The sequence below is a fragment of the Mobula birostris genome, chromosome 19 (genome assembly GCF_030028105.1).
Source record: "Mobula birostris isolate sMobBir1 chromosome 19, sMobBir1.hap1, whole genome shotgun sequence".
Taxonomy (NCBI): domain Eukaryota; kingdom Metazoa; phylum Chordata; class Chondrichthyes; order Myliobatiformes; family Myliobatidae; genus Mobula; species Mobula birostris.
In genome coordinates this window covers 62606137-62750315 of record NC_092388.1, presented here as the reverse complement: position 1 = coordinate 62750315, position 144179 = coordinate 62606137, and the positions used below count along the sequence as shown (strand labels likewise).

General features: G+C 42.4%; 1 protein-coding gene across 1 annotated transcript; it reads left to right on the top strand.

The window, feature by feature from the left end:
- Nucleotides 1-46051: 46051 nt before the first annotated feature.
- gcm2 (glial cells missing transcription factor 2) lies at nucleotides 46052-91530 on the top strand. The gene is made up of 5 exons (XM_072283080.1): nucleotides 46052-46144; nucleotides 47683-47935; nucleotides 66561-66673; nucleotides 73874-73999; nucleotides 90652-91530. The coding sequence occupies exons 1-5, from the start codon at nucleotides 46052-46054 to the stop codon at nucleotides 91528-91530; spliced, it is 1464 nt and encodes a 487-aa protein (XP_072139181.1).
- Nucleotides 91531-144179: the final 52649 nt, after the last annotated feature.

Genomic DNA, 144179 nt, shown 5'->3' with positions numbered 1-144179 from the left:
ATACCTTTCCAGAGAGGATGCACAAAACTTAATACATTATGGACGAAGTTTGATTAAAGTTCCGTGCAAGATAACTTGCTCATCCTTCCAAAGCCTTTAGACAAACCAAAAATCAATTAGGATTATATTAGATCCAAACAACAAGAATTCTGCAGATGCTGGAAATTCAAGCAACACACATCAAAGTTGCTGGTGAACGCAGCAGACCAGGCAGCATCTCTAGGAAGAGGGACAGTCGAGGTCAGGACTAACTGAAGGAAGAGTTAGTAAGAGAATTGAAAGTGGGAGGGGGAGGGGGAGGGGGAGATCCAAAATGATAGGAGAAGACAGGAGAGGGAGGAATGGAGCCAAGAGCTGGACAGTTGATTGGCAAAAGGGATATGAGAGGATCATGAGACAGGAGGTCCGGGGAGAAAGACAAGGGGAGGGGGGATCCCAGAGGATGGGCAAGGGACAGAGGGAGAAAAAGGAGAGTGAGAGAAAGAATGTGTGTATAAAAATAAATAATGAATGGGGTACAAGGGGGAGGTGGGTCATTAGCGGAAGTTAGAGAAGTCAATGTTCATGCCATCAGGTTGGAGGCTACCCAGACGGAATATAAGGTGTTGTTCCTCCAACCTGAGTGTGGCTTCATCTTTACAGTAGAGGAGGTTGTGGATAGACATGTCAGAATGGGAATGGGATATGGAATTAAAATGTGTGGCCACTGGAAGATCCTACTTTCTCTGGCGGACAGAGCATAGGTGTTCAGCAAAGCGATCTCCCAGTCTGCGTCAGGTCTCGCCAATATATAGAAGGTCACATTGGGAGCACCGGACGCAGTATATCACCCCAGCCAACTCACAGGTGAAGTGTCACCTCACAGTGGAAGGACTGTCTGGGGCCCTGAATGGTGGTAAGGGAGGAAGTGTAAGGGCATGTGTAGCACTTGTTCCGCTTGCCAGGATACCTGGGGATATCACCCCAGCCAACTCACAGGTGAAGTGTCGCCTCACAGTGGAAGGATAAGTGCCAGGAGGGAGATCAGTGGGGAGGGATGGAGGGGGACGAATGGACAAGGGAGTCACGTAGGGAGCGATCCCTGTGGAAAGCGGGGGGGGGGGGGGGGGGAGGGGAAGGTGTGCTTAGCGGTGGCTCCCGTTGGAGGTGGCGGAAGTTACGGAGAATTATATGTTGGACCCGGAGGCTGGTGGGGTGGTAGGTGAGGACCAGAGGAACCCTATTCCTAGTGGGGTGGCGGGAGGATGGAGTGAGAGCAGATGTGTGTGAAATGGGGGAGATGCGTTTGAGAGCAGAGTTGATGGTGGAGGAAGGGAAGACCCTTTCTTTAAAAAAGGAGGACATCTCCCTCGTCCTGGAATGAAAAGCCTCATCCTGAGAGCAGATGTGGCGGAGACGGAATTGCGAGAAGGCGATGGCATTTTTACAAGAGACAGGGTGAGAAGAGGAATAGTCCAGATAGCTGTGAGAGTCAGTAGGCTTATAGTAGACATCAGTGGATAAGCTGTCTCCAGAGACAGAGACAGAAAGATCTAGCAAGGGGAGGGAGGTGTTGGAAATCGACCAGGTAAACTTGGTGGCAGGGTGAGAGTTGAAGGCAAAGTTAATAAAGTCAATGAGCTCAGCATGCGTGCAGGAAGTAGCGCCAATGCAGTCGTCGATGCAGCAAAGGAAAAGTGGGGGACAGATATCAGTATAGGCTTGGAACATGGATTGTTCCACAAAGCCAACAAAAAGGCAGGCATAGCTAGGACCCATACGGGTACCCATAGCTACACCTTTAATTTGGAGGAAGTGGGAGGAGCCAAAGGAGGAATTATTAAGAGTAAGGACTAATTCCGCTAGGTGGAGCAGAGTGGTGGTAGAGGGGAACTGATTAGGTCTGGAATCCAAAAAGAAGCGGAGAGCTTTGAGACCTTCCTGGTGGGAGATGGAAGTATATAGGGACCGGACATCCATGGTGAAAATAAAGTGGTGGGGGCCAGGGAACTTAAAATCATCGAAAAGTTTAAGAGCATGAGAAGTGTCACTAACATAGGTAGGAAGGGATTGAACAAGGGGGGATAAAACCATGTCGATGTATGGAGAAACGAGTTCGGTGGGACAGGAGCAAGCAGAGACAATAGGTCGGCCAGGACAGGCAGGTTTGTGGATTTTGGGTAGGAAGTAGAAACGGGAAGTGCGAGGTGTGGGAACTATAAGGTTGGTAGCCGTGGATGGGAGATCCCCTGAGCGGATAAAGTCGGTGATGGTGTGGGAGACAATGGCCTGGTGCTCTTTAGTGGGGTCACGATCGAGGGGTAAATAAGAGGAGCTTTATTTTCACCATGGATGTCCAGTCCCTATATACTTCCATCCCCCAGCAGGAAGGTCTCAAAGCTCTACGCTTCTTTTTGGATTCCAGACCTAATCAGTTCCCCTCTATCACCACTCTGCTCCGTCTAGCGGAATTAGTCCTTACTCTTAATAATTTCTCCTTTGGCTCCTCCCACTTCCTCCAAACTAAAGGTGTAGCTATGGGCACCCGTATGGGTCCTAGCTATGCCTGCCTTTTTGTTGGCTTTGAGGAACAATCCATGTTCCAAGCCTATTCTGGTATCTGTCCCCCACTTTTCCTTCGCTACATCGACGACTGCATTGACGCTGCTTCCTGCACGCATGCTGAGCTCATTGACTTTATTAACTTTGCCTCCAACTTTCACCCTGCCCTCAAGTTTACCTGGTCCATTTCCGACACCTCCCTCCCCTTTCTAGATCTTTCGGTCTCTATCTCTGGAGACAGCTTATCTACTGATGTCTACTATAAGCTTACTGACTCTCACAGCTATCTGAACTATTCCTCCTCTTACCCTGTCTCTTGCAAAAATGCCATCCCCTTCTCGTAATTCCTCCGTCTCCGCCACATCTGCTCTCAGGATGAGGTTTTTTATTCCAGGACGAGGGAGATGTCCTCCTTTTTTAAAGAAATGGGTTTCCCTTCTTCCACTATTAACTTTGCTCTCAAACGCATCTCCCCCATTTCACGTACATCTGCTCTCACTCCATCCTCCCGCCACCGCACTAGGAATAGGGTTCCCCTGGTCCTCACCTACCACCCCACCACCCTCCGGGTCCAACATATTATTCTCCGTAACTTCCGCCACCTCCAACGGGATCCCACCACTAAGCACATCTTTCCCTCCTATTGCTCCCTACACAACTCCCTTGTCCATTCGTCCCCCCCATCCCTCCCCACTGATCTCCCTCCTGGCACTTATCCTTGTAAGCGGAACAAGTGCTACACATGCCCTTACACTTCCTCCCTTACCACCATTCAGGGCCCCAGACAGTCCTTCCAGGTGAAGCGACACTTCACCTGTGAGTTGGCTGGGGTGATATACTGCGTCCAGTGCTCCTGATGTGGCCTTCTATATATTGGCGAGACCTGACGCATACTGGGAGACGGCTTTGCTGAACATCTACGCTCTGTCCGCCAGAGAAAGCAGGATCTCCCAGTGGCCACACATTTTAATTCCACATCCCATTCCCATTCTGACATGTCTATCCACGGCCTCCTCTACTGTAAAGATGAAGCCACACTCAGGTTGGAGGAACAACACCTTATATTCCGTCTGGGTAGCCTCCAACCTGATGGCATGAACATTGACTTCTCTAACTTCCGCTAATGCCCCACCTCCCCCTCGTACCCCATCCGTTATTTATTTTTATACACACATTCTGTCTCTCACTCTCCTTTTTCTCCCTCTGACTATACTCCTTGCCCATCCTCTGGGTTACCCCCCCCCCCTTGTCTTTCTCCCCGGACCTCCTGTCCCATGATCCTCTCATATCCCCTTTGCCAATCACCTGTCCAGCTCTTGGCTCCATCCCTCCCCCTCCTGTCTTCTCCTATCATTTTGGATCTCCCCCTCCCCCTCTCAAATCTCTTTCTAACTCTTCCTTCAGTTCCTCCTGACGAAGGGTCTCGGCCTGAAACATCGACTGTACCTCTTCCTAGAGATGCTGCCTGGCCTGCTGCGTTCACCAGCAACTTTGATGTGTGTTGCTTATATTAGATCCATTTTTTTTTAATTTCAAGATACCACACAGTCACTGATACAGCCCAACAAGTCCGTGCTGCCCAATTAAGCAAACCCTTATGTCAGTGGAATGTGGGGGTAACCAGAGCACACAGCTACGGGGAGAATGTACAAACTCCTTACAGACAGCAGCAGAATTGAACCTGGGTTGCTGGCACTGTGAAGTGCTACATTAACCACTACGTTATTGTGCTGCCCATGATGCTATATAACCACGTTAGTGCACACACATAACCCACCTCTCCACAGTTCTTAAATGTTCACTACCACCTTCCATGGTGTTTGCTTGAATATATACATTCCCAAATAACCCATCACAACTCTACTCACCTAAATTATTACAAGAAAAAAGGACTTGGGGCAGTTGTTAGAAATAATATTCAATAGAAACTACTCAGAGAATTTTTAGCACATTCACATTACTCCCATGCAACTGATATTGTAACTTGCAGTGGGGCCCAGGCACGAGTGGGAAATGGGCCAATGTTCAGCCAGTGTTGGAGCAGACTTGGAGATGATTCAATATGGCAGAACTGAGGCGAGGCAGTGTCAAGGCAACAGGGCCTGAGCCCAAAAAACGACCCACTGTTTGGCCGATTTATGCACCAGGCCAGATTGGAAAGGTCAGGTACAGGCCGAATCAAGGCAGTGAGGCCCAGGCCGAGAGGGTATTGAAGTGACAGTAGCCAGGTCTGAGAGTCAGGAATGAGACACTGTTTGACCAGTTTAAGCATTGGACCAGATTGGAAAGTTCGGTTGTGGCCTGAATTCTGGCAGCAGGACCCAGGCCTGAGCTGCCAGGCTTGGATTCGAGAATGAGGAACAACCTGAGGTTTACCCTAGTTAAGCACCAAGCCAGGTTGAAAAAAAACTCCAGTGTCAGGGCTAAAAGGAGAGGGGCAGGCCAGTGTTCAGCTCACTGCTCTATGGGGTTTACTCATCTCTGTGCTGAACAAAGGCTGTGGCCCACAACCAATGGGCTTCTGAATAGGCTTTGTGGCTGTGGACTCACATCTGTGAATTTCAGTTCCGATGTTATTTACTTACTTTTATTGTTTGCATGATTTGTCTTTTTCAGCACACCAGATGTTTGATGGTCTTTTTTTTCAAAAATGGGTTCTATTGGGTTTCTGTGTTTTGTGGCTGCCAGTAAGGAGACAAATCTCAAGGTTACTTTGATAATAAATGTATTTTGAACTTTTGGTTTTACTTTTCTGTTCAAAACATACTAAATGATATTTGCTATCTTCAATTTCACAAGTGGAATTCTCAGCCTGAGAGCTTTGCATTATAAGAAAAGTGGATGAGCTTAAGAGCATGGATTGATACTGGAAGTATGATGTTGTAGCTATTGGTGAAACATAGTTACAGGAGGGGTGTGATTGGCAACTAAATATTCCTGGATTTAATTGTTTCAGATGTGATAGAATTGGAGGGGCGAGAGGGGCAGGTGTTGCATTGCTTGCCAGAGAAAATATTACAGCAGTGCTCTGGCAGGATAGATTAGAGGGCTCGTCTAGGGAGGCTATTTGGGTGGAATTGAGGTATGGGAAAGGTGTAGTAACACTTATGGGGGTGTATTATAGACCACCAAATGGGGAGCGAGAATTGGAGGAGCAAATTTGTAAGAAGGTAGTAGATATTTGTAGTAAGCTAAAAGGTTGTGATTGTGGGAGATTTTAATTTTCCACACACAGACTGGGAAGCCCATACTGTAAAAGGGCTGGATGGTTTGGAATTTGTCAAATATGTGCAGGATAGATCTTTGCAGCAATACATAGAGGTACCAACTAGAGAAGGGGCAGTGTTGGATCTCCTGTTAGGGAATGAGATAGGTCAGGTGACGGAGGTTTGTGTTGGGGAGCACTTCGGGTCCAGTGGTCACAATGCTATTGGTTTCAATGTAATTATGGAGAAGGATAGATCTGGACCCAGGGTTGAGAATTCCAATTGGAGAAAGGCTAACTTTGAGGAGATGCGAAAGGATTTAGAAGGAATGGATTGGGACAATTTGTTTTATGGGAAGAATGTAATTGAGAAATGGGAGTCATTTAAAGGTGAAATTTTGAGAGTACAGAATCTTTATGTTCCTGTTAGGTTGAAAGAAAAGGTTAAAAATTTGACAGAGCCATGGTTTTCAAGGGATATTGGAAACTTGGTTCCAAAAAAAAAAAAAAAGATATCTACAATAAATATAGGCAGCATGGAGTAATTGAGGTGCTCGAGGAATATAAAGAATGTAAAAAGAATCTTAAGACAGAAATTAGAAAAGCTAAAAGAAGATATGAGGTTGCTTTGGCAAGTAAGGTGAAAATAAATCCCAACGGTTTCTACCGTTATATTAATAGCAAAAGAATAGTGAGGGATAAAATTGGTCCCTTAAAGATTCAGAGTGGACAGCTATGCGTGGAGCCAAAAGAGATGAGGGAGATTCTGAACAATTTCTTTTCTTCGGTATTCACTAAGGAGATGGATATTGAATTGTGTAAAATAAGAGAAACGGGTAGGGAAGTTATGGAAACTATGATGATTAAAGAAGAGGAAGTACTGTCTGCTTTTAAGGAATATAAAGTGGATAAGTCTCCAGGTCCTGACAGGATATTCCCTAGGACCTTGAGGGAAGTTAGTGTGGAAATAGCAGAGGCTCTGACAGAATTATTTCAAATGTCATTAGAAATGGGGATGGTGCCAGAAGATTGGCGTATTTCTCATGTTGTTCCATTGTTTAAAAAGGATTCTAAGAGTAAACCTAGCAATTACCAGCCTGTGAGTTTGACGTCAGTGGTGGGTAAATTGATGGAAAGTAATCTTAGAGATGGTATATATAATTATCTGGATAGACAGGGTCTGATTAGGAACAGTCAACATGGATTTGTGCATGGAAGGTCATGCTTGACAAATCTTATTGAATTTTTTGAAGAGGTTACTAGGAAATTTGACGAGGGTAAAGCAGTGGATGTTGTCTATATGGACTTCAGTAAGGCCTTTGACGTGGTTCCACATGGAAGGTTAGTTAGGAAGGTTCAATTGTTACGTATTAATATTGAAGTAGTAAAATGTATTCAACAGTCTCTGGATGGGGGACACCAGAGAGTGGTGGTGGATAACTGTTCATCAGATTGGAGGCCGGTGACTAGTGGTGTGCCTTAGGGATCTGTACTGGGTCCAATGTTATTTGTCGTATACATTAATGATCTGGATGGTGGGGTGGTAAATCAGATGAGTAAGTATGCAAATGACACTAAGATAGGTGAAGTTGTGGATAATGAGGTAGGTTTTCAAAGCTTGCAGAGAAAATTAGGCCAGTTAGAAGAGTGGACTGAATGATGGCAGATGGAGTTTAATGTTGATAAATGTGAGGTGATACATTTTGGTAGGACTCATCAAAATAGGACATATATGGTAAATGGTAGGGCACTGAAGAATGCTATAAAACAGAGGGATCTAAGAAGAATGGAGCATAGTTCCCTGAAGGTGGAATCTCATGTGGATAGGGTGGTGAAGAAAGCCTTTGGTATGCTGGCCTTTATTAATCAGAGCATTGAGTATAGAAGTTGAGATGTAATGTTGAAATTGTACAAGGCATTGGTGAGGCCAAATTTGGAGTATTGTGTACAGTTTTGGTCACCGAATTATAGGAAAGATGTCAACAAAATAGAGAGAGTACAGAGAAAATTTACTAGAATGTTACCTGGGTTTCATCACCTAAGTTACAGAGAAAGGTTGAACAAGTTAGGTCTTTATTCTTTGGAATGTAGAAGGTTGAGGGGGGACTTGATAGAGGTATTTAAAATTATGAGAGGGATAGATAGAGTTGATGTGGATAGGCTTTTTCCATTAAGAGTGGGAGAGATTCAAACAAGAGGACATGAGCTGAGAGTTAAAGGGCAAAAGTTTAGGGGTAACATGAGGGGGAACTTCTTTACTCAGAGAGTGGTAGCTGTGTGGAACGAGCTTCCAGCAGAAGTGGTTGAGGCAGGTTCGATGTTGTCATTTAAAGCTAAATTGGATAGATATATGGACAGGAAAGGAATGGAGGGTTATGGACCGAGTGCAGGTCGGTGGGACTAGGTGAGAGTAAGAGTTTGGCATGGACTAGAAGGGCTGAGATGGCCTGTTTCTATGCTGTAATTGTTATATGGTTAGCAACACTGGCTATTGATGATAGTTCTAAGCAGAACTGCTCAAGTTAAGTACACACAGAAATCCTCTGTAGGGTTGTCAGATTCATCCTACAGATATGCCCACCGAGTCCAACAGCCTTGCTGAGATTCCCCACAATTTGGCTGGGGAAGTGGTCTCTTAGATTCTGTGACACAGCAAACCTTCTGTAACTTCTGCCTGATAAGAAGATAAAGAGAATGACATGGTGAGGGGCCCCTTGATTACACTGGCTGCTTTCCCCTAGTCACCAAGAAGACAGAGTCAATGGAAGGAGGCTGATTTTTGTGATGGACTAGCCTGCGCTCACAATTCCTTGCCATTTCTAGCCCCAGCGTTATGCAATTGTCCAGCAACTGCACTTAATCAATCTGCTTGTTGCATTGTGATTTCTTAACATCCACCCAACTACACAAGTTTAAGGAACTCAGCCTAATAGCTCAGCCAAGATGGTACCTTGGCAATGTAGTACCCTTGCATATCCTCAAAGAGGTCCCCAACATAGAGACAAGAGCAGTGCAATCATTATTGACTTGGATATTTCAGCCTGAATGTGAAAGAAGCACAGCAGGAACATAACTTTAGGAATTCAACATTTAACTTCTAGATAAGAGTTTCATTCTGCTGTTAGTGGTTGAGACAAGATCAATTACCAATCAGCTGTCTCAATAATATGACAACCTGTAAGACACCCAAATATGCCACCTTTATCCAGTTTAGTCTATAGGATCCTTGGCATGAATTGCAATACTTGAATTCATTTATTATCAAAGAATGTCCAAATTATACACCCTTAAGATTTGCTTGCTCAGAGGTAGTCACAAAGTAAGAAACCCAAAAGAATCCAATTAAAGAATTAAAATAAAAATACAAGACCAACACTCGATGCACAAGATAAAGAAAAAAAAATACAAATCATACAAACAATTAATGAACAACAGCATTCCAAACCAAAAATGAGTCCTCAGATCCAAACCCTGGATTTAACTTTAAATGCACCCTAAAGGAACTTTCCCTTAATACAAGGAAAATGAGAGATTGAATACAAATTTAATAGTGTTCACATTCCATGAAAGTTATAAAATGTCTCATTATTTTCAATTCCAGATGTATGCATGATTAATTACAACAGTCATTTCATTAACCCTATCACAAAATGCAAGCAACAGATAAACCACCTACTCCAGACAAGTTAAAAAGGAAGCTGGTTAAGTATACTTATCTTCTTAACAAGTCCATGTTTAATTAAGTCATTCAGACCATCACAGTCCTCCTTGCAAATTTTCTGCAACACTTTTAATAGCAGAGAGACATTCAAGAACTGATTTTTGTCCATTTCCTATAAAACAAACACCACACCAAGACCAAATGAGCAATTAGAATTAGGTTACGGGCTTCCGTAAGGAGTGCATGAAAGGTGCCATACCTTGTGAGCTAACTGATTGAGCTTGTTGAGGAATGGCTTGTTGCATTGCTGAGGTGGATATTCACTTTTGTCTGATAGAAATTCCCGCAAGGCTTGAAATTCATTGTTATTGAAGACACCCTCAATAAGAGAGCACAACTGCAATATAGAAATCTTACTGACTTTAATTCGACCAGCAGAGAAAGCAATACAATTCCAGAACAATAGTCAAGCACACTGTTTAATCCATATAAAAATCACAATGCTACAGTGTTCTGAGTCTATAAATTTCCACTAGCAAAGCTCAGCCCCAACAGTCAAAAATCCCTACACACGTTTAATTTCCACACACCCATAAGACCCAAATGGGACCAACTCAGGTAGGAACTGTAGGAGCCATGCGTCTGTTCTATTTCTGCATTGTATTCTGAGTTGCATATTTATCATGGTAGCTAGTCACATGAGTGGGGAGGGGTGTAGTAAAAGCAAAGGGAATATGTCATGTATTCATGCTGTTAGTAGTAGCTGGGGGCTGACAGATGGTGTATCTTTTGCTGACCACTCAATTATGCTTAGCTTGGGTACACTTAAATTTCATTGCCTCAAGGTTGTACGTTTGCCAATTGCTAATAAAGGATCAAAAAAAGGATTCAACTTTTGAAGCAATAATTACAGGAGTGAGGGCACATCATGCTCTGGCAGCAGTAATTGTTTTGGTTTGGTCTCTGCAGGCAACTTGGATGCATTGAGCCAGAGGGCCTGTTTCATTGCTGTAGACCTCTAACATTAATCAATAAATCAATCAGCATGGTCATACAACAAGGAATCACTACAATTTAAGGATGGCTTAGTGCCATGATCAATATAATAGTAATGAAATAATCCTGTCTTGTTGATGGTGTCCAAGAAATAAAAAGGTAGCCAGGAATTCAGAAACTTCCTGTCTTTCAATATGAATATTTGAAACTACTCTAATCTGCAATTCCAGTTGATCTGAATAGTTTTGACTGAAAGACTATTTTCAAAAGCACTGCACCACAGTGTTCTCAGTTAAACTGTTTTATAAATTATTGGTTGGATCTCAGCTACTATATTGCTCCAATCCAGGCCAGCACACTTTGGAAGATAAGATGGGCCAAACATCAGCAAATCTGCCAGACTAAACTGGGAATCTTAGCCAGCATGGATTAGTTGTGTTTAAGGGCTACCCCCATGCTGCATGACCCTCTACTAAATCATTTTCCCCAAAGTTATTGAAGAGGTTACACTATCATAAACACCAAAACTTCTACAGATGCTGGAAATCCAAAGCAACACACAACATGCTGGAGGAACTCAGCAGCTCAGGCAGCACCTGTGGAGATGAATAAACAGTCGACATTTCGGGCTGACACCCTTCTTCAGGACTAGAAAGGAAGGGGGAAGATGACAGAATAAAAAGTGGGGCTGTAGGGAGGGGAAAGAGGACAGCTAAGTGATAGGTGAATTCTGGTGCAGGAAAGGAAGAGGGCTGGCAGGAAGGAACCTGATAGGAGAGGAGAGTGGACCATAGGAGAAAGGGAAGGAGGAAGGGACCGGGGGAGGTGATAGGCAGATGAGAAGAGGGAAGAGGCCATGGTACAAGAGACTAGGGATGGCATGTCAGAAGGAGTACAAACTTGGGACTGTTCTTCCTGTTGAGCGAACCAATGCACAGATATACCGGAGTAAAATGGTTTTGATAGTTTTTCTTTAATAAAGCTGCTTCTATTTTTTTAATAAAAGAGTCAGAAACCAAATGCTGTGGCATTAATTAGGAAAGACCAAAAGGGAGAAGGTTTATGGACAGAGCAGATTGTTATGATGAGGTTGTATTACAAAATGGATGCATTAAAACCTTGCACTATGTGTTTCAGGACCAGCAGGTTACTAATTGACAATTAGATGGCTGCAAAATTAAAATCAGTCAATAAGGCCAAATTTTTCAACTGTATTAAAAAATACAAAGAACCTTCTCAGGACTGGAAAGGAAGAGGGTAGAAGTGAGAATAAAAAATTGGGGAGAGGGGAAGGAGGATAGCTAGAAGGTGATATGTGAAGCTGAGTGGGAAAGCTAAAGAGCTGGAGAAGAATTCTGACAGGAGAGGAGAGTGGACCTTGGGAGAAGGGAAGGAGGGGCACCAGAGAGGGGCGACAGAAAAGTGAGAAGTAGTAAGAGGCCAGAGTGGGGAATTAGAAGGGGGGGGGGAGGGATTTTTTTTAAAAAAATGAAATCAATATTCTTGCCATCAGGTTGGAGGAATATGAGGTGTTGCTCCTCCACTCAGAGTGGCTACATTGTGGTACAACAGGCGGTCATAGTCTAACATGTGGGAAGTAGAATGGGAAAAGAAATTAAAATGGTTTGCCACCAGGAAATTCTACTTTTGGCAGATGGAGCAGAGGGGCTTGACAAAGAGGTCCCCCATCTTAAGACGGATCTCACCAGTGCAGAGGCCGCATCGAGAGTACTGGATACAACAGACTACTCCAACAGATTTTCAACTGAAATGTTGCCTCACCTGGAAGGACTGCTTGGGGCACTGAATGGGGGTGAGGGCAGGTGTAGCACTTTGGCCACTTGCAGGGATATGCCAGGAAGGAGATTAGTGGACAAGGGTGAATGGGCAAGGGAATCATGGAGTGATCCCTGCCAAAAGCGGAGGAGTTGTGGGGGGTGGAGTGGGATGGGGGTGGTTAGAAGTAAAGATGTGTTTGGTGGTAGGATCCCTTTGGAGATGGCAGAAGTTGTGGAGAACGGTGTTGGATGTGGAGGCTCATGCGGTGGTAGGTTAGGACAAGCGGAATTCTTTCCTGCTACAGTAAACAGTGACTAGACAAGTAGAGCATCTATAATGGTGGCGAAAATGAAACATTTGTGGAAGGAAACATACCACAAGTTCTTTTTTAAGTGGCATTTTTTTGTTTCTCTTCTTTACTTGCTTGATGGTTTTTCTTCCTTCAAACACAAAAGTTTACATTTACACATTATGCAGTAAAACAATTAAATCACTGATAGATGAACTAGACATCCAATTCTACACACGCACATTCTTCTTTTCACACACACTTCCACCCCCACCCCACACAAAAAAAATTACCTGAAGTACTGACAACGGCAGATGCTCAGGGAAGGAAATTTAACCACTCTTGGAAGGGCACTTATAATAGTTGGATGCACAGCCATTACTGTTTCAAAGATTATTACAGGGGATGCACAGGGGATTTCCATACTACCTGGCACCATCTCCAGCTCTTCAAAAAGCCTTTTTGCATGAGGCCACTAAACAAAATTAGAGCCCATGGTATTACAAGAAAGGTACTAGCATGGATAGAAGATTGGCTGCCTGGCAGGAGGCAAAGAATAGGAATAAAAAGGTCCTCATGCATGATTCCCTGAAGGTTGACTTGTATGTTTAGTCAGTAGTAATGAAGTGAAATGCAGTGTTAGCCCTCATTTCAAGAGGACCAAATATAAAAGCAAGGATATAATGTTGAGGCTTTGTATGTCATTGGTCAGACCTGCTCAGGAGTCTCTTAAAAGACCCTATCGTATCCGCCTCAACCACCATCACCAGCAGCCCATTTCATGCACTCACCACTCTCTGCATAAAAAACTCACCCCTGATATCTCCTCTGTACCTACTTCCAAGCACCTTAAAACTGTGCCCTCTCATGCTAACAATTTCAGCTCTGGGAAAAAGCCTCTGACTATCCACAAGATCAATGCCTCTCATCATCTTATACACCTTTATCAGGTCACTCTCATCCTCCATCGCTCCAAGGGGAAAAGGCCAAATTCACTTAACCTATTCTCATAAGACATGCTCCCCAATCCAGGCAAAATCCATGTACATCTCCTCTGCTCCCTTTCTATGGTTTCCACATCCTTCCTATAGCGAGGCGACCAGAACTGAAGACAGTACTTCAAATGGGGTCCGACCAGGGTCCTATACAGCTGCAACATTACCTCTTGGCTCCTAAACTCAGTCCCACAATTGATGAAGGCCAATGCGCCACATGTTTTCTTAACCACAGAGTCAACCTACGCAGCAGCCTTGAGTGGCCTATGGACTTGGACCCCAAGATCCCTCTGATCTTCCACACTGCCAAGAGTCTTTCCAGTAATACTATATTCTGCCATCATATTTGACCTACCAAAATGAACCACCTCACACTTATCTGGGTTGAACTCCATCTGACACTTCTCAGCCCAGTTTTCCATCCTATCAATCATCCTTTCCATCCATCCTGCTGTAACCTCTGACAGCCTTCCACACTATCCACAACACCTCTAATCTTTGTGTCATCAGCAAACTTACTAACCCATCCCTCCACTTCCTCATCCAGGGCATTTATAAAAATCACGAAGAGTAGGGGTCCCAGAACAGATCACTGAGGCAACCACTGGTGACGGACCTCCATGCAGAATATGACCCATCTACAACCAATCTTTGCCTTCTGTGGGCAAACCAGTTCTGGATCCAGAAAGCAATGTCTCCTTGGATCCCATGCCTCCTTTCTTTCTCAATAAACCTTGCATGGAGTACCTTGTCAAATGCCTTGCTGAAATCCATATACACCACATCTACCGCTCTACCGTCAATGTGTTTAGTCACATCCTCAAAAAATTCAATCAGGCTCTTAAGGCATAACCTGCCTTTGACAAAGCCATGCTGAATATTCCTAATCATATTATGCCTCTCCAAATGTTCATAAATCCTGTCTCTCAGGATCTTCTCCATCAACTTACCAACCACTGAAATAAGACTCACTGGTCTATAATTTCTTGGGATATCTCTACTCCTTTTCTTGAATAATGGAACAACATCCGCAACCCTCCAATCCTCTGGAACCTCTCCCATCCCCATTGATGATACAAAGATCATTGTCAGAGGTTCAGCAATCTCCTCCCTCGCCTCCCACAGTAGCCTGGGGTACATCTCATAAGTCATCCCTGGTGACTTATCCAACTTGATGCTTTCCAAAAGCTCCTGCACGTCCTCTTTCTTAATATCTACATGCTCAAGGTTTTAGTCCACTGTAAGTCATCTCTATAATTGCCAAGATCCTTTTTCATAATGAATATTGAAGCAAAGTATTCATTAAGTACCTCTGCTATCTCCTCCGGTTCCATACACACTTTTCCTGGCTTTGGAGAGGGTCAAGGGGCGGTTCAAGAGAATAATTCCAGAAATGAAATAGTTAACATATGAGGATCTTTTGATGGCTCTGTGCCTATACTTACAAGAGTTTAGATGAATGGAGGGGATCCCATTGAAATCTATTGAATATTGTAAGGCCGAGCTAACGTGGATGTAAAGAAGACGTTTCCTGTAGTGGGTTAATCCAAGGCCAGAAGGCACAGCTTTAGAATAGAGGGACATCCCTTTAGTCATAGTCAGTCATACTTTATTAATCCCAGGGGAAATTGGTTTTCATTACAGTTGCTCTATAAATAATAGATAGTAATAGAACCATAAATAGTTAAATAGTAATATGTAAATTATGCCAGTAAATTATGAAAATAAATCCAGGACCAGCCTATTGGCTCAGGATGTCTGACTCTCCAAGGGAGGAGTTGTAAAGTTTGATGGCCACAGGCAGGAATGACTTCCTATGACACTCAGTGCTGCATTTCGATGGAATGAGTCTCTGGCTGAATGCACTCCTGTGCCCACCCAGTACATTATAAAGTGGATGGGAGACATTGACCAAGATGGCATGCAACTTAGACAACATCCTCTTTTCAGACACCACCATGAGAGAGTCCAGTTCCATCCCCACAACATCACTGGCCTTACGAATGAGTTTGTTGAACAGAGATAAGGAATTTCTTTATCCTGAGTGGAGAATCTGTGGAATTCATTGCCTCAGACAGCTATGGAGGCCAACTCATTGGGTATATTTAAAGTAGAGGTTGATAGGTTCTTGATTAGTGAAGATTTCAAAGGTTACAGAGAGAAGGTCAGAGATTAGGTTCAAGAGAGATAATAAATCAACCATAATGGAATGGCGGACCAGACTCGATAGGCTGAATGGTCTACAGTCCAACATAAGCTGCCATATTCAGAGGCTGTAATTATCCACAACACCAGTGTCGCTCAAGAGCTGCATTTTCAGCTGCAAAATGTATTCCCTACACACTCAACTGTGCTGTAATACCATTTATACATTTGCAGATAACACCACTGTAGGACTGGAATCACCAAAAACAATGAGTGGATACTACAGAACAAGGTAAGGACTCTAGTAACATGCTTTTATCACAATGACTTTTCCCCAAGTGTAAAAATTTAACATTTTTGATTGTTTTGAATAAAGAGTTGGTCATTGACATCAGGAAATGGAGGTGTGGGCAGAAGGATTCCAATTACCCCAATGGCACTGAAGTCAAGAGGATTGAGAACTTCAAGCTCCTAAGATCAAGCATCACTAAAACCAGTCCTGGTACAATTGCATAGCCATCACAGCCAAGAAACTGGATGAAAATGTAGATGGGTGGGCTAGTAAGTTTGCAGATAATACCAAGATTGGTGGAGTTTTGGATTGTGTAGGGGACTGGCAAAGAATACAGCACGATATAGACAAGTTGCAGATATGGGCAGAGAAATGGTAGATAGAGTTTAACCCAGGTAAATGTGAGGTGTTGTACCTTGGTAGGTTAAATGCAAGGAGACAGTGCACTGTTAAGGTCAAGGTCCTTGACAGCATTGCTGAGCAGCAAAATCTTGGGATTCACGTTCATACCTCTTATAAAAGTGGCTACACAGGTTGATAAGGTGGTTAAGAATGCTTGTGGAATGCTTGCTTTTATCAGTTGAGGCACTGAGTTCAAAAGTGAAGTGACTTGCCGCAACTTTATAGAACTCTGGTTAGGCCACATCTGGAGTATTGCATACAGTTCTGGTCAGCCCACTATAGGAAAGATGTTGAGGCATTGGAGAGGGTGTTGAAGAGGTTTACGAGGATGCATCCTAGTTTAGAGGCCAGGTGATGTAATGAGGCTGAGAACACGTGTGTTGTTTTCTCTGGAGCAGCAGTGGCTGAGGGAAGATCTGATAAAGGTTTCTAAGATTAAACAGGGAACATAATTTCCTCAGGGTAGAAATGTCTAATACCAGAGGGCATGCAATGAAGGTGATGAGATGGAGTAGGTTTGAAGGGGATGTGGCGGGCAAGTTTTTTTACTCCGAGAATGGTGGATACCTGGAATATGCTGCCTCGTATGGCGGTAGAGGCAAATACATTAGAGACTTATAAGAGATGTTTAGATAGGCACATGGGTGTGAGAATGATGGAGTAATATAGACATAGTGTAAGAAGAAGGGATTTATTTTTTGTAAGAGTTTGATTTACTTTTTAGCTAGTTCAGCACAACATTGTGGGCCAAAGGGCCAGTTCCTGTATTGTATCGTTCTATCTCTGCTTCCCCGGGAAACAAAAGAAATCCAACATATTCGCATTAACCTCACCAACTTATAGATGCACAAATGAAACACATTTATCCAGATGCATCGTGGCTTGGTACAGCAACAGGTAGCACACAACAAAATCCAACTTCCCCTCCTAGTCTCTGTTTATACTTCTCGCTGCCTCATTAATATAGCCAGCATAGTCAAAGACCCCCGCCATTATCATAAAACCATTGAACCATCCCTTGTATAACAAGATAGATTCTTGACCCACGACTGTGTGGCTAGGCATAACTTAAACGTCATCTATAAATTTGCTGATGATAAAACCATCGTTGGCAGAATCTCAAATGGAGACGAGAGGGCGTTCGGGCAGAGTTCCATCTGATGTGCGCGCTTTTGTTACTAGGTCACAGGGGAATTTAAACTACGCACCGCAGTCTATCACCCTCTACCTCGCTGACATGTTTAGCATATTTCACGATCGGACACAATCACATTTCCTTTTCTACTTTCTGATGCGGAAGATATAGACAACGTGGACCTTGCGATGATTTGTCTGCAGATTTTTAAAACTGGCTTATTTATACTGTTTTTTATTGAAGAAATGATTGATTCACTATGTCGAATTCCAAAGAAGCAAAGGGCGCGAAGCGCAAAAGAACTGCTCGTTCATTTAAAGCAGAATGGCTTAATCAAACAGTAGAAACTGCTGCACCCAAAGCTCGTGAACGTGCCGCTACGGGAAATATTTATGTACAATACAGAAACATATATAACTCATCATATAAAAAACCAGCACTCGCTTGTCGAACGTTGGTGACCTCAAACTTGCAATCATCAAACCAATCATCATACAAGAGAAAATCTGCAGATGCTGGAAATCCGAACGACACACACAAAATGCTGAAGGAACTCAGCAGTCCAGGCAGCATCTAGGAAAAGAGTACAGTCAACGTTCCGGACCGAACACCTCCAACGGGATCCCACCACCAGGCACATCTTCCCTCTCCCCCCACCCCCCCAATTTCTGCTTTCCGCGAGGATCGCTCCCTATGCGACTCTCTTATCAGTTCATCCCTCCCTACTGATCTCCCTCCTGGCACTTATCCTTGAAAGCGGAACAAGTGCTGCACCTTCCCCCTACGCCTCCTCCCTCACTACCATTCAGGGCCCTAAACAGTCCTTCCAGGTGAGGTGACACTTCACCTGAGAGTCTGTTCTGGTCATATACTGTGCTCCCGATGTATCCAGTGAGACCCGATGTAGATTGGGGGACTGCTTCACCAGAAAAAGCGGGATCTCGCAGTGGCCACCCGTTTTAGTTCCACTTCCCGTTCCCATATGTCCACCCATGGCCGCCTCCCCCGTGATGAGGCCATACTTATGTCAGAGGAACAACACCTTATATTCCGTTGTGGTAGTCTCCAACCTGATGATATGAACACCGATTTCTCAAATTTCCAGTAATGCCTCCCACCCCTTCACCATTTCCCCTTTTCTCTCTCACCGTTATCTCCTTACCCGCCCATCGCCTCTGTCTGGTGCTCCTCCCCCCTTTCCTTTCTTCCATGGCCTTCTGTCTCTTTCACCAATCAACTTCCCAACTCTTTACTTCATCCTTCTACATCGAAGATTCACCCATCTCCTTGTGTATCACTTTCTCCACTCCCCCCCCCCTTTTAAATCTGCTCCTCAGATGCTTTCTCCAATCCTGCCAAAGGGTTTGTTGACCGTACTCTTTTCGTAGATGCTGCCTGGCCTTCTGAGTTCCTCCAGCATTTTGTGTGTGTGTTACTTAAACCACTGCACATATGCAGATTAAATGAAATATTTGCCCACGCTTACCCAGCCTCTCATCGCAAAACACGTTAACTACCCCTCTCCTCTCTCTATCGTTCCGGCTACGCAGACTCTATAAACCGCCCGTGATGTAAACGCCTGTGCCTCGCCCGCACTAATTACAGTGATTAGGAGAAAGAAGGATCAGCTGCGTCAACTACTCACGCCCAGCATAGCGTAAAGTGGGGGCTAGGGTTTTGGCCAGACTGGCTGGGTGTGAATGTGGTTTGGAACTTGTTGAGGGAAAGAGAGTGGGGAAGGAGCGGGAGTTGCTGGGAGGGGGTCGCGCGGGTCCGGTAATGGCGGACAAGGCCGGGGGCCGGGGGGAGAGGTGTTGAGAGAAAGAGAGTGGAGAAGGAGCGGGATAGGGGATTCGGGATCAGAGGCAGGCAGCTGGGGAGAAATGGATTATTGTGAAGGGAAAAATAAAGGGAATGAGGAGATAGTGAAGGGAAGGATGAATGAAAACGGAGACAAGGAGAATAAAAGAATAAAGAATAATAAAGTGAGGAAGATGAACAATTTAAGAGAGAAGGTGTTGTCATAATTAGGTTTAATGAGAAGGCTCAAGGGGACATGAAGAAAATTAACCCGTTTGGGCTAATAACAACTCTGGCAAATAAGATGGGGGAAATAGTATTTGCAAAAGATCTTAATGATGGCAACCTATTGGTAAGATGTGCAAATGAGGAACAACTTGAGGAAGCACTCAAGCTAAAAGAGATAGGAAAATGCAAGGTGGAATACACAGGGAGGGTGGAAGCACAAAATAGTGGTTGTAAAGGAGTGATCACGGGGTACCAATAAATATGGAGGAGTTAAAGAGGAATATCAAAAGAGGAAAAGTAATGGATGTGCAAAGACTGAAAACAACAAAGGAGGGAATGAAAAAGAAAAGTGAATCAGTATTGATTGAATTTGAAGAAGAAAGAGTGCCAAGGAAGGTGTTCCTGGGTTTCATGAGTTACCCAGTAAGGGCGTATGTGCCAAAGCCACTCAGATGCTATAATTGTCAAAGGATTGGACTCATAGCTAAAAACTGTAAAAGGCAGAGGAGATGTGCTAGATGTGGGGGTGATCATGAATATGGAAAGTGCGGAACAGGAGTGCAACCAAAATGCTGCAATTGTGGAGGAGCTCATAATGTGGCATATAGTGGTGTGAGGTTATGAGATGGGAGAATAAAATTCAAGAAATAAGAGTGAAAAGAAAGATCACTTATGCAGAAGCTGTAAGAATGTCAAGAGAACAGAATAATGCTCCTAATGAACAGGGAGTGATAGGGATATGAGAGATGCAACAAAGAACAAATGACAGGATTTATGTAGACAAAAAGGCTCCAGTAACATTCATTGTAGGAGTGATTAATAGTATGGCTGAGGTAAAGTCAAAAAGTGACAAAATTCAGCTGGTGATCAAAGCAGCAGTGAACCATTTAGGGTTAGTAGGACTGGAGAACCTTACTAATCAATCAAGCCAGGAAGTGTCATGGGTTGGTTAATACTAATTATGGTGATTCTTTTGCAATGGAATGCAAGGAGCTTACTGGCCAATAGCCAGGAATTCAAGCACTTTATGAAAGAAATAGTAGTAAAACCGGATGTAGTGTGTATTCAGGAAACTTGGTTGCAACCAACTTTAGACTTTGTGGTATGTGGGTATACAATGATAAGGAAAGATAGAAATCTAGGGGGAAGAGGGGGTTTTGCTATGTTAATCAAGCAAGGTATACCATATAGGGTACTGGAAAAAGGAGATGATCAGGAATACATAGTGGTGGAAGTGTGGGAGAGAAGGGAGGGAGTGGTTATAATGAACTACTATAATCCATATAAAAGGTTGGATTTGGACAGCCTATTAAGGATACAAGGACAAAACAGACATAAAGTAGTGTGGTGTGCAGATTTCAATGCTCTCAGCACAATATGGGGGGGGGGATCCGATTACATATTCAAATGGAAAGGTAAATGAAGATTTGATGGAAGAAAGGGATTTGGTGTGTATGAATGATGGTAGAGGAACAAGGATAAACATAACAATAGGAACTGAGTCAGTATTAGATATTACATTAGTGTCTAATACCTTGGCTGGTGTTAGTAACTGGGGAGTTTGGACTGCTTCAACAGTAGGCAGTGATCACTACCCAGTTTTATGTTCCATGGGTGAAAGAGTTGATGTAAGACCAGGTGGTGGAATCCCGAAGTGGGTGTTTGGAAAAGCAGATTGGGGTAAGTTCCAGAAGTTGAGTGAAGAAGCATTGACAAAGATTAACATTTCTAGAAATATAGATGAATTAAAGAGTCATGTGACTTCAGCAATTATTATAGCAGCAGAAGGATCTATACCCAAGAGTGAAAATAGGATGAATAGAAAACTGGAACCACGGTGGACAGAGGAATGTTGTCAGGCTGTGAAAAAACAGAAATAGAGCATTCAGGCAAGTTAAAAGAACCCGTAATATGCAGCATTTGATTCAATATAAGATGGCATAGGCAGTGGTGAGAAGAACAATACATCAAGCTAAAAGGGCATTTTGGAGGAGTTTTTGCAAGAAAATAGGAAGAACAACACCTGTGGGAGAGGTATGGGGAATGATTAAGAGGATGGGGGGAGATAGAAGGGAATGGGAATATCCAGTAATGATCTCTGAGGAGGAAACAGCAGTCTCTAGTAGGGATAAGGCTGAGATCATGGCCAAGTCATTTGTACAGATACACAGTTCAGAAAATTTGTCTGAAGAAGGGAGAAGGAGAAGGAAAAGAACAATGAGTCAACACCAGCTGTCTTAAACAGGAGGGAAGAAACAGATGATATAATTGATGCAACACACACAAAAAATGCTGGTGGAACGCAGCAGGCTAGGCAGCATCTATAGGAAGAGGTACAGTCGACATTTCGGGCCAGGACCCTTCGTCAGGGCTAACTGAAAGAAGAGATAGTAAGAGATTTGCAAGTAGGAGGGGGAGGGGGAGATCCGAAATGATAGGAGAAGACAGGAGGGGAGGGGTGGATCTAAGAGCTGGAAAGTTGATTGGCAAAAAGGATACCAGACTGGAGAAGGGAGAGGATCATGGGACGGGAAGCCTGGGGAGAGAGAGAAGGAGGGAGGGGAGCCCGGAGGGTGGAGAGCAGGCAAGTGAGAGGGACAGAGGGAGAAAAAAGAGAGAGAGAAAAAAAAGGGGAAAAAATAAAACATATATTAAATAAATAAGGGACAGGGTGTGAAGGGGAGGAGGGGCATTAACGGAAGTTTGAGAAGTCAATATTCATGCCATCAGGTTGGAGGCTACCCAGACGGAATATAAGGTGTTGTTCCTCCAACCTGAGTGTGACTTCATCTTGACAGTAGAGGAGGCCATGGATAGATATATCAGAATGGAACGTGGAATTAAAATGTGTGGCCACTGGGAGATCTTTATTTCTCTGGCGGACAGAGCGTAGGTGTTCAGCGAAACGGTCTCCCAGCCTGCGTCAGGTCTCGCCAATGGACAAGGGAGTCGCGTAGGGAGCGATCCCTGCGAAAAGCAGAAAGAGGGGAGGAGGGAAAGATGTGCTTGGTGGTGGGATCCCTTTGCAGGTGGTGGACGTTACGGAGAATTATATGTTGGACCTGGAGGCTGGTGGGGTGGTAGGTAAGGACAAGGGGAACCGTATTTCTAGTGGGGTGGTGGGAGGATGGGGTGAGAGCAGATGTGTGTGACTCCCTTGTCCATTCGTCCCCTGTATCCATTCCCAGCGATCTCCCTCCCGGCACTTATTCTTGTTAGCGGAACAAGTGCTACATGTGCCCTTACACTTCCTCCCTCACCACCATTCAGGGCCCCAGACAGTCCTTCCAGGTGAGGCGACACTTCACCGGTGAGTCGGCTGGGGTAATTATACTGTGTCTGGTGCTCCCGGTGCGGCCTTCTAAATATTGGCAAGACCCAACACAGGCTGGGAAACTGTTTCGCTGAACACCTACACTCTGTCCACCAGGGAAAGCAAGATCTCCCAGTGGCCACACATTTTAATTCCACGTCCCATTCCCATTCTGATATGTCTATCCACGGCCTCCTCTACTGTCGAGATGAAGCCACACTCAGGTTGGAGGAACAACACCTTATATTCCGTCTGGGTAGCCTCCAACCTGATGGCATGAATATTGACTTCTCTAACTTCTGTTAATGCCCCTTCTCCCTTCACACCCCATCCCTTATTTATTTATTTAATATATTTTTTCCCCTTTTTATTTTCTCTCTCTCTCCTTTTTCTCCCTCTGCCCCTCTCACTATAACTCCTTGCCTGCTCTCCACCCTCTGGGCTCCCGTTCCCCCTTCTGTCTCTCCCCAGACTTCCCATCCCATGATCCTCTCCCTTCTGGAGTCTGGTATCCCTTTTGCCAATCAACTTTCCAGCTCTTAGATCCACCCCTCCCCTCCTGTCTTCTCCTATTATTTCGGATCTCCCCCTTCCCCTCCCACTTTCAAATCTCTTACTAGCTCTTCTTCCAGTTAGTCCTGACGAAGGGTCCCAGTCCAAAACGTCGACTGTACCTCTTCCTATAGATGCTGCCTGGCCTACTGCATTCACCAGCATTTTTTGTGTGTGTTGCTTGAATTTTCGGCATCTGCAGATTTCCTCATGTCTGTGATAATTGATGATCCACTTACGTTGGCAGAAATGGTGAGAGATCGAGACCAACATCCTTAGGGAAAGATCTGATATGCTCTGTTATGCTAAAAAAAATCTAGGAGAAGGAGCGCTCTTGAAGTTGCTGCATTTTTATAACGGAGTGTGGGAGGAGGGAAGTTTACCAAGTGCATGGAAAGAAGCAATAAGGAAACCTGGCAAGGATCCGTCAAAACCCACTAGCTATAGACCAATAGCATTAACATGAAATATATGTAAGATAATGAAAAGGATGATAACAGAAAGATTATTGTATGAGCTTGAGAAGAGGGAAATGCTGGCAAGCTATCAGAGTGGTTTTAGGAAGGGACAGAATTCAGTGGACCTCATTGAGAGGTTAGAGACTGAAATAAGAAAGGCCCAGGCAAATAAAGAGTCAGTAGTTGCAGTGTTTTTTGACATTGAAGAAGCCTATGATATGATGTGGAAGGAAGGATTGTTAATTAAACTGCACAAGATGGAGGTTGGTGGGAGAGATTTTAATTGGATTAAAGATCTTTTTGTTTGGTAGAAAAATACAAGTTCAGATTGGATCAGAATTATCAAAACAGTACATAGTGGGAAATGGCACACCTCAAGGTAGTGTGATCAGCCTGTTACTTTTCATCATTATGATCAATGATGTCTTCACAAAGGTACCAGTGGATATAGGTAGGTCACTGATTGTGGATGATGGGGCCTTGTGGAAAAGAGGCAGGAAAATGGAGCATATAATCAGGAAACTACAAGGAGCAATTGATGAAGTGGTAGAGTGGGGTTATGATTGGGGATGTAGATTTTCAGTAGAAAAAAACTCAAACTGTATTTTTCACCAGGAAAAGAATTGAGGTTGGGGAAAAGTTAAGGATGCATGGGATTAAATTAGAAAGGGTTGGATCATTTAAATTTCTGGGAGTTATATTTGATTCACGATTAACATGGGCAGACCATTTCAGGAAAGTTGAGGAGAAGTGTAAAAAAGTAATAAATGTGATGAGATGTTTGACTGGTAGGGAATGGGGAGCAAGTTGTTCAGCATTGAAGAGAATATATGTGGCTTTAGTAAGATCTGTGTTGGACTATGGAAATATAGCAGCTAGGTCTCTTATAAGGAAACTGGATGTGATTTAGGCTCAGGCTTTGAGAGTGTGCAGTGGGGCTTTTAATACATCACCAGTATCAGCCCTACAGGTAGAAATGGGTGTAATGCCTTTGGAACTAAGCAGGATGCAATTGATGGCAAACTACTGGGATAATTTGCAGGGACACAATGGTTCTCACCCTGCTAAAGGAGTGTTGCAGGAGTGCTGGGAAAATGGGAGGTTTCAGAGGGATAACTTTAGTCAGGTAGGGAATGATATTGCTAAAGAATGTGGGGTGTTTGATCTAAGGATAAGTCCTTCAGTAGTTTATCCGGTTGTAGCTCCATGGAAGCTTGCATGGCCTGACATAGAGTAGCATTTGTTAGAGGTAAAAAGGATAGGAAAATATAAAACTGATTTGGTAAGTGCATTTAACTGTCATCTGATGGAAAAGTATAGTGATTATACTCAGATTTATACAGATGGTGCTAAGGAATCTGAAACAGGAGTGACAAGGTTTGGGGTGGCTATGTCTGCAAAATAAATTGGAATGAGCAGAAGAACATCTAAGAAGTTAGGGGTGTTTACAGTGGAGATGCTGGCAGTGTTGATTGCATTGCGATGGGTGGAGAAAGCTAGTCAAGTCAAAGTGTTGATATGCTCGGATTCATCCTCAGTTCTAGCAAGTTTAAGGTCTTTTCACTCAAACAATCAGCAAGATGTACTTTATGAAGTCCTTCAGTCAGTCACAGGAATTGCAAATCAGGGAGGTCAGGTAAAATTTCCAGCACATGTAGGGGTGAAGGGGAATGAGAGGGTGGATGAGTTGGCAAAGAGAGCATTAAAGAAAGAAAATATAGACATGCACATTAGTATCAGTAAAGCAGAGGTTAAGTGTGTAATCTGGGAAAAAATCAACCAAATGTGGCAAGAAAGATGGGACAGGGAGGGGAAAGGGAGGCATTTATATTAAATACAAAAAAGTGTTGCAGGTACTAGGGTAGGTCGTGGATACAGAAGAGAGGAGACTATGTGGACTAGGTTAAGGCTGGGGCACTGTGCATTAAAAAAAAACATTGAAAATGATAGGGAAACACCAGACAGGATTGTGTGAGGAATGTCAGGAAGAGGAGTCAGTAGAACATGTAGTTCTGAGTTGCAGGAAGTATGGGATACAGAGAGAGATGATGAGAATTAATCTAAGGGAACTAGAGGTGCAGGAATTCATATTAAAAGGGTTGCTGGGCATGGATGAGAGATCACAGGTTAGGGTATTTTTAGCTTTCTTAAGGGGTACAGGGGTTTTTTATAGGATATGACGGATAAGCAGGAATAGGGTACTAGGATAGCCAAAGATGGGAGGATGAAGTGTAGGTTAGGGTGTGTGTGTGTGTGTGTGTGTGTGTGTGTGTGTGTGTGTGTGTGTGTGTGTGTGTGTGTGTGTGTGAGTGAGAGAGAGAGAGAGAGAGATTGGGTGAAGGGACTTAGACTGTAAGTCTTTTGCACACTCCGGAGCAGAAGGTGGTGGTAATGCACCATTAAGCTGGGTGCCAACCACTGTAAAACAAGACGAAGAAGAGGCATAGTGTAAACTTTGCCCACACATAGCGGAGGAGGGAGGGAACGTCGAATGAGACCATGAGAGGCCTGCGTTGGGCATTTTCATGCCTTACAAGGCGCAGATTGGAAGTCTGTGTGGGGCGCCACTCCTTGCACAGACTAGAGCAATGTGTGGTTAAGTGCATTGCTCAAGGGCACAAACACGCTACCACAGCTGAGGCTTGAACTAGCGACCTTGAGATAACTAGATGAATGCCTTAACCACTTGGCCACGTGCCCAACACAATAGATAGCTGTATATATACACTGGTGTGACACTCTGGTTTGGAAAATGGTCTGGAAACATTCCCATCTTGTCTGAGTGCATTCAGTCATCAGCACCTGTTTCACAGAATGTCCCATGAGATCCACTCGTTAGGTGAAATGTAGAATGAGAGGGGGAGAAAATAACAAGGAGGCAACAAAAAAAATTATTTAAATGAAAAGCATATGGTAGGAATAAATGTTGTAATTCACTATGATTATTGCATAAATTGGAAACATGTTCTCAGGGAAATGTACAGAAGAAATGTGGCAAATGTTCAGGAGATATTTGTGTGGAGTTCTGCATAGAGACAGGGAAAGGATGGCAGGGTACAGGAATGGTGGTGTACAAAGGCTGTTGAGAAGAAAAGAAAAGCTTACAAAAGGTTAAAAAAAATAGACAATAATAGAGATCTAGAAGATTATAAGGCTAGCAGGAAGGAGCTCAAGAATGAAATTAGGAGAGCCAGAAGGGGCCATGAGAAGGTCTTGGCAGACAAGATCAAGGAAAACCCCAAGCCATTCGACAAGTATGTGAAGAGCAAGAGGATAAGATGTGAGAGAATAGGACCAATCAAGTGTGATAGTGGAAAAGTGTGTATGGAGCCGTAGGAGATAGCAGATGTACTTAATAAACACTTTGCTTCAGTATTCACTATTGAAAAGGATCTTGGCGATTGTAGGGATGACTTACAGTAGACTGAAAAGCTTGAGCATGTAGATATTAAGGAAGAGGGTGTGCTGGAGCTTTTCGAAAGCATCAAGTTGGATGAGTCACTGGGACCGGACGAGATGTACCCAGACTAATATGGGAAGCGAGGGAGGAGACTGCTGAGCCTCTGGCAACGATCTTTGCATTATCAATGAGGATGGGAGAGGTTCCGGAGGATTGAAGGGTTGTGGATGTTGTTCCATTATTCAAGAAAGGGAATAGAGATATCCCAGGAACTTATAGACCAATGAGTCTTACTTCAGTGAAAGAAATTAGAAAAGCTAAAAGAAGATACGAGGCTGCTCTGGCAAGTAAGGTGAAAATAAATCTAAAAGGTTTCTCCAGTTATGTTAATAGCAAAAGGATAATCAGGGACAAAATTGGTCCCTCAGAGTGGACGGCTGTGTGTGGAGCCAAAAGAGATGCGGGAGGTTTTGAACAATTTCTTTTCTTCGGTATTCACTAAGGAGAAGGATATTGAATTGTGTAAGGTGAAGGAAACAAGAAGGGTAGTTATGGAAAGTATGACGATTGAAGAAGAGGAAGTACTGGCACTTCTAAGGAATATAAAAGTGGATAAGTCTCTGGGTCCAGACAAGATATTCCCTAGGATTTTGAGGGAAGTTAGTGTGGAAATAGCAGGGGCTCTGACAGAAGTATTTCAAATGTCATTAGAAATGGGGATGGTGCCAGAGAATTGGCGTATTGCTCATATGGTTCCATTGTTTAAAAAGGATTCTAAGAGTAAACCTAGCAATTATCGGCCTGTAAGTTTGACGTCAGTGGTGGGTAAATTTTTGGAAAGTATTCTTAGAGATGGTATATATAATTATCTGGATAGACAGGGTCTGATTAGGAACAGTCAACATGGATTTGTGTGTGGAAGGTCATGTTTGACAAATCTTATTGAATTTTTTGAAGAGGTTACTAGGAAAGTTGACGAGGGTAAAGCAGTGGATGTTGTCTATATGGACTTCAGTAAGGCCTTTGACGTGGTTCCACATGGAAGATTAGTTAGGAAGATTCAATCGTTAGGTATTAATATTGAAGTAGTAAAATGGATTCAGCAGTGGCTGGATGGAAGACGCCAGAGAGTAGTGGTGGATAACTGTTTGTCAGATTGGAGGATGGTGTGTGGCGGTGTGCCTCAGGGATCTGTACTGGGTAAATGTTTGTCATATATATTAATGATCTGGATGATGGGGTGGTAAATTGGATTAGTAAGTATGCAGATGATACTAAGATAGGTGGTGTTGTGGATAATAAAGTAGGTTTTCAAAGCTTACAGAGAGATTTAGGCCAGTTAGAAGAGTAGGCTGAAAGATGGCAGATCGAGTTTTAATGCTGAAAAATTTGAGGTGCTACATTTTGGTAGGACTAATCAAAGTAGGACATACATGGTAAATGGTAGGGCATTGAAGAATGCTGTAGAACAGAGAGATCTAGGAATAATGGTGCATAGTTCCCTGAAGGTGGAATCTCATGTGGATAGGGTGGTGAAGAAAGCTTTTGGTATGCTGGCCTTTATTAATCAGAACATTGAGTATAAGAGTTGGCATGTAATGTTGAAATTGTATAAGGCATTGGTAAGGCCAAATTTGGAGTATTGTGTACAGTTCTGGTCACCAAATTATAGGAAAGATGTCAATAAAATTGAGAGAGTACAGAGAAGATTTACTAAAATGTTGCCTGGGTTTCATCTCCTAAGTTACAGAGAAAGGTTGAACAAGTTGGGTCTTTATTCTTTGGAGTGTAGAAGGTTGAGGGAGGACTTGATAGAGGTATTTAAAATTATGAAGGGGATAGATAGAGTTGATGTGGATAGGCTTTTTCCATTGAGAGTGGGAGAGATTCAAACAAGAGGACATGAGTTGAGAGTTAAAAGGCAAATGTTTAGGCGTAACATGAGGGGGAACTTCTTTACTCAGAGAGTGGTAGCTGTGTGGAATGAGCTTCCAGCAGAAGTGGTTGAGGCAGGTTCGATGTTGTTGTTTAAAGTTAAATTGGATAGATATATGGACAGGAAAGGAATGGAGGGTTATGGGCTGAGTGCAGGTCGGTGGGACTAGGTGAGAGTAAAAGTTCGGCACGGAATAGAAGGGCCGAGATGGCCTGTTTCCATGCTGTAATTGTTATATGGTTATATGGTTGGTAAGTTGATGGAGAAGATCCTTGGAGGCAGGACTTATGAACATTTGGAGAGGCATAATATGATTAGGAATAGTCAGCATGGCTTTGTCAAAGGCAGGTCGTGCCTTACAGGCCTGATTGAATTTTTTGAGGATGTGACTAAACACATTGATGAAGGTAGAGCCGTAGATGTAGTGTATATGGATTTCAGTAAGGCATTTGATAAGGTACCCAATGCAAGGCTTATTGAAAAAGTAAGGAGGAATGAGTTCCAAGGGGACATTGCTTTGTGGATGCAGAGCTGGCTTGTCCACAGAAGGCACAGAGTGGTTATAGATGGGTCATATTCTGCATGGAGGTCAGTGACCAATGGTGTGCCTCAGGGATCTATTCTGGGACCCCTACTCCATGATTTTTCTAACTGACCTGGATGAGGAGGTGGAGGGATGGGTTAATAAATTTGCTGATGACACAAAGGTCGGGGTTGTTGTGGATAGTGCGGAGGGCTGTCAGAGGTTACAGCAGGACATTGATAGGATGCAAAACCGGGCTGCGAAGTGGAAGATGGAGTTCAACCCAGATAAGTGTGAGGTGGTTCATTTTGGTAGGTCAAATATGATGGCATTATATAGCATTATTGGGAAGACTCTTGGCAGTGTGGAGGATCAGAGGGATCTTGGGGTCCGAGTCCATAGGACATTCAAAGCAGCTTCGCAGGTTGACTCCATGGTTAAGAAGGCATATGGTGCATTGGCCTTCATCAATTGTGGGATTGAGTTTTGGAGCCAGGAGGTAATGTTGCAACTATATAGGACCCTGGTCAGACCGCACTTGGAGTACTGTGCTCAATTCTTGTCGCCTCACTACAGGAAGGATGTGGAAACCATAGAAAGGGTGCAGAGGATATTTACAAGGATGTTGCCTGGATTGGGGAGCATGCCTTATGAGAATAGATTGAGTGAACTCGGCCTTTCTCCTTGGAGCGACAGAGGATGAGAGGTGACCTGATAGAGGTGTATAAGGTGATGAGAGGCATTGATTGTGTAGATAGTCAGAGGCTTTTTCCCAGGGCTGAAATGGTCAGTACAAGAGGGCATAGTTTTAAGGTGCTTGGAACTAGATACAGAGGAGATGTCAGGGTAAGTTTTTTTACACAGAGAGTGGTGAGTGTGTGGAATGGGTTGCTGCCAGCGGTGGTAGAGGTGAATACGATAGGGTCTTTTAAGATAGTTACATGGAGCTTAGAAAAATAGAGGGCTGAAGGGTAACCCTAGGTAATTTCTAATGTAAGGATATGTTCGGCACAGCTTTGTGGGCCAAAGGGCCTGTATTGTGCTGTAAGTTTTCTATGTTTCTAAATTAGGGTAAATCCTAACTGGCTTTGAGAAGGTAGTATTGAGACTGATGACCAGAGTGCTGGTGGTGAGGACTGTGAAGGTATGGTCAAAGGAGGTGGAAGAGTGGATGGTGCAATGAACCATATCCAGGGATTCATTTTCGGATTCAAATGATTATGTCACAGCTGTCACTGACTTCACCAAACCTGTGTGGATAAATGTGTGTCTTTGAGAATGTACCTGATATACCCCAACCAGAAGCCATGGATGAGCCATGAGGTTCACCATCTGCTGAGGGTCATGGTGTTAAAGACCAGTGATACAGAGTTCTACAAAAAGTCCTGATATAACCTGCAGAAAGCTATCTTGAAAGCAAAAAAAAAGCAATTCCAAATGAAGTTAGAGACAGAATCGGATGTATGTCAGCTCTGGCAGAGTTCTCAGGCCAATCCTTCCCGCAAGGGGAAACCTAAAATCATAAATGGTAGTGATGTTTCACTCCTTGATGAGCTGAATGTCTTTTATGCACGCCTTGAAAGGGAGAATACAACTAGACCTGTGCAAATCTGATGACCTTGTGATTTCTGTCTCAGAGGCCAAAATCAAAATGTCTTTCAAGAGAGTGAATTATTGCAGTGTTGTGGCTGGACACTGAAAATCTGTACCAACTAACTGGCGAAAGTGTTTGAGGACATCTCCAATCTCTCACTATTACTGTCAGAGGCTCCCACTTGTTTCAAAAGGGCATCAATCACACTGGTACCCAAGAAGAGTAGGGTGAGCCTCAATAGCTGTCACCTAGTAGTATTCACATTTTCCATAATAAAGTGCTTTAAGAGGTTGGTCATGGGTATAATTAACCTGTCTAAGCAAGGAACTGGAACCACTGCATTTTACTTACTGCCACAATAGGTTTACAGTGAATGTAAACTCACTGGCTCTCCACTTTGCCATGGAACATGTAAACAACAGCAATACCTACATTGGACATTCAACACCATCATCTCCTCAGCACTAATGAACAAACTTCAAAACATGCATTCTGTATCTCCTTTTGCAACTGGATCCTTGTCTTCCTCCTCAGGAGATCACAGTCAGTGTGGATCGGAAATAATATCTCCTCCTCACTAATAACCAACACAGGTGCACCTCAATGATACATGCTTAGCTTATTGTTGTACACTTATGACCGTGTGACTAGGCACAACTCAAATATCATGTATACATTAGCCACTGACACCACTGTTGTTGGAAGAGTCTCAGATGGTGATGAGGAGGAGTATTATTGCTGGTTATGGTATACTAGACTTTCACCTGCTCTTAACATCATGGTATTTATGTAGCCAATTCAAGTGAGTTTCTGGTCACTGATCTTGTTGGAGGAGGCAACGATAAGACCATTGAATGTCAGGGGGTAACTGATTATACTCTCACATTCTGGAGATGGCCATTGCCATGTTACTTACCATTTACCTGCATCCTTGACCCAAATATTGTCTAAATTTGCTGCATACAAGGCATCGGCTGCTTCATTTGCTGCGAAATAGTGAATGGAAATGAGCAATGTACAATCATCAACGAACACCCCATTTCTGACCTTCTGATGGAAGAAATGTCATTAAAGAAAAAGCTGCCCTAGAGAACAGCAACCACTTTATTTCATAAAAGAATGACCCCAGCCATTGGAATGTTTTTTCCTTTGTCTGTTTTTTCACTCTAACCCTGGACGCCTTGATGCCACACCTGGCAAAGGCTTGTACTGTAAAGGGCAGACAGTGTCACATTATGGTTAAAATTCAGCAGTTTAATGCGTGGGCCAATGCTGTAATGAAGGCTAGTGTTCAAATGTGAATAGATTATTGTGAGTAAGGGCCACTTGATAGCATTATTGATGAAACTTTCCATTAGTATACTGGGAGTACACGGAATAGGCAGTAAATAGCCCAATTTTACTTGCCCTACTTTTGGTGCTTTGAAAGAACATGGATAATTTGAAATAAGTATTTGAATATCCCAGATGTTTGGAAGAGAAGGTGTAAAAAGATATGCATTGCACTTTCTGCATTTCCAGTCAAGAGCATCAAGGCCAAGGTAGAGAGAGAACCGATGTTCAGTTCATTACTTCATGTCAGCCAGGATCCCCCACTGAGCCCATTCTGTCTGCCTGCATTTCACCCATCTCCCTGCTGCCATTGGGCAGGTTGTGCAGGAGTCCTGGGTCCACACCACCAGGTTTGAGAGCAGTTGTTGCCTTGTAGGCAATGAGCTCCCTGACGAGCTCTCTTCAGTGCTGACTGGCTCCGTGGCCATAAATTCACTTTCAGGGACTCAGGGACTCTGCAGTTCATGTTGTGTGTATTACTTGTTTATGTTTTTATTGTATGCATGAATTACTCTTCTTTCACACATTGGCTGTATGACAGTCTTTGTTGTGTGGGGTTTTTCGTGGTTTCTATTGTGTTTCTTTGTTTTGTGGCTTTCTGCAAGATGAATCTCAAGGTTGTCCATGGTATACATACTTCGATAAGAATGTACTTTGAATTTTGAACTTGGAGAACCCCTGGGATTAAATACTTAGAATTGAACCCAGTTGTTGCAGAGAAAGAAGTTCCTTAAGAATGTTGAAAGAGAAGGAGAAAGTGCTTGGGGGCTTCATCATGAAAGGATAGAGGTTGAACCATTAAATATGGAAGCTGGAGATAAAGAAAATAGAATCCAGTCACTGTCCTGAGAGATTGAGGAAGGGAAAAGAGCAGATATGGTTGAGGATCCTGGCCACACCAGTGGAGGGTACTGTAGTGAGACTGCTAGCAAGGAGAGGCAAAATTGCAGTCAATAGGATGAGTTGCAATGTAAAAGGTGGACAAAATCAAAAAGGGTGTATACAGGAATGAAGGTGTTATATTTGAATGTGTCCTGTATACGGAATAAGGTAGATGAACTTTTAGCACAGTTACAGATTGGCATGTATAATGTAGGCATCACTGAATCATGGCTAAAAGAAGATTATAATTGGGAGCTCAATATCCAAGAATATACATTATATCGAAAGGACAGGCAGGAAGGCAGAGGGAGTGGTGTTGCTCTGTTGGTAAAAAAATGAAATCAAATCATAAGGTCAGAATGCATTGAATCATTGTGGACAGAGCTAAGGAATTGAAAGGGTAAATAGATCCTCATGGGAGTTATATACAGATCCCCAAATGGTAGTAAGGATGTGGCCTACAAATTACAATGGGAGATTCAGAATGGATGCCAAAAAGGCAGTGATACAATAGTCATGGGGGATTTCAATATACAAGTAGAATTGGAAAATCAGGATGTTGCTGGATTTCAAAAAGGGGAATTTCTACAACATCTATGAAATGGCTTTCTAGAACAGCTTCTGGTAGAGCCCACTATATATAACCATATAAAAATTACAGCACGGAAACAGACCATCTTGGCCCTTCTAGTCCGTGCCGAACCCTTACTCTCACCTGGTCCCACTGACCTGCACTCAACCCATAACCCTCCATTCCTTTCCTGTCCATATAACTATCCAATTTAACTTTAAATGACAACATCGAACCTGCCTCAACCACTTCTACTGGAAGCTCGTTCCACACAGCTACCACTCTCTGAGTAAAGAAGTTCCTCCTCATGTTACCCCTAAACTCTTGCCCTTTAACTCTCAACTCATGTCCTCTTGTTTGAATCTCCCCTACTCTCAATGGAAAAAGCCCATCCATGCCAACTCTATCTATTCCCCCTCATAATTTTAAATACCACTATCAAGTCCCCCCTCAACCTTCTACACTCCAAAGAATAAAGACCTTTCTCTGTAATTTAGGTGCTGAAACACAGGTAACATTCTAATAGATCTTCTCTGTACTCTCAATTTTGTTGACATCTTTCCTATAATTCGGTGACCAGAACTGTACACAATACTCCAGATTTGGCCTTACCAATGCCTTGTACAATTTCAACAATATATGATGATTATGAGGATGCACAGTCCCCTTTTATTGTCATTTAGTAATGCATGCATTAAGAAATGATAAAAATGTTTCTCCAGAATGTTATCACGAAAACACATGACAAACGGACTTAAAGACGAACAAAAACCACATAATTATAACATATAGTTACAACAGTGGAACTGAGGGAAATACATGTTAGTAGGGAAGTGGTGTTAGGTAAATTGAAGGGATTAAAGGCAGATAAATCCCCAGGGCCAGGTGGTCTGCATCCCAGAGTGCTTAAGGAAGTAGCCCAAGAAATAGTGGATGCATTAGTGATAATTTTTCAAAACTCTTTAGATTCTGGACTAGTTCCTGAGGATTGGAGGGTGGCTAATGTAACCCCACTTTTTAAAAAAGGAGGGAGAGAGAAACCAGGGAATTATAGACCGGTTAGCCTAACATCGGTGGTGGGGAAACTGCTAGAGTCAGTTATCAAAGATGTGATATCAGCACATTTGGAAAGCGGTGAAATCATTGGACAAAGTCAGCATGGATTTGTGAAAGGAAAATCATGTCTGACGAATCTCATAGAATTTTTTGAGGATGTAACTAGTAGAGTGGATAGGGGAGAACCAGTGGATGTGGTATATTTGGACTTTCAAAAGGCTTTTGACAAGGTCCCACACAGGAAGTTAGTGTGCAAACTTAAAGCACACGGTATTGGGGTTAAGGTATTGATGTGGATAGAGAATTGGTTGGCAGACAGGAAGCAAAGAGTGGGAATAAATGGGACCTTTTCAGAATGGCAGGCAGCGATTAGTGGGGTACCGCAAGGCTCAGTGCTGGGACCCCAGTTGTTTACAATATATATTAATGACTTGGATGAGGGAATTAAATGCAGCATCTCCAAATCTGCGGATGACACGAAGCTGGGCGGCAGTGTTAGCTGTGAGGAGGATGCTAAGAGGATGCAGGGTGACTTGGACAGGTTAGATGAGTGGGCAAATTCATGGCAGATGAAATTTACTCTGGATAAATGTGAAGTTATCCACTTTGGTGGCAAAAACAGGAAAACAGATTATTATCTGAATGGTGGCCGATTAGGAAAAGGGGAGGTGCAACGAGATCTGGGTGTCATTATACACCAGTCATTGAAAGTGGGCATGCAGGTACAGCAGGCGGTGAAAAAGGTGAATGGTATGCTGGCATTTATAGCAAGAGGATTCGAGTACAGGAGCAGGGAGGTACTACTGCAGTTGTGCAAGGCCTTGGTGAGACCACACCTGGAGTATTGTGTGCAGTTTTGGTCCCCTAATCTGAGGAAAGACATCCTTGCCATAGAGGGAGTACAAAGAAGGTTCACCAGATTGATTCCTGGGATGGCAGGACTTTCATATGATGAAAGACTGGATGAACTAGGCTTATACTCACTGGAATTTAGAAGATTGAGGGGGGATCTGATTGAAACGTATAAAATCCTAAAGGGATTGGACAAGCTAGATGCAGGAAGATTGCTCCGGATGTTGGGAAAGTCCAGAACGAGGGGTCACAGTTTGAGGATAAAGGGGAAGCCTTTTAGGACCGAGATTAGGAAGAACTTCTTCACACAGAGGGTGGTGAATCTGTGGAATTCTCTGCCACAGGAAACAATTGAGGCCAGTTCATTGGCTATATTTAAGAGGGAATTAGATATGGCCCTTGTGGCTAAAGGGATCAGGGGATATGGAGGGAAGGCTGGTGCAGGGTTCTGAGTTGGATGATCAGCCGTGATCATACTGAATTGCAGTTCAGGTTCGAAGGGCCGAATGGCCTACTCCTGCACCTATTTTCTATGTTTCTAAACTGATCATCATGTGCTTGCACTTCTCCCTGATCAATCTGCTGAAGTGCTGGTTATCAATAAATACAGCTTCACATTTCCAAGTCTCTGTGATCCATAAGGAAGAATGACAAAAGTGATATTGGATAAAGAGACTTCCAAGGTTTCACTTCAACACTTGTCAAACCAGTAGTAGCATTAGCAGGTCTATGTGCCATCTTCCATTGGAGATCCAACATTTACTACTCAGTGGAGACACGAGAGATGGCACAAAGTGCTGGAGGTACTCAGTGGGTCAGGCAGCATCAATGGAGGGAAATGGACAGTTGATTATAGACTGTAGACATAGTGGATATGAGATTGTGGCAAGTTAGTAGCTCAGTGAAACAAGAACTGCTGTGCTCCATCAGGTTGAGAGAATTAATGCCCCCACTGCATTCTCTTTGTCATCTTCTTGCTATTACCTATCATTTGACCTAGGCTGTTATTGATCAAGGCCAAATAGTGTTATTGAAGCCATGCTTTCTGCTACTATTTGAAGTTATCCTACATCATCGTACAGTTATTGGATGAGATCTATACATAAACATTAGGGCAGGTCTAGTCAATTGAAACTCAGGGAAGTAAATACGAGTATGAGTCTTTGATGTTTGCATGTTTTGTTTTGTTATGATTAGTCATATTACTATGGTAAGTAAGGCTCCTATGGTTAGTATTCATCAATTATACTTGAGCAGCCACATAAGAGTGAAAGATTGCCATAAGGTAAATGGGGAAAGTTGAGATGACAATCAAATCATGGATGATCTTATTGAATAGCAGAGCAGACTCATTGGGGTCAAGTGGCTTATTCTTTTCCCTAATTCATATATCATAACCTACATGGAACTAAATTCTAATCACCTGGAAGTATGTGGTTACAGAAGACACAGAGGAGAATTTCAAAAATGTTGGTAGTTCTGGAGAAAGGTTGGCCAGGCTGATGTAACTTTCATTGGGTCAGAGTTAATCTGTGATAAAGTTATGAAAATCAAGGTGATGAAGAAGAAAGATTTCCTTCCTTCCACATAGTGTTCAATGGTTAAAGGGTAGAGATGTAACACAATTGTTAAATGGTGAGGAGTTAATGCAGAGTAAGTGTGTGATGATTGGTGTTGGATGGGTGTTACAGGGAGAGATGTAGATCTCACTTCCTGAATGGTAGAGCAAGCTGAATTTTTGCAGAAGAAATAAATGGGCAGACTATTATTTAAATGGGGAGAGAATTCAAAGTTCTGAGATGCAACAGGACTTGGGAGTCCTCGTAAAGGTTAACCTCCAGGTTGAGTTGGTGGTGAAGAAGGCGAATGCAATGTTGGCATTCATTTCTAGAGGAATAGAGTATAGGAGCAGGGATGTGATGTTGAGGCTCTATAAGGCGCTGGTGAGACCTCACTTGGAGTACTGTGGGCAGTTTTGGTCTCCTTATTTAAGAAAGGATGCGCTGACGTTGGAGAGGGTACAGAGAAGATTCACTAGAATGATGCCGGGAATGAAAGGGTTAACATATGAGGAATGTTTGTCCGCTCTTGGACTGTATTCCTTGGAGTTTAGAAGAATGAGGGGAGACCTCATAGAAATATTTTGAATGTTGAGAGGCATGGACACAGTGGATGTGGCAAAGTTGTTTCCCATGATGGGGGAGTCTAGTATGAGAGGGCATGACTTAAGGATTGAAGGGCACCCGTTCAGAACAGAAATGAGAAGAATTTTTTTTAGCCAGAGGGTGGTGAATCTATGGAATTTGTTGCCACGGGCAGCAGTGGAGGCCAAGTCATTGGGTGTCTTTAAGGCAGAGATTGATAGGTATCTGAGTAGCCAGGGCATCAAAGGTTATGGTGAGAAGGTGGGGGAGTGGGACTAAATGGGAGAATGGATCAGCTCATGATAAAATAGCAGAGCAGACTCGGCGGGCCGAATGGCCGACTTCTGCTCCGTTGTCTTGTCTTGTCTTATGAATCTGTCACCTTTAAAATGCATCTGAGTGAAATTATGAAGAGCTTTAAACTGCAAAGCAACAGGAGGAGAGACTGTGGAGTGACACTGGCAGGAATAGATGGTTTGGGCAATTATAACTACAACGGGCTGAACAGTCTCATATGCAGGATATGTTTACCATTCATTTGTGCAGCAGCAAGAATTAACTCAATTATCCACGTTTGCTTCTTTCTGGTTTTATTCATATGTATATTCATTCAGTTCAGCATCTGCTTATTGGTTGTACAATCAGTCAAACAGAACATAGAAGTACGTAAACAGCAGAGGAAGAGGCGCAATGGCTCAAGATATCCGTGCCAAAGACGCTGCCACTTTAAAGTAAATCAATTCTGCGGCATCTGTTTCATATCCCGCTATGACTTGCATATTGATCTGTCGATCTAAAAGTCCCTTAAACGTCACTATCGTATTTGCTTCTGCACCAACCCTGACAGCCGGCTCCAGGTATCCACCACCTTCACTGTAAAAACAACTTGGGCCTCATGTCTCTTCAAGTTTTCCCATTCTCACTTTACATGCATGTCCTCAAGTAGTTGACAGTAGTCAGTCTCTACCTGTCCTCAAGCCAACCGTTTTTCCTTTCAAGTCACGCTAAAATAAATTACATAATTAGACATATCGTATCTAAAATGTTCAGTCAGACTGAAATAGGAGCAACGTTTTCCATTGCACCAGGATATACTTAGATCTATGTAAATCATGTTTAATTCATTAGCTCCAAAAACTACACGCCGTCCCTATATCTGGTGTAACAATCGGTCAGCTTATCATTTCAAGCTGGGACATTTATCATGACTTCGCTCATTTTTCTCTCCCTGTTTCTCCTGGATTTCAGTTTATTGAAGCTTAGTTATAAAGTTATAACGTAGATTATTTCTTTTTATATAAGATAACATGGCAGAATCAAAATGAATCAGAATCAGAATCAGATTTAATATCGTGAAATTTGTAAGCGACATATGCCGGTGATGTTAAACCTGATTCTGACTATGAATCTGATTCATTCCGACCCTGCCAAGCTAACATGAGCTTGAATATTTTGATGGACCCATTATGAAACTCGAACAGTTCATTAAAGTTAAAAATCCCAGGGAGCTAAAAATGAGCAGACGAGGTTGTGCTTTGTTTCTTGATAATCTTGATAATTACTCGCTACGAATCGGTAATGTGTTTGTTGACAATTAAATGTGCTTACAATGCAATATTGTATATTTTGCTATAATTGTAATTAAGCGTGTTAATTTGGGTGTTTGCAGCAATTTTGTTGTACAAGTAGACAAATTTACTTCAAATTCAACTTGAACCCCTATTTGTTCGAATTTCTATAGTAGCGTATCGAATAGTTCTTTATAGAAAGATAATTGGCAACCACTTATCAAATGTATAATCGGTTTTTTAAAAAAAACTTAAATTCTCAATCTCTCAAGATAGACGTCACTTGTTGAAAGTAAGAAATGGAAAGGTTTTCATGGAGTAGTTGTTCGACCGAACAGAATGCGCCCGCCTCCCCTCTTGTTTACTAGGGGGCAGTTCCCGCGAGGTGAGGAGAGCGGGCGCGTTCACTGAAATGCTGGGTTGATGCATTTTCACCAGATGCAACATCGGAGACCGGGTAGTTGGAACGCACCGCGAAATTTCCGATCAGGACGGACTGGAGATTGGTAGGAAATCCTTTCATCTGTAAATACCGTGCTTAAAAGTTAATATTGCCAATTAATTAATGTTGCTGCATTCCAATGTTAGATCATTTAAAAACTCTTCTCAAAGAGCTCTGGTTGTCCTGTGCACAGAGCCTGGCACTTATAAAATAGGTTAAACAGCAACATTACCAATTTATCTGAGTCACTTCCACTGTCTTTTTCCAGGTGGATTTATAAACTGAGCCTCTGTATCGCCTTTTAGAGCGAGACAATGACATCAGTCCAAAGCCGGAGAACGCTCCAAATACCAGTTCGTTGCTTTTTATCCGTGTTTCCCCAGATTACAGTGTAACAGATCTCCAATAAAAATTAACTGCTTCTGAGACCCAGGTGATTTTCTCGGCGACATTTAAATCCCTCTCTTTTCCCTACCGTGCAGTGATGCGGAAAGATATATTTTTTAACCTGGAAATCTTCAAATTATAATATAAGATTCTTCATTCTGAGACAATAAGATTCTGAGATAAATATAATTTTCATGCAGGAACTCTCCATTCGTGCAATCGGCACGGGTGGGATAATTCCGTGTGTGCTTTAATTGCCTCGCATGTCTTGATCTTTTGTTCCACTAATTTGTACTTAAAACTCCAAACTTTTCGCATTAATCATGAACTAAGAAACGTAAACGTCAAAGTTGGCTCTTTCTGAGCTTTGAGACGCGCATGAAAAGATTTGTGATAGAGATAGATGATAATCGTCTTTGAAACTTTGGAACGAAGGGTCTCGGCCTGAAACGTCGACTGTACCTCTTCCTAGAGATGCTGCCTGGCCTACTGCGTTCACCAGCAACTTTGATGTGTGTTGCTTGAAACTTTGGAATGGTATTGAAGACGTGGTCTCCTGGAGACGTATCGCAGAAAAAGAGTGCTTCGTTTGCTGTAGAATAGAAACGATGTGAGGAAAGAGTGGGAATCCGTTGAGGACTGACTAGGTCTCTATTGGGTGTCTAAATGTAGGTATCTGACCTACCTACAGTAAGTATAACTTGCTGAGTATTCCAGTATTACCCATTTGTGCAGTTTTATACATTTAAATACCCATCCTCAACAGATGCAATAAACCCGTTATGTCTGATACTTTATAACTGCCTGCTTCTTAGACATCTTAGATGGCAAGTCTCTGGAAGAAGATAATCTGATATACATTGAACAAAGTCAGCATGCCTTCATTTTGTTTATAGTGAACAGGAGTCTATGCCTGCATTAAATTGCAGACTACTGGTTAGGATGTAAAGTGCATTCGATTTCATTCATGCTTGCAGTTAAGTTTTAATGACAAACAGCATGTTAATTACCCGGGATGGAGATTTTGATTTTGCATGTGCTAAGAAAAAATTACGTAGAAGCATGTTCTGAAGATTTCAGCGTTCAGATTGGATTGATGTCAAGTAGAGGTTTACACCTGCTGTTCTTTTTTCTCTCTCTATGTGACCGTGGAAATAAATATTCTAAAATTTTGCAATATGATTTTTTAAAAATTAAAAGCAGCGCTATAAATTAAAATTAACATTGTGTTGTCCAAATGTATTTTGTATAGAAATAAAAAATAAATAATTGTACTTTACCCTATTTGAATTACTATTCTACTTGAAATAATAGAATAAGCTTCCAGCTACATCGCATATTAACTTATATTTGCCACGAAGCTATTTTAATTGTTAACACATTTGCACTTAGTAAACACTTCACAGTGTCCAGGTATGTCAATGGCAAGAATTTTGGAGGCTTAGGTAACTATGAACCCGATAGAAGAGTTTGAAAACATTAACTCAGACTAGCAGAAAGTGCCGAGAAGTTGCAAATAAAATTATATATATGTGTAAGAATAAAAGACAATGTAAACTGCAGTAACAGGGAGATCTTATGCATATTCAACTCAAGTTTATTCAAGTCGGCTTTATTGTTACTTGCACAAATAAGGTGAGGTACATGTAAAGTGAAAACGTGCAATTGCCACACAGACACGTAGGTATAGTCAAGACAGGGAATGCAAACTATTTCATAACTTATTATAGAAGGCAGCGAAGAGAGAGCGATAAAGAGAGAGTGCAAAAAGAAGACCTTAGTCGAGACAAAGAAACATAATCAGGAGCAAGCCCACGAAAGTCCTTTGAAAGTGGTGGGTTAGATTGGGAGAACGGTTAACCAAAAGGACACGGCAACCCAGATTTAAAAAAAAACTGGAGGAAAGAAATCGCGATGAATCTCTACAAAGCGCAGGTCCCGCACAACTGGAACACTATCGCAAACGAGAAAATCTGCAGATGCTGGAGCACTGTGCTTGGGTTTGGGCTCCAGGCGGTAGGAAGGGTGCCGGTGGAATTTACTAAAATGTCCGCAGGTAGAAGCACATTTTCCCAGAAGATACTGGGTTCTGCCCCTTGGAACAGAAGTTTCCGAAAGGACTTGATAGATAGTTGTGCTCATTAGCGAGAGTTTCGGTCTGGAGTTATCAGTGATTAGCGGTGGCGGATCCAATTTCCCTGGTTTCACGAAGGATAAGTATGTGATACCAGAGAATTGGCAGAATGTGGGTAAGGAACCGGTATGGACCGGACAGGGTAAATGAACTCTTCCCGCATTGTAATCAGTGTGATTCTCTGATAACGACCATTACGCAACTTAATAACAACTCTGGAATTTTGGAAACAAACTGTGAAACATCGCAATTAATTAATTAATTATAAGTATTGTCTGTAACAATATGTAATAAAATAGAAATGTATTTTACTTCGTTCTACTTGGACCATTACTTTCTGTAACCATTATAGTGTTTATTAGATTAGATTCAACTTTATTGTCATTGTGCCGAATACAGATACAAAGCCAATGAAATGCAGTTAGCAGCTAACCAGAAATGCAAAGAATAGTGTTCTATACAAAATAACTGCGATTAAAAAGTGCTACAACACACAAATATAAAAGTACTGAGACAGTACAATATGGGTGCAATACTGCTTAGCGCTGTGATGTGAGGTTCAGCAGAGTCTTGTCCGGAGCATTTTTCCCAGCCACAGAAAGTTTCTAGAAAATAGAAAGACAGCAAGACAATTTTTTTCTGCAATCTTGTTAATAACTTCATAAGTCCTATGACCTTCTTAATGCTTATGTTTGTGTGTGTATATATACACCTGCAATATTACTACAAAAGTGCAATTGAATTTTTAAGTTTAAATACATCTTTTATTCTGAGGACATTTTCGACTTGAAACAGTAACTGTATCTCTTCACACTGACGCTGTCTGATCTGCTGAATGTCCCAGCATTTTCAGTTTTTAATTCAGATCTTCGGCATCTGCAGTCCTTTTCGCATCCCAGTTGTCTTTAACCCACTTAAAGTCGACACTTGAGTGTCTTCCCAATGATGTTTAAAATTATTGTTATCGTTTTCTCTGGACATATATTTGTTTGTTCCAGAATTAAATATGCCATGGAATTCCCAAATCCCAGCCTTATTAAGATACACAAATAAAGGATCAGATATTCATGGTAATATCACCAAAGCGAAATGAGAGCCAATTCCTTTCTCAACTTGAGTTTTTTATACTCGTTGACCACATGGATCTAAGCAGAATATATTTTACTTTACAAGCTGTTACTGACCTTTCCCTTGAAAGCATTTCTTTCAAGACAACTTCCTTATTTTGCCATTGCTTTGCCAATGTGTACCAATCTGTCACGTGGAATATTATCAATAAAGATCACATGTTCTTTGCAAACCCGGCGCGCTCCTCAGTTTCAGGCAGGCAATATTTATTAGGTGCTTTGATGTTGTTCGAATGATTGGTCTTTTGAAGAACTGTCAGCAAATCAATGGAAGGTTTAAAATATTCGCTTCCACTGTGTATTATGCTGGATCTGCAGCCAGTGAATGGTTCTGCAACTTTTGATTTTGCAATATTTGGGGTATTGGTTTGATAGAAATATAGAAACATAGAAAATAGGTGCAGGAGTAGGCCATTCGGCCCTTCGAGCCTGCATCGCCATTTATTATGATCATGGCTGATCATCCAACTCAGAACCCCGCCCCAGCCTTCCCTCCATACCCCCTGACCCCCGTAGCCACAAGGGCCATATCTAACTCCCTCTTAATGGTAGGATTGGAGCTGGTTTACTTTCTGGAATGATTTAAAGTTACTTTATGTCTGGATTTGGTACTGGTTTCGAGGTCAATAACAGGTTTGTCATCGGGATCAGTGATGTATCAATTTTAATTGGAATGGTAATATCTCCAATTGGTGTTTGTTGAGTAGTCCTCAGGGAATATTCTGTGAACGAATATTTATTTATCACATCAGGGCTGAGCAGGGTTCTGAGTGAAGTCGGTGGCAGATAAGGTAATAAAAGTTCTGAAGACAGTAATACCCGTCTTTTCCTGGTCCGCCTGCCTTGTTTGCTCAGTGAGGTTGAGTGGGTGTAGATACTGGAGCAGGATTTTGGGGAGGAGAGTGGTAGCAGTGGGATGGAATGAGATACTGATGATGGTGAGGTGTTGTAGATTGCCATCGATTCCCTACATTTAATTCATGCAAAGCGGTCACCTACCTAAGCAATCCGGGTCGGACCGAGTTCTACCCATCGCCATTTCCCCCTATGCTTGGATTATAACCGTCATGTCTATATATTCAGTAGCTATTTATCTCGAATCATCTCGTCGTTTAACTCGTGCAGTAAAGGTTTCAGTGAACTGAGTACTCAACTAAAAAGACTGCTTTGCCAGAACAGGTTCCACTAAAAGATTTGATTTCTTCCAAAACTGTTTACATGAAACAACCGATTTGTTTGTTGCTCTGTTTATGGACTATACATAAAACGAGGCTGCATTTAACAACGTTTTTATATAAATATGGGAAAATACAAAACACGCCTTACATTCACAAAGCAATACGGTGCGTGGTAAATGCCATCCGCACTTGGGCCAGCGGTCAAGTTGATCTTTTGTGTAATGAATATATTTTAAAATGCCAAAACACCAAATGGCTTCGTTTACTGACAGCGCGATTTCGATTTAAATGTAAACTTTGTTAACCTGCAACGCAACCAACAATTCCCCCTTTTTTCCTGTTTGTGTTAATCTGTAGTTTAGACTACAAACAGGTTTACAATCATTAGCAGAACTTTGCATTACTTGGACATGTGGTTAAAATTCGCCACGAATTCTCCCCGTGCCGTCCAATTACGTGCCTCGACTTAAGACTAGTTTAGTCAATTATTTTATCTTTGAAGTTGCTTTTGCCATTTTGTTTTGGTTTTGAGGAATGTGTAATTGTGTTTTATTAACAACATAAATCCTCAAACATGTTCACAGGGCCAACTCGGTCTTGTGTTTTGATGTGGTTTCGAGCCTTAATTTGTGGCGGGGTTCGGTTCCCTGTCTTCGGAGGTTGTTTGGTTGTATTTCTCACAGTGGCAGGCAGGTGGTTCTGTTCGGCGAGCTGCGTGTCTCCGTTTGGATTAGAATGGGCTACTTTCGCAGGTCACAAGCGCAATTCAACTGAGATAAACAGCAGGTATCCCTTCTCCGCTTTTCATCTCACTGCCAAAGAAAGAACGAGTCCTGAATACTGTGAGGATAAGTGGCGACATAAGGTGTAGCCTAGTGGCTAAGAAAATAAGGGGGGGGGAGGGGAGAGGAACGTAGTAGATGCAATGGCATCCCGACACCGCAGGTTTATCTACAAAAACCTCAGCCGTTTCTGAACGCTTTTAGAAGTTACCTTTATAATTCATTGTGTCAGCTGTCTACCGCCAACCGTCTCGCTTCCTTTTCTGTCTTTCTGCCCTTTCATACAGTCCTCATGTGGTCGATGCCACCCGATGACTTTGAGCAGAACTGATCTCCCAGCCGAGAGAGAATTATGTCCACAGGAGACCAATACGAAGATGCTGACTGCGTGTGTTCCAATGGAATGAAAATCGCTTGGGACATTAACGATCCCAAACTGCCTCAGGTAACTCTCATCGCTGCTGGCAAAGTCCTCTCTTGGAACGGAACGAATTCAGACTGCTAATTATTAACACCCAGTCTGAGGCAGTTTATAATTGGAAATAGATCCTAAACTGACTATTGAAATTCGTAAAATCATGCAAAGCACGATGCGGGGATACTAAGGCGTTATTTTAAAAGTTTAAAAGTATAACGCCAAACTTTGGGTACGTTGATTATTTAAGGGATGAGAGAAATTCAGGGGCAAAGCGGATAATGAATCGACCAATCCGAAGTCAAGCTTGATAGAGCAACCATGTTCTTGACATAGATTTCCCTTCACCGTTGGCAAGTTCGTCGGATTTCAAAGAGAGCTCTTTTGCAACTCTGCTGGGGTTGTGTTAGAAGTACTGAAACTATGCAAAGTATCAATGGACCGAGGGAACGGCGTTAGAACGATTAATCCCATGTTCTGGAGTATACGGTCCCACACTCGGCTTTCACGCTTCGTAAATAGAAACATAGAAACATAGAACACCTACAGTACAATACAGGCCCTTCGGCCCACAATGCTGTGCCGAACATGTACTTACTTTAGAAATTAACTAGGATTACCCATAGCCCTCTATTTTTCTAAGCTCCATGTACCTATCCAGGAGTCTCTTAAAAGATCCTATTGTACTCTCTAGATCCGCCAAATTCGTCCCTATGAAAAGATTGAATGATTTAAATAAAAGTGATCACAAATTCGCATATGTTTAACGTTAGCTGTAATATGGGATCAGATTATCTTAATTTCTGTAATTAAAATTAATTGCAAAAAATTGTGAACTTTTTTGCCTAAGGCACATCCATTGAAATGAACCAACAGTGCAGATGAAAATTTAAGTTAATACAATGTGGTCATCCGAAATTTAAAACAAACTAAAATGCTGGGCAACGGACATCCTTGACCTAAAACATTGATGTACACAAGACAATAACTCTGTAAAAATAAGGGGCCTGTTTTTTCAAAATCTTTATTTATTTTTCATAATTCTTATATAACCGGTTCAGTTTGTGAATTCACACTCCGCGGATTAAAAAGTGGCAATCAAAACTTGTAAATTGTTGGCTAGTGAGACCAGAGTAGACCGGACCATTTACAAACCGTTGCCAGGATGGTAACGTCCGGATTATGGGCACTCTGGACAAACAAAGAAAGTCCAGCACTGTAAATCTAATTTTCATACATATATTCGTTTCTTAACAAGGGCTCCACTTCTAGTGATTGTTATTTCTTATCAGTCCTGTTTGCTTTTGATGCTATTCGTTGCAAAAGCCGCACAGACTAGATGGCCGAAGGGCCTATTTGTGCTGTACTTTTCTATGACTTTATGACTATAACATTGTGGAGGTATAGTTGAGTGATCTTTGTATCTTTTCCAATTTAAGGCCAAAATTGATGGCCATCCGCATAAACGGAATCCGTTCTTCACCTGGCGATCGCTAGTAAATGTTTGTTTATAAAACATGTTTGTTCTACTTCTTACAAGACTCAATGATTTTGTGCGCAATTTTCAGGATGTGAAGCAGTTTGACACGTTTCAGGAATGGACGGATGGATACGTGAGATATATTTATGTGGCCGACGATAAAAACGCGCAGAGGCACCTGAGTGGCTGGGCGATGAGAAACACCAATAACCACAACTGCCAGATCCTGAAGAAGTCTTGCCTGGGAGTGGTGATTTGCTCCAGTAACTGTACACTGCCCGGCGGGGGCAAACTTCAACTCCGGCCCGCGATTTGCGACAAGGCTCGCCAGAAGCAGCAGAGTAAGTATCCTAGTGCCGGATCATAGGTTACATTCCCTCGCAGAATCACTCTGACATTTCTTCAAATTTAATGCAGGTCTAAACTTGCTGACAAAACAGCAGGAAGCAAATCAGAAAAAGCAGTTCAAACGAAGTCGCTGGAGTCATGAGCAACGATGCTGGAGGAACTCTGCAGGCCAGGCAGCATCTAGGAAGAGAGAACAATCAGGTTCGGCAGGTCCTACCAGGCCTGTAGAGTTCCTCCAGCATTTTGTGTGTGTTGCTCGCATTTCCCAGCATCTGCAGATTTTTTCTTGTTTGTGCTGGAGACATGAAGGCGTTTTCTGCAAATGCAAGTTTTTAAGTAAAGTCTGGGCTTAAAATGAACATTGAAATGCATTCTTTCCACTCCACATCGGTACTTCTGAAATTAACATAAAATGAGAGAATACTGGAAACACTGACACAGAAAGGCTGCATCTGTGGGGAGAGAAACAGAGACCCTTCATGGCTACTGTGAAGGAGAGAGATGAAGCTGGGTGGGTGAGGAGGAACGTTTGATAGGGTAAAACCAGAATGACGGTGAAGAGAAGTTATGAAAAAGGTCATCTGGTCAATGACTGCATGCCAGCAGTTACAGAGCCAAAAAGGAACACACACAAAATGCTGGACGAACTTCTGTTCTCAACAGGACAGAAAGGATGTGGGAGTTGTGAAATGCAGAGAAGGAGGTCATGCCTGGTGGGTGAAGGTGGGCATGTCATTATTCCCAAAGAGAAAAGAAAAATAAAGGGAAAAATAAACAAGCAGAGCCAGTATCACAGATGGATGACTGGTGCAGACAGTAATCTAGTTACCTGAGTTCTGTAATGTACCCAGACAGTTGGTGCTCCCCCTTAATCGTGTGTTGGGCACAGATAGACATGCCAGACTACTTCTGAATTTATAGCAATCAGATGTGCCTTAACTTCAAGTTAAAAATAAACTGTTATCAGGAATTATCCAAAAAACAACACATTGTGGGGGATTGCTGGAATTGCTGGCAACACTCAGCAGGCCAGGCAGAATGGAGAACAGTACAGAATGATTGGCCACCACAACACTTAATGTTGTATTTTGCCAAAACATACCTACCGTAGGGTAGGGCCCTGAAAAGAGCCACCAGTGAAGGGTTTCTCAGTGGCTAATCAGTTGTGCCCTCAGCACTGGGACCTGTGGTGCAGAGCTGAGGGGCTGGATATGCTCTGGATTATTCCCTCAACCTGTCAGCCATTTCCTATGAGGTCCCATTAGTGCAGTAAAAATAAGAGGTTTGTTTTTCATTTCTTTATTTATCCTTCCATATTTCTTACACAACATAGAAGGAAGGGGTCATTCAGCCCATCAAGTCCATGCCAGCTCTACAAGCAACCACATCAATCTCATTGCCCCACTTACCTCCCTGCAACCTATTCCCTCTGAAGTGTTTACTACCAGAACCCCAATTCTCCCACCAATCATACACCATTTCAGAAGGCCTGTCCCGGGCACAACACATAAGTGCAATTATGAAGAAAGCATGGCAGTGGCTCTACTTCCTTGGAAGCTTGTGAAGATTCAGCATGTCACCTAAAACTTTGACAAACTTGTACACATGTGTAGTAGACAGTGTCTTGACTAGTTGCATCACAGCCTGGTATAAAAACACCAATGCCCTTGAATGGAATACCCTACAGAAAGTAATGGATCTAGCTCAGTCTATCACAAATAAAGTCCTTCCCACCATTGAGCACAACTACATGGAGTACTGTCGTACGAAAGCAGCATCCATCATCAGGGACCCCCATCACCCTGGTCATGCTGTCTTCTTGCTGTTGTCATCAGGAAGAAGGTTTAGGAGCCTCAGGACTCACATCACCAGGTTCAGGATCCGTTATTACCCTTCAACCACCAGGCTGATGAACTAAAGGGGATAACTTCACTTGCCCCATCACTGAACTGTTCCCAAAAATTATGGACTCACTTTCAAGGACCCTTCATCTCATGTTCTTGATATTTATTGCTTATTTATTTATTATTGTTATTATTTTTTCTTTTGTTTTTGCACAATTTGATATCTTTCGCACATTGGTTGCTTGTCCATCCTGTTGGGTGTGATGTATTTCATTGATTCTAGTTTGGCTCCTGGATTTACTGAGTATGCCAGCTAGAAAATGAATCTCAGGGTTGTATATGATGACATATATGTACTTAGGTATAAATTTACTTTGAACTTTGAATTTCAAGCCATCTACACACTGGAGACAATTTACAGTAACTGATTAACCCACCAACTCTCATGTTGTTGTAAGTGAGTGCATCTGGAGAAACCCAGAAGTGCAAAGAAAGAATGTGCAAACTCAACACAGATGACAGGATTGAACTGGGTTGCTGAGATGTATTGTTAAAATAATTATTTTTAAGTAGATATATTTTTAAATTTATATTTCTGTTTCAACTGTTATCTGATAGTTTTTCAGGGATACTTGGAAATAGTTGTAATTTCTTTTGGCATTAGTCATTTGAGGGAGAGGCCTCAGACCAGCTAAGGCTCCAGATCCTAAGGCCTATTTACCCGAGACCCAGTTGCCCAGTTACTACATGAGGCCCACTCAGTTTCTCAGGATGGCATGGCTATGTGGCTTTGAACTTGGGGCACAGAAATTCAGCAGGGCTGCGAAGAATGGTGCATGAGGTAAATCTAGCATGAGTTTGGTCCTTTTCTTCTTTGACTGAGTCTAAAGTAAGGTTATTAATACAATAAGATAAAGCATCATTCTACTAGAAAAGTATTTTATCAGATTTGTTATCCTTTCCTGTGGTAAATGTAGAGATTGATTGTCTTAACTTTCCTGAAGGAGTAATCAGAATTATTGTACAAACCACCATTTTCAAATTAATTTTGAGTCTGTGAAAGTTCTCATCAAAAAGCAATGTACTGCAGAAATGTGATTTTACATGAACCATGTAATCTCATACACTCTTATATTCCTTTATAAAGCAATTATACCCACTTAGACAAATATATATGCTCCGACCTGACAACTGCTGAAGAAATCATATTTGCTCATATTTCCTTATCATGCAGGAGGCATTCTTCCTCTCTCAGAGTAAGCTCATTAATGCCCATCCCCATGTAGTTCCTTTAAGCTACTTTCTTTCATGTGCTCATTAACTCCCTCCTGATTATCCGCTTGCACAGGGAGCAAATAACCTACCAAACTGCATGTCTTCGGTATGGGGAGGAAACTCATCTGGTCACCAAGAGAATATGCAAATCCCATTCAACCACCACAGGTGTCGCCCCCTGGTAAGCCTCAGGCTCACTCAACTCACTTTTGTCTAGGGGAAGTAGCCCTCGGCCCCGCCAAACTGGGTAATCAAGTTTGTGTGGATACTGTGTGATGTACCCCACCACGCCAAATAACAGACACCATATGTGATTAAATGATTACAATTTATAGATATTACTGGAACTATGTAATTAATAGAGATAAAATATAAAAGGAAAGTAAAAGGTGCCAAACTTATCAAAGTTCAACCACTTTGTGCACAACAGTTGGAGCTCGAGTAACGGGGTCCTCTTTCCACCACTCGATCCTATCTGACCACCTCGACCCGCCGCCTGGGACCAACCATGGTGATCAACCAGACACTCCACATGAGTTTGTCTTCATCTCCTCTCCTCACCAAAGACCCTGGGCCTCGGACTCCCATTTGGGGTCCGTCCGGTCGGCCAGATTACAGCATTGCGTCTCCTCTCCCTGTCCCCATCGTGCCTTCTGCCCCAAAGCCCACACAACACAATAGCTTACAGACATTCTTGCTTGTAACATCTATCCCAATTGGTTCGTTCTCTCCCTTATCAATAACATAACCCAAACAAGCAGAGACAGAGAGAGAACTCTTTACATCGCAGTTATTTCAGAAAAGCCATTTTAATTATAACATAACAAAGGAGCCATTTTGATTAGCCTGCGCAGTAACATAACAGAAGAAACCCCTTACACAGGTTTTCAGATTGAATGTGTTTTATTGGAGTCGTGAGTCAGCAAGTTACCAGCCCTGCCACTGTCTGCACTTTCCCATGCTCTATTTCACCTCCAGGTAAAGATATGTTTTGTTCTGCTCTTTAGCTAACATTTTGCTGCACTCTACTACATCTTCCTCCATTATAAATCTTCACAATTTTGATGAGCTCTGTTGCCAAATATAAACTCATTGAAAAGATACTTCCAACTCTTCAAATCTCTTTTTGTAGCTCTCGCCCTCATTGTTGATAGCATAATATTGACAGAGGCTTAACTGAAAATTCGTTGATAACTTTTGGGATAGCTAAGGACACCAGGGACCCAAATTAGCAGACAAGCACCAACAAAATGTTTTAAGGAAAACTCTTTGTATTAAACTATGGCAATGTTTCCAAAACAATTTTTCATTCCAGTGCATGCAGTAGGACTGCAGTTATTGGTAACTGTGAAGTGCAGTGTACCACAGTCAACCACATACCATAAAAAGTAAATAACAAAGGAAATTGGTGGATGTGCATGAAGGTTGCAAATTCAGACATCAGTACCTGGTCTGCAGCCTTTAAAAGATGATTACAGAGAGAAGCTGGTGCTACTGTTAACATTAGAAATGTTAAAAAAGATTTATACAATACTCAATGGTCAACCAGGTTGTTTTGTTTTAGCCAGTGTTGCACTGGGTTGGAAATTATTACACTCAATGTTCAATCATGTTCAGGAAGAATCTTGAATGTTTGCCCTTTGACTTATCAGAACATGCTGGGGACTTGAGGCTTTGAGGCATTTTTGTTTTGGTAATAATACAGATGCATTATATTTCCCAAACTCTAAATATAATTAAACATGGTAGAGGGATAAATGAGAAAAAATCTAAAAAAAAACCCAAATTAGAAAAGAAAAAAAAACATATTAATTAAACTAAGCGATATTAACCTAGACTAAATAAACTAAAAACAAAACTATAGAAAAAAAAGACAGGCTAACATATTACATTGGATAGAATCATTAATGTCATTAACTCCACTCCTCTATCCGTACATTTTAAATTTTAAAAAAAAGGATTCGGAAAGGTCAAACTACATCATATGGAAATGTTGAATAAACGGTCTCCAAGTTTCTTCAACTTTAACCGAAGGGTCAGAAGTGCCACTTCTAATTTTCTCTAAATTTAAACAAGATATAGTTTGAGAAAACCATTGAAATGTAGTAGGGGGATTGACCTCTTTCCAGTTCAATAAGATAAATTTTCTAGCCATCAATGTTAAAAAAGCAAACATCCGACAGGCTGATGGGGATAAATAACTATCTTCCATCATTGGTAACCCAAAAATTGCAGTAACAGGATGTGGTTGTAAATTAATACGCAAAACAGTAGAAATAATATCAAAGGTATCTTTCCAATATTTATGCAAGAAAGGGCAAGACCAAAACATACGAGTCACGGAAGCAACTTCAGAATGGCATCTATCACAAATTGGGCATATATGTAATTAGAAACGAGTTAATTTGTCTTTAGACATATGTGCCCTATGCACCACCTTAAATTGTATCAATGTATGTTTAGCACATAAAGAGGACATGTTAACTAATTGAAAATTTTTTTTCCCATTTTTCTATAGGTAAATGAAGTTGGAGTTCTCTTTCCCATTCAGTCTTAATTTTGTCAGATATACCTGAATTTATTTTGATAATCAAGTCTGATAACCCTTCTGAAAAGGATTTAAACTTAGAATTTTTTCCATAATATCAATTGGATGTGAAGTTGGAAATGTGGGTAAATTAGTATTTAAAGAGTTTCTAATTTGCAAATATCTGAAAAAATGAGATCTAAGCAAATTATATTTATTAGATAACTGTTCAAAAGACAGGAAACAGTTATCCAACAATAAATCATGAAAGCTTAATATACCCTTCATTTTCCATACCGAAAAATCTTGATCTGTAATAGAAGGTTGAAAGAAAAAAATTAGACATAATAGGGCTTGATAAAATAAATTGGTTCAAACCAAAAAATTTACGAAATTGAAACCATATTTGTAGTGTATGTTTAATTATTGGATTAGCTATTTGTTTATTTAATTTAGAAATAACAAATGAAAGAGAAATCCCTAAACTGGAAGTCAAGGAAAACCCTTGTACAGATTTACATTCCAGGTTTACCCATTGTGGGCGTAAAGTTATATGCAAATCTTGTGTCTAAAGTATTAAATATCAGATATTAATTGCCCAATAGTAAAATCTAAAATTCAGTACAGCCAAACCACCATCCTTTTTAGACTTCTGTAAATATTTTTTACTTAATCTAGGATTTTTGTTCTGCCATATATATGAAGAGATTTTAGAATCTAAAGTATCAAAAAAGGATTTAGAAATAAAAATTGGTAATGCTTGAAACAAGTATAAAAGTTTTGGTAGGAGAATCATCTCAATAGCGTTAATTCGACAAAGCATTGATAGCAACAATGGAGACCATTTAATAAACAATTGATTAATTTGATCAATTATAGGTGAAAAATTATGCTTAAATAAATCCTTATGTTTCTTAGTAATTTTAACACCCAGATAAGTAAAATAATTAGTAACCGTTCTGAATGGTGAACATCTATAAATTGGAACCTGCATATTTAAAGGGAAGAGTTCGCTCTTATTAAGGTTCAATTTATAGCCCAAAAAATTACTAAACTTATCAAGCAAGGATAGTAGTGCCAGAATAGATTTTTCGGGGTTAGAAATATATAGTAATATATCATCAGCGTATAGTGATAACTTATGTGTTTCATTCCCACGGGTGATACATAGAAACATAGAAAATAGGTGCAGGAGTAGGCCATTCGGCCCTTCGAGCCTGCACCGCCATTTATTATGATCATGGCTGATCATCCAACTCAGAACCCTGCCTCAGCCTTCCCTCCATACCCCCTGACCCCCGTAGCCACAAGGGCCATATCTAACTCCCTCTTATATATAGCCAATGAACTGGCCTCAACTGTTTCCTGTGGCAGAGAATTCCACAGATTCACCACTCTCTGTGTGAAGAAGTTTTTCCTAATCTCAGTCCTAAAAGGCTTCCCCTCTATCCTCAAACTGTGGCCCCTCATTCTGGACTTCCCCAACATCGGGAACAATCTTCCTGCATCTAGCCTGTCCAATCTCTTTAGGATCTTATACGTTTCAATCAGATCCCCCCTCAATCTTCTAAATTCCAACGAGTACAAGCCCAGTTCATCCAGTCTTTCTTCATATGAAAGTCCTGCCATCCCAGGAATCAATCTGGTGAACCTTCTCTGTACTCCCTCTATGGCAAGGATGTCTTTCCTCAGATTAGGGGACCAAAACTGCACACAATACTCCAGGTGTGGTCTCACCAAGGCCTTGTACAACTGCAGTAGTACCTCCCTGCTCCTGTACTCGAATCCTGTTGCTATAAATGCCAGCATACCATTCGCCTTTTTCACCACCTGCTGTACCTGTATGCCCACTTTCAATGACTGGTGTATAATGACACCCAGGTCTCGTTGCACCTCCCCTTTTCCTAATCGGCCACCATTCAGATAATAATCTGTTTTCCTATTTTTGCCACCAAAGTGGACAACTTCACATTTATCCACATTAAATTGCATCTGCCATGAATTTGCCCACTCACCCAACCTATCCAAGTCACCCTGCATCCTCTTAGCATCCTCCTTACAGCTAACACTGCCACCCAGCTTCGTGTCATCCGCAAACTTGGAGATGCTGCATTTAATTCCCTCATCCAAGTCATTAATATATATTGTAAACAACTGGGGTCCCAGCACTGAGCCTTGCGGTACCCCACTAGTCACTGCCTGCCATTCTGAAAAGGTCCCGTTTATTCCCACTCTTTGCTTCCTGTCTGCTAACCAATTCTCCACCCACACCAATACCTTACCCCCAATACCGTGTGCTTCAAGTTTGCACACTAATCTCCTGTGTGGGACCTTGTCAAAAGCCTTTTGAAAATCCAAATATACCACATCCACTGGTTCTCCCCTATCCACTCTACTAGTTACATCCTCAAAAAATTCTATGAGATTCGTCAGACATGATTTTCCTTTCACAAATCCATGCTGACTTTGTCTGATCATTTCACCGCTTTCCAAATGTGCTGTTATCACATCCTTGATAACTGACTCCAGCAGTTTCCCCACCACCGACGTTAGGCTAACCGGTCTATAATTCCCCGGTTTCTCTCTCCCTCTTTTTTTAAAAAGTGGAGTTACATTAGCCACCCTCCAATCCTCAGGAACTAGTCCAGAATCTAACGAGTTTTGAAAAATTATCACTAATGCATCCACTATTTCTTGGGCTACTTCCTTATGCACTCTAGGATGCAGACTATCTGGCCCTGGGGATTTATCTGCCTTCAATCCCTTCAATTTACCTAACACCACTTCCCTACTAACATGTATTTTGCTCAGTTCTTCCATCTCACTGGACCCTCTGTCCCCTACTATTTCTGGAAGATTATTTATGTCCTCCTTAGTGAAGACAGAACCAAAGTAATTATTCAATTGGTCTGCCATGTCCTTGCTCCCCATAATCAATTCCCCTGTTTCTGTCTGCAGGGGACCTACATTTGTCTTTACCAGTCTTTTCCTTTTTACATATCTATAAAAGCTTTTACAGTCCGTTTTTATGTTCCCTGCCAGTTTTCTCTCATAATCGTTTTTCTCCTTCCTAATTAAGCCCTTTGTCCTCCTCTGCTGAACTCTGAATTTCTCCCAGTCCTCAGGTGAGCCACTTTCTCTGGCTAATTTGTATGCTTCTTCTTTGGAACTGATACTATCCCTAATTTCTCTTGTCAGCCACGGGTGCACTACCTTCCTTGATTTATTCTTTTGCCAAACTGGGATGAACAATTGTTGTAGTTCATCCATGCAACCTTTAAATGCTTGCCGTTGCATATCCACCGTCAATCCTTTAAGTGTCATTTGCCAGTCTATCTTAGCTAATTTATGTCTCATACCTTCAAAGTTACCCCTCTTTAAGTTCAGAACCTTTGTTTCTGAATTAATTATGTCACTCTCCATCTTAATGAAGAATTCCACCATATTATGGTCACTTTTACCCAAGGGGCCTCTCACGACAAGATTGCTAATTAACCCTTCCTCATTGCTCAAAACCCAGTCCAGAATAGCCTGCTCTCTAGTTGGTTCCTCGACATGTTGGTTCAAAAAACCATCCCGCATACATTCCAAGAAATCCTCTTCCTCAGCCCCTTTACCAATTTGGTTCACCCAATCTACATGTAGATTGAAGTCACCCATTATAACTGCTGTTCCTTTATTGCACACATTTCTAATTTCCTGTTTGATACCATCTCCGACCTCACTACTACTGTTAGGTGGCCTGTACACAACTCCCACCAGCGTCTTCTGCCCCTTAGTGTTACGCAGCTCTACCCATATCGATTCCACAACTTCCCGGCTTATGTCCTTCCTTTCTATTGTGTTAATCTCTTCTTTAACCAGCAACGCCACCCCTCCTCCCCTTCCTTCATGTCTATCCCTCCTGAATATTGAATATCCCTGAACGTTGAGCTCCCATCCCTGGTCACCCTGGAGCCATGTCTCTGTGATCCCAACTATAACATAATCATTAATAACAATCTGCACTTTCAATTCATCCACCTTATTACGAATGCTCCTTGCATTGACACACAAAGCCTTCAGGCGCTCTTTTACAACTCTCTTAGCCCTTATACAATTATGCTGAAAAGTGGCTCTTTTTAATGCTTGCCCTGGATTTGTCGGCCTGCCACTTTTACTTTTCTCCATAGTACTTTTTGCTTCTACCCTCACTTTACACCCCTCTGTCTCTCTGCACTGGTTCCCATCCCCCTGTTGTGAACTAACCTCCTCACGCCTAGCCTCTTTAATTTGATTCCCACCCCCCAACCATTCTAGTTTAAAGTCACCTCAGTAGCCCTCGCTAATCTCCCTGCCAGGATATTGGTCCCCCTAAGATTCAAGTGTAACCCGTCCTTTTTGGACAGGTCACGCCTGCGCCAAAAGAGGTCCCAATGATCCAAAAACTTGAATCCCTGCCCCCTGCTCCAATCCCTCAGCCACGCCTTTATCCTCCACCTCATCGCATTCCTACTCTCACTGTCGCGTGGCACAGGCAGTAATCCTGAGATTACTACCTTTGCGGTCCTTTTTCTCAACTCCCTTCCTAGCTCCCTATATTCTCCTTTCAGGACCTCATCCCTTTTCCTACCTATGTCATTGGTACCTATATGTACCACGACCTCTGGCTCCTCACCCTCCCACTTCAGGATATCTTGGACACGATCAGAAATATCCCGGACCCTGGCACCAGGGAGGCAAACTACCATCCGGGTCTCTGGACTGCGTCCACAGAATCGCCTATCTGACCCCCTTACTATCGAGTCCCCTATCACAACTGCCCTCCTCTTCCTTGCCCTACCCTTCTGAGCTACAGGGCCAGACTCTGTGCCGGAGGCACAGCCACTGTCGCTTCCCCCAGGTAAGCTGTCCCCCCCAACAGTACTCAAACAAGAGTACCTGTTGTTAAGGGGCACAGCCACCGGGGTACTCCCTATTACCTGACTTTTCCCCTTCCCCCTCCTAACCGTGACCCACTTGCCTGCCTCCCGTGGCCCCGGCGTGACCACCTGCCTGCAACTCCTCTCTATCACCTTCTCACTCTCCCTGACCAGACGAAAGTCATCGAGCTGCAGCTCTAGTTCTGTAACGCGGTCCCTTAGGAGCTGCATCTCGATGCACTTGGCGCAGATGTAGACGTCCGGGAGGCTTGGAGACTCCAGGGCCTCCCACATCCGACACCGAGAACAGCAAACTGCCCTCACACTCATACTGCCCCTCTCCTCAAATAACAACAGAAAATGAATGCCAAGCCTTCCTCGCCTGTTTCCGCCTAAGCCCGTTGAGCCGAAGCCCTTAAGTCTTCGCTCTGCTCCCGGCTCACTACGCAGCCCGCAAACTACGCTGCCCGCTCTATGAGGCTCTGTTCCTTTTAAATCTGCTGCACTGCACAGCCCGACGTCACACGCCTGAATGTACCAAATATATTAGTTGATTCACAAACAGCAATGGCCAAAGGTTCTAAAGCAATATCAAATAGCAATGGACTGAGAGGACAACCTTGCCTGGTGCTGCGAAACAACTGAAAAAAGGGAGATCTTTGATTATTGGTAAATACTGATGCCAAAGGAGTAAGGTATATTAATTTAATCCAAGATATAAATGTCGGACTAAAATTAATTTTTCAAGCACACTGAATAAATATGTCCATTCAACCCTGTCAAACACTTTCTCAGTATCTAATGAAATGACACATTCTGGAGTTCTAGATGAAGAAGTATAAACAATATTCATTAATCTCCTAATATTAAAAAAATAACCATTTTTAGTAAATCCCATCTGATCAACAGAAATAATTTGAGGCAATACTTTCTCCAATCTGGTTGCTAATATTTTAGAAAATATCTTGGAATCTACATTCAACAAAGATATAGGCCTATATGATGCACATTCAGTGGGATCTTTAACTTTCTTAAGAATTAAGGAAATAGAAGCACCATAAAAGGATTGTGGTAATTTACCTATAGATAATACATCCTTAAAAATTCTATATAACCAAGGTGAAAGAATATTAGAGAAGGATTTTAAAAATTCTACCGTGTAACCGTCCGGACCAGGTGCTTTACCTAAATTCATCGAAGAAATAGCATTTTTAATTTCACCTTCAGTAATGGGAGTTTCTAATATTAAACGTTCATTGGATGATAATTTCGGAAAATTAAATTTCCTTAAAAATTCATGCATTATAGTAAGATAATCAGGAGATTCTGATTGGTATAGTGAAGTATAAAATTCTTGAAAGGAATTATTTATTTCATCATGATCAATGGTCAGGATACTATCACTTTTATGAATCTTAAGATTCTGGTGTTTAACCGAAGCAGTTTTTAGTTGATTAGCCAGTAATTTACCAGATTTATCACCGTGTATATAGAACAGACTCCTAGTTTTACTTAATTGATTTTCGATCATGGATGTTAGTAATAAGCTATGCTCTATTTGAAGCTCAACTCTCTTTTTATAAAGCTCCTTACTTGGAGCAATAGAATATTCTTTGTCAATTTCTTTGATCTTATCAACCAACATTTGCATTTCATTATTAATTCGTTTTTTCAGTCCAGCAGAATATAAAATAATTTGTCCACGTATATATGCTTTAAAAGTGTCCCATAATATTCCACCAGAAATTTCTTCCATAGCATTTGTTGAAAACAAAAAAATCGATCTGATCCTTAATGAAATTAATAAGCTTCGAATCTTGAAGAAGAGTAGAATTAAACCACCATTGTCTAATATTGGAAAATGTATCTATTAATTTGAGAGATAGTTTCAAAGGCGCATGATCGGAAATTGCAATGGAGTCATAGTTACAGTCAATAACAAATGGAATTAAACAAGAGTCAATAAAGAAATAGTCAATTCTAGAGTACTTATGATATACATGAGAAAAGAATGAAAACTCTTTATCCTTAGGGGATAAAAATCTCCGAATTTCTACAATTCCTGTATCAATCATAAAAGAATTGATAAGAGTAGCAGATTTATTTGGAAATGTCTCATTAGAAACAGATCTATCCATCAAAAGATTTAAACAACAGTTAAAATCTCCATCCATTATCAGCATAAAATCATTTAAATTAGGAAGAGCTGTAAACAAATACTTTAAAAATTCAGAATGGTCAATATTTGGAGCATATACATCCACCATGACAAACTTTTTATTAAAAAGTAAACCAGTAATTAACAAAAATCTGCCATTTGGGTCTGAAATAGTTTCATAATTCATTAATGATACTGAAGAATCTATGAAAATGGACCTGTAACTCTTAATCCTTTTATCAATAAAGAAGCTATCAATCTCTGCCACAATTGGTAAAATGGGCAGAGTACTGGCAGATTGAATTTAATCCTGGTAAGTGTGAAGAAAAGCTCTTTGGGAGGTCTAATTAGATAGGTCTACACATAGAAGGTAGGGCCCAAATAAGTACTGAAGAACAGGGGTCTTGATGTATAAGACCCTGTATTCCTAAAGGTGGCAAAATGGGTAAATAAGATGATGAAGAAGGCATAGGAAATACTCATATTTGTCAACTGGGGCATAGAATTCTGTATGTGAGTGATAAGGTTTTGATACAACTTTTCAAACCCTTTGGCGTGCACTTGGAGTACTCTGTGCAATTCAGGACACCACTACGGTGGCTGAGAGATTATTGTGGTGAAAATAACATTCTGGGAATACAGGTGAACAAACAAGAGATTCTATTTATTACCCAACCTTTGTTACCCCAGAAAGTTTCTAGAGATAGCCCAGCTTCCTGAAACACTGGAGTTCTTATGCCTGTTTGATATTAGCTCATCAATAGTGAGAAATGGTGATAGGTGCTCAGGACAGAATGGTGCATGATGGAACTGATTGCACTTGTAATTCTAGATGGTGCCAGCCCCAGAGACGAAACTGCACTGCTTTGCTACAGTCTATGAACTATCTCCTGGAGTGTAGATAGTAGTGTTAGAGATGCACTGTAAAGGTCAGCTTAAGGAAAAGACTTTATGTTCAGGTCTACCACCCTACTTGACTGCTGGTGACAGAACTTGATCAATTGTCTTTTGCCAAATTTAACTCTGTCTGAAATGACAAATTAATTGAACAAGAAGCAGCACTTCATGAGAAGATAGTTCTGGATGTAAAGAATCCAGAACACAACAGATTATGCAGATGCCGGAAATCTTGAGCAACATCCACAAAGTGCTGGAGGAAGTCAGCAAGTCAGGCAGCATCAGTGGAAGGGAATCATTTTTTTGACATTTTGGACTGAGACCCTTCAGAAGACTGGAAACGAAAGGGGAAGAAGCCAGAATAAGAAGGTGGATTGAAGGGAAGGAGAAAGCTGGCAGGTGATAGGTGAAAACAGGTGCGGGGGAAGTTGGTGGGTGTGGGAAGAGGGAATGAAGTAAGAATCTGAGAGATGATAGGTGGAAGAGACAAAGGGCTGAAGAATTAGGAATCTGATAGGAGAAGAGAGTGGAGCATGAGAGAAAGGGAAGGAAAGGGGACATCAGAGTGAGGTGATGGGCAGGTAAAAAGAAGAGAATAGGTGAGGGAGGGGTCAGAATCAGGAATGGAGAAGAGAGAAGAGGAGTGGGGAGAAATTACTGGTGTTAGAGGACTCAATGTTTATGCCATCATGGTTGGAAGCTACTAAGAAAGGATATGAGGTGTTGCTCCTCCATTTTGAGAGTGGTCTCATCGTGGCAGTAGAGAAGGCCATGGATTTTCATGTTAGAATAGCAATAGAAAGTCAAATTGAAATGGTGGCCACTGGAAAATCCTGGCTTTAGTGGCAGATAGAGTGAAGGTGCTTAATGAAGCGGTCCCTTAATCTACATCAGGTCTCACCAATATAGAGGAGGCTTCACCGGGAGTACTGAATACAAGAGATGACTCCAGCAAACTCACAGGTGAAGTGTGGCCTCATCTGGAAAGACTGAGGACCTGAATAGTGGTGAGGGAAGAGGTGTAGGGACTGGTGTAGCACTTGTCCCGATTGTAGGAATAAGTGCCAGGAGGGAGTTAAATGGGGGGAGAGGGACAAGGGACAAGGGTGTCAGATTGACAGCAATTTCTATGGAAAGCAGAGAAGTGGGGGGTGGTGGGAGGGAAGGATGTGTATAGTGGTTGGATCTCATTGTAGATTATGTATGTTACAAAGATTGCTGTGTTGAATACGGAGCCTTGTGGGGTGGTAGATAAGGACAAGGGGAGCTCTATCCATGTTATGGCAGCAGGAGGAAAGGGTGAGGGCAGAAGTACAGAAAGTGGAGGAGATTCCAGTGAGAATAACATCAATGGCGGTAGAAGGGAAACCCCATTAAGGAATCATATTATTACCGGCATGTGTCGTGAAATTTGTTAACTTAGCAGTAGCAGTTCCGTGCAATACATCATATAGAAGAAAAATAAATAAATAAGTTGCCGAGTGTGTGTGTGTGTGTGTGTGTGTGTGTGTATGTATATTGAATAGATTAGAATTGTGAAATAATATATATTTTAAAAAGTGAGGCAGTGTTCACAGGTTTAATGTCCATTTAGGAATCGGATGGCAGAGGAAGAAGCTGTTCCTCAGTGTGTGCCTTGAGGCTTCTGTACCTCCTACCTGATGGTAACAGTGAGAAAAGGACATGCCCTGGGTGCTGGGGGTCCTTAATAATTGACGCTGCCTTTCTGAGACACTGCTCCTTGAAGATATCCTGGGTATTTTGTAGGCTAGTACCCAAGATGGACCCTACTAAATTTACAAACCTCTGTAGCTTCTTTTGGTCCTGTACAGTAGCTCCTCCCCACCCCCCATACCAGACAGTGATGCAGCCTGTCAGAATGCTCTCCATGGTATATCTATAGAAGTTTCCAAGTATATTTGTTGACATGCCAAATCTCTTCAAACTCCTAATGAAGTATAGTTGTTGTCTTGCCTTCTTTATAGCTGCATCAATGCGTTGGGACCAGGTTATGTCCTCAGAGATTTTGACACCCAGGAACTTGAAACTGTTCACTCTCTCTACCTCTGACCCCTCTATGAGGATTGATATGTATTCCTTTGTCTTACCCTTCCTGAAGTCCACAAGCAGCTCTTTCATCTTACTAATGTTGAGTTCAAGGTTGTTGCTGCAACACCACTCCACTAGTTGGTATATCTCACTCCTTTACACCCTCTCATCTCCATCTGAGATTCTGCCAACAATGGTTGTATCATTATCGAATTTATACATGGTATTTGAGCTAAACCTAGCCACACAGTCATGGGTATAGAGTAGAGCAGAGCAGTGGGCTAAGCACACACTCCTGAGGTGCGCCAGTGTTGATATCAGCAAGGAGGAGATATTATCACCAATCCACATAGACTGTTGTCTTCCGGTTAGGAAGTCGAGGATCCAATTGCAGAGGGAGGTACAGAGGCCCAGGTTCTGCAACTTCTCAATCAGGATTGTGGGAATGATGGTGTTGAATGCTGAGCTATAGTCGATGAACAGCATCTGACATAGCTGTTTGTATTGTCCAGATGGTCTAAGGCCATGTGAAGAGCCATTGGGATTGCATCTGTATTGAGCTAATGTGGCAATAAGCAAATTGCAGTGGGTCCAGGTCCTTGCTGAGGGAAGAGTTCAGTCTAGTCATGCCCAACTTCTCAAAGCATTTCATCACTGTCGATGTGAGTGCTACTGGCAATAGTCATTAAGGCAGCTCATGTTATTCTTCTTAGGCACTGGTATGATTGTTGCCTTTTAGAAGCAAGTGGGAACTTCTGCCCGTAGCAGTGAGAGGTTGAAAATGTCCTTGCATACTCCAGCCAGTTGATTGGCACAAGTTTACAGAGCCTTACCAGGTACTCCTTTGGGATATTCTGCCTTGCGAGAGTTCACCCTCTTTAAAGACAGCCTAACATCTTGAGACAGAGATCACAGGGTCAGCAGGTGCAGCAGGAATCTTCACAGCTATAGTTATATTTTCCCTTTCAAAGTGGGCATAGAAGGTGTTGAGCTCATCTGCCATTCATGCTATTGGCTTTCGCTTTGCAGGAAATAATGTCTTGCAAATCCTGCCAGAATTCTCATACACCCGATGTCGCCTCCAACCTCTTTCAGAATTATTTCTTCGCCCTTGAAATAGCTCTCCACAAGTCATACCTGGTTTTCAGGTACAGACTTGGGTTGCCAGCCTTGAATGTCACAGATCCAGCCTTCAGCAGACGACATACCTCCTGGTTCATCCACAGCTTTTGGTTTGGGAATGTACAGCAAGTCTTTGTAGGCACAGACTCATCCACACAAGTTTTAATGAATCAGTAATAACTGCAACATACTCATCCAGATTCAAAGATGAATCCCTGAATACGGTCCAGACCACCGATTCAAAGCAGTCCTGTAGGTGCTCCTGTTCTTCCCTTGTCCACACCTTCTTGGCTCTCACTACTGGTGCTGCAGTCTTCTGTCTCGTCTCAGGGAGCAGAACTACAGCCAGGTGATTACACTCCTTTTTCAAAGAAAGGGGTTTCCTTTTTGAGAAGGTGCAGAAAAGATTCACGATGTTGTTATCAAGACCAAAGGACTTGATTTATAAGGAGATACTGAATAGGCTGGAACTTTATTCCCCAGAGTGTATGAGGCTGATTTTATAGTGTAATATCATTATGGGTGTAGATAAGGAGGATGGTCACAATCATTTTCCCAGGGTAGAGGAGTCTAAAACTCCAGGACATAAGTATAAGGCCAGAGGGGAAAGATTTAAAAGCCACTCAAGGGAAAACCTTTTCACCCAGAGAATGGTGGGTACATAGAATGAGCTACCAGAGAAAGTAGTAGAGGCAGGTGCAATTACAACGTTTAAACAGGTATTAAAAATGTTTAGAGAGGTATGGACCTAATGCAGGAAGGGCTTGTGGAGACATATTAATCATGATGGAAGAAGGTTACCATGCTGTCTGAGTCTCTGAGTCTAGGCAGCTTGCTTTTGTCTTGCTGACATAAAACACATTGCAGTGTTATGTCATTTGCAGACTTTGAAATTACTCTTCAGATGTAACAACGTTCCACTATTCAATTCAATCTTTGTTGGTCAGCATCTCAATTGCCGCAGGTTTTGTGATGTCCTTTCCTTAAAAAATATTTTCATCTCCCTCGCAAGGATTTCAATGAATCCAGTATCCAGTACTTTCATTTTGTTTCCTCACATTTTGTTCAGATTTTGAAGGAAATCATTCAGCCCATCAAGTCTAGGTTAGTTCTCAGGGAAATCACTCCCCCATGCATTTCTCTGTATAAACTATTCGGTGTCACATCCCTAACACCTCTGCTCTCCTACATTAGAGATAATTTATGGCAGCCAATTAACCTACAAACCAGAATGTCCTTGGGATGTGGGCATCTGTGGGGGAAGGGAATGATTGATATTATCATTCAAATCCACTCATAGATCCTGCTCAACCCGCTGAGTTCCTCCAACAGGCTGCTTGTCGTTCCGGATGCCAGCATCCACAAGCTCTTGTGTCTCCAAAGGTAATGTGGTCTTAAAGGGTTTTGACTCAAAACATAGACAATTCCTTTTCCACTATAGTTGCTGCTTGACTCACTGAGTTTGCCCAGCAGATTGTGTGCTGCCTCACTTGGTTTTTCTTTCTTTTCTTGATCCCATCGTGGAGGTGTCACCTTGGACATTTGACTTTCAGTGGAAACCCTCAGTCAGAAGCTGGATGTTAAAAAACTGCAGATGCTGGAAACACCCGGCAGGTCAGGCAGCATTTGTGGAAAGGGGAAGTTAATGTTCCAGGCTGAAGATCCTTTATCAGGGTTTAAACCTACATTAGACATTGGCAATGTGCAACACTCCCAGTGGGAGGACTAACTTTAAGAACCATCTCTCAGATATAATTTCCAGATTCCACTGGTGTTGTAACATAGCCCATTTTGTGTCCTGTTTCTCTGTTACAACAAAAATTAATGTGTAGCTTTGTTTTCCAGAGAAACTGTGTCCGAACTGTAACTCAGGATTGGAGTTGGTTCCATGTCGAGGTCATAGTGGCTATCCAGTAACTAACTTTTGGAGACTTGATGCCAAAGCCATATTTTTCCAGGTAAGGCTTCTCAGGAGACAAGAAGAAATATTAAATGTTCTTTAATCCCTGGTCAGGCCTCAGTTTGACTCCCTGCATGATCAGTACCCAAATGATGTCCAGCGCACCAAATCTGACCAGTAACAAACTTTGGGTTGTCACTGCTGAAGGGATCCAATATTTTACTGTGTTTAAGGAATACAGCAGAGATCTTCCTCCCACAACCCCCAACATTGCAGTCATTATAGAGAGCTAGTGAGAGGGTCAGAGAGACGTTTGTATTGGTCAAGGAGAGAGTCAAAGTCAAAGAGTTTATTTTGCATTTGCACAAACACATGTATGCACCAATGCAATGAAAACTTACTTGCAACAGCCTCATGGGCAACAGATATACAACATTCACAAGAAAAACATGAATAAACATAAATGATAGACAATTTTATGAGAAAGAACACAATTAGAATAAAACAAAACAAAGTCGATATTAGTACAAAGTGACCAAAGTGTTGTTATACTGAGTGTAACAGCCAAACCAAACCAAAACAATTGTTGCTGCCGGCAACCCTAAAGATTTGTTATACTTGCATGACCTACCCTTACTTCTGTAATGATTGCTCCAAGAGTCAAGGATATGCATTTGATCCTTTATTAGCAATTAGCAAACATATCATCTTGAAGCTAGAAAACTTAATTGTATTCAAGTGTAAGTTAAGCGTAACTGAGCATTACTGAGTGATCAGCAAAAGATATGACATCCGCTGGTCCCCAGCTACTACAAACTGCAATGAACAAAGCACTAAGATGTAACTTATTCCCTTCACTTTTACCACCACCCCCCACCCCACCACCACACTATTTACCATAATAAACATGCAACACAGAACACAATGCAGATAGAGAACAGATGCATGGCTCCAACAATAAAGTAGTGCTAAAGTTTGTGCAGGTTGGTTCAAGAACCGAATAGTTGAAGGGAAGCAATTGTTCTTGAACTTTTGTGGTTTGGGAACTCAGGCTTTTGCATCTCCTGCCCGATAGCAGCTGCAAGAAGATGGCAAGGCCTGGATGGTGGGGATCTTTGACGAAAGATGTTGCCTTCTTGAGGGAGGTACTGGGCTGGGTCTACTACTCTGCAGGTTCTTACATTCCTGAACTGAACTGAACTGAACAACACTGCACCACGCCATGAGGAAGTCAGTCAGAATACTTCCAACAGAACACCTGTCGATGTTTGGCAGCTGTGTTGAGTAGGCAGCAATGGTGGGAGTGAGGGTAACATTGGATTCAGAGTGCGAGTGGGAGTGGAGGCAAGGGCAGACATGTAGCGAGGCTGAGAGTGGGAAAGAGAACCATAAAAAGGCAAGGAGATTCTTTCAAAAGCTGCGTGTCTGGGGGGGCTGAGTGAGGCACTGAATGGCACATGAGGAAAGAGCAGGTCTGACGCTGATGATACTGCAGCCTGAAAGCTGAGAGAGGCTTCAGTGGAGTCTGAACAGAAGTGTGGAAAAGGACAAGTTTGACTGAGGCAGGCAGAACTGTAAAAGTAAGGATGAGCCTGAGCAGAAGGGAGCAGAGCACTGGGAATACTTTGGCTGTAAAGTGGAACTGAGTGCAAGGGGAGAATCAAGACTGTGGTGAGATGTAGAATAGATCACAGTCATGTCAGAGAAGGAGCAACAGGTGAGAGGGCACTGTTAGTGGAGCAGAGTGAGATTTAAGGAAGTGGAGCTGAGACTTGGGAGGACCATCAAAAAACAGGACAGGAGGCACCTGGAAATGATAAGAGAAAGAGCAGAGTGCAAGACTGGAGAATTCAGAGCATTGGGAAAGAGGGACTGAGAGCGAATGGGGTGTGATATTCTGACCACTAGGAGTGAGGCTAAATCAGAGAGTGATGTCACAACAGAGTGAGGAGTGGACTGATAGAGATTAGGAGCACAGAGCTCAAGGAGTACAGAGCTTTGAGAAATCGAGAGGTAGACCAAGGGCTAGGGAAGGCTGAGGCAGGAGAGAAGCAGGGAGTCAGGAGACAGTGAGGTTGAGTGGAGACCTGGAATGAGCATAGCATAGAGCAACACACACAAAGAATGCTGGTGAACGCAGCAGGCCAGGCAGCATCTATAGGAAGAGGTACAGTCGACGTTTCAGGCCGAGACCCTTCATCAGGACCCCTTAGCCCAAAACGTCGACTGTACCTCTTCCTATAGATGCTGCCTGGCCTGCTGCGTTCACCAGCACTTTTTGTGTGCGTTTCTTGAATTTCCAGCATCTGCAGATTTCCTCATGATAGCATAGAGCAGGGAAGTGAGACTGAGAAAGTTAGTGGATTGGAAGAAGAACATTCCTGAGAGCGGATTGTTAGGTGAATTGCATTCTAATTGGTCGGAGTTGATCTTAAGGCCAGTTTTCTTACAAAACTTCTGAAGGACCATGAGGTTTGTCAATATACCTTTGAGAGAGTGACTCAAGCAATTTTAAATTAGTTTTTTAAACATTAAACAAAATACAAAGAAACATTAAAACATGTGCAGATGCTTGAAGTAAAAGCTGGTATATTAGAGTCCTGCAGCACAGAATTATATTTCCCTCTGTTACCATCTTGGCAGCACACTCCAGACTCACCACTCATTGTGTAAGAACTACTTGCCCCACACATCTCCTTTGAATTTTCTGCCCTCACCCTAAATGCATGCCCTTTACTATTCGACATTTCAACCCTGAGAAAAAGATACCGGCTGCTAGAGAAAACGACCCCAGTTTGTTCAGCCTCTCCTTCTAATCCAGACAGCATCCTGGTAAATATTTTCTGTATCCTCTCCAAAGTCTCCACATCCTTCCTATGATGATTCAACCAGAACTGAATGCAACATTCCAGATACAGTCTAACCAGAGGTTTGTAAAGCTGCAATTTGTGTCTCTTGAACTTACAGCTTCAACTAACAAAGGCAAGCACATTACCACTCTTTTAACTAGTGCAGCCACTTTCGGGGAACTATGGACTTGGAGCCCAACACTCTGCCGTCCAACAGCGCTATGAAGCCTTATAGCTGATCCCCTTGAAGTTTGGCTTGAAATAATTCAAGAGCAGTTGAGTTTCAACAGCTCTTGAATTACAAGGTCAAGGTCCCACATGGGAGGTTAGTTAGGAAAATTCAGTCGCTAGGTATACATGGAGAGGTGGTAAATTGGATTAGACATTGGCTCAATGGAAGAAGCCAAAGAGTGGTAGTAGAGAATTGCTTCTCCGAGTGGAGGCCTGTGACTAGTGGTGTGCCACAGGGATCAGTGCTGGGTCCATTGTTATTTGTCATCTATATCAATGATCTGGATGATAATGTGGTAAATTGGATCAGCAAATTTGCTGATGATACAAAGATTGGAGGTGTAGTAGACAGTGAGGAAGGTTTTCAGAGCCTGCAGAGGGACTTGGACCAGCTGGAAAAATGGGCTGAAAAATGGCAGATGGAGTTTAATACAGACAAGTGTGAGGTATTGCATGTTGGAAGGACAAACCAAGGTAGAACATACAGGGTTAATGGTAAGGCACTGAGGAGTGCAGTGGAACAGAGGGATCTGGGAATACAGATACAAAATTCCCTAAAAGTAGCGTCACAGGTAGGTAGGGTCGTAAAGAGAGCTTTTGGTACATTGGCCTTTATTAATCAAAGTATTGAGTATAAGAGCTGGAATGTTATGATGAGGTTGTATAAGGCATTGGTGAGGCCGAATCTGGAGTATTGTGTTCAGTTTTGGTCACCAAATTATAGGAAGGATATAAATAAGGTTGAAAGAGTGCAGAGAAGGTTTACAAGGATGTTGCCGTGACTTGAGAAACTGAGTTACAGAGAAAGGTTGAATAGGTTAGGACTTTATTCCCTGGAGCGTAGAAGAATGAGGGGAGATTTGATAGAGGTATATAAAATTATGATGGGTATAGATAGAGTGAATGCAAGCAGGCTTTTTCCACTGAGGCAAGGGGAGAAAAAGACCAGAGGACATGGTTAAGGGTGAGGGGGGGAAAAGTTTAAAAGGAACATTGGGGGGGCTTCTTCACACGGAGAGTGGTGGGGGTATGGAATGAGCTGCCAGACGAGGTGGTAAATGCGGGTTCTTTTTTAACATTTAAGAATAAATTGGACAGATACATGGATGGGAGGTGTATGGAGGGATATGGTCCGTGTGCAGGTCAGTGGAACTAGGCAGAAAATGGTTCAGCACAGCCAAGAAGGGCCAAAAGGCTTGTTTCTGTGCTGTAGTTTCTATGGTTTCTATGGTTAACAGGAGTCACTTTCAACTATCAAACATGATAAAGACTATTCCTGCTGGAGGAACTGTAGAGGGCAATAGACAGCCGACCTTTCAGCTCAAGACATTAATGGTCCATTTTCCTCTACAAATATTGCCTGAACCCATTGAGTTCCTTGAGCAGTTTGTTTTCTTTTGATCCAGATTCCACCATTTAAAAATTGGTAAATTGGTTTATTATTGTCGTATGTACCAAGGTTCAGTTTGATGACAGAAGTGATGGCTTTGTGACTACATTTGTGGATAATACAAAGATAGGTAGAGGGGCAAGCTGTGTTGAGGAAGCAGGGGATCTGCAGAAAGACTTGGACAGATTAGGAGAATGCACAAGTAAGTTGCGGATGGATACAGCATACTGAAGTGTAGGGTCATGCACTTTGGAAGAAGGAATAAAGGCAGAGACTATTTTCTAAATGGGGAGCAAATTAGCAAATTCAGAAATTGGAGGTGCAAAGTGACTTGAGAGTCCTCTTGCAGGAGTCCAGCAAGGTTAACTTGCCGGTTGAGTTGGTAATAAGGAAGGCAAAAGCAATATTAAGCATTCATTTTGAGAGGACTAGAATATAAAAGCAATGATGTAATGCTGAGGCTTTATAACAGTGAACAGTTTTGGGCACCTTGTCTAAGAAAGGATGTGTTGGCATTGGAGAGGTTTCAGAGGAGGTTTACAAGAATGAGCCCAGGTATGAAATGGTTAATTTCTCTATTCTTTTTTACTAAACTGCTCAAGCTCTGTCAGATTGCATGGGGATCATGAGTGAACAGCCCCTTTCAAGTGCAGCCACAAATTCTCAATTAGATTGAGGTCTGGACTCTGATTTGGCCTCTCCAGGACACTAACTTTGTTGTTTTTAAGACATTCCTATGTAGCTTTGGCTTTATGCTTGGGGTCATTGTCTTGCTGAAAAACAAATCTTCTCCCAAGTCACAGTTCTCTTGCAGACTGTATCAGGATTTCACTGTATTTTGCTGCATTTTATTTCACCCTCTACCTTCACAAGCCTTCCAGGATCTGCTGCAGTGAAGCATTCCCACAGCATGATGTAGCCACCACCATGCTTCACGGTAGGGATGGTATGTTTTTGATGATATGCGTTGTTATACCAAACATAACATTTAGTCTGACCGCCAAAAAGCTCAATTTTGGTTTCATCAGACCATAGACCATAGAACCTTCTTCCTGCTGACTTCAGAGTCTCCCACTGCCTTCTGGCAAACTCCAGCTGAGATTTCATGTGAGATATTTTCAACAGTGGTTTTTTTCGCCACTCTCTCATAAAGCTGCGATTGCTGAAACACCCGGACAACAGTTGTTGTATGTCCAGTCTCTCCCATCTCAGCCACTGAAGCTTGTAACTCCTCCAGAGCTGTCATGGGTCTCTTGGAGGCCTCCTCCACTAGTCTCCTTCTTGCATGGTCACTCAGTTTTTGAAGACAGCCTGCTGTAGGCAGATTTTCAGCTGTGCCATATTCTTTCCATTTCTTGATGATTGTCTTAACTGTTCCCCAAGGGATATTTAGTGACTTGGAAATTTTCTTATATCCATCTCTTGACTAGTGCTTTTCAATAACCTTTTCATGAAGTTGCTTGGAGTGTTCTTTTGTCTTCATGGTGTAGTTTTTGCCAGAATACTGACTCACCAGCTGTTGGAACTTCCAGATACAGGTGTATTTTTACTATAATCAATTGAAACACCTTGACTGCACACAGTGATCTCCATTTAACTAACCAATTGGCTGCAACAGTGGTGGTTTGGTGTGTCATATTAAAGGGGGTGAATACTTATGCAATCAATTATTTTTTGTTTTATAATTGTAGTTAACTTAGTTCACTTTGTAGAGATCTGTTTTCACTTTGACACAGAAGAGTATTTTTCTGTTGACCAGTGTCAAGAAAAAGTCAAATTTAATCCACTGTGATTCAATATTTTAAAATAATAAAACATGAAAACTTTCAGTGTGGTGAATACTTTTTATAGGCACTGTATGAGGAGCATTTAATAGCACTGGGCCTGCATTTGCTGGAGTTTAGAAGAATCTGGGGGAATCCCATTGAAACCTACCATATATTGACATGCCTGGATTGAGTTGTCTTGGAGATGATGTTTCCAATCGTGGGAGAATCTAAGACCAGCAAGCACAACCTCAGAATAGAAGGGTGTCCATTTCAGAATAGAGAAGTTCTTTAGCCAGAGGGTGGTGAATCTGTGTAATTCATTGCCACAGACAGCTATGGAGGCCAGGTCATTGGGTATATTTAAAGTGGAGGTTAATAGGTTCTTGATTAGTAAGGTCATCAAAGGATATGGGGAAAAGCTAGGAGAATGGGTTTGAGAGAAAAAATAAATCAGCTATTATTAAAAGGCAGAGCAGACTCGATAGGTCAAATGGCCTATTTCTGCTTTTTATGGTCTCATGCTTTTTGCAAGCCGTCCATACAAATTATTTCATCACATCAGTGCGTTGAAGCAGTAAAAAGGAAAACCATAAAAGGTGCAGAATGAAGTGTCACAGTCACAGAGAAAGTACTGTGCGGGCAGACAAGGTGATAACCAGATAAATTGTAAGGTACTAGGACATAACAAGGTAGATTGTGAGGTCAGGAGTGCATTCAACTGTCTTCCTTGAGCCTGGTGGCATGTGCTTCCAGGATTTTGTATCTTCTGATCGATGAGACGTGGGAGAAAAGAGAGAGGTGGGGTGGTTGGGATCTTTGATTTTGCTGGTGCTTTACAGAGGCAGTGAGAAATGTAGACAGAGTCCATGGAGGGGAGGCAGCTTTCTTTGATGTGACCACAAGTCTCTGCAGTCTCTTTTGTCTCTAATGATCAGATTTTTTAAACATGTTGATTTTACTTAGATATTCTGCAGTTTAGAAATATAAAACTTTATAAACATTATGTATTAAATACACAGGCCAAAGGAGTTCATGACCATCCAAGACCAGAGAGTAAATCAGAAACCGAAGCAAGGAGAAGTGCTGTTAAAAGACGACTTACCTCTCCACATTACACACATAAGAAGAGGCACATGGAATCAGAGGTAGGAAATGCACCACAGTGGACTTGATATCCAAGTCACATTAGCATATGTATTCCGTTAATTACCCATTGGATTGCAATGACGTGCAACAGGACTAAAGCCTAACTCCCTTTCTCAGATGGATCTTCAGATTCACCCAGATTATGTGCTCTTAACACTTTCTTCACTGCCCAAAGGTCACTCCACAAAGGTCTCTCTTCCGAGGGTTCCCAATCTTTTTTATGCCATGGAGCCCTGCCAATAACCAAGGGGTCCGTAGGCTCTGCCAACAATTGCAGGAAGATGAATTTATTATCCTCTTCCATCACACTGCTTTCAACAAATCTGCATGTTGAACCAACAGATGAAATTATACCTCCTGCTGTCATGCTCCTGTGAAGTTATTCTGCTCTGTGGCCCCATTTAATGTGTCATTGATCTGTGGACAACTCGTAAACACCTGTATTCCCACCCAAACATGACTCTTCATTAGTTCAGCTACTCAAAATATAATCAATTAAATACATCATCCAACCTCACTATCACAGGAAAATCTTCTGTTGCCTTAGACCAATGGTTCCCAACCGGGGGTCCATGGTAATAGGTTAATGGTAGGGATCCAAAGCATAAAAAGGGCTGGAAATCCCAGCCTTAGACCAAATCTAGAGTTGTAAAGTTATATAACAAGTAAACAGGGGCCCTTTGGCCAAACTCATCCATGCTGAACAAGGTGTCAACCTGAGCTTGTCCCATTTGCCATATCCCTCAAAATCTTTCCTATCTACGTACTCCTGCAAATGTTTTTCTTTTAAATGTTGCCATTGTACTCTTGTCTACCACTTCCTCTGGCAGCTCATTCCATGTATGCACTATCCTCTGTGTGAAAAAGTGCCCCCAAGGTCCGCTATAGGTCTTTGCCTTCTCACCTTACACCTATGTCCTCATATTTTAGGCTCCCCTTACTCTGAGAAAAAGACTGTGATATTTATTTATACGCCTCTTAATTTTATAAATGTCAATGAAGTCACCCCTCAGCCTTCATTGCTCCAGGGAAAACTGTCCCAGCCTATCCAGCTCATATTTATAAAGAAGCTCCCCTGTTCTGTCAACATCCTCATGAATCTTTTTGGCACTCTGTACTTTAATCACATCCTTCCTTTAGTGCACGTACCAGACCACCACACAACATTCCAGGTTCATTTTCACCAACATCCTATACAATTGTAACATAACATCCCAACCCATACATTCAATGTCCTGCCCAATGAAGGGAATGAAGGACTCCTTCACCACCCTGTCTAACTGGTTCTTCACTTTGAGGGATCTATGTCCTTGGCCCCTCTGTTCTACAATGTTCTCTAGGATCCTGTTATTTACTATGTATACCCTAATATACTTTCCCAAAATGCATCACTTTGCAATTGTCTGAGTTAAATTCTATTTGCTATTCCATAAGATGTAGCAGCAGAATCAGACCATTCAGCCCATCGAGTCTGATCTGCCATTGCATCATGGCTGATTTATTATCCCTCTCAACCCCATCCATCTGCCTTTTCCCTTACTAATTAAGAGCTTATCAACCTCTGCTTTAAATATACCCAACTCTCTTCCTACTTTCCCTTTGACCTAGATCATGTTGTAAATTTAGATTTTTCTTCACTGTTCGCTCTCCACAATATTGGTGTCATTGATAAACTTATTAATCATGCTTCCCGCATTCTCATCCAAACTATTAATATCTATGTGACAAACAACATTATTAGCTATTTTAATCAGCATCTTCATAAAGAAATCTTGATAATGCTCTCTACCTGAATGCTTTATTTCCAGTATGTTAATCATACATATATCTACAATTCAATACAGTATTCTTGAGGCCTCCACTGTGGGAAATGTGGACCTAGATGCAAAAATGGCCAACAGCACTTGTCATTGGTGACCAATGTAAATGTTCTGTTGACGTTTAGGGTTAAGTCTGAGTCCAAATGAAGGGTCTTGACCTGAAACATTGATTGTCCATTTCTCTCCATAGATGCTGCCTGACCTGCTGAGTAATTTCAGTATTTTGTGTATTGCTCCATATTCCAGTATCAGCAGTCTCTTGTACCTCCAGTGTAAATATTCAGTCTGATAGAAATGAGAGGAATCTTGTGTTCTCAAATATAATTGTCAACGCTTCCTTCTCAGACTGAGACCAGTTACTCTTACTCATTGTTTCTGTATGTGATGCAAAAGCATTAGGCTTTTTCTAGCAATTTTCCATATGGTGGCTTGTAATAGGAGGCATCATAGGGCAGCAGAGAACTGGCTAGTGAGAATTCCATCTTTTCTTTGCCTACACTTGTCCTTTCCACTTACCTCTGTGAAGAGTGTGCTCAGCTGTGCATGGGAAAGATTAATGTTTGGTGACATTCTACAGATATACAGCTGCTCGACAATTTAGCCAGTTTCAATCCTTTTCCTTTCAATTTTTACTTGCAGGTTCCTAGTCTACAGCTTGCAATACATGCAGAATATGCAAAGTAACACATGGGAAACACAGATCTACAAGGAGATTCTTAGTCTAGCCCCAGTAGGCTTGTTCCCTTTCAACAAAGCCCACAGTTCAAATGAACTATTACATAAAAATTATTCTAATATTGGTAGAGGATGCAAATATTCTTTGGTACTACTTCTATGTGCATTCTCTAACGATATTCTGTCATTCTCTGATATCCTCATTTGGTCCTGGGGGTTTATAAACCCTTAAACATTCCATCAGAGAAAGAGAGATGTGGTGAGAGAGGGAGAATGAGATGGGGTGAGAGAGAGAGATAGGGAGAGAGATGAGGAGTGAGAAATGGGGCAAGAAGGAGAGAGAATGGGGAGAGGAAGAGGTGGCAGAGAAAGATGGGGAGAGAGAGATGAGGAGTGAGAAATGGGGCAAGGAGGAGAGAGAATGGGGAGAAGAAGAGGTGGCAGAGAAAGATGGGGAGAGAGATGAGGGAGAGAGAGATGGAGCAAGCAAGGGAGAGAAAGATGGGGTGAGAGAGAAATGGGGAGTGAGAGTGAGAGAGATGGCAAGAGAGTTTGATGTGGTGAGAGAGAGATGGGGAGATGGGGAGAGAGATAGGGTAAGAGAGAGAGATGGGAAGAGAGGGAGAGAGAGATGGGGTGAGAGAGATGGGGAGGGAGAGGGCTGAAGGACTGAGAGAGGGAGAGAGTTGGGCTGAGAGAGGGAGGACGAGATGGGCTGAGATAGAGAGACATAGGATGGAGAGATATGGAGAGGGTGAGATGTGGGAGAGAGAGATGGGGATAGAGAGATGGGGTGACAGAGAGAGTTGGAGATGGGAGAGAGAGGGGGAGAGAGGAAGATGGGGAGGGAAAGAGGCTGAGAGAGGGAGAGATGGGAAGAGAGATGGGAAGGGAAAGGGGTACATCAGGAGGGAGAGGAAGATGGAGAGGGAGAGGTTGAGATGGGGTGAGAGAGGGAGAACAAGTTAAGGTGAGGGAGAGAGAGATGGGGTGAGAGAGAAAGCTGGGGAGAGGGAGAGAGATGGGGCAAAAGGAAGAGATGGAGCAAGAGGGAGATAGAGAGAGATGGGGATTGAGGGAGACGGGGAGAGAGTGAGATGGGCTTGGGGGAGAGAAAAAGAAAGATGTGGTGAGAGAGGGAGAACAAGATGGGGAGAGAGAGTGGGAGAGAAAGATCGGGAGAGGGAGATATAGGGAGAGGGAGAGAGATGGGGTGAGAGGGAGAGTGAGATGGAGCAAGAGAAGGAGATGGGGTGAGAGAGACAGATGGGGCAAGAGGGAGATGGGGAGTGAGAGAAAGAGATAGGGAAAGAGTGAGATGGGCTGAGTGGGGAGAGAAAAAGAGAGATGTGGTGAGAGAAGGAGAGTGAGATGGGGTGAGAGAGAGAGAAATGGGGGTGAGGGGGAAGAGAGAGAGATGGTAAAGGGACAGTGAAAGATGAGTAGATAGAGATGAGGTGAGAGAGAGAGAAAGAGTGATAGGGAAAGATGGAGATATGGCAAAAGAGAGAGATGGAGTGAGAGAGAGATGGGGAAGGAAAGAGATGGAGATGGGTGAGAGAGAAAGAAAGGAGGGAGAGATGGGGAGAGAGCAGAGAAAGATGGGGGAAAAGCCAGAAGGCAATGGGGAGAGAGGCAGAGAGAGGGAGAAAGAAAGAGATGGAGAGATGGGAAAGGAAAGAGATGGGAAGATGGGGTGAGAGAGAGTGAGATGGGGAGAGGCAGTGAGAGATGGGAGAGAAGGATGGACAGAGAGAGAGAGATGGAGAAAAAGAGAGGAGACAGAGATAAAGAGAGAGGGAGTGAACAAGAGAGATGGGTTGTGGGAGGATTTGAGGGAAAGAGGTGAGAGAGGGAGGGGTTGACAGATGGGGTGAAAGTGAGAAAAGGGGTGATAAAGAGGGGAGAGAGACAGAGAGTGTGTAAATTTTGCACGTTAAGTGTTTCACAGGATCAAGGATGGTTAAACACAGTTTATATTAAAGTGTATCTGAATATTTGCCAGATCAATTTGAAACCTATTTCAAACCACCCAATGTATTTGAATTGAATAAAGACATTCAGTTTTCATGAATTGACTTTCTTTAAGGTTGTGGAAGAAAATTTGAACTAAAGAATGAAGGTTAAAGCTTTAATTGTAGATACTGACCAGATTTCTTTTAACTGATGGTTTTGAGTTCTGTGTGGCCTTGAAATTGAAATTCAGTTGTGATATCTGGCTCTCAGTCAATAGAAGTTTTAAAGTGGTGAGTTGTGGTGAGAAATTGCTTTTGTTTCATCCAGATTAAACTCAAATGAATACTTTAGTTTTAATTCAAACAAACATTAAGCATTGCTTTATGCAGTTACTGCAAGTCTGGGTGGTAGATTTTGGATTAGCCCCATTCAAATGGAAATTTTCACACACAAAATGCTGGAGGAACTCAGCAAACCAGCCAGCATCTATGAAAAAGAGTACAGTCGACTTTTCAGGCCAAGACTCTTCATCAGAACTGGAAGAAATGATGAGTCAGAGTAAGAAAGCAGGGGGAGGGGAAGAAGAACCACAAGATGATAGGAGAAACTTGGAGGTGGGGGTGGGTGAAGTAAAGATCTGGGATGTTGATTGGTGAAAGAGATACAGAGCTGGAGAAGGGAGAATCTGATAGGAGAGGACAGAAGGCCATGGAAGAAAGGAAAGGGGGAGGAGCACCAGAGGGAGGTAATAGGCAGGTAAGGAGATAAGGTAAGAGAGGGAAATGGGAGTGGGTAATGGTGAAGCGTGAGGGGTGCATTACCAGAAGTTTGAGAAATCAGTGCTCAAATGCAAGTTTTGTCAGGGAATAATAGGGAATAATAAATTAGGTTGATTAAAGATATTCAATGTTGTTTTAAAAGCTCTGTTCTAAATAGATTTTCTGTGAGTTTTTAAGTCATTAAGGAATGAAATCAGTTTTGTAGCAGTAATATTGTTCATCAGAGCAACAGACGGTGGTGCCATGTAGACACTGAAGCTTCCCAATCTACCAAATAGCTCTCAGAACTGGAACAGAACCTCAGGATAGTTTACATTTGATAGCGATCTCTCTGGGAAGGTTAATGATCCAAAAAGAAGGATCATTGGGACATGGGAAAACAGCACACAGATTCAACCTCCATAATACCATTATAAAACATTTACGACGAAAAACTTAATTCCAGCCCAAAAATTAGTCAAAACTAGTTTGTGTGGCTAAGCTTGCAGGTACAGCAGTATGAAATCTTTTGGAGATAAGACTATCATCACAGCAAGCTGCAAGTCCACACCAATTGTGGTGTCAATGGTTATTAAGTTATCCAAGCTCCCTACGGCAGCAGGGATAATTTCATCATTTCAGAATCAGGTTTAATATCACTGGCATATGTCCTGACATTTATTATTTTGTGACAGCTGTATATTGGAATACTTAATAAAAACTATAAATAACATTAAAAATATATATAAAAAATTAAATGTGTAGTGCAAAAAGAGACAGAAAAATACTGAGGTAATATTCATGGATTCATTGTCCATTCAGAAATCTGATTGTGGTGAGGAAGAAGCTGTTCCTGAAATGTTGAGTGTGTGTCTTCAGCTTCCTGTATCTCCTGTCTGATGGTAGCAATGAGAGGAGGGCATGTCCTGGATGATAGGAATTGTTAATGATGGATGTCACCTTTTTGAGGCATCACCTTTTGAAGATGTCCTGGATTGCTCAAGGTGGAGCTGGCAGAGTTCGCAACTTTCTGTAGCTTTTTCCAATCCTGTGCACTGGGTCATCCTTACCAGATGGTGATATGACTCGTTAGAATGTCCTCCACGGTCCTCCTGTAGAGATTTGTGAGTGTCTTTGGTAACATACCAATTCTTCTCAAACTCCTAATGAAGTATAGCCACCGTCACGCCTTCTTTGTAACTGCATTGGTCTATTGGGTCCTGGACAGGTTCTCAGATGTTGACACACAGGAACTTGAAATTGCTTACCCCTTGTACTTCTGATCACTCGATGAGGACAGGTGTGTGTTCCCTCATCTTCCTTCCTGAAGTCCACAACCATCTCCTTGGTCTTACTGACATTGAGAGCAAGGTCAGTGCTGCAACACCACTCAAGAAGCTGATCTATCTCACCCCTGTACGCCTCCCTGTCACCGTCTGAAATTCTGCCAACAATAGTTGTGTCATTTGCAGATATATAGATACAAGCCACACAATCATGAGTGTAGAGAGCAGAGTAGTGAGCTAGACTTGTATCCTTGCGGTGCACCAGTGATTGTAAGTGAGGAAGAGATGTTAAAGCATAAGACACAGGAGCAGATTAGGCCATTTGGCCCATCGAGTCTGCTCCACCATTCCATCATGACTGATTTATTATCCCTCTCTACCCCATTCTCCTGCCTTTCCCCCATGACCTCTGACTCCCTGATTAATCATGAACCCATCAATGTCCACCTGATATATATATATATATATGTAAATATCCAATGACTTGGCCTGCACAGCCATCTGTGGCAATTAATCTTGCATGAAGATTCACAAGTCCCTTTGCACCTCATTTAGAAAATGGTCCACATCTTTATTTCTTCTGCCAAAGTGCATGACCATACACTCCCGACACTGTATTCCATTGCCACTTCTTAGCCCATTCTCCTAATTTATTGAAGTCCTTCTACAGACACCCTGTTTCCTCAACGCTTCTTTCCCCTCCACCTATCTTAGTATTGTTTGCAAACTTGGCCACAAAGCCATCAATTCCTTCATCCAAATCATCGACATATAATGTGAAAAGAAGCAGTCCCAACACTGACCCCAGTGGAACACCACTGGAGTCACGGCAGCAAAACAGAATAGTCCTTCTTTATTCCCACTATTTCCCTCCTTCCAGTCAGCCCATCTTCTATCCTTGCTGGTACCTGCAAAAAATCCAAATAAACAACACCCACTGACTCTCCTTTGTCTATACCTCAAAGAATTCCAACAGGTTTGTCAGGGAAAAATTCCCATTTAGAAAACCATGCCAACTTTGGTCTATTTTATCATATGCCTCCAAGTACACCAAAAACTCATCCTTGGTAGGCTCCGACATCTTCCCAACCACTGAAGTTAGCCTGGCTTCAGTGTGGTTGGAAAGATATCCTTTCTTCTGCCTCCCTCCCTTCTTAAAGAGTTACTTCCAATCCGACAGACGGTGGTCTCCCAGTGAGGAGGTCAAGAAGTCAGTTACAGAGGAAGATACAGAGGCCCAGGTTTTGGTGCTTGTTGATTAGATCTGAGGATATTGAACACTGAGTTGTAATCAATAAACAGCAGCTGAGTAGAAAGCCACTGTAGATTTATTTTGGTGATAGGCAAATTGCAGCAGGTTCAGGTCCTTACTGTCTCCATAATAACCAACGAAGAAGGAGCTGACATGAGGTACACAGACACAAGCACAGTGTTCTCCCAAAGTACAGAAAGATTACCTTCCTGGAAAACCACTTATGTCATGATTTTCTCTAAAACAAATCCGTTTCTCCTGGCAAATCCTGTATAAAAAGTGGAGATGCATTCCAACAGGGTTTCTCTCTCAATATTAATCTCCCCACAGATGTATGGTCCAAGGGCAAGGGAATTCTCTCTATATTGTAGGGTGAAGTAAAGGGGTTACTATTTTAATTAGCTAGAAATGGATGTCACCGTGTTTGGTGAAGTATCATTGTACTGTATCAATAGAAGAAATTGCTTTGTCAGTTTCCAAATCAGATCCCATAAGTGGCCTCCTGCTGTGAACCGTCAATCTGAAATTGTTGTACTTGGTAAACTAGTTCAGTGTTCTGTATACATTTTCCCTTTATTTGCATAAATTCAGCATGAGTGAATTTTTATTCCATTTTTCAGATATTTGGGTTGTGTTTTGTGAATTCTGTAAGGGCAAATTCACGTTGCCCAAACTGCTGTAATACAAAAATTGCAAGAGGCAATAATACGTACCTGCTGTTTCAAGTTATTTTCAGAGATAGCAATAGTAAATGAACAGAGGTCAAGGCAAAGAGAGATAACATTCTCCCATACTTTCCTACAACACAGGAGGGGACCATTTCAGCCAATTCAGTTCATAGAGCAATCCCATTCTCCCATTACCAATTCTCCTGATAAGCTGATCAACTCCTCCTCCACTCAGAATATGCTAAGTCTTATTTAGAGAAGCCAAGTCATATATCTTTGTGATGAGGGAGGAAAACAGAGGGCCTGAAGGAAGCTTACACAGTCACAGGAAGAACACACAGCCTCCATTTAGACAGCACCAGTGGTCAGTACGGAACTCGCGTCACTGGAGCTGAAAGGTAACTACTTTCACCATCTGTTCCACAAACTAGATGAAGGTAGTGAACTGCCCCTGATGCCATCACCAGAATAAACAAGGCCTTGGCAGAACAAGGGGATGCTTTAGACAAGAAACGACCAGACCCCAGCCAAAGACAAGGGTCTGTAAGGCACAAGATGAGCATGCAGGGAAACTGACTTCAAAAGGAACTGATTGCACAGCTCCTAAATAAATAATAACTGAAAAAACTTAATTAGTGAAGAAGCAACAAATTAAATTTAAATGTGTATAAAAATGGCATGCTGTTCACAGGGAGAGTGTGGACCACACCTAGAAAGTGAATGGGTCCCCCTTACACTGCAAGTGAGTGGTTGATCAGTAACTGCATCTCTGACCTAGCTCTGGCCACTGTTAGTTATCTATTGCTCTTCGACAGTGTGATTGTGGGGTTCTGGGGAATGTGACTAGTGTGCACTTTAGAAAAAGAGACTGTGGTGTGTCTGTGAGTATGAGGTGCGTGTGTCTTAGCTCAACAATCTCAGTCACAAATGCTCAGCTGACCAGTTGTAAGATCCTACAAAATATTTTGAACCTTGTAAAAATTGTCACAATGATAGGATTACGACCCTTCAGAGCACATACTGCAGCACCTGAATGGTGCTAATTACTACCTGCGCTGGGGGCATCGGTCATCAGAGTTCATACCCTCCACCTCTGGCTTTACACTGGATTCACATCACAACAGCTATGAATTCCATACTGGAAACAGTGAGGCATTAATCCCTGCAGAAAATCTCCTGTCGATTTGTTCTTTTTCCTCAGGCAATGAATCCAAACTATCTCTTGAACTTTATATATTTAATAAATCTACAGGGTTTATTTCACCCTATTTTATATCAAACATCCAATGTGTACATATCAACAGTTTTCACAAAAACAAATGTTGACGGTGAACAACATTAACATAGAAATATACAGAAGGTAAAGCAATCTCTCTGGTACATAGGTACATGGAGCTTAGGAAAATAGAGGGGTACAGGTAGGCCTAGGTAGTTCTAAGGTAGGGACATGTTCAGCACAACTTTGTGGGCCGAAGGGCCTGTATTGTGCTGTAGGTTTTCTATGTTTCTATGTTCTGGTAGACCTCACTATGTAGCAATTTTATCAGAGCACAGGGACAGTACATAACAGGAACAAACCCTTAGGCCCACAATATTGTGCTAAACTAATTGAATTAAGCAATCAGATGCACAACTAAGCTAATCCATTCCACCTACATTATATAAATATCCTTCAATTTTCTGCACATTCAGGTGCCTATCTCTGCACCTCTTAAATGCGTCTATCATATCGGCCTCCACCACCACATCTGGCAATGTATTCTGGGCACACACCACTCTCTGTAGAAAAAAACTGTGCCCCCTCATCTCCTTTGAACTTATACTCTCTCACCTTAAGTGTATGCCCTCTGGTATCAGACATTTCAACATGGGAAAAATAAAGGGACTTTATCTATGCCTTCCACAGTCTTTAGCAGATTTCCCCCTCAGTCTCCACCACTCCAGAGAAAACAATCCAAGTTTGACCACCTTTTGTTATAACACATGTCCTCTAATCCAGGCAGTGTCCTGGTAAACCACTTCTGAGCCCTCTCCAAAGTCTTGAAATCTTTCCTACAATGGGCAACCAGAACTGAATACAATACCCCAGGTGTGGCTTAACTAGAGTTTTATAAAGCTGCAATTTCCTGACTCTCGAATTCGACTAGTAAAAGAAAGTATGCCATATTTCTACCCTCTCAACATGTGTAGGCATTTTCAGGGTGCTATGAAACAGGACCCAAAGATCCCTCTGCATATTGACACTAATGAGGATCTTGCCATTAACAGTGTACTGTCTTTTTACATTTGACCTCCCAAAGAGTAAATTTGACAGAGTTAAATTCCACTGTGGTTTCTCTGCACATATCTACAGCTGATCAATATTCCATTATATCCTTTGCCAATTTCTGCACTATTCACAACACAACCAATCTTTGTATTATCTGCCAACTTACTAACCCACATTTCTACATTTTTCATCCAGGTCATTTACAAGTATCACAAACAGAAAAAGTCCCACCAACCACTACCTTGGACAAGCCAATTACAGTGCCTATTAAAAGTATTCATCCCCCCGCCGCCCCTTGGAAGTTTTCATGTTCTATTGTTTTGCAACATTGAATCACAGTGGATTTAACTTGGCTTTTTTGACTGTGATCAACGGAAAAAGACTTTTGTGTCAAAGTCAAAACAGATTTCTGTAAAGTGATCTAAATTAATTACAAATATAAAACTCAAAATAATTGATTGCATAAGTATTCACCCCCTTTAATATGACACACTAAATTATCACAGGTACAGCCAATTGGTTTTAGAAGTCACATAATTAGTTAAATGGAGATCACTATGTGCAGTCAAGGTGTTTTCATTGATTTTAGTGAATGATTTTAACCTTTCTGCAGAGTTGCTTGGAGCATTCTTTGTAGTTTTTGCCATTCACTTTCTAGGTGTGGTCCACACTCTCCCTGTGAACAGCATGCCATTTTTATACACATTTAAAGTTAATTTGTTGCTTCTTCACTAAAAAAGGTTATTGAAAAGAACAAGTCAGGAGATAGATACAAAAAATATCCAAGTCACCGAATATCCCTGGGAGTACAGTTAAGTCAATAATCAAGAAATGGAAAGAATATGGCACAGCTGTAAATTTGCCTAGAGCAGGCCGTCCTCAAAAACCTATGACAGCTCTGGAGGAGTTACAGGCTTCAGTAGCTGAGATGGAAGAGACTGCGCGCATAACAACTGTTGTCCAGGTGCTTCACCAGTCGCAGCTTTGTGGGAGAATGGCAAAGAGAAAGCCACTGTTGAAAAAAGCTCACATGACATTTCAGCTGGAGTTTGCCAGAAGGCATGTGAGAGACTCTGAAGTCAGCTGGAAGGAGGTTCTATAGTCTGATGAAATCAAAGTTGAGCTTTTTGGCCATCAGAGTAAATACTATGGTGTAAACACCACACATTATCAAAAACACACAGCATCCCTACGATGAAGCATGGTGGTGGCTGCATCATGCTCTGGGGGTGTTTCACAGCAGCTGGCCCTAGAAGGCTTGTGAAAGTAGAGAGTAAAATGAATGCAGCAAAAATGGGGAAATCCTGGAGGAAAACATGATGCAGTCTGCAAAAGAACTGCGACTTGGGAGAAGATTTGTTTTTCAGCAAGACAATGATTCCAAGCATAAAGCCAAAGCTACACAGGAGTGGCTTAAAAACAACAAAGTTAATCTGGAGTGGCCAAATCAGAGTCCTGACCTCAGTTCAATCGAGAATTTGTGGCTGGACTTGAAAAAGGCTGTTCACTCACAATCCCCATGCAACCTGACAGAGCTTCAGCAGTTTTGTAAAGCAGAATGTGGAAAACTTGCAGTGTCCAAATGTGCAAAGCTGATAGAAACCTATCCTTACAGACTAAAGGCTGTGATTTTTGCCAAAGGTGCATCTACTAAATACTGACATGAAGGGGGTGAATACTTATGCAATCATTAATTTGTGTTTTATATTTGTAATTAATTTGTTGTAGATATCGGGTTTCACTTTAACACAAAGAGTCTTTTTCTGTTGATTCGTGTCAAAAAAGCCAAATTAAACCCATTGTGATTCAATGTTGTAAAACAACAAAACATGAAAACTTCCAAGGGGATGAACACTGTTTATAGGCACTATATGAAATCAAATGGTCAATTCATCATGCATCCCAGGAATTTTAATCTTCTGGATGAGCCACCCATGAGGGATCTTGTCAAACCTCTTACTAGAATCCATGTAAACAACACCCAGAGCTCTACTTTCATCAATCACCTTTTACACCTCCTCAGAAAACTCAAAAACAAGTTAGTAAGACATGACTTGCCCTGCACAAAGCCACACTGACTGTCCAAAAGATCAACTCTGAAAGGAAAGTTACAGGCTATTGATTGCAGTGATGGTTTACTCAAAAAAGTGTGATTAATAGGGTAAACTGCAGTAGTTTTGTTTGCTGCCAGCAAGTCATCACTGTGATTCACCCATGCCATCTTAGACTGTGTTGTCTCAGGGCCAGGGAGAGGGCCTGTCTGGCAGTCTCAAAGGCAGCTTGCTGATGGGGTCCCCCACTGGAACAGAGTCTTTTCCAAGACACCTGATATTATCGTTAGGTGGGGAACATATTGTCCCCAATACCCAAGTAGCCCCACAAAATGCCGGGTCTCCTCTTTAGAGGTGGAGACCATTGCTCCCAATATTTCTCATTTGGTCTTTTCCAGTATTTCCCATTGTCCAGAATGCCATTGTATTCACAAGAGTAACACATCCTGGCTAGGACCTTGCATCCTGTCAGGATTGATAGACCATCGGCAGGTTATCCCCAGTCTCCAACCTCAACAGCTCCCCGCTCTCATAAATCCCAGTGATCAGGACCCAATGATGGAAAGCTTTAGTCCCCTCCTCTACTATGTTCCACTCTTCTCGAGATTTTAAATCCCAATCTAACAGAGAGGGATGTTTAACCTTTAACACGGTCGTTAATCTCTCCCACAAAGACTTCTACACCCCGACAGTCCCTTGTAAGGCATTGTTTACCCCATGACTTGATGACAACCCACTTCCCAGTCAGATATGGGCAGCCTGGGATCGGATCAGTTCCACCTCCCCCTGCGTCCCATATCCTTAACAACCATGCCACTAATAATTCCCCCAGTTTCTCTTCTGTAGCAATCCCCCAGCTCCACCAATTCCTTGGAGGAGTAGTCCTTTGTCAACACCAAGGTGGCCACCATTTCAGGTCTCTATTCCCACTCTGCCTCTAACTGGATGACACATTGTCCCAGGGTGTGAGTTTGTCCTGGAGTGCTGTGAGGCCTGGAGGCTGTGGGGCACTTGGAGAGTGAGATTGATCAAACCACATTTCTGTGGACGTATTAACCCTAGATAATAGTGACTTCAAGGGCTGGGATGGGGCATACAGATGAAGGTGATTTTCCACCCTCTTATCCTGATCCTCAGGATCAAATCAAATATTCCCATCCCAGGTATCTACGTCATCACCATGTAAAATGAGAGCCTGGACTTTCACTGGGTCCAGTTGCCAATTAGCCCTTCGGTCCACTTCCTGCTGCTAGACCTTGGCCAGGCAGCAGACAATATCAACACTCCATCTCCTCAACCCAGGTCTATGCCATGGTTGTGCAGCACTGATACAATACCTCCACCTCACCTTTAAGATTATCCATCCTGTTTTTGAGATATTGTCTCGTGTTGCTCTTTTAGAATGGCCACCAACAGCCAAAAAGCTCCCCCTCTGAATCCCTCTCTTGCCTGGAATCCCTAACCCATTTAGTATGGACACGAGCTGCTGCCCAGTCTTATCCCTTGGGGGTCCAGTTTGTTCATCCAATCCACTGGTGTACCCTGTGGTCAACCAGCACAAAATAGCTTGGCTGACAAAACCCTGTGGTGTTATCGGTCCACTCCATTTCTCAGTATTTTTTGCAAAGGGGGGGAAGGGGAGGTTCTTCCTTCTTACTCTCACTTCTAAATATTTTGCTTTCTACCACACTCACTATATCTTGTCGACTACACCAAATGTTACATTACAACAGAAGGTTCTTGGAACCACCTTGGTAAGGCAGAAAGACACAGATTCCAGTAAGTCACATTGACTACAAAACTTTGTTTATTAGGACAGAATAGCAAGGATTGAAATACTTTCCTCAGAATGTGCAGGCCCCTCTCAGCCTCTCATTCTGCCTGATCGGGGGCAGCTTTCATGACCAGCCAGTCAGTATGTCTTTGAAGAACTACCCCCAAGCCTCTAACCATTCTACCTTTGTACCAATTCCACTGATATGGAATGCTGCAATAAGTGGCTCAATACACTAGTACCAGCTCAAACCACCAAAACCAGAACCAATCAGCACATCACCACTCTTCATGAATCCCACCCCTACATTCACCTAACTTTTAGGTTCCCACAGTGTAATGAAAGCTCCTGCAGCCAGTTCTGTTACATTTAATGCCACTGTGGTGAGACACTTAACAAGCACAAAGATGAAGCCTTTCCAACATATTGGCCTGAGCAGTCATCAATCCAGTGGTGCCAAGCACTACCACCTCCATTAGGGTTGGAATGTGCAGATACAAATATTCATTCCTGATGCTTTCTGCTAGCCCAGTAGTTTACTGTCCAACCAACAAGAAATGATTTACTTGCTGTTTATTCAGGCTGAAGCAATTTATTGTCATGGTTCAATACCTGATATTTTGTGCAAGCTGAAAACAGTGGATACGAGGCTTATAACAGTACCAAAATGTGAGGGTACTGCAGAGATTGAGTGTCGGCTATGAGTCAGGATTGAGAAGGGTTGTTGATGAATGAATAATAGGGATGTTAGTATCCACCTCTAGACATCCAGTTAAATCTGTGTGCTGACCATTCCAACTTCATCCAGCACTACGTTAATCAATCCTCAGAGCTACACACCTAGCTGGAGTTACACTACTGGAGTTTAGGGCGGCAATGAAGGTCCTCCATCTCCGGCGGTGTTCAGGGCTTCCTACGTCATGTCAGTAGCTTCCTCTCAGTTTTCACTACCGTCAGTCACACAAGTCCCAGGTGGAGACTCAGGAATACTGCCATGCTCAGATGTAGAAGGATTCTTCATTGCTGTTTCCGGAACAATTTTGTTTTACCGGGCAGGGTTGTTAGCCCCCAGCTGAACTCTGAACCCCGGAGGACCAGTGGACCACTCTCAGTCCGGCTTCTACCTTTGACCTGTTTGGCATGGGTGACCCCACCAAGAGCCAAAGCATAATACCTGACTCCAGGTCACTGAAGCGTGCAAGCCTCCGAATCATGACAAGGTTGTGGTTCTCTTGGAGGGTACTCCTAATATTGATTTCCAAAGATATCCACTCCCCGTGCTTTTTGAAAACGTATCTTGAAGGTCTCTTTACACCTTGAACATTTCTCTTCCTCCCTACCTCCAAGACTAAGGGCTCCAGTACTTTGTCCAAAACTTCTGGAGATCACTCTCTTCCATGTGGTGCCACCCTTCAGTGTTTAAAAGGTCAGCAATTTGTGTGCCACACCTTCTTGCACCTGCTCAGCTATAGCATATGTGCACCAAAAGAGATGCATATTGTTCTTATATGGGTTGGATTACCTTTAGCTAGTGCTAGACATTCACTATATCGGTCTCCGTGCAAGATGCACTGGCCTGTGTGCTACAAACAATAATAATTAGTAGCAGTACAAAGTTAGATCAGTAGCTGTTGTACATCAAACAGGAGAGGGTTAATCATATTACTAAAAACAGAAAAGATTGAAACAGGCAGCAGGTCCGGTGATGACTTCAAACAGAAATTTTAATGCTTTCTTTTCAGGAGATGCTCCCTGATTGGCAGCATTTTCTGTTTTTATTTTAGAATTCCAGCATATGTAATGTTTTGATTTTCATTTAGAGTTAATTGTACTTCTTGATTTAAGTGGGTGATTTCATGTGCTCTCTTTGCCTAATGCCCATAACACTGGCTGGCTGTGGAATGTGGGAGACCCGAAGTGATAAGGCTTTCTTCTCACATGAGGAAAATCACTCTATGTTATAACAGTTAGATCTATTTATAGAACAACATTTTTGTGTGGAAAGATAACCATTATTATTGATAAATGTTGAAATTCCCACTTATCTTTTAACATCGAGGAGATCCAAAATGTGTACAATCCTGCTGGGATTTTTGCACTGCTTACTCCATTATAAATTGTCACATATATGGTTTGTTCCAGATGGGTCGATACCATGATGGGGGTGGTCCCTTCAACAGCCTCCACCACCTGCCTTGCATGGAAGCTCCAGACAGATATGGCATTATAGCAGAACCAAACTTTCCCATTCCAACGCACCACTACTCCCATTTTCAAAATACAGAGCCTTACAAATCGAGCTATGATCCCAGCAACAACATAGGGGAGATGACTTCACCACTTCAGAAGGTCTGCAATCCAAGGATCTATATGCCTCGAGGTTCGTGTGGCTATGATTTTGCTGTGCCTGGTTACGTGGGTTCTAGCACTTATCCAGCTCTTTACAAAGATACTGGTAATATACAGCCTGAGGCTGACTCAGGAAAGATGTGCATGCAGCTTAATGGATCCCAGCAGGGCATGGGCTCTTTGAATGTTCATGATCGGAACTTAGATGTGCCAAATAAACATCATGGATGGAAGCAAATATTGAAAGGATATGGGAACGACTGTGGACACATCACACCCAATTCCAGCCATTATTACAATGGGGAATACCCTTGCAGATTAGCTGGTTCTGGATCTACTCCTCCAGCTTTACAAACTATCATAACCACAACTACCAAGGTTTCCTATCAAACTTACAAACCTGTGAGCAAGTTTGGTGATAACATTTGTGATGCTAAAAATCTTCCAAACTGCAACCATTTGGCAGAAATCATGCCTCCTTCCATATATCCTGAAACAAAATTCCAAGAGGACAATGGCGTGATCAAGTCATCCCTAGTCTACCAACAGGAAGGAACGTCTAAAACAGAGCGGTCCGAAGGGCTGGAAAACTACAAATATGGAAGTTGTCCCACAAATTCCTATCCTGATCGATTAGTTCATTCCTTCAGATATGATACTGGAGAATACTAAAAACGAACTAATCAAATGTTTGCGTTGAGTTGAATATAATTGTTGTTATGGTCTCTGATTGTGGTCCTCATCATTTATACAGAAACTACCCTTTGGATTGATGTACATAAAAAAACAATATTTCAATCCATTAATGACCTGGTTTGCAAGAGATGCACTGCTACTCTAAATAGAAAGCTATTCTGTGAAGAAAAAGCATTTTAGGATGTATATCGTATACATTTCTCTGACATTAAACTTGACCTTTGAACCTTTGAACCTTTTGTATTGAGAAGTACAATTTTAGCCCTGTTGTTAACTAAAATGTACTATACATTATCTTTGAAATGCTTCAATGAAAACCTGATGAATTGATCTGTAATTGAATTACAATTTAAACTGAAACCTTTAAAAATAAACCCCAGAAAAGCCCAGTAAAACAAGGGACAAACTTGAGTGGAATTCATTGAACTGAACCATTCCCAAATCATGAAACGTTTCCTTCAGTTCTTAACCAACCAGAGACACTTCAAGTACAAAACTGCAACTCAAACCATTGACGCTTACCCAGCTAAAGATAATAATTATTTCATCACTTCCATATCAATATCCTTCATAATCAACACTGTTATCATTATGGAAACTATTGTATATGTTTGATCTAAAATATGGTTAAATAAACTTATTATAGTTGTTAAATAGGTACAATCCAAGGAGGTCTGGGTATGAATTGATACATTAAATGTCACAGCATCATGTGTTTTTGTTTCGAAACTCAGAGGGATAAGAAAATAATAGATTGGAGCTTCACTAGGTTCCTTGAGTGTGTTCTGGCATTCTACAAGATTGTGTGTGACCTCCTGCCTCTGGGCCATTTTCTTCCAATATCCTCACATTTCTTGATTACCTTGTCCTTTGGGATCTGTTCCAATCAAGTCTACTCAGAAGTTTCAACCCTAATGTGACGTAGCACAAATGAGCATGGATGTTAGGAGCCAAAGAGCTGAGCCCATTGTGTTATCCAAGGATCCCCGAATGTTTTAGAGTCCAACTTGTTCTAAGCCTTTAAAGTTGGACCCCTTTGCTCATTGGGGTGACAAAGAATGGAATGCAATTTTTCATCCATTACCACCCCAAAGAGATGGAGTGAGACGAACATAATCCAAATCTGAGTGATGGTGCTCTTTATTTGTATCAGCAGCCCCGTTGGAGAGGTCTTTCATTTTCCCATTTATGCTTTAGATCATACTGGAATATTGAACTTCAGACAGTAAATTGGGTTAAAATGGTAAAGCATCAGAAAAGTGTAAGTTTTTACCTTTCACTCAATTCTGTAGGTCAGATATAGAAAGAATTTGGACAGAATTGACACCTTTCAAGTCTTTGGGATGCCTCAAGTTCTTTCATACTAATTAAAGCATCTATAATATTGGTCACTAGCAAATAGACCACTGATTATTGAAGCATCAAAACATGTAGCATATTCCCACATTTTCTTTTGTTAGAGAAGTAGGCCCTTTGGCCCATCAAATTGATACTGGGTCAGTTCTATTCCTTGGAACTTTTTCTCTCTCAACTCTACAACCCTCATCCCCCCCCCAACATCTTCCACTACTCACCTGTATTAGAGGCAATTTAAACCAGCCAACTAACCAACCAATCTATCAACTAGTACATCTTTGGGATATGGGAAGAAGTAGTCACAGCCACAGGGAGAACATAGAAACTCTACACAGTCAGAATTGAACCCGGATCGTTGGAATCATGCAGAAGTAACGTTAACTGTCATACCATTGTGCTACCAAGAATAACTAAATTAGTCAAAATGTCATTTGAAATGGTATGAGGATGATTCATATCCAGAAAGACATTGTAAAAAGGGTACTGCACCGTTCCTGACAGGACAAAACTACAGACAGCACTTCACGCCTTAAGAGGCACTCTTCAAGCAACCACACAGCAGTAACATGTTCTAAGGATGCCTCAGAGGAGAGGGAGGCTGTCAGGTACAGTGGGAAGTCTGACGTAGTTAGTGAGACATATGACAGGAGGTAGGTCCTATGTACCAGGGGCCTCTGACAAGTATGACTAGCATCAGCTCCAGGTTGAAAGGTTGAATCAATGGTAGCAACTGCTAAGGAGTTTACCCAGACCCTGATGTGCAGGTTCAGGATGTTGATGTTCCCCCTCATGAGCTCACACGTTATTTCTCAGCACATTTCCCCAAGAAGCACACCCACCTGCTCCCGCAACCAGCCACCCCAGAATTGCTCTTTCAAGTGTTATTAGTTAGTAGCCTGTGGATGATATCCTTCCATGTCGCAATGGCGCATTGGGTGACAACCCTGCCATTTCTTTAGTGTTTTTCTGTTTTACAAGGCCGAGTTGCTAGCTTAACGCTCAACCTAGCACAGAAGGAAATTATCCAAGGAGCCGGTTGAATTTGAACCCAAGACCCCTTGCCTCGAAGTCCTGTCCGTACAGATGCCACTCTACCACCAGTCAGCTTAACTGAATGTTATGGTCTTCCATTAACGTATGATTTGTCGTAGCTGTATTATGTGTGATTCTCAAGATATTGGTAGAGTTCAAATGCATTCTCCTTTAGGATAAGTAGTATAATTAGAACATGGAGTAATACAGCATTGCGGAAGGACCTTCAGCCGAATTCCCCATGCTAACCAAGATGCTCATCTATGCATTTGCCCACATTTGGCCCTTATTTCTCTAAATCTTTCCTATCCACATACCTGTCGAAACATCATTCAAATGTTATAGTACCTGCCTCAAATAATTCTGCAGAGGTAAGTCACACTGGTGTGGCTTCTGCTGGCATTGGTGTATGTTTATAGTGGTTAGAACGGTATCTTACAGTGTCTACACTCGACAATTGAACATAGAACATAGAATATAGAGAGTATATCACAGGAACAGGTCATTCAGCCCACAATGCTCTGCTAAATCAGCTAAAAAGCAAGTTCGGCACAACATTGTGGGCCGAATGGCCTGCTCCTGTGATATACTCTCTATACTCTGTGTTCTATGTTCAATTATTGAGTGTTGACACTGTAAGATGCTGTTCTAACTGCTATGCTACCATGATTTTTTTTTAAAAGAGAAAGCATTATTCACTCCCAAGTTTCAGTCAAGGCTTACTTCAAGCATATTCACATGGTATGCATAATGTTAGCAAACATCATTAGATGAAGTATGAATTGGTGCTCAGTTCCCACCCCTGTCTGTAAAGAGTTTGTATGTTCTCCCTGTGACTGCATTGGTTTCCACCAGGTGTTCCAGTTTTCTCCCACATTCTGAGGGTTAGGGTTAGTGAGATACGGACAGGTTATGTTGGCACCGGAAGCATGGTGGCAATTGCAGTTTGCCCTCAGCACATCTTCAGGCTGTTTTGTTCTCTGAGGCAAATAATGCATTTCACTATATGTTTCAATTTTTCAAAATGCATGTGACAAATAAAGCTAATCTCTTTAACCTTTAAAAATGAGAGCCTCACTGCAACAGGAGTGTGAACATTTCACAACAGTTATCAAATATTCCAACTCCTGCCATTGCTGTTGAGTTATTCCAGCAATGAGAACGTGCATGAACCCCATGCAAGATTGATTACCATCTTGCAATTTTTATCCCTTCCTTGTCCAGCTCTTAAATTCAATAGCTGCCGCTGGGACAGGGAATTATGAGGAAGGTCACATGGTGAGATAAAACATTTGTTATACAGTGTCAGTCCTCTGGGAGACCCCCTATCTACAGGTGGTCGAAGGCAACAGGAATAAGAGAGCGTTGGTGAAATATGATGGCATGTTGAGGAAAATATGAAGCTATATACTGAACAGACCTGATTGTTTGCAGCAGAGTGGAACTTTATTGCTGATACATCAATTGTTCCATTATACACGACAACAAAGATTTTTCTTCCTGAATACTTATCCAAGTAACCATTGGTTCCATGGCGAAAGCAGACTGTGTGAAGTAATTTCTCTGTGTGGATTACGTCTGGTTGACACAACATTGGAGAGCAAATTTAATTTCTTTATTTATTGAGTGATTTATTTATTCTGTGATACAGTAGCCCCTTCCAGCCTTTCGAGCTACCCCACCCCAGCAACCCCCAACAACTCCAATTTAACCCTAACCTGCTCACCAGACAACTTAAATGACCGGTTAACCTACCCGGTACATCTTTGGACTGTGGGAGGAAACTGAAGCACCCGGGGAAAACCCACACATTCTATGGGGAGGATGTACAGAAACTCCTTACAAATGACCTGATAGAGCTGTATAAGATGATGAGGTGCATTGATCATGTGGATAGTCAGAAGCTTTTCCCCAGGGCTGAAATGGCTAACACGAGAGGGCACAGTTTTAAGGCACTTGGACGTAGGTACAGAGGAGATGTCAGGGGTAAGTTTTTTACCCAGAGAGTGGTGAGGGTGTGGAATGGGCTGCCGGCGACGATGGTGGAGGCAGATACGATAGGGTCTTTGAAGAGTCTCCTGGATAGGCACATGGAGCTCAGAAAAATAGAGGGTTATGGGTAATCCTAGGGAATTTCTAAGGTAAGGACATGTTCGGCACAGGTTTGTGGGCTGAAGGACCTGTATTGTGCTGTAGGTTTTCTATGTTTCTATGATGCCAGAATTAACCTTCGAACTCTGAATCCCCAAGCTGCAATAGCGTCTGTAATTGAGGGAGATGGCAAGGTGTGCTGTAGCCATTGGACTGATCCTGTACTGAGGGGATTGAGAATCACTGCGACACTTGGTCTCCAAAGAAAGAAGGTATATAATGAAAGTAAATTAAAGTGAAACATAAACATTAGTTGTGAACTTCAATGTGTATGCAGAAAGAAAAGAGGCTAGAGAGGTCATTGGAATTAGAATTGGTTTATTATTGCTACATGTACTGAGATCCAATGAAAGGTCAGTCTTGTATACAGCTCACACTGATCAAAGCATTACACAGTGCAAGGAAGCAGAACAATGTTTGTGGTACATATAAATGACCTGAAAGAAAATGTAGATGGTGGATTTGTAAGTTTATAGATGATACAAAGATAGGTGGTGTTGTGGATAGTGTAGAAGACTGGCAAAGAATACAGCAGGTTATAGTTCAATTGCAAATATGGGCAGAGAAATGGCAGATGGAGTTTAACCCAGCCAAATGTGAAATGTAGCACCTTGGTAGATCAAATGTAAGGAGACAGTACACTGTTAAGGGCAGACCTTTAAAAGTGTTAATAAGTAGAGGGATCTTGGGGTCCAAGTTCATAGCTCCCTGAAAGTGGTTACACAAGTTGATAAGATAGTTAAGAAGAGATATAGCAGGCTTAACTTATTCGTTGGGGCATTGAGTTCAAAAGTCAGGAAGTTTGTTGCCGCTTTATAAAACTAGCTAGGCCACATCTGGAATATTGCATGTAGTTCCTGTTACCCCATTATGGAAGGATGTCAAAGCTTTGGAGAGGGTGCAGAAGAGATTCAGCAGAATATGCCTGGATCAGAGGGCATACGCCAAAACAAGGGGTTAGACAAGTTTTGGTTGTTTTCCCTGGAGTGACCGAGGCTGAGGGGAGATCTGATAAGATTTTGAGAGGTATAGATAGAAGAGACAAACAGTATCTTTCTCCCGGCATTGAAATACCTAACACCAGAGGGCATGCATTTAAGGTGAGAGGAGGTAATTTCAAAGAAATGTGAGAGGCAAGATTTTTTTTACACAGAGAATGATGGGTTCCTGGAACGCATTGCCTGGTAGTAGAGACAAATATGTTAGGGACTTTAAAAAGATGTTTGGATGGACATATGAATGTGAGGAAAATGGGAGTATATAGACATTGTGTAGGCAGATGAGATTAGTTTGATTATGAATTTAGTTGGTTCCGCACACATTGTGGGCCAAAGGGCCTGTTTCTGCTTTGCACTGTTCTGTTTTATGTTTTGTGTTCTAAGGTAAATCAAGTGTAAATGAAGTGTAACAGCTACAGAGCAAGCTCAGTGCAGGTAAAGAACATGGTGCGATATCGTAATGAGATAGATTGTGAAGAACTAGATAAATTGGGAGGTCAAGAGCCCACAATGGTTATAAGGGAACCATTTGCTAGTCTTATAACAACAGGGTAGAAGCTAGTGGTACATGCTTTCAGGTTTTCGTACTTCCTACCTGATGGAAGAGGGAGTATTTGTAATGGGGAATGAGAGTTGACAGAGAAATTAAACAAATACTCTGTGTCAGGTTTTATGGCAGACATACAAAAAAATCCCACAAAAATTACAAGAAATGAGGAAATGAATATCAGCAAAAATATTGAATTGGTGGGATTGAAAGGAGATAAATTTCAAAGACCAGACTTATATCTCAGACTTTTGGGTGAATCTCTGGTTATTATCTTTCAAAATCATATGGATTCTGAAATGGTTCTTCCAGATTGGAAAATGGCAAATGTCACCCCACTGTTTAAGAAAGTAGATAGAAATAATGGGGCACTGGAGACCTTTTACTGAACTCAGCTTTTATTCTATGCTCAGTTCAAGGATTTTTTGTTATTTTATGAATATCTTCCCAAATCAATAAATAATTCTTTAAAAAGCAGTCATTAAGATAGATCCCATTTTGCTCTCTTTTAACACATACTCAGAAGTAAGTCAAGATAGTGACAGCCACGGGCTGACTGAATACGTCTCCTCAGATTCTGCAAGCTATATCCACTGATCAGAGGAATCCATGGGCAAGGCACTTGCTGTGTCAGACATAATGATAAAGGGTAGCCTTAACCGTGTTTCTTTCAAGGAACACAGTGGGTTCCGTTGTTCGCAGTGGTGCCTTATTCCAATATACTGTAAGTGAGCCAACTCTGTAAACTCCCAGCAAATAGGGTTAGCACTGAAAGTCAGTATCTTGCTGGTTTTAGTTTACCCAGGCTGTTAGCTGCTTGGTCGCAAACTGGAGATCGTTTGCAACATTTCTTCTGGGTGATACAGCCTTGAGAGGGAAATCCTGCAGATGAACAACTTTGACAAAGTCTTCACTTCTCTCACATAATCCACACCTTTGCTTCTCTGCACAGACAGAATACAACAGCACTTCACCTGATTGAGTCCTGCCGAAGGGTTTCAGCACAAAATGTCAACAGCACTTTTTTCCATAGATACTGCCTGGCCTGCTGAGTTCCTCCAGCATTTTGTGTGGGTTGCTCGCATTTCCAGCATCTGCAGATTTTCTCTTGTTTGTCATCTGACTGGTTCCTGAGGTGTAGATTGGCAATATAGAAAGAGGTTAAGTACATAGATCGCAGCTGTCTACTATTTAGGAAATCAATTTTTCAGTGTTAATGCATATGCAAGTAGATAAGAGTGGTAACAAATCCATACCTCCCTGAAAGTAATAGAACATAGAAATCTACAGCCATTACAGGCCCTTCAGCTCACAATGACCAAGTAACTTAGTCTAGAAGCTGCCTAGAATTTCTCTGCCACATAGCCCTCTATTTTACTAAGCTCCATGTAAAAGAGTCCCTTAAAAGACCCTATTAAATCTGCCTCTATCCCCATCGCTGACAGTGCATTCCACACACCCACCACTCTCTATGTGAAAAACTTACCCCTGACATCCCCCTTGAACCTACTTCGCAGTTAGAGAGAGTGGCAAAAAAGGCATATTGCTAGGGGCATAGAAAGTTATGTGGCATTTGTCTCAATCATTTTGTTAGGCTGCACTTGGAGTATTTCATGCAATTCTGATTACCCCTCTATAGGAAGGATGGAAAAACTTTGGAAAGGATTTCAGGAGAGGTTTACCAGGATACTATCTGGAATGGAGGGCATTAACTGTAAGGAGAGGTTGAACAAACTTAGATTGCTTTCCCTGGAACGTCAGAGGCTTGGGGGACACCTGACAAAAGCTTATAAAATTATCAGTGGCAGAGAAAAGGTAGCTAAAATCTTTTACCCCAGGGCAGAAATGTCAAATAGTGGAGGGAATAGCTTTAAGGTGAGAGGGAGAAGGTTTAAACAGGAGGTGGGGGGCAACCTAGAAAAATACAGAGAGTGATGCGCCCCTGCAACGTGCCATCTGTGGAGGTATAGGGATATGACAGAGGCCTCCAAGAGGCTCTTAGACAGGTACATGAATGTACAGGAAACAGAAGGACATGGACATAATATAAACCAAAGGGATTCATTTAACTGTGCATTTGATTACTAATTTAATTACTTTGGCATAATAATTTGGGGGCAAAGAGCCTGCTCCTGTGCTGTTTAGTTCTGTGTTCTCTGTGTCCCTGGATCTGTGAGGTAGCAGTGCTAATTGTTCTGCCTCCACAGGTATATCTGCACTGTCTGATCTGATGAAGCCAACTTATATTCTGCATTGGTTGCCCTTTTCCAATTGGTACCCCCATCAGGTGACTATTGAGGGAAGGTTAGTCTTTAGTGCCAAACTTAGTTGGTCTTGAACAATGTGGTGGAAGGCGTTTTTGCTTGATCACTGAAGTCCACATGATGAAAGTTCACACAGTGCCGCCAGATAGCAAATCCCACAATCCCAGTGGATAATAATGGAGGAGACTTGAGGTTTAGTTAAATCAGGATGATATAAAATTTGGGAGGGAGTTTGGAATAAGTCCATAAGACCATACAATACAGGAGCAGAATTAGGTTATTTGTTCCATTGAGTCTGCTCTGCCATTTCATCATGGCTGATCCATTTTCCCTCTCAGCCCCAGTCTCCTGCTTTCTTCCCATATCCCTTAGACACAAGGAAATCTGCAGATGCTGGAATTTCAAGCAACACACATAAAAGTTGCTGGTGAACACAGCAGGCCAGGCAGCATCTCTAGGAAGAGGTACAGTCGACATTTTGGGCCGAGACCCTTCGTCAGGACTCCTTCACCAGATCATCTTTAGGGAATGGGATAATCAGGACCCCCCCCCCACCCCCACCGTCCCAGGAGCTAGTATGGACCTGATGGCTCAAATGGCCTTCTTTTTGACCTGTGGAGTTCCTCCAGGATTTTGTGTGTGTTGGCCTTTTTTCTGTTGTTATATATTAAGTGCTTTTGTGCCCCATATCCAGTGGAGATCACTTACTCCTAGGCTTTTTGCTGTCCTGATATCAATATCAGTACTTTTGTCTCTCCTCTGAAGATGTTAGCAGAAACATAAAGGGAACATTCCAATTCCTAAATGACACCACATCAATGACATCGTTGGGTGATGAAACTATGGGAAAAAACACTGGAGCAAAAAACTAAATAGCAATAATCTTCAGCTCTTATACAGGAATGAGGCACTGAGGTATCAGAAACAAAATAACAGTGTGTGGCAGATGATGATGCTCCAATAAAGACAATTTAACATATAATTTTCTTTTTACTGAAGGAAAATAAAATTAAAATATCTACTGTTACTATTAAAATAAGTCTGTCTATTGCCATAGTAGACATGATAAAAACTGTCATTTGTTGTTGGATTTCAAACATATCTCAACATAGATAAATGATTAAAAATTACATTTAAGGAAAATAATTCATCTAATTTAAAACTCCTGATGTATTGAGATAAGCATTAAGGATAAGGATAATTCTTGGTGTCAACAGTCCAAGTATAATGTAATGCAGCTTTATACACAATAGAGATAACCATTAAGGAATAAAAAATTACCAAAGTTCATCCTCTGTTCTACATTTCGGGGTCATCCAGGTGTTAGAAGAGGGAAAGAAAGAACAATACCCCTATGTTATCTTCTGACACCCAGTGCAACAAGGTACAAAAGTACCACCTTTCCAAGTAAAAATCAAAACGGGTCTTGCCAATGAACCTCTACAGATTGGTATTAAGTTTCATACCTCATTCCTTCTTTCTTCTCTCTGATTACCAATAAATACACTGATAGAGACAAGATAAGTTTTAAGCATTACATGAATTACCAATCTACATTCAAACAAAATAAGATTAAAACAGAATGTGAAGTTTGGATTACTGAAGCTGTACCACATGAGGGTTCATCATGAGTAAAGTCAACAATGTTTATGTAAAATCAAAAGGAAAGTTTCAACTTCAAAGGAGTGAGCCATAAACATTTTTGGAATTATATTACAAGCCTTTTAATGACATTTTTTAAAAAGAAATAGTTGGCAGCAAGATAGTGGAGACAAATATATACAACAGTAAATATACAACTAGCTAAGAAAGACAATGTGAAAAAGGTAGATGTTCCAAACACATGTGAGTAACTGATAAAACAAACAGGTCAGGATGGGGAACAGCTCACTGAAAGTGGCCAGAAGCATAAAAGCAAGAGAAAATCTGCAAATGCTAGAAATCAAAGCAACACACACACACACACACACACACACACACAATGCTGGAGGAACTCAGCAGGCCAGGAAGCACCTATGGAAAAGAGTAAACAATCAAAGTTTCAGGCTGAATCTTGATGAAGGGTCTTGGAAGGGATTTGGAACAGTTCTGATGAAGGGTCTCATCCAGAATCGTATAAGTTCTGGCTTTAACACATTTTTTTAATGCCAACATTTATTTTTGCTTCTAAAAATGGAAAAAACTGCAGACAGTGAAAATACAAACAAAAAACAGAAAATCCTGGACATACTTAGCAGATCATATGCAAATGTGAAACAATAAGCAGGATTAACACTTTAGGCTGACATTTCACCCTCCACAGTTGTTGCCTTCATCAGCATTTTCTGATGTTATTTTATTTGTAGTATTTTGCAAGCAAGAAGTTCATCGAAATAGGCAGTTCTAAACTTTCTGAGGCTGGCCCACAACAAAATTGTGTGGAGCCATAGATTTTTGCTGGTGTTCACACTGCTCTGCAATTCAAGGTTCAAAGTAAATTCTTATGTGCATACTCAATGAATCTATAGAACAGTAACTATACCAGGATTAATGAAAGATCAATCAGAGTGCAGAAGACTGTCCAAACGCAAATATAAGTAAATAACAATAAATAATGAGAACACGAGATTACAAGGTAGAGAATAATTAAAGTGAGTTCATTGGATGTGGGCACATCTCAATGGATGGGCAAGTGAATGTAGTTATCCTCTTTGCTCAAGAGACCGATGTTTGAGGGGAAGCAACTACTCTTGAATAATTAAATATTATGTTACCACGTTTGTCACATTCACAGGCTAGAAGATAACCTCCACTCTTCTGTAGTGCTGACTTAATTCAGCTTTGTTAAATTTGTTCATAATAATAGAGCTAAAACTATGTCTTTGAGTTATACAGCTCATCATCCATCCCTTTTGCCCACCACATCCATACCGACCACTTTACCTAACTATACATCATGTCTATACTGACCACCGTACCTAACTATACACCATGTCCATACCGACCACTTTACCTAACTATACATCATGTCCATACTGACCACTATACCTAACTATACACCATGTCCATACTGACCACCATACCTAACTATACACCATGTCCATACCGACCACTATACCTAACTATACACCATGTCCATACCGACCACTATACCTAACTATACACCATGTCCCATACTCACCATTGTACCCAACAACACACCATGTCCAATACTGACCACTGTACCTAACTATACACCATGTCCAATACAGAGTAGCTGCATCACTGCCTGGTTCGGAAATTGCACCATCTCAGATCGCAAGACTCTGCAGCGGATAGTGAGGTCAGCTGAGAAGATCATCGGGGTCTCTCTTCCCGCTACTAGAGACATGGAGGAGGAGAAGATGACGATGCGACACAGCGCGTGCAGCCTCTCCGGTGATGCATATCTGTAATCTGTCAAGTAGGAGGCCGTGCACAATCCTGATTTGATGGAGGCAGACGTGAGAGCACGGAGGAACATCTGGTGAAACTTCTGAAATGCCTGCTTCGCTGCCACTGCTACTGTGCGATCGAGAATCTCCGGAGGAGAAGGCCTCGAATCCTCGGCTTTGCCTGTTGCTTGGTGGCCAGGGCCAGGATCGAAACGCTCGGCAGAGATGGTGCTCGGTGCTCAGTGTCGGAGGGCTGGTCGGAGGCTCAAAGTTTTCGGACGGACTCAGAGTCGGACTGTGGTCGATGCTGCATCGGCAAGTTTGCAGCGCTGGAAGCTCATGGCAGGGAGAGTTTCTTCCTTCTACCATCTGCATGAGATTTTGGGGCTATCAGGACTTTGAAATTTTTTTTATGGTCTGCTCTTGCACTGTTGTAACTATATGTTAAATTATGTGGTTTTTGTCAGTTTTAGTCTTGGTCTGTCTTGTGTTTCTGTGATATCACACCGGAGGAACATTGTATCATTTTTAATGCATGCATTTCTAAATGACAATAAACGAGGACTGAGTGTCCTCATAATCTAATAATCTAATTTACACCACACACTGCATCCGTAAAGCAAACAGCATTGTGAAGCACCCCACGCACCCCTCATGCAAACTCTTCTCCCTCCTGGCAAAAGGCACCGAAGTATTCGAGCTCTCACGACCAGACTAGATAACAGTTTCTTCCCCCAAGCCATCAGACTCCTCAATACCCAGAGCCTGGACTGACACCAACCTACTGCCCTCTACTGTACCTGTTGTCTTCTTTATTATTTATTGCAATGCCTGCACTGGTTTGTGCACTTCATGCAGTCCTGGGTAAGTCTGTAGTCTAGTGTAGTTTTGTGTTGTTTTACATTTTGTGTTCACGTAGCACCATGGTCCTGAAAAACGTTGTCTCGTTTTTACTGTGTATTGTACATAGAAACATAGAAACATAGAAAATAGGTGCAGGAGTAGGCCATTCGGCCCTTCAAGCCTGCACCGCCATTCATTATGATCATGGCTGATCATCCAACTCAGAACCCCGCCCCAGCCTTCCCTCCATACCCCCGAGCCCTGTAGCCACAAGGGCTATATCTAACTCCCTCTTAAATATAGCCAATGAACTGGCCTCAACTGTTTCCTGTGGCAGAGAATTCCACAGATTCACCACTCTCTGTGTGAAGAAGTTTTTCCTAATCTCAGTCCTAAAAGGCTTCCCCTCTATCCTCAAACTGTGGCCCCTCGTTCTGGACTTCCCCAACATCGGGAATAATCTTCCTGCATCTAGCCTGTCCAATCCCTTTAGGATCTTATTCGTTTCAATCAGATCCCCCCTCAATCTTCTAAATTCCAACGAGTACAAGCCCAGTTCATCCAGTCTTTCTTCATATGGAAGTCCTGCCATCCCAGGAATCAATCTGGTGAACCTTCTTTGTACTCCCTCTATGGCAAGGATGTCTTTCCTCAGATTAGGGGACCAAAACTGCACACAATACTCCAGGTGTGGTCTCACCAAGGCCTTGTACAACTGCAGTAGTACCTCCCTGCTCCTGTACTCGAATCCTCTTGCTATAAATGCCAGCATACCATTCGCCTTTTTCACCGCCTGCTGTACCTGAATGCCCACTTTCAATGACTGGTGTATAATGACACCCAGGTCTCGTTGCACCTCCCCTTTTCCTAATCGGCCACCATTCAGATAATAATCTGTTTTCCTATTTTTGCCACCAAAGTGGATAACTTCACATTTATCCACATTAAATTGCATCTGCCATGAACTTGCCCACTCACCCAACCTATCCAAGTCACCCTGCATCCTCTTAGCATCCTCCTCACAGCTAACACTGCCGCCCAGCTTCATGTCATTCGCAAACTTGGAGATGCTGCATTTAATTCCCTCATCCAAGTCATTAATATATATTGTAAACAACTGGGGTCCCAGCACTGAGCCTTGCGGTACCCCACTAGTCACCGCCTGCCATTCTGAAAAGGTCCCGTTTATTCTCACTCTTTGCTTCCTGTCCGCTAACCAATTCTCCACCCACACCAATACCTTACCCCCAATACCGTGTGCTTTAAGTTTGCACACTAATCTCCTGTGTGGGACCTTGTCAAAAGCCTTTTGAAAATCCAAATATACCACATCCACTGGTTCTCCCTTATCCACTCTACTAGTTACATCCTCAAAAAATTCTATGAGATTCGTCTGACATGATTTTCCTTTCACAAATCCATGCTGACTTTGTCCGATCATTTCACCGCTTTCCAAATGTGCTGTTATCACATCCTTGATAACTGACTCCAGCAGTTTCCCCACCACCGACGTTAGGCTAACCGGTCTATAATTCCCCAGTTTCTCTCTCCCTCCTTTTTTAAAAAGTGGAGTTACATTAGCCACCCTCCAATCCTCAGGAACTAGTCCAGAATTGTACCAGCAGTTATGGTCAAAATCAGGGTTCCCCAACCTTTTTGTACCACGGACCGGTTTAATATTGACAATATTCTCACGGACCGGCCGACCCAGGGGGTGTGAATCACGACCGGAAGTTATAAGTAGTTAATACACTCAATTTCGTTTCCAAAAGGGTTTATCTAATGAATTTAATATTAAACAGACAGCGCATATTTTCCTCACATGAATATAGTGATAAGTCAATTATAAGACACTTATAAGTCAATAGCGTCATAACATTTGAAGTAATGCATGGATATTAAACACACAGCGCATATTTTACTCGTATTAACATATAAAATCATTGCAACACACCAATATCGCTGAATCAGTGGGAGGCCTGGACAACGAGACAGTGTCATCGAGGGGTGATGGGAGATAGCGATACTCGAAGGGGGTTCCTTGTGTCCAGTCTATTCCACAATTTAGTTTTCGTTGCATTCATTGCAGAAAATCCTGCCTCGCAGAGATATGATGTTGGAAATGGAAGTAACATTTTCAGTGCTTTCGTGGCTATGTCAGGATATTCAGCCTTGACTTTGATCCAGAATGCCGGCAGAGATGTTATGTCAAACATACCTTTCAGTCCACCGTCATTTGCAAGCTCGAGGGGTTGATCTTCTTCCTGAGCTGACGGATGATTCACTGGGGACATTCACAAATGGGTCACAGACCCATTCCTTTTCACGTCTTGGGTCATTTGCAGTTGGGAAATAACGCTCGAATTCTGTCAACAGCAAAGATAGGTGATCGCGCACCAGGTGTGAGAAGGACGGTGCAGCCTCAGTCTCTTCCAAGATCCCAGCTAATGTTGGGAACATGTCAAATACGCCCCTGTCCACTTGCCGTCCCCACAGTTCCAGTTTGGCTTTGAAAGCAGACACTTTATCTGCCAACTTGAAGACAGTTGTCATTCTCTCCTGAAGTGACAAATTGAGTTCATTGAGCAGGTTGAAGATGTCACACAGATAAGCGAGTTTTGCTATCCACTCCTCATCACTGAAGTGTGCTGCCAATGGTGTCTTTTTTCCTGAAAGAAATCTCTGTAGCTGCTCTCTTAACTCAGAAATCCTGGCCAGGGCTCTCCCCCTTGATAGCCACCTGACTTCAGTGTGTAAGAGACGGTGTTTGTGCTCTGCATCCACTTCCTTGCAAAACTGCTCAAAGCCTTAGCAATACGGCTAGCCACTATGTACGACGCTCTTAGAGCAGCAGCATTTGTGGAGGTGGTGGCTCTCAGCACTTGCTTCTGTCCCGCTTGCTCACATTTTTTCTGCTCAAGAAACTCAACGTTTGCCTTTAAGTGCAGGGTGCTTGGACTCAAGGTGCCAAAGCAGTTTTGAGGGCTTCATTGCCTCATTAGACAGCTTGTCTCCACATATCACACACTGGGGCTTGGAGCATGGGAGTCACCAGTTGCAATAAAGCTATATTTTATGGACGACTCATCGTATTTTCTGTTGTAGGAAGCTTTCTTTTTTTTTTGTAGTCTCGGCCTCAGCTGTCGCTGCGTTATCATCATCGTTAGGCCATTTATGTCCGCTACCACCTCTTCCAAAGAAACTCTCAAGCGGCGTTTGTTTTTTAACTCATCGTACCGCCAGATCATATCATTTCCTCGCAGCCCAGCAGCACATGCTTTGCAGCCCGGTGGTTGGGGACCACTGGTCAAAATGACAAGAAAAAGTGACTTGACTTGACCACTGTGCTTAACTATACACCATGTCCAAACTGACCACTATGCCTAACTACACACCATGTCCATACTGACCACTATACTTAACTATACACCATGTCCATACTGACCACTATACTTAACTATACACCATGTCCACACTGAACACTGTACCTAACAATACACCATGTCCAACACTGACCACTGTAACTAACTACACACCATGTCCAATACTGACCACTGTACCTAACTATACACCATGTCCAATACTGACCACTTTACCTAACTGTACACCACATCCATACTGACCACTGTACTTAACTATACACCATGTCCATACTGACCACTGTACCTAACTATACACTATGTCTAATAGTGACCACTGTACCTAACTATACACCATGTCCAATACTGACCACTGTACCTAACTGTACACCATGTCCATACTGACCACGTTACCTAACTGTACACCATGTCCAATACTGACCGCTGTAACTAACTACACACCATGTCCATACTGACCACTGTACCCAATAACACACCATGTCCAATACTGACCACTGTAACTAACTATACACAATGTTCATACTGACCACTATACCTAACTACACACCATGTCCATAGTGACCACTGTAACTAACTATACACCATGTCCATACTGACCACTGTACCTAACTATACACCATGTCCATACTGACCACGTTACCTAACAATACACCACGTCCATACTGACCACTGTACCTAACTATACCCCATGTCCATACTAACCACTGTACCTAACGATATACCATGTCCATACTAACCACTGTACCTAACTATACACCATGTCCATACTGACTACTGTACCTAACTATACACCATGTCTAATACTGACCACTGTACCTAACTATACAGCATGTCCATACTGACAACGATACCTAACTATACACCATGTCCGCTACTAATCACTGTACCTAACTACACACCATGTCGATACTGACCACTGTACCTAACTATACACCATGTCCATTCTGAGCAGCTGCATCACTGCTTGGTTGGGAAATTGCACCATCTCGGATCACAAGACCCTGCAGCGGAGAGTGAGGTCAGCTGAGAAGATCACTGGGGTCCCTCTTCCGGCCATTAGAGTGTTTACACCACATGCTGCATCGGTAAAGCAAACAGCATTATGAAGGACCCCACACATGCCACTTACAAACTCTTCTCCCTCCTACTATCTGGCAAAAGGCACCGAAGTATTCGAGCTCTCACGACCAGACTATATAACAGTTTCCCCCAAGTCATCAGACTCTTCAATACCCAGACCCTGGACTGATACCAGCCTACCGCCCTCTACTGTACATATTGTCTTCTTCATCGATATGGGTAGAGCTGCATAACACTAAGGGGCAGAAAACGCTGGTGGGAGTTGTGTACAGGCCACCTAACAGTAGTAGTGAGGTCGGAGATGGTATTAAACAGGAAATTAGAAATGTGTGCAATAAAGGAACAGCAGTTATAATGGGTGACTTCAATCTACATGTAGATTGGGTGAACCAAATTGGTAAAGGTGCTGAGGAAGAGGATGTCTTGGAATGTATGCGGGATGGTTTTTTGAATCAACATGTCGAGGAACCAACTAGAGAGCAGGTTATTCTAGACTGGGTTTTGAGCAATGAGGAAGGGTTAATTAGCAATCTTGTTGTGAGAGGCCCCTTGGGTAGGAGTGACCATAATATGGTGGAATTCTTCATTAAGATGGAGAGTGACATAGTTAATTCAGAAACAAAGGTTCTGAACTTAAAGAGGGGTAACTTTAAAGGTATGAGATGTGAATTAGCTAAGATAGACTGGCAAATGACACTTAAAGGATTGACGGTGGATATGGAATGGCAAGCATTTAAAGATTGCATGGATGAACTACAACAATTGTTCATCCCAGTTTGGCAAAAGAATAAATCAAGGAAGGTAGTGCACCCGTGGCTGACAAGAGAAATTAGGGATAGTATCAATTCCAAAGAAGAAGCATACAAATTAGCCAGAAAAAGTGGCTCACCTGAGGACTGGGAGAAATTCAGAGTTCAGCAGAGGAGGACAAAGGGCTTAATTAGGAAGGGGAAAAAAGATTATGAGAGAAAACTGGCAGGGAACATAAAAACTGACTGTAAAAGCTTTTATAGATATGTAAAAAGGAAAAGATTGGTAAAGACAAATGTAGGTCCCCTACAGACAGAAACAGGTGAATTGATTATGGGGAGCAAGGACATGGCAGACCAATTGAATAATTATTTTGGTTCTGTCTTCACTAAGGAGGACATAAATAATCTTCCAGAAATAGTAGGGGACAGAGGGTCCAGTGAGATGGAGGAACTGAGCGAAATACATGTTAGTAGGGAAGTGGTGTTAGGTAAATTGAAGGGATTAAAGGTAGATAAATCCCCAGGGCCAGATGGTCTGCATCCCAGAGTGCTTAAGGAAGTAGCCCAAGAAATAGTGGATGCATTAGTGATAATTTTTCAAAACTCGTTAGATTCTGGACTAGTTCCTGGGTATTGGAGGGTGGCTAATGTAACCCCACTTTTTAAAAAAGGAGGGAGAGAGAAACTGGGGAATTATAGACCGGTTAGCCTAATGTCGGTGGTGGGGAAACTGCTGGAGTCAGTTATCAAAGATGTGATAACAGCACATTTGGAAAGCGGTGAAATCATCGGACAAAGTCAGCATGGATTTGTGAAAGGAAAATCATGTCTGACGAATCTCATAGAATTTTTTGAGGATGTAACTAGTAGAGTGGATAGGGGAGAACCAGTGGATGTGGTATATTTGGATTTTCAAAAGGCTTTTGACAAGGTCCCACACAGGAGATTAGTGTGCAAACTTGAAGCACACGGTATTGGGGGTAAGGTATTGATGTGGATAGAGAATTGGTCAGCAGACAGGAAGCAAGGAGTGGGAATAAATGGGACCTTTACTGAATGGCAGGCAGTGACTAGTGGGGTACCGCATGGCTCAGTGCTGGGACCCCAGTTGTTTACAATATATATTAATGACTTGGATGAGGGAATTAAATGCAGCATCTCCAAGTCTGCGGATGACACGAAGCTGGGTGGCAGTGTTAGCTGTGAGGAGGATGCTAAGAGGATGCAGGGTGACTTGGATAGGTTGGGTGAGTGGGCAAATTCATGGCAGATGCAATTTAATGTGGATAAATGTGAAGTTATCCACTTTGGTGGCAAAAATAGGAAAACAGATTATTATCTGAATGGTGGCCGATTAGGAAAAGGGGAGGTGCAACGAGACCTGGGTGTCATTATACACCAGTCATTGAAATTGGGCATGCAGGTACAGCAGGCGGTGAAAAAGGCGAATGGTATGCTGGCATTTATAGCGAGAGGATTCGAGTACAGAAGCAGGGAGGTACTACTGCAGTTGTACGAGGCCTTGGTGAGACCACACCTGGAGTATTGTGTGCAGTTTTGGTCCCCTAATCTGAGGAAAGACATCCTTGCCATAGAGGGAGTACAAAGAAGGTTCACCAGATTGATTCCTGGGATGGAAGGACTTTCATATGAAGAAAGACTGGATGAACTAGGCTTGTACTCGTTGGAATTTAGAAGATTGAGGGGGGATGTGATTGAAACGTATAAAATCCTAAAGGGATTGGACAGGCTAGATGCAGGGAGATTGTTCCCGAAGTTGGGGAAGTCCAGAACAAGGGGTCACAGCTTGAGGATAAAGGGGAAGCCTTTTAGGACTGAGATTAGGAAAAACTTCTTCACACAGAGAGTGGTGAATCTGTGGAATTCTCTGCCAGAGGAAACAGTTGAGGCCAGTTCATTGGCTATATTTAAGAGGGAGTTAGATATGGCCCTTGTGGCTACGGGTATCAGGGGGTTTGGAGGGAAGGCATGTGCAGGGATGCAGGTCACTTGACCACTGTACCTAACTATACACCACGTCCATACTGACCACTGTCCCTAACTGTACATCATGTTCATACTGACCACTGTACCTAACTATACACCATATCCAATACTGACCACTGTAACGAACTATACACCTGGTCCAATACTGACCACTGTAACTAACTATACACCATGCCCATACTGACCAATGTAACTAACTATACACAATGTCCAATAGTGACCACTGTGCCCAACGACACACCATGTCCAATACTGACCACTGTACCTAACTACACACCACATCCATACTGACCACTGTACTTAAAGATACACCAAGTCCAAACTTGTCCACTGTACCTAACTATGCACCACATCCATACTGACCAATGTACCTAACTATAAACCATGTCCATACTGACCAATGTACCTAACTATATTTCACATCCATACTGACCACTGTACCTTACAATACAAATCCCATTTGTCCAGGTGACATCCATAGCCTTTAATGCCTTAGTTATTCAAATGTCCATTTAGCTATCTCTTCAATGTTATCTAACCCCACCACCTCCTCTACAGTGAGTTCTGTATATTAACCACTTTCTGCATGAAAAGCTTTTACCTCAAAATCTGCTCTCTCTCACCTGAAGCCTGTGTCCTCTTGTTTTAGATACCTCTACCAATTCAAAAGGGATTCCTACTCTTACTCTGTCTGTACTCTATATACAGTAACTCTATCAGGTTGCCCTTTGTTCTGAGGAATACAAGTCCAGCTTATCCAAACTCTGTTTTGTTACAGAAGTCCTTCCCAACCAGACAACATCCTGGTGAATCTTCTTTCTGATATTAAAATTCTATGTCCCATTCAATAAAGGCAAGTGTACCTTCTTCACCACCCTATCCACTCATGCTGCCACTTTCAGGGAACTATGGACTTGTAGACCAAAGTCTTTCTGTGCGTTAACAGTCCTCAGGGTCCTACCATTTACTGTACATGCTCCACTCTTATCTAACTTCCTGAAACACAACAACTTGCACTGGTTGGAATTAAATTCCATCTAACATTGCTCCACCCAATTCTCCAGCAGTTCTATATCCTGCCATTGCCTTAGACAACCTTTCTCATTATCTACTATGCCACAGGTTTTCATCACATTCAGAATAGGTGTGAATCATACTTAGCAAATACGGAGCTTAGCAACTAGAAGAACACCTTGCCTCAAGGTATTTGAACAGATTTACAACTTGCTGCGGTATTGTTAATGACCGAGGAACAGTACAGAGGAGGTTTACTAAAATGTTGCCTGGGTTTCATCTCCTAAATTACAGAGGAAGGTTGAACAAGTTAGGTCTTTATTCTTTGGAGCGTAGAAGGTTGAGGGGGGACTTGATAGAGGTATTTTAACTTATGAGGGGGATTGATAGAGTTGACGTGGATAGGCTTTTTCCATTGAGAATGGGGGAGATTCAAACAAGAGGACATGAGTTGAGAGTTAAAGGGCAAAAGTTTAGGGGTAACATGAGGGGGAAGTTCTTTACTCAGAGAGTGGTAGCTGTGTGGAACGAGCTTCCAGCCGAAGTGGTTGGGGCAGGTTTGATGATGTCGTTTAAAGTTAAATTGGATAGATATATGGACAGGAAAGGAATGGAGAGTTATGGGCTGAGTGCAGGTCGATGGGACTAGGTGAGAATAAGAGTTCGGCATGGACTAGAAGGGCCAAGATGGCCTGTTTCCATGCTGTAATTGTTATATGGTTATATGGTTATAAGGTGGAGGAGGCAGCTCAGAGAGTTTTGTGGCTGGAACATAGCCTGTTATACCTTTAGCCATGAACCCATGCAGTCCGTATTGTGGGCACTGGTGGCAAGGCAATAGGAAGGAGGTTGCAAAGAACTATAGGACAGGTAGAGACAGGAGAAAGAGATGGGAAAGGGCTCTGGCTAGGATTGCATATGTGTATTTAATATTTCAATAATATTTGAATAATCTTGTTTGAATAAAATTGGTTGATTAAGCATTAAGCATTCTTGTTTGTTTAAATAGTTAATTCTGGGTATAAGTATAAATATGTGAACTGCATACATCGCCATGCTGTCGCATGATACGACATACCACTCATACCACTCCTTTTCTCCTCTGTGCTGGCCATCTGCTTCTCCAATCTCAGTCCTGATGTGGTGCTTTGACCCAAATTGTCAACAATTACGTTCTTCCCAATGATGCTGCTTGACTCTCTGAGTTCTTCCAGCACTGTATGTTGCTTATGTTTATACATCATGGACAAAAAAAAATAAAGATTGGCTTTATTTGTAACACATACAAAATGGTGGAGGAACTCAGCAAGTCAGGCAGCATCTGTGGAAATGAATAAACAGTTGACATTTCAGGCTGAGACCCCACATCCACCTTCAGTTGATAGTAACCCAGGAACAATTGACTTTGGGTAGAACAAGTTCAAGAGTACAGCCAGAGGATTGTGCACAGATCCTTCAGATGGGGATAGGGGTCCAAAGTTTTTCCACCTCAGAGGCATTCTGGTCTAGTTCTGGTTAGATTTAAATGTTTTTCAGGCACTAACCAGCACTGGCTCAGAAAACAGACGGACTCTCTACTTAAGAAGTGGCAAATTTTCTTCAGTAATGAACAACTTCAACTCTGCTGAAGGGTTTTGGCCCAAAACATTGACTGTACTCTTTCCATTGATGCTGCCTGGCCTCCAGGATTTTCTGTGTGTTGCTTGGATTTCCAGCATTTGCAGATTATCTCTTGTTTGTGATTGGTAACCTCAGTAACCTCTGGTCCCCATAGAAGTTCAAGGTTCAAAGTACATTTATTGTCAAAGTATGTGTACATTCTACAACCGTGAGATTTGTCTTCTTACAGACAGCAACGAAACAAAGAAAACCAAAAGAACCCATTAAAAAATGAAGACCCAATGTGCAGGAAAAAAAAACAAATCATGCAAACAGTACACGCAAGCAAATAACCTTCTGAACTGAAGTCCACAGACCCTTAGTTCAGCAGAGGGCCGAGTAAACATCATGGAGCAACGGCCCTTCTTTCACCTCAGGTCCTGACACTCTGACTGTTTCAATCTGACCCAGCACCTAACTCATCATCCAAATGTCGGGTTTACTTGCTTGGATGCAACCTGGGGCCTGGACCCCACCGCCTTGATTTGGCCTATACTCGACCTTCCCAGTTCAGTCCAGTTGATGTCCAAACATTGGGTTCAGTTCCTTCAATACACTCTGAGGCCCGGACCCTGCTGCCTCGATCTGGCCTGTAGACGACCTTTCCAATTCGGCCCAGTGCTTAAATCACTCGAATCTCGCGTCTTCCTCACTCTCAGTGACAGACCTGCTGCCTCGCCTCGGATTTGTCACATCAAATATGCCTCCAAGTCCAAAGGGGGTGGCAGGCTAATCTTTTGGGTGATATTGAACATGGCCTGCCCTACCACACTGAAGTCCGCTGGTTGAGCAGAGGGGTTGTGCTCAAACGTTTTTTTCAATTACGTGCGGAAATTGGACTATTCATGAACGAGAAAGGGAAGCAGCGTTGGATGACCCAGACTGGCTTCATGATGTTACATTTTTGATGGATATAACAGAGCACTTAAATGTGCTTAATGTTAATATGCAAGGCCGCAACAAACTTGTTACGAAATACTACGACAGCATTCGTGCCTTTCAAATTTAATTAGGCCTGTGGGAGATGCAACTATCCCGGAGCAACCCAGCTCATTTCCCCTCTTTGCAGTCTGTGCATGTCACTCATGGGAATAATGACAACATGGACAGGTACAAGGACAAAATATCACAGCTGAGAAGTGAGTTTCAGAATCATTTCCAAGTCTTAATTCAGCTCGAGAAGGAATTCTCACTATTTTGCTCGCCGTTTGCTGTCAGCGTCAGATGTGCCGGAGGAACTCCAAATGGAACTAATTGAAATTCAGTGTAACTCGGCTTTGAAATATAAATTTGAGACTGTGGGTCTAGACTCATTCTATCAATACCTGGGACCGATGTACCCCAAGATGACAGACTTTGCCTCAAAGATCCTTTGCATGCTTGGGACAACCTATCTCTGTGAGCAGGCGTTCTCCATAATGAACATTAACAAGTCCTAGCTACGCTCGCAGCTGACAGAAGACATCTAAATAACATTATGAAAATGACAACTGCCCAGAAACTGGTCCCTGATGTTGACAGGCTGGTTAAAGCCAAGAGATGTCAGGTGTCTGGAAGCAGCAAATGAAAAATGAGTGACACTGTTCAATTCCCTGCGACATGTAAGCAAAATGCATTCTGAAATATTGAGTGTCATAATATTGTGATTCATTCATTTTCTGACTATTCTATTATTGTAAATGTGATCACTTCAATAAAAATTAGAGGCTAACTGTGTTCATTGTCTGAGTTTGATTGCTGGAAGCATGCTAATAAAAATTAGGTGCAGTTGTGTAGCTGACATTTACAATTTGTTTCGTTAGGTCTACATTTGTGTCTGCTAATGTTTGATTTCAGCAACACGCCTCACCAGCAACTTTGATGTGTGTTGCTTGAATTTCCAGCATCTGCAGAATTCCTGTTGTTAATGTTCGATTTCAAATGGTTTATTAATGGAAAGTTTGTGGCTCCCAAAACAATTTTAGCCAAAATAGCATTGTTTTTCTCTCTCTCGTCACAACTTTCTTGTGGCCTGCGACTGTAAGTTAATACCAATCATAAAAATAATGCTTGCTAGGCAATCTTCCTCATAAGAAACAAAATTCGTAAAGTGAAACACTTTGTAGTTATAGCAGAGACGGAGACACATGAGAGAAGATTGAAAAAACGAAGGCAACGAAAGCTGTGGGAGCACGCGCGCGTGTGTTCACGCGTGCACAACTGATCCGGCCCGCATGATTTTGCCCAATCTGGCCCATGACCTAAAATGAGTTTGACACCCCTGCTCTACAACATTAATAATAAACAACTTTGGGCTATGAACCTATCCCTTGTTGCTCCATTAGTTCCATCTCTCCAGTCAGAAAAGTCTCTGCTTTCAATGTGATTACCAATTTTCAACCCATTAAAACACATACCCCAATACCATGGACTTTAAATGTAAATACCAGTTTCCTACATGACATCTTGTTAAAAGCCTTTTGGAAATTAAATACACTACATCTACAGGGTCCCCTCCATCAACTCCCATCTCTGATGTGGACCAGCTAGCTTCTGAAGAAGCGTAATGCTTCAGGGAAGTACAACAAAGTTTTCTTTGGAACATCAGGGACTAAGAGGAGACCTAATATAAGTTTATAAAATGGAGGCATAGACAGGGTAGAAAGTCAGTCTTTTTGCCCAGAGCAGAAATGTCAAATTCTAAAGGGCACAGCTTTAATCTGAGAATGGGGAAAGTTTAAATGGGGCAAGATTTCTTGTACAATGTGTACATGCTTGGAACAGACTGCCCGGAATTTGTGGTGGAATCAGATACAATAGTGGTGTGCAATTGGTGTTAGATAGGCATGTGGCTATGCAGGCAATGAAGGGACATGGATTATGTGTAGGCAGAAAGAACTAGTTTAACTTGGCATCATGTTCAGCACAGACACGTTTGGTGGGCTGAAGGGACTGCTCCTGTGCTGTAGTGTTTGATGTTCTATGAACTTGAGTGTATTTTTCCATACCCTCTCTTTGCTTTCCTAATTTTTCTTTTAAATTCATATTCTCTTCACTCCTGCTATATTAAGCTCTCCATTTCTAAAATAACGCTACCTCTTTTGTCTTACACTAACCTGCGTATGTTTCCTCATTCAAAGACTCCAGATCTAAAAAATGTGGTTTATCGTTGTGGGAACATGTTTATCCTGAATCCCTTGAATCCCCTTCTTAAATGTCTCATCATCCTCCATTGCCATGCAACCTTACTAGCAAGAATGATCTAGCCATTTCCAGTTCTCTCCAATTTTACAGACTGCTCTAAATAATCATCAGTTGAAAAATACATAAAAATGACTCAACGTGGTATCCAGACCTTCACAGTTCTGTCATGAATGGCATTAGAAGCACCTAAGACTGATAAGAAAGAACAATTACTGAACACGGAGTGTTACATACCTCAAGGAGATTTGTGATTTTTTCTTGTCAGAATGATGTAATGGAGGTCACCTGATGTAATTTTCCCACCAATGTGAGGTCACGTGAGGACATGTTCACCACGGGTGTATAAGAGAAGACCTCAGATGACGCAGTAGTTTTTAGTTTTTAGTTTTCCAGTTAGAACGTGCGGCTGTGTCTCCGTTTCTGTTATGTATTTGTTTTTATGACGTAGTTTCACTTTTAAAACTGAGTGTTACGTTCTGTTGCAAGGTACAATAGTGCTGGACTGGCAATTTTTGCTAGATGTGTTGATGTGCCTTTTTCCAGCAGTATTGGAGAGTGAAGATTTTATCGAAGTACAGGATATGAAGGATTAAAATAAGTCAGGAATATTCGGCAGTTTAATAAAGGATTGACCTTATTGAGTCTTCGTTGAAGAAGTAGCGACCTGCATCAAAGATAACTCTTGCCAAAAGAGGAAGGTAGTTCATGCAAGGTGCTCTCTAGAATTTAAAGTCAGTTGTTTTAAACTGTTTATTTCCTGCATCGTGAATCCTTTGGACAGAACCAACAGGAAAGTCTTGTCTATGAAGAAATCCTTCTCCAGAGAAGTCTCTCCCAATTAAACGTATAAATCTGTTGGATTTTCTAATTTACCATTTTAAGAACTGTATTTAACTTTGCCGCTTTAAGACCCAGTGCCAAGTGACGATTTGTTGAACAGCCGCATGGCGGTTAACTTCCGGTTAAGGTTTTCGTTTGTTTTTTTATTGTTTATCCGTGTTTAATAAATGTTTAGTTGTTTTTATATAACCTGTCTCAATTGATATTCATTGTTGCCGGTTACGTAACATAATTTGTTGGGGCTTGTCCGGGATATTTTCTGATTTTGGGTTTAAGTGCTGGAAATTGCTATTCTGATTTGGAAAAGGAAAGTACCCCTTTTTTCAGTTTGATTGGTGTGTGAGTGGTATTTGGCAACAATGAATATTGACGAGTTTATGGACACGACTGACCCGGTGTTTTTGGAGAATGCGAGAAAACCTGTTGTATTGGAGATTGCTAGGAAGTTGGATATTCAAGGAATTACAAAGAACACCACAAAGGCTTTAATACAAAGAAAAATCACTGCGCATTATATTACTTTGAAAATGTTTGAGGATGAGGTGTTAGATAGGTTTCCAATGAGTAATCTGGAAATGCAGTTACATCTTGAGCAGTTAACGTTTGAAATGCAGTTACATCTTGAGCAGTTAACGCTCCTCCATTTAATGCAGCTGAAGTGGAGAAATATTTCCAGCATTTCGAAACTGTTGCTCTGAGTCTAAAGTGGCCGAAGGAGCAATGGACAGTGATGTTACAAAGTGTAATTAAAGGCAAGGCACAAGTTTATACAGCTTTAAATGCTGAGCAAGCACTGGATTATGATATGTTAAACGGCATATATTAAAGGCATATGAGTTGGTTCCGGAAGCGTATAGAGAAAGATTCCGAAATTTGAAGAGATCTGTGGAAAAAACTTATGTGGAATTTGCCAATGAGAAATCTGTGTGTTTTGAGAGATGGGTTTCCTCCAAAAATGTGTATGGGGAGTATAATAAATTAAAAGAGTTGATTTTACTGGAGGAATTTAAAAGAAGCATTCCTGTTGAAGTGAGAACATACTGAAATGAAAGGCACACTGCTACATTGCAGGAGACTGCTAAATTAGCTGATGAATATGCTTTAATTCATAAGAATAAATTTTCTCCAGGTAGAACTTTTAAAAGGAAAAATAGCACAGAGAGTCATGGTAAATCAGAAATTAAATCTGAAGTTAGTGAGAAAAGTAAGGGTGAAGGAAAGACATTTTGGTATTATTTGTAATTATTGTAAGAAACCTGGACATGTAGTAGCTAATTGCCTTCGATTGAAAAAGAAAGAGAAAGAAGTAGTCCCAGATGCTTGTGTGCAGCATATTGAAACACCTATAAATTCACAGGGTTTAGGAAATACTAATGAAGATGTATCAGAGTCTGACCAAGTAAAGAGGGGATATGAAAATTGTATAACAGAAGGAATTGTATCCTTGAAAGAAGGATCCAATTCAGTACCAATAAGAATACTTAGAGATACTGGAGCTTCTAATATTTAATATATCACTAATATTAGACAGTGTGCTAAAATTTAGTGGTGAGTTTGACATTGGTGAGGGAAATTATATAAGAGGAGTTGGGAGTGCCCTTATGCCAGTACATTTACATAGAGTAAATTAGAGGTCAGGATTAGTTACAGGGGTTGTTAAAGTAGGATTACAATCCAGTTTACCTGTGAATGATGTTTCTCTTTTGTTAGGGAATGATTTAGCGATTTAGCAGGTGGACAAGTTTTTCCTGAAGCGCATTTGACAATAAATTGAAATTCTGAGGAACCACAGAGGGATTCTAACACAGATTCTTCCTGTGTTGTAACAAGAGCTATGGCTAAAAAGACTGATGTACAGGATGAGGTTGTTACCCATGACAGTTCAAATCAAGATTTGAATTTTGGGATGTATCAGAAACTTCCTTACCTACATTATTTGATCAGGATTTTGGTGGTAAGTCTGACCAGGAAGATTTGTCTTTATCTCAGAAGGAGATGATAGCAGAGCAAGGTAGAGATCCTGAGATAGTTAAATTAAAAGAACAAGCTCTTCCAGATAGTGAATTTGAAAAAGTACCAGTGGGATATTATTTTGAAAAGTGAGTATTAATGAGAAAGTGGAGATCGCCTACGATTCCTGCTAGTGAGGAATGGGAAGTTAATCATCAGGTAGTAGTTCCTAAAATTTATCGAAATGGGATTTTAACTATGGCTCATAGTATTCCTTTGGGTGGTCATTTAGGTGTAAAGAAAACTATGGACAAAGTTTCTAAACATTTTTATTGGCCTAGTTTAAGAAAAGATGTGGCGACATTTTGTAGAACATGTCATAGGTGTCAAATTGTGGGTAAACCTAATCAAGTTACTCCAGTGGCCCTACTGCAACCAATTTCAGTATTTGGTGAGCCGTTTTCAAAAATCATTGTAGACTATGTAGGTCCTTTACCAAAAACTAGAACGGGACATCAATATTTGTTAACTATTATATGCACAGGGTCTAGGTTTCCAGAGGCAGTACCTCTTAGGAATATAACAGCCAAAACTGTGACAAAGGCTCTTATAAAATTCTTTACTTATTTTGGGTTGCCTAAGGAAATACAATCAGATCAAGGTAGTAATTTTATGTCGGGATTGTTTCAGCAGATAACTTATAAACTGGGAGCAAAACAGATTATTTCATCAGCCTATCATCCAGAATCACAAGGAGCATTGGAGAGATTTCATTCTACATTAAAAACTATGATTAGGACATATTGTGTGGAAAATGAAAAGGACTGGGATGAAGGTATACATTTACTACTTTTTGCAGTATGAGAGGCAGTACAGGAATCATTAGGTTTTAGTCCTTTTGAACTTCTGTTTGAGCATAGAGTTCGAGGACCTTTGGCCTTGTTGAAAGAACAGTGGATTAATGAAGAGGTACACACTAATTTGTTAGATTATGTTTTAAATTTTAAAGAAAGATTATATAAAGCTTGTAGTTTGGCAAAGGAAAATTTTAAATTAGCTCAAGAGAAGATGAAGACTTGGTATGATAAGGAAGCTAGGATGAGGTCATTTAAGCCTGGAGATAAGGTGTTGGTTCTTTTCCCAGTGCAAACAAACCCATTACAAGCTAAATTTCATGGTCCTTATGAGATTAAATCTAAGTTAAATGATGTGGATTACGTGATAAAAACCCCAGATCAGAGAAAGACAACACAGCTGTGCCATATAAATATGATAAAACTGTATTATGAGAGAGAAGCTGCTACTATGACTGTTGTGAACAATAATGAGTCTGATCTTGATAAAAGCTTAATGGAGGATTCATCTGAAACTCATTTTAAACTGAACATTATTTCAGCCAGGTTACCAAATTCAAAAATTCTAGAAAATATTGATGAAAAATTAGCTCATTTATAGCCAGAGTAGAGAGAGCTTGTCTTGCCAAAAGTCTTGTCAAAAGAGCAAGGTAGTTCATGCAAGGTGCCCTCTAGAATTTAAGGTCAGTTGTTTTAAACTGTTTATTTCCTGCATCATGAATCCTTTGGACAGAACCAGCAGGAAAGTCGTGTCTATGAAGAAATCCTTCTCCAGAGAATCTCTCCCAATTGAACGTTGGATTTTCGAAATTACAATTTTAAGAACTGTATTTGACTTTACTGCTTTAAGAACTGTTTTCACATTTAACGCTTTAAGAACCAGTGCCCAGTGATGATTTGTTGAACGGCCGTATAACGGCTAACTTCCAGTTAAAGTTTTTGTTTGTTTTTTTATTGCTTATCTGTGTTTAATAAATGTTTGGTTGTTTTTATGTAACCTGTCTCGATTGATATTCATTGTTGACTGTTACGTAACAGGAGAAAGAGATAAAGAAAACTAGTTCTGCGATTTGTAGGTGCAACACACCTATAGATCTACATCTGATTTCTTAAATTAATAGCATTCTAGGAGCTTGTTCATATATAGAAGTCTCCATAAGTGAGGTATTAGTAACCTAAGGATGTACGTACAACTTCTTGGCCCAGTAATGGTGGCTTCCTTAATGCAGAACTTTTCCTCCTAACCTACTGTAGTTCTTTCCCATCATATGATTAGTAATTGCACAAAGATTCTCCCTCATTGATACACTTTCTACTTGATCAGCTTGATTCAACATTAATACCTAATTTTCCCTCTATTCCTCTTTGTTGGGCTTGGTACATTTACTATTCTCATAACAGTACAGAAGAAGGCTATTTAACCCATTGTGTCCATAGTGGTTCTCACTAGAGGAATCTTGTCGGTCTCCATTCACCCAACCTTAGTTCCCTATAGATTTACAACTTATTCCTCTCGCGTGTCCACCAATTCCCCTTCGGACCCTTCCACCCTCACTAAAAACCCTTGGGATGTGAAAGGAAACAGAAGCACATGGGGCAAACCCCAAGCAGTCACAGGGGGAATGCAAAATCCACAGTAATGGTGCCAGAGGTCAGAAACTGTTTTGCCTCTAGGCCACGCTCACTGAATGCAGTTTGAGAGTTCTGTGCTCTCTGTACTTTTCACACTGATTGTATCCCAGTTAACATCCAATCACTGAAATTTCCCAGTTTTGTAGATATGAGTTATTTACCTGCATTGCTTAGAGGTATACAGTAAACTCTCAAAAAGGTGAATGCTCCTTTACTTTGTTTTTTAGTTCAACTCTATAGCCACATTTGATGATACTCCCCACATGCCAAGATTCTCACAGCTGCAATTGTTTCTTTATTAAGTCCTGTAATCAGGAATGTTAAATTTCCAACCCTGCCTCATTTTAACTCACATTGATGTTAGAGCTATAACATTAGATTCTCTGAATTCCCCTGCCTTATTTACTAAATTACTTGAATTGAGATCTACAGTCAGACTCATTTTTTTTAACTTAGAGTCTTAGAAAAGTACACCACAGAAACAGGCCATTCAGCCCATGTAGTACATGCTAAACCATTCAAACTTCCTACTCCCATTGACCATAACCCTCCATACCCCTGCCACCCACATACCCATCCAAACTTCTCTTAAACATTGAAATCGAGCTTGCGTACACCACTTGTGTGGGTAGCTCAATCCACACTCTCACAACTCTCTGAGTGAATAAGTTTCACCTCAAATTCCCCTTAAACTTTTCATCTTTCACTCTTAGTTCCACCCAACCTCAGAGGAAAAGCCTGCTTTCAATTACCCTACCTGTATCATAATATCCCTCTATCAAATCTTAGAAACCATACAAAAACTGCAGCACAGAAACAGGCCTTTTGGCCCTTCTTGGCTGTGCCAAACTATTTTCTGCCTAGTCCCACTGACCTGTACACGGACCATATCCTTCCATACACCTTCCATCCATGTATCTGTCCAATTTATTCTTAAATGTTAAAAAAGAACCCACATTTACCACCTCGTCTGGCAGCTCATTCCATACTCCCACCACTCTCTGTGTGAAGAAGCTCCCCCTAATGTTCCCTTTAAACTTTTCCCCCCTCACCCTTAACCCTTAACCCATGTCCTCTAGCTTTTTCTCCCCTTGCCTCAGTGGAAAAAGCCTGCTTGCATTCACTTTATCTACACCCATCATAATTTTATATACCTCTATCAAATCTCCCCTCATTCTTCTACGCTCCAGGGAATAAAGTCCTAACCTATTCAAGCTTTCTCTGTAACTCAGTTTCTCAAGTCACGGCAACATCCTTGTAAACCTTCTCTGCACTCTTTCAACCTTATTAATATCCTTCCTGTAATTTGGTGACCAAAACTGAACACAATACTCCAGATTCGACCTCACCAATACCTTATACAACCTCATCATAACATTCCAGCTCGTATACTCAATACCTTGATTAATAAAGGCCAATGTACCAAATGCTCTCTTTACGACCCTATCTACCTGTGACGCCACTTTTAGGGAATTTTGTATCTGTATTCCTAGATCCCTCTGTTCTACTGCACTCCTCAGTGCCTTACCATTTATCCTGCATGTTCTACTTGGTTTGTCCTTCCAAAGTGCAATACCTCACACTTGTCTGTATTAAACTCCATCCGCCATTTTTCAGCCCATTTTTCCAACTGGTCCAAGTCCCTCTGCAGGCTCTGAAAACCTTCCTCACTGTCTACTACACCTCCAATCTTTGTATCATCAGCAAATTTGCTGATCCAATTTACCACATTATCATCCAGATCATTGATATAGATGACAAATAACAATAGACCCAGCACTGATCCCTGTGGCACACCACTAGTCACAGGCCTCCACTCTGAGAAGCAATTCTCTACTACCACTCTTTGGCTTCTTCCATTGAGCCAAAGTTTAATCCAATTTACCACCTCTCCATATATACCTAGTGACTGGATTTTCCTAACTAACCTCCCATGTGGGACCTTGTCAAAGGCTTCCCTCAATCTTCTACGTTCCAAGGAATAAAATCCTAACCAATTCAATCTTTCCTTATAATCCATGTCCTCCAAACTCGACAATATCCTTGTACAATTTCTCTGTACTCTTTCAAACTTACTTACATCTTTCCTGTAGGTAGATGACCAAAATTGTACATAATACTCCAAGTTAGGCCTCACCAATATTTTATACAACTTCAACATAACATCCCATCTCCCATACTTAATACTTTGATTTATGATGGCCAATATGCCAAAAGCCTTTTTTACCAAAGTGGGCACATGGCCAAGTGGTAAAGGCATTGGACTAGCGAACTGAAGGTCGTGAGTTCGAGTCCCAGCCAAGGGAATGTGTTGTGTCCTTGAGCAAGGCACTTAATCACACATTGCTCTGCGACGACACTGGTGCCAAGCTGTATGGGTCCTAATGCCCTTCCCTTGGACAACATTGGTGTCGTGGAGGGGAGACTTGCAGCTTGGGCAACTGCTGGTCTTCCATACAACCTTGCCCAGGCCTGCGCCCTGGAGAGTGAAGACTTTCAAGGCACAGATCCACGGTCTGGCAAGACTAACGGATGCCCTTACTTGTTTCCAACCCCCATGTATCTGTGATTTATTCAAACGTTGGTTTTCATTGCCTTTCAAAAATTTTAAATTCATTTTCTTCATCCATTTTCAGATTTGTTTGTCTCTCTGCAGAATTTTTGTTCAATGTCCCTCCACCACCCCTGCCAAGTTGGTTTAAGTTTTTCTCAACAGACCCAGAAAGATTAGCATCGAGATGAAAAACATAGAACAGCACAGTATGGGCACAGGACTTTCTGCTCATGATGTCTATACTGAACACGATGCCAGATTAACCTAATCCCATCTGTATGCACATGGTCCATACATACCCTCCATTTTCATGTGCTCATCTAAACGCCTCTGAAATACCACTGTCTTATCTGTTTCCACCACTTCTGGCACCTGCCCCTTTCTTTTGTGTAAAATAAAAACTTGCTGTGCACATCTCTCTCAAACTGCCTACTTCTCACCTTAACTGCCCTCATTTCCACCCTTGGAAAAAGATTCTGACAGCCTTCCCAGTCAGTGCCTCACCTAATTTTCTAAGCTCCTCTTGGATTTCTCCTCAGCATACAATGGTCTAAAGGAAACAATCCAAGTTTGTCCAACCTCTTCTCTTAGCCAGCGCCTTCCAATCCAGGTAGTATCCTGTTAAACCTCTTTTACACCAGCTCTAAAACCTCAACATCATTGCTGTCATGGGATGACCAGAACTGCAAACAATATTTCAAGTACAGCTTAACCGAAGTGTTATACATCTGGGTATTGGAACAGGCACTGTTGAGATGAAATACTTACTTTCTGGACAGGTTCCACCTTCCCCAGGTCCAGTTCTAATGTGCCAGTTACTTAAAGCACTGCCTGCCATACCACCTCTTCAGCTATTACGTTTACTTGCACTCTCTCCTTATTTCTATACTCCTTGGTGCACAGCGCAGTCCATCACAGGTAAAGCTCTCCTCACCTTTGAACACATCTAAAAGAGCACTGCCAGAAGAAAGCAGCATCCATCATCATGAACCCCTACCATTTAGGCTATGCTCTCTTCTCGCAGCTGCCATAAGGAAGGGTGTAGAGGAGCCTTGGGTCCCACAACACCAGCTTCAGCAATCTTCAGGCTTCTGATCCAGAGTTGGATAACTTCATTCACCCCAACACCGAGCTTATTCCACAACCTGTGGACTCACTTTCAAGGACTCTACAACTTTTCTCAGTATTATTTATTACATATATATCTGTCATTATTCTCATTTTGTTTTGCATTTGCAGCAATTTATTGTCTTTTGCACATTGGTTGTTTGTCCATCTTTTTATGTGTAATTTTTCATTGATTCTATTGTTTCTTTGAAGTTACTGAAAAGAAAATGAAGAAAATGAATCTCAGTGATGTACATGGTAACATATATCTACTTTGATAATAAAGTTACTTTGAACTAATCTTGAATTTATTAATATTTTGGTTCTGCTTCTTGATCTCTTTCCTAATTCCTTAAATAATGCCTCTGTAGGGTCTCATGTCTTTATCTTTCTTTATTGATCTTTTTATTGATTTAAAAGGAACATAAATACAAACAAGAGGAGAATTATCTCAAATATATATATCAATAACAATACAAAACTGAGATTAAGGTAGACATTATCAAAATCATACATAGCGTTAAGCTAGTATATGATATGTAATAAATAAAAAAAACAGCAATTCTCCTCTTATGAGTTCATGAAGAGGAAAGAAAAAACTTTGAATTTTAAAGGAAGGAAGAAAAACCCACTACACTATACAAAAAAAAGAAACAACAAAAAAGGGATGGGGCAGTCCATTTTGAGGATACGACCAAAAAAAAAGAAAGACTTTCTGATCAAACTCATGTCTATGTCATTGGTCAAAGTTGCTGGTGAATGCAGCAGGCCAGGCAGCATCTCTAGGAAGAGGTACAGTCGACGTTTCAGGCCGAGACCCTTCGTCAGGACTAACTGAAGGAAGAGTGAGTAAGGGATTTGAAAGTTGGAGGGGGAGGGGGAGATCCAAAATGATAGGAGAAGACAGGAGGGGGAGGGATGGAGCCAAGAGCTGGACAGGTGATTGGCAAAAGGGGATACGAGAGGATCATGGGACAGGAGGCCCAGGGAGAAAGACAAGGGGGGGGGGACCCAGAGGATGGGCAAGAGGTATATTCAGAGGGACAAAGGGAGAAAAAGGAGATTGAGAGAAAGAATGTGTGCATAAAAATAAGTAACAGATGGGGTACGAGGGGGAGGTGGGGCCTAGCGGAAGTTAGAGAAGTCGATGTTCATGCCATCAGGTTGGAGGCTACCCAGACGGAATATAAGGTATTGTTCCTCCAACCTGAGTGTGGCTTCATCTTTACAGTAGAGGAGGCCGTGGATAGACATGTCAGAATGGGAATGGGATGTGGAATTAAAATGTGTGGCCACTGGGAGATCCTGCTTTCTCTGGCAGACAGAGCGTAGGTGTTCAGCAAAGCGGTCTCCCAGTCTGCGTCGGGTCTCGCCAATATATAAAAGGCCACATCGAGAGCACCGGACCAGTATATCACCCCAGTCGACTCACAGGTGAAGTGTTGCCTCACCTGGAAGGACTGTTTGGGGCCCTGAATGGTGGTAAGGGAGGAAGTGTAAGGGCATGTGTAGCACTTGTTCCACTTACACGGATAAGTGCCAGGAGGGAGATCAGTGGGGAGGGATGGGGGGGACGAATGGACAAGGGAGTTGTGTAGGAAGTGATCCCTGCGGAATGCAGAGAGAGGGGGGGAGGGAAAGATGTGCTTAGTGGTGGGATCCCGTTGGAGGTGGCGGAAGTTACGGAGAATAATATGTTGGACCTGGAGGCTGGTGGGGTGGTAGGTGAGGACCAGGGGAACCCTATTCCTAGTGAGGTGGCGGGAGGATGGAGTGAGAGCAGATGTATGTGAAATGGGGGAGATGCGTTTAAGAGCAGAGTTGATAGTGGAGGAAGGGAAGCCCCTTTCTTTAAAAAATGAAGACATCTCCCTCGTCCTAGAATGAAAAGCCTCATCCTGAGAGCAGATGCGGCGGAGACGGAGGAATTGCGAGAAGGGGATGGCATTTTTGCAAGAGACAGGGTGAGAAGAGGAATAGTCCAGATAGCTGTGAGAGTCAGTAGGCTTATAGTAGACATCAGTGGATAAGCTGTCTCCAGAGACAGAGACAGAAAGATCTAGAAAGGGGAGGGAGGTGTCGGAAATGGACCAGGTAAACTTGAGGGCAGGATGAAAGTTGGAGACAAAGTTAATAAGGTCAACGAATTCTGCATGCGTGCAGGAAGCAGCCATCGATGTAGCGAAGGAAAAGTGGGGGACAGATACCAGAATAGGCACGGAACATAGATTGTTCCACAAACCCAACAAAAAGGCAGGCATAGCTAGGACCCATACGGGTGCCCATAGCTACACCTTTAGTTTGGAGGAAGTGGGAGGAGCCAAAGGAGAAATTATTAAGAGTAAGGACTAATTCCGCTAGACGGAGCAGAGTGGTGGTAGAGGGGAACTGATTAGGTCTGGAATCCAAAAAGAAGCGTAGAGCTTTGAGACCTTCCTGATGGGGGATGGAAGTATATAGGGACTAGACATCCATGGTGAATATAAAGCGGTGAGGGCCAGGGAACTTAAAATCATCGAAAAGTTTAAGAGCGTGAGAAGTGTCACGAACATAGGTCGGAAGGGATTGAACAAGGGGTGATAAAACAGTGTCGAGGTATGCAGAAACGAGTTCGGTGGGGCAGGAGCAAGTTGAGACAATAGGTCGGCCAGGCAGGCAGGCTTGTGGATCTTGGGTAGGAGGTAGAGACGGGAAGTGCGGGGTGTGGGAACTATAAGGTTGGTAGCAGTGGATGGGAGATCCCCTGAGCGGATAAAGTCGGTGATGGTGTGGGAGACAGTGGCCTGGTGCTCCTTAGTGGGGTCACGATTGAGGGGTAAATAAGAGGAGGTATCCGCGAGTTGTCGCTGTGCCTCGGCAAGGTAGAGGTCAGTACGCCAGACTACAACAGCACCCCCCTTATCGGCGGGTTTAATAATAAGGTTAGGACTAGTGCGGAGGGAGTGGAGAGCAGAGCGTTCGGAAGGAGTGAGGTTGGAATGGGGACAAGGTGCGATGAAGTCGAGACGGTTGATGTCCCGTCGGCAATCAGCGATAAAGAGATCCAGAGCAGGCAGAAGACCAGAGTGGGGTGTCCATGAAGAAGAGGAGGGTTGAAGATGGGAGAAGGGGTCATCGGTGGGAGTGGAAGAGTCCTTGCCGAAGAAGTAGGCTCGGAGACGGAGACGGCGGAAGAAAAGTTCCGCATCGTGGCGAACATGGAACTCGCTGAGGTGTGGGCGAAGGGGGACAAAGGTGAGGCCCTTACTGAGGACAGAGTGTTCTGCCTCTGACAGTTGAAGGTCGGAGGGGATGGTAAAGACCCGGCACAGATGAGAGCTGGGATCAGAGGGGGGAGGAGGGAGGCTGGGGGTGTCAATGGAGAGGGGAGGGTTGGGGTGAGAGGAAGATGGAGCCTCCGAGGGCCCAGGAGTTGACGGTGGGATCTGAGGAAGACGGGTTTGCAGAGTGGTGGTGGGGGAAGGGGAGACGGATCACAACAGCAGCACATAAAGACCCAGCCTGGAGTTCAAGGCTGGCGTCACAGTTGGTGGTTGTGCAATCGCTGTGAAGGTGTCCATGGTCGTTGCTGGAGTCCAGGTTTTGAATATGCCCTGAGGTGTTGGAGCCGCCGAGATCAATGGCAGGAGCCGCAATCTGAAGTTCATGCCTGCTAGCGTCAGGGCCAGCAGGCTCTGGAGTCCATAGATGTAGGATCTTGCGATCTTTGCCTACCATGACAAAGTCAAAAAAACGGCGATTGCAGGCGTGAATCCGACGGAGGATGAAATAACGGGTAGGACCATTACAGACGGTGAAGAAAGTGTCCCGAAGGTGTGGAAGGGTCTGGGATAGGGACACCAAGTACCTCCTCATGGCGGAGAGGGTCGCCTTCAGAGCTTGACGGGAGAAGCGGCGAGAGGCAGAGTCAATAAAATGTGAGTACCTGGGATCCTCAGAAGGTCCAAATTGAGAGGCTTGGAAACGAATCCTAAAGCCAACTGGAGTAAGTCGGCAACGGAGGCACGTTCCAAGAAAGGATATATGGCTGTGATAGCGAGTCTGAGTCAAAGTGTGCTCGAAAAGTTGAAGAGCCGAAGAAATTACAGATGGGGAGCAGTGAGAGATGGTTTCACTGAACTCCCGTCGAAGAGAGGATCTAAACTTCTTCGGTGTAGGCATCACCGGAAGAGGCTTCGCAGTAGTGAATTTAAACGCAAACAACAGGAATTCTGCAGATGCTGGAAATTCAAGCAACGCACATCAAAGTTGCTGGTGAACGCAGCAGGCCAGGCAGCATCTGTAGGAAGAGGTGCAGTCGACGTTTCAGGCCGAGACCCTTCGTCAGGACTAACTGAAGGAAGAGTGAGTAAGGGATTTGAAAGTTGAAGGGGGAGGGGGAGATCCAAAATGATAGGAGAAGACAGGAGGAGGAGGGATGGAGCCAAGAGCTGGACAGGTGATTGGCAAAAGGGAATACGAGAGGATCATGGGACAGGAGGTCCGGGAAGAAAGACGTGGGGGGGGAACCCAGAGGATGGGCAAGAGGTATATTCAGAGGGACAGAGGGAGAAAAAGGAGAGTGAGAGAAAGAATGTGTGCATAAAAATAAGTAACAGATGGGGTACGAGGGGGAGGTGGAGCCTAGTGGAAGTTAGAATATACCTCTGAATATACCTCTTGCCCATCCTCTGGGTCTGGGTCCCCCCCCCCCCCTTGTCTTTCTTCCCGGACCTCCTGTCCCATGATCCTCTCGTATCCCCTTTTGCCAATCACCTGTCCAGCTCTTGGCTCCATCCCTCCTCCTCCTGTCTTCTCCTATCATTTTGGATCTCCCCCTCCCCCTCCAACTTTCAAATCCCTTACTCACTCTTCCTTCAGTTAGTCCTGACGAAGGGTCTCGGCCTGAAACGTCGACCGCACCTCTTCCTACAGATGCTGCCTGGCCTGCTGCGTTCACCAGCAACTTTGATGTGTGTTGCTTGAATTTCCAGCATCTGCAGAATTCCTGTTGTCTATGTCATTGGTACTCATGTGGACTACAGTGTCTGGTTGATAATGATTCCACTATAGAAAATCTGGCAGCTACTTCATGATAACCTTGACCCACTCCTTGTGGATGCACCTGGGAATCACTTCTGTGATCACAAAAACACTTATCTCCTCCCGGAACCCTATAAGGAGCTCTCTAGATCCCTTTCTTCCCTCCCTCTACCCCCAAGCCTTCAGTGGTGCAACGTTCACATTCTGGTTGCAAACACTGGAGGAATTCTTTCTTCAGGGAGTATTCCGAACCAAATACTGGTTGAAAAGCAAGATAGAAATTTTCTAAACTCCTTACCTGCTCTGTTTTTGTTTGTCTGATGGCCACCCATTCCATCTCTGCCTCTGTTCCCTTGTGCTGTGAGAAAACTAACTCCTGAAACAGGCTATCCATGAAACACTGAGCTTGCAGCCGATCTAAGATGCTGCTTATGCTTCAAGACCAGGAACTTGAGCTTCTCCATTGGAGGAGTGAGGCTGCTCAGATGTGATAGAACAGGCTGGCAATGCTGGTTCTCCCGTTAACCTTGCCCCTTTGCCTCTCCTCCTCATCCTGTTCCTGGTGTACTTTCCCCAGTAGTTCACACATTTTGCCCTCCTGTTCTGCAGCTCTTGGGAGTTCACTATTTACACATAACACTAAAACAATCACTAGCTTGGCTAATCAAAACAATTCCTTCAGTTAACGTGATCTACTGGTTTATAACTCATAAAAATAAGGATTCTAGCACAGGCATTCCAAACAGTTTCATCTATTTTCATTCATACTGTTTGTAGACAGCAGAACAGCTCCAAAAGACCCGAGGGACAGTTTGGGGTGTCCTAAAATAATTGCTGTGTTAGTGGGAACAAGCTCACAACACCCTACACAGGCATTTAAAAACCCTCAGTCTGCCTCTCTGAGAGGTGTGGAGGTTGGATTTGATGGTTGGTGAATAGTTATGTTGGAAAGTTAATGAGAAAGCCTCTGTATATTTGTAAATTCTTGTACGTGCATGTTCGTTTTCATTTGTCTAACTGTAAATACTTTTTTACTTCACAACTTTTGGGCAACTTTAGCTCTTTTTTTTTCACCTGGCTCTCACGTGCTGGTATGGCTTACCATCTGTTTTTTTTTTCAACTGGTGACCCTTGTCGGGCACGTTTAGCCACACCTGAAAGTGAGGTGTGACACCGGGGTATTAAGAGTTCTCTTATGACACAGCATGTACCTTCCTTCCATTGGCCAGATGCACACAACTGTCCCTATTCCTAACCAAATTAACTCATGAAGCAGAAACAAGAATAAATAAACCAAATTATTTTTATTTATTCATTTTCCTTATGTTCATAAGTGCCAACCTGCTTGATTGCCCTTTAGTTCACTAAACGCCATGCCCAGCACACACTGATATTGTTGTTGGTTTAATTCTGTCACATGTATATGGAGAAAACTTTTGTGCGCCATCCAGACTGGCCATTCCACACAGCGAGTTATTAAAAAGAAAACAGAAGGCCAAATAGAGTTGACGTTTTAGGTCAAGGCACTTCACCTGAAGGGTGTCATTACAAATGTCGGTGTCACTTTCCTCCACAGATGCTGCTCAACCTACTGAGTTCCTCCTGCTTTTTGTGTGTGTCATGATACTCCTGCAAGACCAGACCCAGGTGTTGAGGAATGGCAGGATCCTCAGGAAAAGACAAGAGATTAAACATCGGAATCAGAGTCTCGGAGAAACGACTAAGAGTAACTCATCCTCTCCGACAAACAGGGCCCAGCAGGAGCAACACCATGAGAATTTATTCTCTTTGACATAATGATCAACCTCAGGAACTGACTGAGAGTCCTCTTCAAATAATCACAGAAAGCTGGAAACCTGTGACCACCTCAATCAACTCAACAAGATTAACTGAAAACACAAGGGCATAACCATTCCAATCAAGGCCTTCAGGTGCTCATAAACCCAAGAAGATCAATGCTCTATGGCAAGCTGCCAGGTTCATGACTGTGCGTTGCTGCAGATTCCAGCATCTGCAATTTTCTTATGTCTGTGGGGTATAGTTTTGAAGGTAGAAAGTGCAGTGCAAGTAGACAAATGAAGTGTAAGGGTCACTACGAGATGGATGGAAAGATCAAGCATTCTGCTTCAGTGCCACACATATTTTGCAGAACCAACAGAGCCAGACTGGAAAACTGCAAAAGAATAATCACAACTTTTCACAGCTGGATCATCTGGCATAGCCTAAAGAGCGCTCATGTTCCAGGCATAAAAAAATACAAAGCATCTAATGTTCCCTTAGGGATCAGATTGAACAATTTGACCCTGATTTATGATTGACCAACTGAAACTGAAAGGAACCAAATAAATGCAAGTTAGTTTTCCAAACTATTATAACTATTTTCCAAACATTTATTAAGGGCACAGGGCACATGGGTACAATTGTATCAACTCTGCTTTCAAGTGTTTGCAGTAAATGTTTCATCACCCCAGGAACTATCAAAGTCCTTTAGAATCAACAAGATACTTTTTTATGACTTCTGTTACTGTAATGCAAATGTTTTTGTTAGGTATTGTTTCCATGATTGATACAACACAGAGCTTTTCGGACAACAAGTGTTCAAACTATAAACTTAGATCTTAACAGCCTGGAGTTTGCTCTCAAAGGTGACCTTGATAAAAGATTCTCACAATAAACTACCCACCTCTGTGGCATAGATGTCCCCATTTCCCATACTGGCTGAAATCCATTCAAAGGGAACAGCAGCTGTGATGTTACTAAACTGGCTAAGAGGACAATCCCCAATGAATTTTCACCAGGATGCAAAATGTTTTATTTCAGCCAATTTTTTAAATAACTCACCAACTTAGTATCGAAAATTGGGGAAAAAATGGTATAAGTTAAAATATCATTAATTCTTCTGAGGAAATTAAAATCTGCACATATGTTTGTTTTTCCAAAGCCAGAGTTTGAGATACAATAACTTATTAAAGTTCAAAGTAAATTTATTATCAAAGTATATATATGTCACCATACACAACCCTGAGATTTGTTTTCTTGCAGACATACTCAGTAAATCCAAGAACCAGAATAGAATCAACGGAGGACCACACCTAACAGGGCAGACAAACAGCCAGTGTGCAAAGTACAAAAAACTGTGCAAATACAAAATGGAATAAATAAGCAATAGATATTGAGAACATGAGATGAAGAGTGTTGTGGGAACAGTTTAGTAATGGGACAAATGAAGTTGAGTAAAGTTATCCCCCTTGGTTCACTGGTCTGATGGTTGAGGGGTAATAACTGTTTCTGAAACTGGTGGCGTGAGTCCTGAGGCTCCTGTATCTCCTTCCTGATGACAGCAGTGAGACAGAACATGACCGGAATGGTGGGGGTCCCTGATAATTGATGCTACCTTCCTGCGACAGCACTCCTTGTAGATGCGCTCAATGGTGGGGAGGACTTTACCTATAATGGACTAGGTCATACCCACTACCTTTCATAGGATTTTCCATTCAAGAGTATTGGTGTTTCCATAACAGGCTGTGATGCAACCAGTCAATATACCCTCCACCACACACCTATAGAAGTTTGTTAAAGTGTTAGATGTCATGCTGAATCTTTACAAACTTCTAAGTAGATGCGCTGCCGTGATTTTTTTCATAATTGCACTTATGTGATAGGTCCAGGGCAGGTCCTCTGAAATGATAACACCAAGGAATTTTAAGTTGCTGACCCACGCCAGCAATGAACCCCTGATGAGAAAATGGCCAGTGAGTGAGTGGGCCAGTGAAGGAGTGGAGCTTTGAGGCTTTGATTCCAGAGGCTTCGACGAGAAGAGGCGGAGGACGAGCTTGCTCCCAGTTAGGCTTTACAATGCCTGAGACGGTGATGTGCCTCTCATGTGAGATGTGGCAGTCTTGGGGGAACGCCCCTCTCCCGCAGAGTCACATCTGCCAGAAGTGCATACAGCTGGGTGATCTGGAAGACCATGTAAGGAATCTGGAGCAGCAGCTGGATGACCTTCGACTCATAAGGGAGAATGAGGCAGTCATAGATGAGAGCTACAGGGAGGTAGTCACACCTAGGCTGTCGGAAGCAGGTCGTTGGGTGATAGTCAGAGGGGGGAAAGCGAAGGTGAGCAGACAGGTAGTGAAGAGCACCCCTGTAACCATTCCCCTGAATAATACCGTCCTGGATACTGTTGGTGGAAACAACTGACCAGGTGTGAGCCACGGTGGCAGGGCCTCCGGCACAGATTCTGACCCAGTGGTGCAGAAGGGTGGGATGGAGAAGAGGAGAGCTGTCATCATTGGAGACTCTGTAGTCAGGGGAGCAGACAGGAGATTTTGTGGACGTGAGAAGGACACCCGCATGGTTTGTTGCCTCCCAGGTGCCAGGGTCCGGGATGTCTCTGACCGGGTGCACGACATCCTGGTACGAGAGGGAAAGCAACCAGAAGTCGTGATACATGTTGGGACCAACGACATAGGCAGGAAGAGGGATGAGGTCCTGAAGTGTGAGTTTCCGGAACTAGGCAGAAGGCTGAAGAACAGGACCTCAAGAGTGGTTTTCTCAGGATTGCTGCCAGTGCTACGTGATAGTGATGGTAAGATTTGGAGGAGATAGCAGTTGAATGCGTGGCTGAGAAGTTGGTGCAGGGAGCAGGGTTTTAGATTTTTAGATTATTGGGATCTCTTCTGGGGAAGGTGGGACCTGTACAGATTGGATGGGTTGTACCTGAACTTGAGGGTGAGCAATATCCTTGCAGGTAGGTTTGCTAGCATGGTTCAGGAGGGTTCAAACTAATTTGCGAGGGGGATGGGACCCAGAGCGATAGAGCAGTGAAAGAAGTGCACGGAGTAAAGCCAGATCTAACATATAGAGAGGCTTTGAGGAAAAAGAAGCAGAATAAACAGCGTAAAGACAGTAAGGTAGAAGGGCTGAAATGTGTGTACCTCAATGCAAGAAGCATCAGGAACAAAGGTGATGAACTAAGAGCTTGGATACATACATGGGATTATGATGTAGTGGCCATTACAGAGACTTGGCTGACACCAGGGCAGGAATGGATTCTCAATATTCCTGGATTTCAGTGCTTTAAAAGGGATAGAGAGGGCGGAAAAAGAGGAGGAGGGGTGGCATTACTGGTCAGGGATACTATTACAGCTACAGAAAGGGTGAGTAATGTAGCAGGATCCTCTTTTGAGTCAGTATGGGTGGAAGTCAGGAACAGGAAGAGAGCAGTTACTCTACTGGGGGTATTCTATAGGCCCCCTGGTAGCAGCAGAGATACAGAGGAGCAGATTGGGAGGCAGATTTTGGAAAGGTGCAAAAATAACAGGGTTGTTATCATGGGTGACTTTAACTTCCCTAATATTGATTGGCACCTGATTAGTTCCAAGGGTTTAGATGGGGCAGAGTTTGTTAAGTGTGTCCAGGATGGATTCCTGTCACAGTATGTGGACAGGCCGACTAGGGGGAATGCCATACTAGATCTAGTGCTAGGTGATGAACCGGGCCAGGTCACAGATCTCTCAGTGGGTGAGCATCTGGGGGACAGTGACCACTGCTCCCTGGCCTTTAGCATTATCATGGAAAAGGATAGAATCAGAGAGGACAGGAAAATTTTTAATTGGGGAAGGACAAATTATGAGGCTATAAGGCTAGAACTTGCAGGTGTGAATTGGGATGATGTTTTTGCAGGGAAATGTACTATGGACATGTGGTCAATGTTTAGAGATCTCTTGCAGGATGTTAGGGATAAATTTGTCCTGGTGAGGAAGATAAAGAATGGTAGGGTGAAGGAACCATGGGTGACAAGTGAGGTGGAAAATCTAGTCAGGTGGAAGAAGGCAGCATACATGAGGTTTAGGAAGCAAGAATCAAATGGGTCTATTGAGGAATATAGGGAAGCAAGAAAGGAGCTTTAGAAGGGGCTGAGAAGAGCAAGAAGGGGGCATGAGAAGGCCTTGGCGAGTAGGGTAAAGGAAAACCCCAAGGCATTCTTCAATTATGTGAAGAACAAAAGGATGACAGGAGTGAAGGTAGGACCGATTAGAGATAAAAGGTGGGAAGATGTGTCTGGAGGCTGTGGAAGTGAGCGAGAACCTCAATGAGTACTTCTGTTCGGTATTCACCAATGAGAGGGAACTTGATGATGGTGAGGACAATATGAGTGAGGTTGATGTTCTGGAGCATGTTGATATTAAAGGAGAGGAGGTGTTGGAGTTGTTAAAATACATTAGGACGGGTAAGTCCCCAGGGCCTGACGGAATATTCCCCAGGCTGCTCCACGAGGCGAGGGAAGAGATTGCTGAGCCTCTGGCTAGGATTTTTATGTCCTCGTTGTCCACGGGAATGGTACCGGAGGATTGGAGGGAGGCGAATATTGTCCCCTTGTTCAAAAAGGGTAGTAGGGGTAGTCCGGGTAATTATAGACCAGTGAGCCTTATGTCTGTGGTGGGAAAGCAGTTGGAAAAGATTCTTAGAGATAGGATCTCTGGGCATTTAGAGAATCATGATCTGATCAGGGACAGTCAGCATGGCTTTGTAAAGGGAAGATCGTGTCTAACAAGCCTGATAGAGTTCTTTGAGGAGATGACTAGGCATATAGATGGGAGTAGTGCAGTGGATGTGATCTATATGGATTATAGTAAGGCATTTGACAAGGTTCCACACGGTAGGCTTATTCAGAAAGTCAGAAGGCATGGAATCCAGGGAAGTTTGGCCAGGTGGATTCAGAATTGGTGTGCCTGCAGAAGGCTGAGGGTGGTAGTGGAGGGAGTACATTCAGACTGGAGGATTGTGACTAGTGGTGTCCCACAAGGATCTGTTCTGGGACCTCTACTTTTCGTGATTTTTATTAATGACCTGGATGTGGGGGTAGAAGGGTGGGTTGGCGAGTTTGCAGACGACACAAATGTTGGTGGTGTTGTAGATAGTGTAGAGGATTGTCAAAGATTGCAGAGAGACATTGATAGGATGCAGAAGTGGGCTGAGAAGTGGCAGATGGAGTTCAACCCGGAGAAGTGTGAGGTGGTACACTTTGGAAGGACAAACTCCAAAGCAGAGTACAAAGTAAATGGCAGGATACTTGGTAGTGTGGAGGAGCAGAGAGATCTGGGGGTACATGCCCATAGATCCCTGAAAGTTGCCTCACAGGTGGATAGGGTAGTTAAGAAAGCTTATAGGGTGTTAGCTTTCATAAGTCGAGGGATAGAGTTTAAGAGTCGTGATGTAATGATTCAGCTCTATAAAACTCTGGTTAGGCCACACTTGGAGTACTGTGTCCAGTTCTGGTTGTCTCACTGTAGGAAGGATGTGGAAGCATTGGAAAGGGTACAGAGGAGATTTACCAGGATGCCGCCTGGTTTAGAGAGTATGGATTATGATCAGAGATTAAGGGAGCTAGGGCTTTACTCTTTGGAGAGAAGGAGGATGAGAGGAGACATGATAGAGGTGTACAAGATAATAAGAGGAATAGATAGAGTGGATAGCCAGCGCCTCTTCCCCAGGGCACCACTGCTCAATACAAGTGGACATGACTTTAAGGTAAGGAGTGGGAAGTTCAAGGGCAATATTAGAGGAAGGTTTTTTACTCAGAGAGTGGTTGTTGCGTGGAATGCACTGCCTGAGTCAGTGGTGGAGGCAGATACACTCGTGAAGTTTAAGAGACTACTAGACAGGTACATGGAGGAATTTAAGGTGGGGTCTTATATGGGAGGAAGGGTTTGAGGGTCGGCACAACGTTGCGGGCCGAAGGGCCTGTACTGTGCTGTACTATTCTATGTTCTATTTGTTCTATGAGGACTGGCTTGTGGACCTCTGGTTTCCATAAGATCATAAGATGTAGGAGCAGAAGTAGGCCATTCGGCCCATTGATTCTGCACGGCCATTCAGTCATTGGTTGATTCAGTTCTTCCAGTCATCCCCACTCCCCTGCCTTCACCGCATACCCTTTGATGCCCTGGTTAATCAATAACCTATCTATCTCTGCCTTAAATACACCCAATGCCTTCGCCTCCACAGCTGCACATGGCAACAAATTCTGACTAAAGTAATTTCTCTGCATCTCAGTTCTAAATGGACGTCCTTCAATCCTGAAGTCGTGCCCTCTTGTCCTAGAATCCCCAACCATGGGAAGTAACTTTGCCATATCTAATCTGTTCAGCCCTTCAACATTTGGAATGTTTCTATGAGGTTCCCCCTCATTCTCCTGAACTCCAGGGCATACAGCCCAGGAGCTGCCAGACGTTCCTCATATGGTAACCCTTCCAGGGTGAGGGGAGGAGAAGATGGCAGTGCAACGCAGCATGTGTGGCCACTCCAAAATGATATCATATTTGCAAGTAGGTACCGTGCACAATCCTGATTTAATGGAGACAGACGTGAGAAGCACGGAGGAACATCTGGAGAAACTTCTGAAATGCCCGCTTCACTGCGGCTGCTAATGAGCGATCAAGAATCTCCGGAGGGGAAGGCCCCAAATCCTCGGCTTTGCCTATTGCCTGTTGCAGGGGCCAGGGTCGAAGCGCTCGGCAGAGGTGGTGCTTGGTGCTCGGTGTCGGAGGGCTGGTCGGAGGATCGAAGTTTTCGGATGGACTCAAGAGTCGGCTGTGGTCAGGTGCTTCCGGGATGCTGCATCGGCAAGTTTGCGGTGCTGGAGGTTCATGGCAGTTGGAGTTTTTCTTCCTTCTACTGTCTGCGTGGGATGATGGGACGTTCGAGAGACTTTGAGACTTTTTTTTACTGTGCCCATGGCCAGTTCTTTATCAAATTACGGTATTGCTTTGCACTGTTGTAACTATATGTTATAATTATGTGGTTTTTGTCAGTTTTTCAGTCTTAGTTTGTCTTGTGTTTCTGTGATATCATTCTAGAGGAACATTGTATCATTTCTTAATGCATGCATTACTAAATGACAATAAAAGAGTACTGCCCGTCCTCATAATCTAATCTCATTCCTGGAATCAATCTTCTCGGAATCCTCTCCAATGTCAGTATATCCTTTCTAAAATAAGGAGCCCTAAACTGCACACAATACTCCAAATTTGGCCTTATAGAGCCTCAACATCACATCCCTGCTCTTGTATTCTATACCTCTAGAAATGAATGCCAACACTGCATTGCCTTCTTCACAAGCACCTCAACCTGGAGGTTAACCTTTAGGATATCTTTCACAAGGACTCCCAAGTCCCTTTGTATCTCAGCATTTTGAATTCTCTCCCCATATAGATAATAGTCTGTCTGTTTATTTCTTCCACCAAAGTGCACGACCATACACTTCCAATATTGTATTTCATTTACCACTTCTTTGCCCATTCCCCTAAACTATCTACGTTTCCTCCTTCTGAAGTCAATAATCAGCTCTTTGGTCTTGCTGACATTGAATAAAAGGACGTTGTTCTGTCACCACTCAGCCAAACTGTCAATCTCCCTTCTATACACTGATTCGTCACCACCTTTGATTTGGACAACAACAGTGGTGTCATCGGCAAACTTGTATGTATCATTGGAGCTGTGCTTAGTCTACAGTCATGTGTAAGGTGAGGAGAGCAGGGGGCTAAGCACATAGCCTTGGATAGCTTATCACTTCGTGCATGATTAAAACTCTGTTCAATCTCATGTGAATTGTTGTGTGTTGGGAAGTTAAACCAGGGCAGGACTTACGCAGTAAATGACAGGGCCCTGAAGACTGTAGTAGAGCAGAAAGACCAAGGGCTGCAGGTATATACTATAGTTCCCTGAAAGAGGCAATGCAGCTAAACAGCGTGGTGAAGAAAGGTGCGTAGCATATTTGCCATCATTTGTCAATGCAATGAGTATAGGAATTGGGATGTCAAGTTACAGTTGTACAAGATGTTTGCTGAGGCTGCATTTGGTGTACTGTGTACAGATCTGGTCACCATGCTGCTACAGGAAGGATGTGATTAAGCTAGAGAGAGAGTGAACCAGATGAATGTGGCTGGGACTTGAGGGCTTGAGGTATAAGGAAAGATTGGACAGGTTCAGAATGTTTTCCCTGGAGTGAATGAGCCTGAAATGTTTCCTTATAGAGATTTACAATATCATGAGTGACATCGGTAAGGTGAATAGTCAGACTTTTTCCTGGGGTTAATGGAGTCGAAAGCAAGAGGGCATAGGTTTAAGGTGAGAGAGGAAAGGTTTAAAGGGGAACTAAGGGGCAAGATTTCTCCACAAAGGATCTTGTGCCTGGGAGGTGGTAGCGGTGGGTAAAATCACAATGTATGCAATTCCTGATGTGAATAGGAAGAGCACTTTAGAGGAATATAGGCCTCTAATATGCAGGCAAATGGGACTAGCTCATGTGGGCAGTTTGGTTGCCATGGGCAATTTGGACCAAAACACCTGTTTCCATGCTCTATAACTCTACAACATATTCCGGATATTTTCTGTCACCAAAACTCAAATTTTGACACTTTGTTGATTTCCCTGACTGGGCTGCAAAACAGCACATCATGCCCTTCTGATAACCGCTGGAATTAATGGCTGATGTTTGGTAGCAGTGTCTGCTCCTGACCACTGAAATTATATGATCATTCATCATCACTCTGTGGCTCCTATCACCAAGACAAACTTACATCCAATGAGCCAGCTCACCTCAAATTCCCATCTGCCTTAACCTCCTAGACACCATCTTACCAAGTGGGATCTTTTCAAATGCATCACTGAAGTATATATAGACAATATCTATCACCTTCCCTTCACTTCTTAGTTACCCCCTCGAGAGATTTAATTGGATTAGGATGTCACTCTCCCTGATCAATACTGCCCTTGATAAAGCATTGGTGGGACCTCACTTGAAGTATTGTGAGCAGTTTTGGCTCCTTATATAAGAAAGGATGTGCTGGCATTGGAGAGGGTACAAAATGATTCTGGGATTGAAAGGCTTATCATATGGGGATTGTTTGATGGCTCTGGGCCTCTTCTCAGTGGAATTCAGAAGAATGAGAGGTGACCTCACTGAAACCTATCGAATGTTGACAGGCCTCGACGGAGTAGATTTGGAGAGGATGGTGAGGAAGTCTAAGATCAGAGGAAGCAGCTTCAGAATAGAGGAATGTTCCTTTCAGAACGGAGATTAGGAGGAATTTCTTTAGCCAGAGAGTAGTCTGTGAAATCTGTGGAATTCATTGCAACAAGCAGCTGTGGGGGTCAAGTCATTAGGTACATTTAAAGCAGAGATTGATAGATTCTTGATTAGTCAAGGCAGGAGATTGGGCTGAGAGGAAAAATGGATCAGCCATGATGAAATGGCGGAGCAGACTTGATGGGCCAAATGGCCTAATTCTGCTCCTATACCTTATGGTCTTACGGCCTTTCCAAATGTACATAAGTCCTATCCCTCTGTAATATCCCTACCATTAATGTAAAGTTCACTATACTTTGGTTGTCTGTCCTATTCCTGCTGCTAAATAAAGGAAAATCTCATTAGATAACATCCAGTCATTTGACACCTTACTTATGCCCTAATGAAAATGTAAAAACCTCCATCAAGTCCCTTGCTGTCTTGCAGTAATTAAAACATTCATATTTTTGAAAGGGTGTGTGCAGTGAATTGAACAAGCCCTAACTCTCAAAACAAAAGAGACTAGAGATGATGGAATCTGAAGCAAAGATCAAGCTGTTGGAGAGAAATAGATGGTCAACATTTCAGTTTGAAAACCTCTGTCTGGACTTACAAGTTTATCTTCCAAGTTTAGTTTGCATCTATTATGTAATTATAGCAACTTTGCAACATTCAGTCAATTCATATGAGGAACTAGTGGATGAGACAGCCTTTGTAGGAAACTCCCATTTCAGGCACCAACTTGTACATTTCTATATTGATTGATAAGAACAAGCTTCAATGGTGAATGCTGTTAGCACTACGAACTGGTATTTATATAATGCCTCTAACAGAACAAGCAATCCTAATGCTCATTGACAAACTAAAGTTTGAGAAAGCTTGCCACTGTCTCACAGAAGGGTAAGAGGACCCATGGTCAGTCACAGAGATAGGTTTTAAGGATAAGTGTCAAGGAGAGAGCTATGCACCAAGAAAGCTGATAGCATAGCCCTCTTTGGCATAGACTTAAAAACAGGAGACTGCAGGAAAGTAGAAGAATGGAGAGGGAAGAATGAACTTTCACAGTAATAACAAAAAAAAATGGATTCAAGAACTCTGAAATAAAACATGAAACCCTGGAAACGTTAGTCACAGATTGCACAGACAAGAAAGCATATTCACCCTATAACTCTTTCCATTAACCAGTCAGACTAGAGGATTCATCCCCATAGAATGTGGTCACCTTATAAAAGATATTCTCCTAGCAATCCCTCACACCATCTCTGCAGCTTAACACTACTCCTTTTAAATCACTTTTTTTCTGCTTCTGGAGAGGAAACTTTGACCTGAAAAGTTTTGTTCTCCCCACAGGTGCTGCCTGAGCCATTGAGTTTTTCCAGCATTTTCAGCCTTTAGATTAGAGATAACAATTTTTAAATTAGTAATTTTACACTAAAATTTAGCCAATTAAAAGTGGGCTTGCAAAATGTGATTGTTTACATCACTTCAGCTGTAATAACCAATGTTTAGTTTGGGGCACTCACTATCATTTTTTATCAATTTGACCTTTCAAGAAGCATTGTATTAGGGTTATGGGGCAAGATAATGAATCAATGGGAGTAGACTATTAAAGGCTTTATACAATCATCTGTCAAAATAAAAACATTAAGAATGCACAAGTTTATATTATAAATCATATCCACTTTAAATCATGGAGTCCATTTTTAAGAAACAATGTAAACAACAAATAGAATTCCCTTAAGCTGCCTATTACATTTTTAAATGGTTTGTGTTATGGTCAATTTATTAATTAACTTATTAACAATGGAAATATTTTTTCAATGACCTGTGGTTGTGAGGTGAAAGCTGCCTTTATTGATGTTCACTGATGAAAATCGTGTCCTGTCAAGTCTAATTGTAACAAATGGGCCAACACACTGTGCCGCAGTGTCAGTACC

Bases quoted from the DNA above. Each gene is read 5' to 3' on its own strand.
- gcm2 (XM_072283080.1), top strand. From the start codon at position 46,052: ATGTCCACAGGAGACCAATACGAAGATGCTGACTGCGTGTGTTCCAAT. The intron at 46,145-47,682 runs GTAACTCTCATC...CGCAATTTTCAG, and splicing joins ACGATCCCAAACTGCCTCAG to GATGTGAAGCAGTTTGACAC. The intron at 47,936-66,560 runs GTAAGTATCCTA...TTTGTTTTCCAG, and splicing joins GGCTCGCCAGAAGCAGCAGA to AGAAACTGTGTCCGAACTGT.